Here is a 121,896-nt window from a genome sequence, read left to right as displayed (position 1 = left end):
TCTTTCATTTTAGTGCAATAATTGACCACAATAAAAAGGAAATGAATTCTCGCCAACATTCTAGACAGGGAAGGGGGGGGGCAAAAACCTCTTCAAGAAAATCAGAAGACCCTGTATGTGCAGTACAATTCAGTTAGTAAGGTGCATCACCACCATAGCGTCCTTACTCATAACGTTTAATAGAATATTTCCTGTATGCCTGTAGTGCATAAAGAAACATTATGTTCATCTCATAAATGGTTAATGGAAGCTGCTCTTTTCTTTTCATTGCACTAGTCTGTAAAGCACCATGACATCAACAAAGACTTTGTCCGTGATACAGAAAATGGCAAAAATAAAAATGGAAATTTTCACTTGCGGCTTCCAGAATGTGCGTGAGTCTGAGTGGTGAGGCAACCACCAAAAAATGTTTTGATTTTCATGTATAGAAAGTGTAAGTGGTGGGCTTTCAAAAGGTCTCATTATCTAATCTACTGTATGCTAAATACTCAACCCACATGAACTTATTCCATAGGCTTTTATTCTGCAGCCTCTCTCTGTCCAGGGCTTATTAATGTATGTATGAAGTAAAACGCTCAATGAAACAGTAATTTCAAACAAGAGACAATATTTATTGAATCACCTTAAAAAAAAAAAAAAAAACATCCTGAAAATGCTGAGGGGAAAACTGCGAATGGAACAGACCATATGGTCAGTGCTCTGCTCCTTCTGGCCAACGTACCACAGATTGCAATTGCTTGTCTTTGTCATTGATCACTGATAAGTTCCTTGCCTGTCTTTACATGAGTAGCCTCTTCAAACAGTGAGGTTTCGTGCTGCTGAACACTCCACAAATATGTTCACGCATGGTTTGTACAGACAGTTAGTCAAGTGCTCTAGCACACAGTTTGGTAAATTGTCCCTTCTGTTGACTGAGATAGCAGTTTAACCGCTCAGTCTTTACCAGCTGTACCTGCCACCTCCTTATAGAAGCGTGCAACAAAGCTAGGATCGCATTCCTCCAGCTTCCGCAGGAATTCGTTACGCTCATCCTCTGTCCAGTTGGCAAACCACTGATCCCAGAGGCGTAGCTGGCACTGGAAAATGTTGGGCGCTTGGTCATCCATGCCCAGACGCCCAAGACCCTCCAAAAGCAGGCAGATCTTTCCTGGTACCGCCTTAGCCACCAGGTCTTGCAAAAAGCGTTCCCTCTGAGAGTGGGACCAACAGCTGAACCAGTGTAGGGCACTCTTCATCTCATTGGAGGTGATGTAGGACATATGATAGGGTTCGGTGTCCTCCGGAGCCAGCGCCATAGCCTGTGGTAGAGAAAGACAACAGCTTTAGGGGTTACTAGGTTCAAGAGCTGCACAGAACTGACATGGGGCTGAAGACAGTCTCCCAATAAAGTATGAAAGAGTGGGTTGCATGAACAATGGTCGTGAATGCTCAGATTGTTGTCCCGCTCTTGATATTACCTAAAAGCTATGCAGAAAATGAAACCATGGTTGAATATATACAATAGGTTTATTTTAGCAGGTTAAAAATGGAGGCAGGAAGTGAGCTAACAATGAAAAATACTCAAAGAAGTCATCCATCTTTGAATAGTTTTAAAGCCTGTTCAAAGATGGACACCACTTGCATGACGGCATTTATGAGGGTCCACTAGGAGTATCTGGGGAGCTGCCGGGCCCTCAAATACAGGTACAGGAGGGCCAGATCTGTGCCAGATTTCCAAAACGCCTCAGTATGTATAGGAGTTCCATTTAGAATAATTGGAGCCAGCGGAGACCGGAGGGTCCGGGTGCCGTGGTGAGCCCTTTTGAAAGCGCCTGAGCACTTCGTTGTATATACATATACATATATACACACATATCCAGCAAATGTAGTATGGATCTGGCACTTCTGGACCTACGTTAGACAAGCACAGAGAAAACTGATGGATAGGTCTGCTGTCTGAACTGTAGTGTAGTTCCTATTATCCCAATAGGCTCTGCGCATTGGAATAATACCTCCAATAGTATAGACCTAGACCAGACGTTAACTAGGTCTTCTACTGTCGATATTAGACTTAAAGTTTTGGGTTTGCCAGCTACCTCAGAGTTCACTAGAAACTTTCTCGAATAGGCAAGGAGGAATTGATCCTCCCTGGATAGACAAGAAGGGATTTAGTTTCTGACAACCATAGAACATGACAACTTTGCTCTCAAGAGTGTATCTCTAGAGTCGTGTGAAAACAAAAGACAACTTATTTTACTCAGTCAGTACGTGCATTCTTAGTTTCACCAGATTGTAGAGAAAAGGAAGAGACGGGCGTGTTCAATAAAAGATGTTATTTATTGATCAGTCTCTTTTCTCGTACAAGAGAAATTAATCGATATTATTGCAATACTTATGGTTAAGTAAAGTGCATACAATAAAAGCAGAAGTATAAAATAATACTGTAAAAACATTTATATGGTTTCTAAGCCATATAGTGGTTTAAAATGGATAAAATAGATACATACATATAAACATTTGACTAATCGTACTCAACTGGTGCTTCTAACCACGCCTACCCCAGTGTACCTGACATAAGCCTAATACGTGGGCGGGGATAGAAAGTAGCAGTCTAAGTTAAGTTTATTTTGCCAAGTGACTGATTCAAGAATTCTCTGCAAGGGGTTATTCAGTTCCGTACCTGAGGTCTAGGATGGTTGAGGGATAGTATCTCTCGTCTGAGGTCTCGATATTCCAAGCTGCCTGCGAGGGCTACTCTGAAGCGCCGGAGCTGGATTTCTCCGCAGGAGAAAGCAGCGTCTCGTTCTCAGCGCGTCAGGAAGGCGGGGCAGCGCCGGGGGCTTCGCTCTCTGCTGGGCTTCGGCAAGTCTTGCTGCTCCGATCTCGTCACCACCGCGTGTGTTTGCTTAAGGCAATATCGGTAATATTTATACCTGTAAGGTGCCGAGATTGATGTAAGGATGGACATAGATACGTCAATAAGGATGTCATGCGACCTGGTCGTTAGCACATTCTTTTACTAAAGTTCTCGGTGAAATCAAAACAATGGCCGCAGGGTTTTTCCCAGGTTGTCATAGGTTTGATTTGTTTTGAGAACTCCGTATACCTTATCAGGGGCTGGAGAAATATTGCTTGCCTAATTAGATGGCAAGCGTTATGACCTAATCAGATAACGCGCTCCTGTGCCGTGGTCTGGCGTAATCAGATAACGGTTTCTGCATCATGGGATGGCTGCTAGTTAACTCGTTAACCAGAATAGGGTCAGGAATAGGGGGATGGATACAGAACCTATAGGAATACATCACACCCACTCCACGCTAACTATGGCCATATTTACGAATCTAGGCATAGTAAAACATACTGTAGAGTATCGTGTATACCTTACCACCCCAAAATACACATAATGCATTTTGAAATTATGTAACATACGGGGAAAAAATAGTCACATGTACTATATGCATTTAAGCAGTAGACTAATGCTAAATTAATCACGCATGTATACATTATTAGAAATCGAATATGAGAATTACACATGAAATGGCTCTTAATACAGAAGAAAAGTTCGAGACCACTTCATCACAGTTCAAAAATTATTTATAAACATACCAGCGGGCAACTAATGTCTATGAAGTTTCTAAAAATAGAAATTAGTTCTCTAAGAATAGTTCTTACTTTAAGCAGAAGAAAAGTGTCCCGTAAAAAAAATATTTTGGGGCTGCTAAAAAAATTGCTGTCCGTGGACTGGAGGAAAAGTCGATCTTGCTACTTTATTATTAAAGTTGAAGGCCAAATTCAAGGTGTCGGGAACGCCGTGTGCTAGCTTGTTCAAGAGTCATTATTTCTGCTCTGGTGAGAACATCATATCGTTGAGACTGCTGAAAAAGCTGTCAACAGCTTCCTGTGATAGTTCCACTAACTCGGAAAAGGATGTAACCATGCATTCATGTGCATGATTGTCTCCATTGACGTTTTGATTAGTATTGCTGACAGAAGGTTGTACCTGATCGATGCTGCTTTCATCTTGATCTTCACTACCCCTTAATCGTAGTGGTGAAGTTTCCACGAATGCCGTCATCAGGATTGGCAGCCGTTGAGGGCAGCACAATGCATGAGCCTTTACCGGACCCAACAATGTTTCTGCATCCATTGGCGCATCCGATTGTAGCGTCAGACAGGTGTCCAACACGCATTCTTCTCCGCACAGCATGCACCTTAATACAGGTAAAACACATCTTTGCCATATCGGCCGAAATGAAAGAAACCAAGTCATGTTCAGGTCTCTAAGCCGGGTTAGTCCCAGGATTTTTGATATCCGGTCCCGGTATCCAATGGCTCGGATTGTTTCTTCCCTTGTCGCAGGTGTTTTGTCTGGGACATGGTTTGCCATAACGAAATATAAGGACTAAGAATAGGATTCCTGCAATTAGTCCCAGAATGAGGGGAAGTCCTCCAAAAATGGAATGGACGAAGTCTGGAAAAATACCCAGTATGGCTTTGAATGGTGTTAATGCCATCGAAAATACTGTCTTAAATACATTTGAGACTCCACTGGTATCAGAAATATTTAAGATTTCATTCAGGATTTCTGCGAAATGTATGGGGGAATTAGTTGATAACAATGAGTGAATCTCTGCAGTCGTCCTTGCGACTAGGAGATCATACGTTTCTTTTGATGACGTGAGCCTGGTCGGCGTCTGAAGAAGCACTGTTTTCATTCTGCTTAAAGTATCAACTCGAATAGAAGTAATTTTCAAGTGAGGCCATGCCCTTGCCTCCCTGTCTGGAAAGGAGCTGGGGAACAATAAGCGTCCACAGCACATGACCTTCGCAGTCGTACTAACGAGATAAGGAACCCCGGGCAGTAGACTACAACATCTGCGATCCACAATTAGAATGTAACTCCCGTTATAGAGTCTTTTAAAGAATGGTTCTATCTCTGTTGCAGGTGTGCCTAGCTGGTGACATGAAAGGTTATTTGAGTTCCCTTCACAGGCTCCATGCAAACTAATTCCATTACACAGAAGTGTACCGCTTAGTGACATCGCACAATTATTGCCACTAAGAAACACTTTCTGTCCTTTATTACTGACACATGCATGTGAATAGGGCAAGTTCCATGTTGTCTTAATGTACCCTTTTCCCAATTTTTCGTACATGCCAGCCTGTATATATTTTTGGCAGTATTGAAACCTGAAAGTTGATATCGGAATATTAATTATCCCATGTATTATCCATTCAATGACAGGTCGTTCTGACATTGTCAATGGTAATCTCTCGAGTTTCTCAATGCTCAGGATTGTATAATCAGCACCCTTCTGTGCCATACTGATCTGTTTATCAGTAAGGTTAAAGATAGTGAATAGTGACGTTGTGTTGATTAAACGCCAAGGCACATAGCCTGAACGCAGGTTTTGTAACGTCCAGCCAAGCTGTACAATAGAACGCAATTGAGACTGACCGTGTTGTAACAACAGTAAGTCTTGCGATATTATGTCGATTGCTGAAGACACAATGCTGTCCAATGAAAAGATTCTGGAGGACAGAGTCATTAACCCATTGTCCACTACAGAAAGCGATTTTTCCAAATTAATACGGTCAATTTCCCGTATACTTTCTGCTGTCTCAATTTGAGTTATCTTCCAGGCCTCGTTGTAAGCTGCATATATAGAGGCTGCTATGAAGCGTTTTTGACGCTGTTTGCGTGGTCCCATAATGAAATCACGCAAGTCAGCACCATCAGTAAGTAAAGTTAGGTGTTGCTTAATTTCTGTCAGTGTGGAAGTTTTTAGCCATTGAAGGCAGAGTTTGCCCACACTGTAGGTGGTGATTATCCCTGGGTGTTGTCTTTGGGAATATCTAGGGTCTGGCCTGGTCAATTTGAACCCCTGTGTTTTGTTCAGGAATCTGTCTTGACAGTTATTAGTATCTGTTGGCCAGATCAACCATTGTTTCCAATCAGGATTTGTTCTGTTTTGGTTTAATACATAGTTTACGTCTATTTCTTCATCTGCAGAGTTATTGCTGTTCATTGTTGGTTTTGGAATAGACGGTTTATTTAAGTCTTTGATTTTGGCTAATCCAAGACAGGTAGTTTGTTGAATAGTTTCATTCAAGAATATAATTTGTTCTGGGATCATGCAGGCTCTAAACAATGATTCTATACCTTGTACTTGCCATTCTTTTGTACCCCAAACACTTTTTACTTCAACATTTGTGTCCCAATAATCAAAACCAAATGTATTCATTTGTTCAAAAAATGAGTCCGAATATATCAATTTTGTGTTTGTAAGCATGGTTTTTGTTCCTGTCTTATTTGACAATTTGAAATAAAATGTTTCAGCATTACTTGTGTTGAACCCTGAAAAGTATGAATATTTGTCATAAAAGGTTCTTGAGCTGCCTTTTGGAGGGGTTGCACAATGTTCCCATTGATTGTAATTTAAAACATTTCTAGGTTGTGCTGATTTATGTAAAAAATGGTTACCATAGTGGTTGTAGCAGTACATACTATCCTAATTAGACGAACCCTGCAAATAATCATGTTTGGTAAATTTAGCAGACATCACTAGATCAGACATCATGTTATTAATACTTTCAAAGTCCCAATCATCAGCAAATGAGTTTGGTTTTACAAAGTCACTCAACGAGATCTTGATTTGGTGTGGATATTTGAGGATCTCTACCGGACCATAAATTTCATAGTCAGTATTGTCCCATGCTACCCCACCCGGTATAGGATTGGCTGTGAAATTGACTGAAGAAAGTTCTCTTTTCTTGACGTGTGAAGACGTGTGTGGCTTGAGGATCAAGTTGATTTTCTGGCTTGCTGTGTCCATTTTAGCATATTTTCCCTCAATGAAGCGTCCCAAACATAGTATCATGATGAGCCAAAGTATCAGGATAAATACACCAAATGACACCCAAAATTCAATCCACGGAGAAATCAGATAGGTTTCTTTCAGCTGTTTCAAAGGTTCCTTAGCTTTATCTTTAAAAGTTTTTGTTGATGGCTGTGTCTTTGATTCACTTAGATCTTCAGAAGAATCTTCAAAGTTGATGAAGTAGCCGGATGCCGTTCTGTCTATTGTTCCAATTGCTTCAGGATTACTGTTTCTTGCAGCTTCAGCATATTCATTTGTTACTTCATTGTAGGTTGGTGTGTCTCTACTAAATGTTTTTATTTGGGTTTTCAGAGGTGTGAGTTCCATTGCATTGTTGCATAGTCCTTGTTGTTGTTCTGTAGGCGTTTCGAATGTGATTAGCCTTTTAGTTAGCACCTCTGTACTTGTAGCAAACCTTGGTGTTCTACTACTTATCGGGAGTCCACTTGGCCTACTGTTTGTTATCGGCCACATGATTGTGGTTTTACAAGGTCGATGGATACAACTCGGTTCTCCTTTTTACCAGCAAGCGGCGGTAGTACAACTGATCTTGTCCCGTTGATGGACAAGACAGGAACTGCTTTTCTGTAAGAAGGCCCAAATTCCTTCTTTACCGCAATCTTTTCTCTGACTAGATCCCCGACTTTTGGAATCCAGACAGGTCTTGCTGGGACAGGTGGTGGTTCTTCAGTGGTTGTTGGCTGCTGTTTCAACTTTATGTTGCTCAGGTCTTTTCTTGTTTCGTTTAAGTCCTGTAAAATAGCCAAACGATCTTTAATATCAAAGCTTTTTTCTTTTACCACTGAAGTCTGACTGTCAAGATCTAAGACTAGCATCCTAGTTCCAAACAGTAATTCGTACGGACTGAATCCCCTCAGAGAATTTCTTGGCAAGTTGTTTAGACTACGTTGGACACTTATTAGATGTTTGACCCACCCAGCTCCCGAACCTAATACCTTTGCTGTTATAGATTGCTTTATGCCTTGGTTTTTTCTTTACACCGTCCCGTATCCCTCAGGAAGGAAGTGAGAAGAATCCCGCTTCGCTATGCTCATTTGGCCGTGCTTTCCCACAAGCTTGAGGGCTAAAGTGAAAACATTGGTCAAACGTAGCATGCTCCTAGCGTATATGCCATTTAGACTCGCAAATCTTGTATAACAGTCCCGACGTCAGCCGAGTGCCGGGGTCTACATTTATAAGTGGAAACTAGTCTTTATTTGTTAATGGGACGCATTATTTACACTTGTTTCCCTGATTATTGTTTTAGCCCTTATTGAGTGAAACGCCATGGTATTACCCCGTTCCTCTCGCCGCTGCGATCTCTGTTGCAGCCCGGGCATTTTTTTACAAAGATGTGATGATGCAGGCTCATGCCTGGCCACCAGTACACTGATTGTAGTTCTTCCAGAGAATCTTTTAGTTTGAGGTGTCTGAGACCCTCGCCCATATGTGCGTCTGCTATTAACAAAGTTCTCCTGTCCTTGTTTGGAATTACTCTATCCCCCACTCCAGGGATTCGAGCAAAAGGAACGGAGTTCGCATCGATTATGTATGTATATTTGAGTGGGTAACTGATCGGTAACGCTGAGCAGTCGCCTTTTGATGACGTTTTCACCGCCAGCATTGTTTCACCGTCAATGTATTTTACTGCACGCTTTTTTCTAGCTACGGAAGCCGATTCAGTTGCTACCGCTGTGGCTTTCTCAGCCAATGAATTCCCTGCAACGTGAACGCCATCACGCTGATGACTCAGTGAGTGTATCACGTGAGTCTTTGGTAGTTCTTTCTGTAACAGAACTATTTGTTCCCAGAGCATTTTTTGCTTTATTGTTGCACCTGTGTCATCTTTGTAACCGTTTTGAATCCATTTCTGTAAATCGCTGTTATATGATTTGACGCAGTAATATGAATCGGACACTATGAGTGTCGGGAATTCGCGATCCGCATTATCTAGCGCCATTTTTAATGCTATTATTTCAGTCTGTTGTTCTGAATTAGTTTCTACTGAGTGTGTTTTTGTTAATAGAGGTCTTAGTTTACCTCCGCGCCACACTTCTTTTGTAATCTCACATGTGGGGGTGTATGCTTGTTCTCCCCAAACGGGGGGTTGAGCATGTCCGTCTGTATAGATTACACAAGCGTACTGTCGTAAGGGCAGAATGTCGATTGGCAGAGGGAATGTTCTTTCATATTCTAGATATTTTAGTTCCTTTAGTTCCGGATCAAAGTAGTATTTTACTTTGTCCATTGTAATGGAATTCACCCATTGTATCCATTCCGGATTCAATGCTGTTGTTGGTAAATTACACGGGGTTGTTAATGCCTCAAAGGCTGATTCTGCTGTTCTGACTGTGATGTGTCTACCGTCAGCTTTATCTTTTTCTCTAGCTATTGCGGTTTGAACTGCATGAACAATGTTTTCTTTAATGCTGAATTCCTTTTCAGCTTCTGTGTACAAGTGTGATTTGAATGCAATTGGTACCTTTTCTCCCTCATTAGAGGTCAGGTATGTGAATCCGCATCTTCCTGGGATGACTCGAATCACAAGGTTGCGTGTGTTATCACGTGTTTCTAATTTTGTTTTAACTAACATATCTGTTTGTAAGGATCTCAGAATTTCTGTGCGTTTTTGAGTCCAATTTGATTTTTTTAAATCTGGTTTTATTAGATCATAAAGGGGTTTGACCCTTTCTGCGTAATTTGCAATGTATGTTCTTCCGAAATTTAGGAAGCCTAGAATTGACTGTAGGTTTTTTAGTGTTCTAGGTGCTTGGAGTACGGCACATTTCTCTAGGAAATTGTCAGCCAGGCTTTTGCCTTCACTTGATAATTCATATCCTAAGAACAGGACTGTTAGATGGGCAATTCTAGATTTTTTAAAGTTGAATTTGTAACCCTCTGCTGCGAACCCAAGTATTATGGTGTTCACTCTCTTCAAGTGAGTATCCAAGTCATCGTCTGTTAGGTATATGTCATCGACATAAGATAATGCTTCGTCATCATATGTTTGTAGTAACTCTGTTACCCTCGCTGAGAATACTCCTGGGCTGTTCTTGTACCCCTGGGGTAACCGACAGAATTCTTTTTGAGCGCCATTTATTGAGAACGCTGATAAGTATCTGCTCTCTGGTGCTATATTTTGACAAAAGAATCCATTAGAGATGTCTAATGTTGTTTTATATTTTTTGCACACTATGTTATTCATTAGTGCAGCACTATGCGAGTTTTGTACTGCAAAAGTTTTGCAACACGAGTTAAGGTGTCTGTAATCCAAAACTAGACGATATGAATTGTCTGGTTTGGAGACAGGAAACAAAGGGTTGTTCATTTGTGAGGTGCAAGTTTCAATCACCCCCTGGTATTCTAGTTGATCTAGAATTTCTTTTACCTGTTTTTTAGCTTCTTGCTTGATTGGATACTGCCTTTGTGCAGTAGGTTGTGATTTTAACTGGATTTTGTGAGGAGGAGAGTCCTCATCCCATCCTACATGATTTTTATATAAAGCAGGAGCTTAAGCTACTGCCCACTTTCTTGCAAGTGTATATTTTTTATGAATTGGAATATGATTTGAGAAGGCAGGCATAATTATTTCTTCGCCATGTGGGCACTCCCTGACGAACTCTGGTGGCCAGTCTTTTTCAGCTAGAAGGATGTCATAGCCCTCGGAGAGATTATCCCAAAAAAGGCCCCTTATTTTTCTAGTCTTATCCCCTTCTATACGTAAAGTAATTTCATATATTTTGTGAGGTTTGCTAACTCTGGTGTCTGCAGTTTCCACCTGAATGTATTCATTCGTGTCCACTGTCTCCAGATGATTCATAAGGACTTTGCGTGCTATGCTCACTTCTGCTGCGCTGTCTAGCATTGTCTGAGCCCACTCTCCGTTTTTCAGCTGTGTCCTCAGTATTCTCGGCATTGTTGAATACTTTAATGCTGGCTACCTTCTTTTTTGGAAACTGTAATTTTTTATTTGGATGAGCAGGTTCCTTGTCTTTGGACTTGACGTGCCCTTCCCTGGGTTCCGATCGTCCTCTTCTTTCCGATTTCTGCGAGGAAGTCTGAAAAGATTGAGAGGGACGTGTATCAAAATCTTGATATCTATCCGGTTTCTTTATGTTATCCCTATTTCTAAGGTTGTATTTTTTCACAGAGGGCTCCCTTTGGGGAGACTTGGGTCATTGGTCCGGAGATCTTTCTCTCCGCCGAGGAGACCTTCCTCTGGACTGGAATCTATTTTCTTTTGGATTGGATTGTTTGTTTCCATCCCAGTTCTTCTTTTGACTGTTTAAATTATTTTTAATAAATATTTTTTCAGGACTTTCAATTAGTTGGGGCTTCACTGGTATTCCACCCAAACTATCTCTACCTAGTTCTTCATAGGATTTTTCTATAATTCTGGCAATTTCAGCTGGTTGGTCTGCTATATCTGTCTCTTTTAACCTCTGGCGGATCGCCACATTCGCTGCTTCTCCTTTTATGTTGGCTAGTAATATTGCCGAGACCTGCTTGAAGTCTTTTAGTAATTTCATACCAAGAGTTAAAGCGGGTTCTGGACCGTATTCGTCTTGAATTTGTTTTAGCACATCTGGTATTACTGACATGGATGGAACTCCATGTGTTTTTGTGTAAATGGAAGCAAAGACTGTACCCCAAGTGTCACAGTCCTCCACGTGTGGTGCGATTCCCATTGGAAGACAGATAGTCAGAATCCTGTGTTTATCCACAGGGGTGGTGTCTGGAAACACCGCCTCTATTTGGGTGATTTTTTGTGCTAACCAGAATGGTATTTGTTCCCGTTTAGCTGGTACTTTACCTAGGCAGGACTGTATGTTCTGTGGTGTAATTTTATTTGTGTTCCCCTGATGAGGGGTCAGCTGTGGGATTTTAACTACAGGTTGGATGGTTGAAGTCCGCATTATATATTGGACTAGTTGCCTATATATTTTAATTAATTGTTTTAGTTGTACTAAAACATCTGCTGCAGACATTCTTTCGATGTCTGGATGTGGTGTGTATCCGGCTAGGACCGGCCACGTTGCTCCTGGTCTACCTAGTGGACCGAGCCTGGTGATGTGATTATTATGTTTTAGGGCGCCATTAAACAAGAGCAGATGCTCTTGGAATTTGAGTGGTACTTCCACTTCCTCGAAAGGAGTGTAGGTATCCGGTGGTTCCTCTGTTTTATAACAGTGGAACTCCTTTGTTACAGCATTTGCTGCTGGAAAGTTTATCCATGAATAGAATACCTCTGTCTGCCGATATTCGTGTGCCTAAATTACGAATATGACTGTACCACCTCTTGGTGTCAGTCCATTTTCTATAAGTTTTAACGTTATAGATCTTCTTATGTTGACCGGGATGAGTATTATATCCGGGTCTGCTTCTTGCATAGTATTATCAGCTGCTATTACTTCAGCTGCTACTCTAGCTCTCTTTCATCATCACTGTCTGGCATTTTACTGTCAGGATGGTTATTCTGTTTGTTTGCAGATCAGGTTTCTTATGGAAACAAAGATGAGATGCACAATATTTTGGAACAGTGTATCCTTCAACGTTGATTGAACCAAGAACCAATCACTAGGAGTTCCCTCCTGCGAGGTTTGACGGATTTTACCTCTCACCCACTCCAGACGTCTTTGGAGTATTATGGGAAAAAGGGGTCTGAGTGAAAAAGCACGACTGAGTTACTCTAAAGTCTTGCGTTAGTTTTATCGCCTATCCAAACACGTTGGGCGCCATGTAGTGTAGTTCCTATTATCCCAATAGGCTCTGCGCATTGGAATAATACCTCCAATAGTATAGACCTAGACCAGACGTTAACTAGGTCTTCTACTGTCGATATTAGACTTAAAGTTTTGGGTTTGCCAGCTAGCTCAGAGTTCACTAGAAACTTTCTCGAATAGGCAAGGAGGAATTGAACCTCCCTGGATAGACAAGAAGGGATTTAGTTTCTGACAACCATAGAACATGACAACTTTGCTCTCCCCTAATCAAGAGTGTATCTCTAGAGTTGTGTGAAAACAAAAGACAACTTATTTTACTCAGTCAGTACGTGCATTCTTAGTTTCACCAGATTGTAGAGAAAAGGAAGAGACGGGCGTGTTCAATAAAAGATGTTATTTATTGATCAGTCTCTTTTCTCGTACAAGAGAAATGAATCGATATTATTGCAATACTTATGGTTAAGTAAAGTGCATACAATAAAAGCAGAAGTATAAAATAATACTGTAAAAACATGTATATGGTTTCTAAGCCATATAGTGGTTTAAAATGGATAAAATAGATACATACATATAAACATTTGACTAATCGTACTCAACTGGTGCTTCTAACCACGCCTACCCCAGTGTACCTGACCTAAGCCTAATACGTGGGCGGGGATAGAAAGTAGCAGTCTAAGTTAAGTTTGTTTTGCCAAGTGACTGATTCAAGAATTCTCTGCAAGGGGTTATTCAGTTCCGTACCTGAGGTCTAGGATGGTTGAGGGATAGTATCTCTCGTCTGAGGTCTCGATATTCCAAGCTGCCTGCGAGGGCTGCTCGGAAGCGCCGGAGCTGGATTTCTCAGCAGGAGAAAGCAGCGTCTCGTTCTCAGCGCGTCAGGAAGGCGGGGCAGCGCCGGGGGCTTCGCTCTCTGCTGTGCTTCGGCAAGTCTCGCTGCTCCGATCTCGTCACCACCGCGTGTGTTTGCTTAAGGCAATAATCGGTAATATTTATACCTGTAAGGTGCCGAGATTGACGTAAGGATGGACATAGATACGTCAATAAGGATGTCATACGAGCTGGTCGTTAGCGCATTCTTTTACTGAAGTTCTCGGTGAAATCAAAACAATGGCCGCAGGGTTTTTCCCAGGTTGTCATAGGTTTGATTTGTTTTGAGAACTCCGTATGCCTTATCAGGGGCTGGAGGAATATTGCTTGCCTAATTAGATGGCAAGCGTTATGACCTAATCAGATAACGCGCTCCTGTGCCGTGGTCTGGCGTAATCAGATAACGGTTTCTGCATCATGGGATGGCTGCTAGTTAACTCGTTAACCAGAATAGGGTCAGGAATAGGGGGATCGATACAGAACCTATAGGAATACATCACAGAACTACTATGACATTGTACTATGATATAATCCATGTATGTTTACATGTTGGGTGCGCCGATGGTGCGCCGAAGGCACGCCAAAGGTAAGCCCGTCTACGCCCGTCCGTGCCTGGACCGCGCCCAGTGCCAGGACCCCTGGCCCTCGACGACCCCTGCCCACCCGCCTGACGTACACCGCCGCCTCCCTCAACGCACTCAAAACCGGCCGATTCCCAGGATGCTACCAAGCCACCCCTCGACGCACCCACGGACCCTTCAGCTGCCACGCCTGCAAGTTCTCCTGCATCCGGACCTGCCTCGCACCAGCACCCGCCAAGTCGAACACCAGCAGCAACCACCTCAAGTGCATCCTGCTCAACACCCGCTCCGTCCACAGACACGCCATCGAACTCTGGAACCTCCTCGACACCACAGCCCCAGACGTTGCCTTCCTCACGGAGACCTGGATGAACGCCTCCTCAGCTCCCGACATCGCCATCGCCATCCCAGAGGGCTACAAGATCACCCGGAGGGACCGCACCGCCAACCAGTTGGGAGGAGGCATCGCCATCATCCACAGGGACACCATCCGCATCACGACCAGCACCGACGACACCCTTACCACCGCCGAACACCTGCACTTCCAGATCCACACCGACCCCAAGACCACCCTCAGAGGCACCCTGATCTACCGACCCCCGGGACCACGCACACAATTCAGCGAGGACATCGCCGACTTCGTCAGCCCGCATGCCCTCCCCTCCGCTGACTACATCCTCCTGGGGGACCTCAACTTCCACCTGGAGAACAACAACGACCGCAACACCACCACCCTGCTCGACAACCTCGCCAACCTGGGACTCAAGCAACTGGTGAGCACCCCCACCCACCTCGCCGGACACACACTCGACGCCGTCTTCTCATCCAGCAAAGACATCGCCTTCAGCCACGCCACAGAAATCCACTGGACGGACCACAGCTGCGTCCACTTCACCTTCGATAGAACGACGATCCACCACCACCAGCAACAGGTTGCTCGAAGGAACTGGAACAAGATCACGGCCGACCAGCTCGCCGCCTCCCTGAGCCAGCACCCTCCTGCCAGCTCAGCGAACCCCAGCCAGGCCAGGCCGCCGACAACCTCGCGAAGTGGATCAGCAACTGCGCGGACGAACTCGCCCCTCTGAGGACCCCGCCCAGCAAACCCGGCAGCAAGAAAGCCCCATGGTTCACCGACGAACTCAAGAGCTCCAAGAAGAACTGCCGAGCCCTCGAGAAAGCCTGGAGAAAAGAACCTACACCGGACAACATGACCACCCTCAAGCTCGCCACCCGGAAGCACCACCAACTGATCCGCACCGCCAAGAAAACTGCATTCAAGGACCGGCTGGACAACAACGCACACAACTGCAAGGAACTCTTCAACATCGTGAAGGAGCTCTCCAACCCCAACGCAGGAAGCAACGACATCACCCCTTCGCAAGACCTCTGCAACTCCCTCGCCTCCTACTTCCACAACAAGATCGCGGACATACACAACAGCTTCAACATTCAACCGACGCACGCCACGACCACAGCAACGCCGCCCACCACCACCCTCCGCGCCTGGACTCCGGTCGACACCGTCCGCATGATGAACTCCGTCCACTCCGGATCTCCGACCGACCCCTGCCCTCACCACGTCTTCAACAAGGCCGATGCTGCCATTGCACCCCACCTGCGGGACATTATCAACACCTCCTTCGACACCGCCACCTTCCCTGAGAGCTGGAAGCACGCCGAACTCAGCGCTCTACTCAAGAAACCCACAGCGGACCCCACCGTAATCAAGAATTACCGCCCCATCTCGCTCCTCCCGTTTCCTGCCAAAGTCATCGAGAAGACCGTCAACAAACAGCTGGCCGCCTTCCTCGAGACGAATGGATCCCTCGACCCCTCACAGTCTGGTTTCCGAGCCAACCACAGCACCGAGACCGCCCTCATCGCCGCCACCGACGACATCCGAGCCCTGATGGACAACGGAGATACAGCGGCCCTCATCCTCCTAGACCTCTCCGCGGCATTCGACACTGTCTGCCACCGCACCCTAGTGCAGCGCCTCAGCAACGTCGGAATCCAGGAGAAGGCACTGGAATGGATCATCTCCTTCCTCGACGGAAGAACACAGAGAGTCCGCCTACCACCGTTCAAGTCAGAGGCCACCGAAGTCATCTGCGGCGTCCCTCAAGGATCCTCGCTGAGCCCCACCCTCTTCAACGTCTACATGAGCCCCCTCGCGGCCATCGCACGCCAACACAACCTCAACATAATCTCCTACGCCGACGACACCCAGCTGATCCTCTCCCTGACCAACGACCCCGCCGCCGCCAGAGCTAATCTGCACGAAGGGATGAAGGATGTAGCCGAGTGGATGACAACCAGCCGCCTGAAACTGAACTCAGACAAGACGGAGGTCCTCATCCTGGGCTCCTCGCCCTCCGCCTGGGACGACTCCTGGTGGCCCCCCGCCCTGGGCACCGCACCCAAACCAACGGACCACGCACGGAACCTGGGTTTCATCCTGGACTCCTCCCTCTCCATGACCAGGCAAGTCAACGCTGTCTCCTCGTCATGCTTCAACATCCTTCGCATGCTACGGAAGATCTTCTGGTGGATCCCCACCGAAACCAGGAAGACCGTCACCCAGGCCCTCGTCACCAGCCGACTGGACTACGGCAACGCTCTCTACGCCGGCACCACCGCCAAGCTCCAGAAGAGACTCCAGCGGATCCAGAACGCCTCAGCCAGACTCATCCTCGACATCCCACGAACCAGCCACATCTCCGGACATCTGAGAGACCTGCACTGGCTCCCCGTCAACAAAAGAATCACCTTCCGTCTCCTCACCCACGCACACAAAGCCCTACACGATCAAGGCCCGAGCTACCTCAACAACTGAATCAACTTCTACGCTCCCAAACGCCACCTCCGATCAGCCAACCACGCCCTCGCCGCCGTCCCCCGCATCCGAAGAGCGACAACAGGAGGAAGGTCCTTCTCCTGCCTGGCCGCCAAGACCTGGAACTCCCTCCCGACCGACCTGCGCCTGACCCAAGACCACCTCTCCTTCAGGAAGAAGCTCAAGACCTGGCTGTTCGAGCAGTAACGGCACCCCCACCCCCCCAAGCGCCTTGAGACCCTACGGGTAAGTAGTGCGCTCTATAAATGTCTTTGATTGATTGATTGATTGATTGTTTACTGACATTTGAAACTAATAGTTTTTTTAATAGCTACATTTATAAAGTGGTTGATCATAGTTAGATCCGTTGTTACCCAAATTAGTTCCCCATTGCGATCTCCATGGTATTATTCCATGTTAATATTATAGTGGGAAATTGAAATACCGCAGGATCAAGTATTTCCAGGAGCCATTATTACAGGCCGATTGCAAGCTAGGGAGGCTGAATAAGAAACATGGAGTATCACAGTTTGCACCTCAGATTACCACATGCACATTTCACCATTTTTCCTCAGAAAATGTGCGCAGGAAAAAGGTTCAGGAGTGCATCCAATCTATAGTATCTGTTATCAAATTCAGGCAGAAAGTCCGCTTTCAGTCTGAAACGGGATTACCAGCATCCTTGTAACGAAGTCCTTAAAAGTGCTCCTTTTATATAACTCAGAAGGATGAAGGAACCTACCACTTTATGAACCTGGATCCACACAATTTAAACAGACAGACATCTGCTGTGGATGTATTAGTCAATGAGTAACGAGGCCAGCTGTGCAATTTATATTTGAAATGGTCAAAAGCTGTCATTAACTATCTGCTCTTCTTTTATTTGCAAAAGAGTACTAGAATGTCCACAGTTTTTTTTCTAGCTTTATATAGCGCGAAGTCGACCTGAAAGTATTGGAGCGCTGTACATGAGCGTCAGTTACATTACACAAGGACACATTCATTAGGTCTCAGCCTGCGATGGCTGCGCTTGCGCAGTCTCGCTGGGGAGACTTATGAGATGGAGAGAACATCACTTGCGAGGTTAAGCCCCGCCCCTCTTCTCCATTGGCTGGCCTCCTAAACAGTGGCCAGCCATTGGAGAAGAGGTCCTAGTGACGTTCTTCTTTCTCTTTAAGCCCCGTCTTTTTCAGATTGACTACCCCGACTTACTGCTGGGGTAAAAGGTTTCTTATCTTCTTTATGGGTCCAGATGGCCCCATAAAGAAGATAAGGAACCTTTTATCCCAGCAGGAAGTCGGGGAAGTCAATCTGAAAAAGACGGGGCTTACAGACAAAAGGCTGTGTGCATACATCACGTGCAAAGTACTTAAAGGCTTGTTTATTGTGAATTTGAAATGAAATCGCCAATATTTGATATGCGTACACTGGGTATATAGTTAGTTTTAAAAGTGAGGTTAGTTCGTTTTAAAAGTGAGCTTAGTGTACTAGTAATGCCTCCAAAACTGCGAATTAACACAGCCTATGTTGATTAATATGTAGCACTAGTGTTATGAATCAGAGTTTGTAGTCCAGCTTCAACACTCATACACTCAATCACTGTAGGAACCGCCGGATCTTAAACATCTACTTTTACCAAAACGTGGCAACACACCATAGTTTGAAAACAAAGAGGAAGGATGCAATCTCCTCCCAATAACAGGCCTTGTGTAGCCCAAAACACCACGCAGCAGGATACTTGATTTATCGCCCTGTAAAAACCCTTGATCCTTGTCCAGTTCTGCCCTAGTCTTCATTCGCATCTTGGAGGGGGAAGGAAGACAGAGTAAAAAGCTCAGTAAAATGCACTTCCAGTCAAACGCGCCCCCTCTTCAGTGCGTCTCTGAACAAGTTTTTGCAGGTTGTGTCCTGTGAGAGCTCCTGCAGCAGGCAGGCTGCGGGAAACCTGAGCTCAGGCAGTAACAGCATAGCAACGCTGGCTGCAGGCAGCCACGACTCTCCCCTCCTCTCGGTTGCTTACACAGACCGACTTAACCGGGGAGTTAGATGTTCAGACTCTGCACGTGGCACGGTGGGGGTGATCTGCGAGAGTCCTGGCCCCTGGAGGATCCCCGCCCCTTCCCTGCTTCAGAGCCTTAATTCTGCCAGGCTGGCACGAGTAAGTATACATTTTCGTTAGCACAGTCTCTGCTTGATGGATGTCTTCATTTTATAGGCACCTGCTCTTGTCATCCTTCGTGCTTTCACCCCAAGAGCAGTGTGCGACTAGCTCGGCTCGAATTGCTGAGCACTGACTGCCTGGTCTTGACAGCTCCATTGGTTTTACCCCAAGATCTGCGGCGAGCTCCACCCTGCTCTCACGGCAGTGTAAATTACAAGTCTCGTGTTTTTTTGCAGAGCGAAGTTAATTTTCAACAACCAGCTGTTCCTAATGGCCCCTTGGTTCAAACGTTTGTATTTCTCGTTTGGCCCATCTTGGCGCACTGCTCAACCCGGTGAAAACCAATAGGGAAAACAAACAAACAATATTTTCTGTGGCAAACCCTCACTTGAAATCATGGAACAATAGGCAGCTGTAAATATTGCACGTTTGATGACTGTAGGTGTCTGGGAGGTTCAATATGGGTTGGGTTTAAAACCTGGTGCTTTCAGTGTTTACGGACAGGTGGCTTTGTTACCGCCACCAGCACGTGACTATTTCAATAAGGGCGACAGGCTCTGTTATTGTTAATGGTCTGGGAAGTAAACTTTCAAGCGGACTTCCCACTCGACACGCACATTGTTGTCAATGTATGGTGGGACTTTAAGTAATTAAAAGACCACCACCACATCCAGCCCCACCACGTCCACCGCCACCACATCCAGCACTACCGCCACCACCACATCCACCACCACCACCACCACATCCATCCACCACATCCACCACCACCACCACCACCACATCTATGAGTGTGTGTGTGTGTGTGTGTGGCTGTGTGTGTGTGTTTGTGGCTGTGTGTGTGTGTGGCTGTGTGTGTGTGTGGCTGTGTGTGTGTGTGGCTGTGTGTGTGTGTGTGTGTGGCTGTGTGTGGCTGTGTGTGTGGCTGTGTGTGGCTGTGTGTGTGGCTGTGTGTGGCTGTGTGTGTGGCTGTGTGTGGCTGTGTGTGTGGCTGTGTGTGTGTGTGGCTGTGTGTGTGTGTGGCTGTGTGTGTGTGTTGCCGTGTGTGTGTGGCCGTGTGTGTGTGTGGCCGTGTGTGTGTGTGGCTTTGTGTGTGTGTGGCTTTGTGTGTGGCTGTGTGTGTGTGTTGTGTGTGTGTGTGGCTGTGTGTGTGTGTGGCTGTGTGTGTGTGTGGCTGTGTGTGTGTGTGGCTGTGTGTGTGTGTGTGTGGCTGTGTGTGTGTGTGGCTGTGTGTGTGGCTGTGTGTGTGTGTGTGCAAATGCAATCGGTCTCGCATTTGCGAGAGATTAAGCTATTGGCATTGTAAATGACAATTCCATTTATTTATCTGTTTTCAAAACCAACACATAAATAAAAAATGTGTCATTTACAATGCCAATAGCTCTAACTGTTGCAGAGCCGAGACCGTTGCATTGTAAATGCTTGTATTTTGGTAGGCATGGGGAGATTAAGTGATTTGCCCAGAATCAAATGAATGTGTCAATAGGGCAAGCAGGGCAATTCTGTGAACCAAGTCCGCTCTGAAGAGTGTTCTGACCACTCTCAGACTTTCTGACCTGTGATATAATTGGGTGGGGGGGGGGGAGAAGCCGAGCAAGAAGAAAGGGGGGTGTATCGGGAGGTGGGTGGCGCCTGAAAGATTGCATTTGAACTCCCTGGCCAAAAGCCTCCCCTATTTTGAATAGTCCTTGAAGTTTAGTCAATACAGTAATGTGCTGTACACTTGCCATGCTCGGTGTGAAAAGGGAACGGGCAGGTGAGGGATGCTCCAGTCTCGAGTCTCTAAACAGTCCATGCATCTTGGAAGCCAAGCCAAGCTGGTCTTGTCCTTTTGATGGGCTTCTTACATAGCCGAGGTAAAAAGGAAGAGATGAATTCTGTGATGTGCGATAACGGTGCAATGTTTTATTACCGGCCTGTACCGAGCTCTTACCACAAGTGCCTGTCAAATGGAGCCTGTGTGACCATTATATAGTATTATGACCCATTTACCGGCATATACGAGTTAGAGATCTGGAATGGGAAATAACAGGAGGGCTGCGGTATTACAGAGATATTTGCTACATTTTTCAGTACTTTTGCCCTGTACCTTCCAGGAAGTTCACTTGTTCTGCGTAGGTGAAACCGGTAACGCAGGTGGCATTGCGATATTATCGGGTAGCTTGGCAATACCACATCATACACGTATGTATGTATTGCGACTTATATAGCGCACGTATCACCCGAAGGTATCAAGGCGCTTGCTTAGGGAACCCATCCTGGTATTCCCCTGTGAGATACCCCCGCAGGGTATCCACAAGGTGAAAGCCAGGCATCCCGCCGCGAGGGGCCGTAGTGGAGATTAAGCAAGCTATTGCCCAGAGTCGCAGAGTGTGACCCCGTGAGTCGAGTAGGCACCGGAGCGAGAATTGTCGAGTCCGTGGAATTTTTGAGCCATCATGCAGAGCGGTATTATCGGCATGGAGCGTTCATGTGCCACTCAGTACTACTTGCAGTGGGGCGCTATATCTATAATAACAAACAATGTATGACAAAGTAGCCTGGAATAAATACATCACACTTTAGGATACACTATTAGGGTCACACATGTTTGTCCAGTCTATAGATAATGCATTGGAGGTTCCCTCAACGTGAACAGAGACCCTCACAAAAGAAAGAGAAAGTCTGCCGCCTTCTGTTGTGACTTTTTGGAACTTCGAAAACTTCTGTTGTGGATGGACATGCATGGGGACTGCAGGTAGAGGGAGGGAGTATTTGGACTGGACTAACAGGGTTCTAACACCTGCTGACACAGCCTATATTATGGCTGAGCCCTCCAGCTCCTATCCTCTTACAAATAAAATAAAGTAGGTTAGGTTGGCTTGGGTCGGGGTGCCTACAGAGGTGGGAGGGGGGTATAGGGGAGAGTCCGGCACAGTGAAGGAAAAACGCTAAAAGCTTATAACTGTGAGATGATGCGGGTTACTGTTGTATGGTAATTAGCCCCCCCTGGGGAGCAATGATGACAAGATACAGTATATGCTAAACTGTGTTTATTCTCTGTAAAGGGGAGAGCCTGTTTGAAGTGTTTTCGCGCCACGATCCGATCTCCGTTATTCGCGTCACGTCACTCCCACAATGCCTTGCGGTGAGTTACGTGATCACGGATGACTAGACCGCGACGCTACACATCTTCCCCCTAACAACAATGGCAAAGAGAACTGTATCATAGGGAGAGCAAGAGCGAGAGAGAGAGAGAGAGAGAGAGAGAGAGAGAGAGAGAGAGAGAGAGAGAGAGAGAGAGAGAGAGAGATCTCACAACTGGAATCCGCTGAAGCGTTCTGGATCTTCATTGGGCGTCCTTTGCGGGTGTGCGTGACAGGTGCTCTGCGGTCTTGCTCCCTTTCTCCGTGGAATACGGCCGTCCTTGTACTCTCCATATGTTCACTGGTTTGGGTATCGGACGTCTCTTGCAGGGAGCCTAGTACGACCGTGTGCTGGTGGAGCAAGCTCAGTGTTCCGCGCTCGACTGCCTGTCTTTCCGCTTTTGCTTTGGTGCCGTTATCAGTCCCGCCAGTGGCTTCCATGTCTTCTCCCATAGGTTCTGTCCCTGTTGTGCTGTCGCTATCGGCAAAATCACTGTTGACACTGCCCATGCCCCATTGAAGGATTTTATTGCATTTGGCCATTCTGGACTGTGACCACACCTTGCCATCGCTCAACAGAGCGGAACACGAGTATAGCTCCACCACCAGTGGGGATCACTAAATTTACTGTCTCCTTTTTGACCTGGGTGGCCTTTCTTGACCCTTACCCAGTCGCCCTGCTCTAGCGTGGCTTCTCGTACGTTATGCCTCTTGTCATAGTGGGTCTTGTAGATGCGTTGGGCCTTCTTAATGTTTACTTTGAAGGCGCATATTCATCCAGGCTGTACTATCCCTGGTGAAGGGTTCCCTACCTCTCAGAATTTTTAACCGGCTGTTGCCAGTGAGGGTGGGTGTGATGCGGTACCCACACCGTGCTTATGACTACAGTCTCCCAGTTCTTCCCGGCACTGATGGCTGCCTGGACTGAGCCCATGATCACCCGTTTAAAGCGTTCCACTTGTCTGTTGCCAGCCGGATGGTAGACTGGTGTGTGTCTTGTTTGGATGCCGTTGCGCCTGGTTAAGGCTGTCCATTTGGCTGATGTGAACTGGGGTCCATTATCGCAGGTGATGGTTTTGGGAGTGCCTTCGCTCAGGAATAGGTTGGTAAGGAACGCGATGACTGTGTCGGAGTAAACAAATTCACAGATTTTCACTTCCAGCCACTTCGAATATCGATCCACGAGGACTATAAGGTGTTTGGGTGTTCCCCAAGAGTCCAGGATGGGGCCCACGATGTTGATGGATCCATCCTCCCACAGGTTGCTGGGAGTGTTGAACTCCCCCAAGGGGGGTCTCATGGTGGTGAGGGTCTTGTCAGCCCTGGTGCAATGCTCGCATGTTCTCACAAACTTTTCCACATGGTTGTCCATGGCCGGCCACCAGTATTGTAGTTCAATTCACCGTTTCGCTTTGACGATGCCCAGGTGACCCTCATGGTTTATGTGGAGAACCCGGTCTAGTAGCATATATTCGGGGGCACTACTCTGTCGCCACGTAGTAGAAACATAGAGTTGTCGCTAATAGAGTTTGTCGCGGACCTCCCAGTACTTTCTGAAGTTGTTCTTACTGTGCTTCTTCTCTGGCCAGCGGTGTGTAACATATAGTTTGACCTGAGAGAGTTCAGTGTCCTGCTCATACGGGTTCCTGGGCACTCATGGTGTGTTCATGATCCGTCATGAAGGCCACGCTGTACTCATCCCAGTCCGACTGCATAACCGTCTCTTCCACAGCTGCAGCCCTGCTGAGGAAGTCAGGGACTTTGTTCTTTGGTCCGGGAATGTAGGTCACGTCATACACAAAGTCCAACAAACGCAGTGTCATCTTCGCAATGCGTGGGGTTGCCGCAAGATGCAAGGACCTTGATGAGAGGTTTGTGGTCGGTGCAGAGCGTGAATCTGGATCCCCACAGGTATTGTCAGAATTTCGCCATTGCCCACATGGATTCTAGGATTTCCTTTTCGATGAAACTGTACTTCTCTTCACTAGTTGTAAGGGACTGCGAGGCAAACCCCACTGTGGTCTCTGTGCCATCGGCTGCACTCTAGGAGAGGACTGCCTCTAGGCCTTTGTAGCTGGCGTCCTTGGTCAGGATGCTGGGGGAAGAACTGTCGAACACTTGCAAGGGAATCGCTTCGCAAATGTCTCTTGATGGCGCAAAATTCTGCTTTCCATTCCTCGGACCAGGAGAATACTGTCTTGTCCTTTAGCAGTTGGCGTAAGCTGTGCGTTTTGGACGCGAAGTTCCTGACGAACTTGCTAAAGAACTCCGCCATCCCCAAGAAGGAATGAACATAATCTTTGCTTTTGGGAGGAGGAGCGGACATGATGGCTTCCACGTTGGCCGTCTTCGGGGAGATGCCTGTGTCGCTGATCTCGTGTCCCAGATAGGTCACCTTGCGTAAACCGAATTTGCACTTATCCAGTTCGGCTGTGAGGCAGTAGGCCGCCAGCGTTCGCAGAACGGTGTGCAGGGTGTCATCGTTGCGATCTTGGTCTTCCCAATGATGAGGATGTCATCCTGGAAGTAGAGGACACCACGGACGTCCTTGAAGAGCGTGTACATGAGCTTCTGGAAGACGGCCCCCGCGGACGCAAGACTAAAGGGCAACCGTCTGAACCTGCAGCAGCCAAAGGGCGTGATGAAGGAGGTGAGTTTCCGGCAAGATGGATGGAGCGACACCTGGTGGTAAGCAGCTTTGAGATCGATGGTGGAGAACCATTTGACCCCTTGGTCTGGGCTAGCAGTTCGCTGATCTTGGGCAGCGGGAACTTGTCCACAATTATGTTTTTGTTGAGTTTGCGGAGTTCTATGCAGAGGCGTATCTTCCCGCTCTGTGTGCGCGCCACCACCAAGGGCGCGAGCCATTCAGCACTCTCTATTGGCTCGATGATGTTATTGTCTTCCAACCGTTGAAGCTCCAGCTAGACTGCATCCCTGCAGTTAAAGAGGATGTTCCGGACCTTGTGGGAGACTGGCACCGCTCCTTCTTTAAGCTTGATCTTGTGGGTGAACTTGGACATCTTCCCAATGTGATCGCTACAGACTGACGGAAATGTTGCTCTTAACATGGCTGGTGCGGATGGGTCGTCCAACAAAAGCACTTGTGTGTCTCCACCCGGGTTGAGCTGTATGCCCAACTCTCCTTGGTCTGCCCACCCCAGGACTGATGGACCCTTCTGTGCGACGTACAACTTCGCAGTCGTGTGCTTGCCCTTAAATTCGAATAGGAGTCGCCGGTATCCCACCATGGGGATTCGCTCCCCTGTGTAGGTAACTGGGTGGACGTTGGTGGAATGGAGGTTGTCCCCCACCACGGGAGCAAAGTCGTCGTCCCATATCTGTTTCTGGATGATGGTGTATGGCGAACTGGAGTCTGCCACCATGACGATCTGGATGCCCCCAACCAACAGCGTGCACAATGGCTTCTTCTCGGCGACTCCGCCGATGCCGAGGATTTGCTCCTCGATGCAGAGTATGCTCTCTTGATCGGAATGGTCTGCGACTTCTTATTCATCATAGTCATCTTGCACATACTTCACTGCAGCATCTCTGGGCTTCCACCTGCAGACTTTGCCAAAGTTTCCTGTGACGCCGCAGAACGAGCATTTTACGTGGAATGTGGGCCATTTCTTGTCGTTAGCCACGAGGGATAGGCTGCCGCATCTGTAGCCGGGCCCCTGCATTGTCCATGTGGGCACGGCTGGGCACTTTGGATCTGGACGTAGCCGGTCTGTTGGAGGCAGTGCCAGTGTGGGATGCCGATCTTGCTGGGCTGCTTGTAGGACCTCACAACCCCCTTTGGGGGCGAGTACACTGCTGGCTGGAGGAGGAAAGGGTTAATGGAGTGATGCGCGCACCGATATGCGCATCGGGGCCTCACGCAATGTAAATGGTTGCCCCTTCCCTCGTCAATGAGCTGTGGTTGCAGGTAGTGTGTAGGTCACGCTGGCAGCTGCACGTTTGCCGGCTCTCCCCTACCGTGACGGTGGACCGATGCACTCTGCGGTTCCGTCCCCTCGTCGCCACTGTCGTGTGGTAATTAGCCCCCCTGGGGAGCAATGATGACACGACACAGTATATGCTAAACTGTGTTTATTCTCTGTAAAGGTGAGATACTGGTGGAAACGTTTTCACGCCGCGACCCAAACTCCGTCGTCCGCGTCACGTCACTCCCACAATGCCTTGCGGTGAGTCACGTGATCGCAGACGACTAGACCGCGACGCTACAGTTAATGGCTAATTTGGTACCTGCGGAATGAAGTTCAAAGATTTCTGATCCAGGCTGTCCCCCTTGATCAGATCGTGTGATCCTCGGCGATTTTCTTTCCATTAGTTCCCTCCCATATGTACCCAAGCCTTCCTGCTGCTCGTTGGGCGTTCTCAAGCGGAAAAGAAAACTGCAGGCCCACCACTTGAAATCACCAATGGCAGAATAGGGAGCTGTACTGTATTTTTTTTTTCTTTTTGCAATTTTATATAGCGCAAACTTGGGGGCGGAAACCGCTTTCCGTTTTTTTTGCTCCCCGTCTGTCTGGCGGCCGCTTGTTTCTATCTGCAGCACGTCACGCGCACTTCCACTTTATGAGGCAAGTGCTGTGAGGTACGGCAGCTATTTTTAAAGTGAAAGTGGCATAGCGCGCTGCAAATACAAACAAGCAGCCATCAAAACAACAGGAGTGCAAGACAAGGGAACACCAGCTTCTGCAATAGCGGCGACTTTTTTGAATTGGAGGCACGCCATGCGCGATTTCACTTTAAGAAGGCAGATGCGAGAAGGCATCGTACTGCGGGAGGGCGGGTGGGGGGGCACGGGAAGAACATGCTGCGAGCTGCTGAAATATCTGTGCAGGATCCCCACATTCTCCCTTCCACTGTGCATGAAACCAGGAAGAAGACACAGCTCCTAGTATTGGTAAACTACAAACGCAATATACCTGGGAAATATATTTTTCTCCTACTCTGGCAATTCACTTAGTGAGACAGTAGCACCACAACTCTCAGAAAGCTAAGCTTCAATCCCATGCTACGTTGTGCAAGATCTGTTTTCAGAAGCGGACTATTATGTGTGCTTGCTGAAAATTGCTGAATATTTCTTTCTCAAGTGTGAAGCGTCCACCCTGAATAAAGTTAGTTTTGCTCCTTCCTGTGATTATTAAATGCTGACTAGGAACAAGCATTTGCAATACAATAGGACTCGCATTTATGCGAGACCTATTGCCTTGGAAACGAGACTGCGGGCGGGTGAGCAGGCACAAACAGGAGTTGGGGTGGTAGGGCCGAGAATTCACGGCCTGCGGGAGAGGGCAGGGGACGGAAAGACAGGGAAGAAAATAGTGTTTAGAGTAAAGGGGTCAGTAGCCGTGGAAGGATGCAAATGAGGACATGTCAATCATGAGGAGGGACTAACAAGCCTAAAACCAATCGGAAGGCAGCATTCAGGACCTAAGGCAAAGAAAAAGATGGGCGGAGCACTGAGGAAGACCATTATCTGTGTGGATGACGACATTGTGCTTGGGAAAAATGTTGTTACTTACAGAGAACAGAACCAATGGCTGAAGTGGCATGACCAAATACCCCATATTTTAAAATGTTGTGAGTCGGAAACAAAATGTGAAGGACACTGTAATAGACTAATAGATGAAGAGGACTGCTTGAAACTCCAAGTATGTATGTATATACATGTACTTCTATTTTTTCTCAAAATCCTTCGAAGGCCTTGGCCAACGCGAGACTGAACAAACATTGGCAACGTCAACAAGTCTTGCCTTTTGTCCTATTGGCTTTCCCAATGCCTTTAAGTTATGCTATACAGCATTCGCAAGATGCTGTGGAGTATGGCAAAAAGCTATAGCATGTCATTTTGTAGGCGCGCCAGCTCTATAATGCATATGTTTTTACCAAATGATGTGAGAGCCATTTTTTTTTATTTAACGTTTCAAGATTGAACGGAAATTGTTTTTAAAAATGTGGACCAGAAGACAATTTGCAGCCTGGTCCTCTGCAAAAAACTATATATATATATATTTTTTAAAAGACAGTGGGGGGGGGTGCAGCAAGGGGGTGTGAGGGTGGGAACTTCAGCAATGGAGGGGGAGGAGGGTTGGAAGGGGGAGCAGCAATCGAGGGAAAACACACAAGTGAGAAAGCAATGTGGGGACACGAACACAAGCGAAAGAGAAACAGAGTAAGGCAGAGCAAGGAAGAGAAATGCACAAGGGAGAGACCTGAAAAACACAAGCACTCATGGGGAGCATAACCAAAAATAAGAGAAAAGCAATAGTGCCTAAAAAGTAAGCATTGGAAGAACACACATAATGATGGTATGCTTCACAGGAAGGACAAACAAGCACTGGCAAAGCAAAAAGCTCACCTGTGCAAGCCCTACTGGCTTTGCAAATGTGTTTTAGCCATGCTGTACACCAGCATTGCGGCAGTTCAGTATGGCTAAAAGTTTGTGGCATACAGGAGAGTGCATGACAGGGAGGAGAGTGACATACAGGAGTGGTGTAGAGTAGAGTGTCGTACAGTGGAGAGGTATATTGTTACTTAGCAAGGATTGGAGCTGATGGTGTAGTGGAGTGGCAAAGCACAGAGTGGAATAGAACTGAGCAGAGTGGTATGGAGTGTCGTAGAGTAGGGTCGCCTAGAGTGGAGCAGAGTATAGTGGAGTGACACAGAGTAGCGTAGAGTGGTGTGGGTTGTCATCAAATGGAGTGGAATAGCACAGAGTGGAATACGGTGTTGTTGAAAGGGGAGCTGTAGAGTGGAGTGACGTAGTGTAGAATGGATTAAAGTTCCCATAATGTAGAGTGGCGAAGAATGGAGTGCCCTAGAGTGTTGTAATGTGGAGTAAAGTGAAATGGAGTAGCGGGTCATAGAGTGGAGTATCAAGGAGTGGAGTAAAGTATTGTTGAGTGGAATACAGTGTTGTGGAGTGGTGTGGCATAGCATAGAGGTGAGTAGTGTGTCGTGGAGTAGTGTTGTAGAATGGAATGGTGTAGAGTAGGATGTGCATGGTGTAGTAGCATACTGCCATTATAGACAACACATTTTCGATTAAAATCACCATATCATATGTAAACAGTATTATTGATAAAACTATACATTCATAAACTATGTTGTGTAGGAATGGCATCTCTAATTGTATTGTTCATATTAAATTGTTTCCTCCACACCAAAAATGTGCTTCATTATTTGTTTCCTAATTCTGACATATTCTAAAATATGCGCACAGTTCATTTACAGACATTTCACTTTTGTTGTGTGCTAGAAAAAATACCATCCTACAGCCTTTTCTCTCACATGGGTAGCCAACAGGATTTTAACATAACTCCTTTCACTTTGAAGTCAGAGAAAGAAAACAAAACACCAAGCTCCCTGTAAAACAGTGCCTGACATTTGACCTCAGTCTTTGAATGCCGAGCAAATGTGACCAGATTAGAACAAAATTAGAAGGCCTGTTAACAGAAAGCAAGCACTCCTAAAAAAATAAAAGAAGCTTTATTGAACAGGCTATTCTCCACGAAAGGGATTAACTCAAGCTGGATAGCCTAAATCCAATAAAGCAAGCAAATGTGAGTTACAAATAAAAAAGCCACTGGTAAGTAATGGGTGGAATGCATTCAGGGTTTGTGAACCCAGCCCTGCATCACAGGGTGGTCAACAGATGCAGCTTTAGCCCACTAGGCATGTACTGAGCTCAGTTAGTCAGAAAGAGAGTTAGTACTGGGGGTGACAATGGGGGTTGGAGATAAAATTAATGTACCAGGCACTTTCCGTGATTAGTGAATACAATGCCACTGTGTAACCGAAACGCGTCTGCCACACAATGGTGGGATGCAAACACATCCGGAAAACCATAAGGGATAGCAGTTTGAGATCAAACTGCTCACTGCTTGGCACGGGAGCTTAACACCTCACCTGCACTGAATAAAATGTGGATTTTGTTTCAGATATTGAAATAAATGCTTTCAGAACACATGCAAACCCCTTCCACATTTTATATTTCAGGGACCCGTTTTAACCCTTTAAAATCTATATTGTCAATTAATCAGGGGGTTTATAGAGCGCGCTACTCACCCGTGAGGGTCTCAAGGCGCTAGCAGGTAGACGGGGGGTGCAGCTCCAGTTCAGTCGAAAATCCAGGTCTTCCTGAAGGTGTGGAGGGTGAGGGAGCGTCTGATGTTGATGGAGAGTTCATTCCAGACTTTGGCTGCAACGTAGGAGAACGCTCTGCCACCTGATCTGGTTCGGCGGATGCGGGGTGTCTCTGCGAGGGCAAGGTCGGCAGAGCGGTGGTTCCTCTTGGGTACTTAGAAAGAGACTCTCTCGTTGAGGTATTTGGGTCAGATGTTGTGGAGATATTTGTAGGTGTGGGTGAGAAGCTTGAAGGTTATTCTCTTCTCGACGGGACGCAGGCGTTGTGTCATGTGTTTGTGCCGTGGGGTTCCAAGGATTAATCTAGCTGCGACGATCTGGATTGTTTGGAGCTTGTGAAGGAGAGTTCTGTTGGTTCCGGCGTAGAAAGCGTTGCCGTAGTCCAGTCTGCTGGTTATGAGAGTGTGGGTGACAGTTTTTCTGCATTCTGGGGGTGGGGGTCCATTTGAAGATCTTGTGGAGGATCTGGAGGCAGTTGAAGCTGGTGGATGCGATGGAGTTGATCTGGCAGGTCATGATGAGGAAGGAGTCAAGGATGATGCAGAGGTTCCGCACGTGGTCTGGTCTGTCGTGATGGACGGACTCCCGAGGGCGCAGGGCCACCAGGTGTTGTCACAGGCGGAGATGGAGGGTCCGAGGATGAGGACTCAGTTGAGCTTCAGGCAACTACTTTTCATCCAAGCAGCGACGTCCTACATTCCTTCCTGTAAGCAGGGTCTGGTGTCTTTGGGGTTCTTGGGTATCGTCAGCGTATGATACTATGCTGAGCCTGTGCTGTCTGACAATGGTGGTGAGGGGGGCTGAGTGATGATCCTTGGGGCACTCCGCAGTTGATCTCTGTGGGTTCGGAGAGGAATGGGGTGAGTCTGATCCTCTGGGTTCTGCCGGAGAGAAAGGATCGGACCCAGGAGAGGGCGGTTACTCTTATCCCAGCATTGTGGAGTCTGGCAGTGAGGGTGTGATGCGAGACGGTGTTGAAGGCTGCAGAGAGGTCTAGTAGGATGAGGGTAGCAGTGTGTCGCTGGTTGAGTAGCATGCAGATGTCATCGGTGGCAGCGAGAAGGGCGGTCTCGGCTCTGTGGTTGCTGGGAGGTGTCTAGGATGGAGTTTTTACTGAGTTTAGCGCTTTCTGTTAAGGGAAAATAATGGGTGCTGGGAATATAAATATTTTACCTACTGGCGGTCGCCAGTAGGTAGTTTTAGTTAGGACCTTGTTTCTATTTGTTTTTTCTTTTGCCAATATGCTTGGCACCGTTTGACGAATCTTAGCGAAAATTTCAAAACTAATGGGGCGCTCCGGTCAGCTCCTGTCTTGAAAGTTTCAGGGTGATTCGTCAAGCTGGGGCCGAGAAAAAAAGGGGGGGCCCCAAAACTTGTTTTCTCAATGTTAATTTCCATAGGAACATGTTACAGCCCGAACTTCTGAATGGAAAATCACAAAATTTGGCAAAAAGGTAGCTCTTGGTTCAGAAAGCGACTTTTTTTTTTTAAATGGTGTCCGTTCAGTAGTTGCTGAGAAATAAAAAAAAAAATGAAAATATGTATATATCTGAGCACCGAGGAGTCGCACTCTGATTGGCTGCCAACACTCCAAACCAGGAAGTGTTGGCAGCCATCTTGTGACCTGGTAACCGAATCACAAGAAAAAGGTTTAAAAACAAAAGTAAAAAACAAGAAAAGGGGGCAGGGTAGAAACGCCCTGACCCCCTAGGTCTGTGCAGGGGGTCCCACAAGGACCCCAGGCCCTATAACAGCATTTTTAAAATTAATTTTGTCCGAAGTCGCGATGGGTACGTGAATTCGGCCGAAATTATTTTAAAAAACGAAGGGCGGTATCCCGCGATTCGTTTGTTAAAATGCCCCCGGGTGGGCCAGGTCCCGGGGGCAATTCTAAATTAAGGTGTTGGGCCCGTGGGGGCCCCCACAGCCCCAGAGCTTCATAATTTATGTGCAGGTGCACGTGGCCCATCACAGCCCCGGGGACCACCACCTCCCTGGGACTTTATCTAAATAAGGGCTCCCAGGGTGCTACATATTCAAATTTGCGGGTACGTTACGGACCCCCATCCCCGAGTACCATCACCTCACCGGGGGTTTACAAATGATGGGAGGGGGGCCGTGCGCCCCCCCTCCAAGAGCCCTTGATGGCCCTGAGGACCGCCACCCCCCAGGGCCGGCTCCTGTATTGTCGGGGGTGCCCAGCCCCAAGACATTGCTGTTTGCAATGACAGGGCGAGAGCATGGCTCCTGCCCTGTCATAGCAAACTCTGCTTTGGTCTGCAGGAAACCTGCTCTCGCTTCCAAAAACCAAAGAAGATTGCTTTTGCAAAAGGGGAGCTGCATGTCAGCAGCTCCCCTTGTGCAAAAGCAATGCCGGCTCCCGCAGGAGGGGGGCATTGCACGGTCCCAAACGGCGAGGCCAGGCCCCGGGGGATGGAGTCCCCGGGGCCAGAAGAGGCCCGGTAGGAGGGCCACGCGGCCCCCATCCCCTGCAATAATAATAAAAAAACCACTGAAAGGCCGGCCCTGGGCGATGGGGTCCCCGGGGCCATAATTGGCCCAAGGATTGGGGGCCACGTGGTCCTCCTCCCAAAAAAGAAAAGGCTGCCCCGGGGGTTGAGGTCCCCAGGGCCAAAAGTGGTCCAGGGAAGGGGGGCCACGCGACCCCTCCTTCCCAAAATTTAAAAGAAAAAAAGGCTGTCAGGCCCCGGGGGATTGGGGTCCCCGGGGACAAAAGTGGCCCAGGTAAGTGGGGTCACACGGCCCTCCTCCCATAAAATAGTACATTTTAGAAAAAGGAAAAGGCAAGTCGCTGCATGACTCTGGAAAAAGCGCCCCTCGCGCATTCTAAGTTGGACCCCAGGACACAAGTGGGCTTCATCCCGAGCAGCAGTGTGCCAAGAAGGGCGTTTGCAGAGTGGTATAAAAAGGGGGCGTGGCCCGGACCATCTCTTTGCAATCCAGCTGTGTGGCGCTTACTGGGCTAGTTGGCCCCCAGGGACCCTCAGTATTCAAGGGGAATTAATCCTTGAACTTATAACGTGCCAGAAGACATGTTTGCAGAGTGGTGAAGAAAGGGAGCGTGGCCTGTGTCCACCTCTCAGCAATCCCACTGTGTGGGACTTACTGGAGGTAAGAGGTAGGCTAGTTGGCCCCTAAAGGACCCCCAGCAGTAAAGGGGACTTCAATCCCCATCCAAGAGCGTGCCAGGGAGCACGTTTGAAAAGTGGTGGGCAAAGGGGCGTGGCCTGTTATAATTTAGCAATCCTGCTGTGTGGTACTTGCTGGAGGTAATAGGTGTAGTTGGCCCTGAAGGATGTCCTTGGGGGCCAAGTACCCCTCTTGTTACTTCCAGTAAGTCCCACACAGTAGGATTGCTAAAACGTCTTTGGAGGCCACGCCCCCTTTCTCCACCACTCTGCAAACATGCCTACTGGCAAACTACAGGATGGGAGATGCAGTCCACTTTACTCCTGAGGGACTTTGGGGGCAAAGAAGCTCTTCTGGTACCTCCTGTAAATCCTATGCAGTGGAATTCCTAAGTGCTGGTCTGAGGCCCAGCACCCTTTCTCCACCACTCTGCCAACCCAACTACTAGTTAAAAAAGTGTTTGCAATGTAATAGGTTTCGCATTTGCGAGAGTTTGTGCTAATCGCCTTGTAAATGTTTTTTACTAATGTTTTTTGGAGTGGCGTGGATGTACATTGTGTGTAGTGGAATTATGTGGTATGTTGTCAGTGAAATTATGTGGTATTGAATATAGAGGAAATATGTAGTGTGTGATTATTTGTTATGGAGAGCAATTATGTGATATGGTAGTCTGTGTTGTGGTAACCTCAGGTTTAGTCTTCCTCGTTTCCATAGAAGCTCAACTATGAACTCAGTGAGACAAAAAAAGAAGGAATCACTGAGGAGCACTTGTGGACTTAGTCAGAGGTATGAGCAGGGCCACTGGAATCATGCGACTGGCTGCACTGACTTTCGCACTATTAAACATTTTCTGCATTAGCCACATAATTCATCATCTGCTCCCTAATCTGCAAATCTCCTCTCTTTCTGCACGTCTGTTGCCTCTTTCTGCACCTCATTTGCTTCTTTCTGTACCCCTCGTGTCTTTCTGCACCTTTCTTCCCTCCGTCTGTACCTCTCTTGCCTTTTTCTGTATCCCTCTTACGTCTTTCTGCAACCTTTTTGCCTCTTTCTGCACCGGTTACTTCTGTCTGCACTTCTCTTTCTTTCTGTACCTCTATTGCTTCTTTCTGCACCTCACTTGCCTCTTTCAGCACCTCTGTTGGTTCTTTCTACGCCTCTGTTGCTTCTTTCAGCAATTCTCTTGACTCTTTCTACACATCTTTGTCTTCTTTCAGCACCCCTCCTGCCTCTTTCTGTAACACTCTTGCCTCTTTCTGCACCCCTCCTACCTTTTTCTGCACCCTTCTTGCCTCTTTTTGCACCTCTGTTGGTTCTTTCTGCACTGCTCTTACTTCTTTCTGTACCTCACTTGCCTCTTTCTGCACCCTGTTCCCTGTTTCTGCAAATTTCCTGCCTCTTTCTGCACCTCTCCTGCCTCTATCTGCACCTCTGAGTTAGAGGTACTTTTAACCCCCCTGCCCTATTATGTACTAGCGGTACAAAAGGGGGTGGTGATGGACGGAGCATCTGAATCAATCAAACACTCACACCCAGTCAAAAGATCTGGGTTTAATCCATCACCGTTCTTCAGCCCACTCTGCCACCCCAGTTCAGACACCCCTTTTGTACCTATGCTCAGACGTGAGTCCCTTGCTCACTTTGCCACTGGATTCAAGCAAGTCGGGCTGAAGGCGGCTGGAATGCCAGAAACCGGTCCTCGGAAGCTTGTTTCCGGTCCAGGGAAGGCATGGCTTGGCACTTCGGGCTGGACTGTTCCCATGAGGCACAGGGTCAGACTGATTTGCATATAGCCATGTCTGAACTGGGGTGGCAGAGTGGGATAAAGAACGGTGATGGATTAAACCCAAATCTTTTGACTGGGTGTGAGTGTTTGATTGGTTCAGATGCTCCGTCCATTACCACCCCTTTTGTACCGCTATTATGTACTAGGGCCTTACAGAGGAGGTCATGCCAATCACAGGGATACCCCAACCCATAGTGTACACTAGTGTATGTAGGTATTTTCACTGTATTCTAAAAAAGTTTCAGCATAGCACTGTCTCCGGGTCTGGTTAGTCAGAGTCAGTTACCACCAGTACCAGTCAGTAAGTAGTTGCGGGCACAGGATGACTTTGAAACAAGGCCTCTTTCTGCACCTCTGTTGGTTCTTTCTGCATATCTTTTACTTCTTTCTGCACTTTTCTTCGTCTTTCTGGACATCTGTTGCCTCTTTCTGCATTTCTCTTGCTTCTTTCTGCGCCTTTATTCCTCTTTCTTCACATGTCCTACCTCTGGCTATCTTTTTGTCAAGTCTACTCCCATGGATTTTCTAAATAAAGAACATGATAATTTGAGCTTCTTTGTTTGTTTGTGATGTCCAACTACTGCTGTTATCGGAGAATCTCTACATATTGTGAAACAACTAGGAGACCTATCAGTCTGCTCGTGTACATATGTGTGTTAGGAATGTGCTTGATTTGACCCTTTTGCTTCACATGTCCTACCTCTGTAGGCATAGTTAGAAATTCGCATTTGAAAAACCTTAGAAAAACCTTGAAATTCACTGAACAAAACCATTGGTTTCAGGGACATTATAGTTATAAATTATCATTTAAACAACCATTGAGTCCTATTTCTTCGGCTATTGGTCGAAGACCTAGATCAAGCCTTAGGGGAAGGAGCGGGGTACTGGGCGGGAGTGCGGCTATCTGCCTAATAAAATTGTTCTCTGTTAGTGACAGACTGCGGCATGATTTGTGTCCCCAAAGTTCAGCCCCGTACAATGTCGCTCCCCTGGCCTGGGCCTTATATATCTGGATAAGTGACCCCAGCGGGCGGTATGAAGAGCCAATCATCATCCGGGCAATACCCCCGGTAGTTTGTGTCAATTTAAGGTTCGCCCTACTCTGATGGGATCCCCAGGACATGGTTTCGTTAAGAGTCACACCAAGATATTCAAAGGTGGATACTCTCTCGAGCCGTACTGCTCCTAGAATCGGGTTCGGCCGCAGTTTTTGGCTCGGGTTCAAAACCATGAACTTTGTTTTAGTCGCGTTAATTTCCAACCCCCTGTCGGTGCAGAAGGTCACAAATGATTCGAGGATCCTCTGTATCCCCATAGGGGTTTTAGATAGCAGCAGGGTGTCATCTGCAAACATTATTGCAGGCACCCTGTTGCCATTCAATTTGGGAGCGTCGGTATAGTCAGTGGCATTCAAGTGGGTGATTACCCCGTTGACGAAGAGGCAGAACAGGGTCGGAGCCAACACGCAACCCTGCCTTACCCCCCGGTCAACGGGGAACCTTTCAGTGAGCTCCCCGGACCTTCCACACCTCACTCGGGCATAATTGTTGTAATGCAGCCTCTGCAGGATTAATAGGATGTCCGGAGGAACGCCCATCTCTGCCAGGACGCTCCAAAGTTTCCCCCTGGGGACCAGATCGAATGCGGCCCGTAGGTCCACAAAGATGGTATAGAGACTCCCGCCCTCGAGTATTGCTGTCCTCCAGTAGATAATGTTTAGTCTAAAAACCTGGTCCACTGTAGAAACCCCCTTCCTAAATCCTGCCTGGTAGGGACTGAGGGCACCCACCTCCTCTGCCCAGTCCTGAAGCCGGTTCAGCAGGACCCTGCCAAACAGTTTCTGCGCAACATCAATTAAGCTAATGGGTCTGTAATTGGCTGGGAGGAGAGGCGAGCCCTTTTTAAAGATGGGCACCACCTCCGCCCCCAGCCAAGTACTAGGGATTTCCATGCCACTGAGCACTCCATTAAAAAGAGCAGCAAGATAGGGGGCCCAGACAATAGGTTCCTGTTTAAACAGGTCTCCGGGCAGGCCATCCAGTCCTGGCGCCTTTCCCGAGGAGAGTCCGGCTATAGCAGCCGTAACCTCGCCCAGTGTTATTAAATCCCCTTCATAGTCTGGCCAGCCAGCCCCGGTGTCAGAGATTAGTTCTCCTGGTTCAGAGCTGTATAAGGACTGGAAATGTGCCTGCCAGACCTCTGGAGCAATGTTTGGCTCGATTGCCCTTTGGAGATTTCCCGACCCCCCCACTCACTATCCTCCAGAACAGCCGCTGATCTTTCGTTGCTAGGGCCTTAGTGAGGTCTCCCCACTTATTTTCCTCCCATTCAGCTTTGGCATGGGCAGCAAGTTTCTTATACGCCCGTCTTCTTTCTCTTAAAATATCCCCCCCTAGACCCTCCTTGATGGATCTGACAAGTTCCCCTTTTGCCCTTCTGCATGCTTGATTGTACCATGAGAACTTACAGTGATGCCCCCTAGTTGGTTTCCGTGTATTACTAAAGAGGATAGGGCCCGCTGCTTTTATGAGGTTCTCGTGAGCCTTACCTATTTTAACCTGGGCATCTTTATTATTCACCTCCGCCTCCAAACTCCCCACAATTTCCAATATTGGAATCATTCCCTCATAAAGCATGGGAAGTTTCTTCTCGCTTGCAGCCAAATGCTCCCACCTGATTCTTCTCCTGCTGCTTTCCAGGAGAAGCGCCGGTTTGCTCCCCTCCAGAGCGATCATTGGAGTCTGAGGGTCAGGGTGGGCTAGATCGAGCTCTAGTGCATTATGATCACTGTCTACCCTTTCCATTACCCTAAAGTCTCGAATGGTTGACCACTTCTCTACTTGGGCCATGACATAATCCAAGCGATACTCTCTTCCCACCCTATTGTAGGTGGTTCTGCTGGGTATGTCGGATCTCATTCGCCCGTTACAGGCTCTAAGTCCGAACCTTAGGGTGAGGGCTGTGACTTGTAATGCGAGTGGGGTCCATGCCCTCGGTGGGGGAGCTTCAACCGCGGGCACCGCCCATCTAACCTCTTCTTCCAATGAGAATCCCTCTAGGAGACCTGGTAGTGGCTCAAAGTGCGAGTTAAAATCCCCTCCCACCAGGTAGAATGAGTCCCTCGGTAGCTCGGTTAAATAGTTCGTAAGTTCAGCTATGGTCGGCGATTCCTTGGCAATTCCCACAGGCCTGGAATAGATGTTGATTAAAACAAGTTTAGTTTGATTTGGCCAGGATAGTGAGACCGCAAGAATATCGTCAGAGCTGACTGATAACCGTGTAGCCTTACAGCCTAGATGACAAGCAACCCATGTTGTAAGCCCGCCTGGCGGGCGTCCTTTACCCTCCCACCTAGCTGGAATGAAAAATGACTGGAAACCTTGATGCCCATGATCTTCTCTTGCCCAGGTTTCCTGGAACATACAAACGTCTCCAGTCTCAATGTAGTTCGCCCAGTCGGGATCGGTCAATTTGTTGGCCAATCCGGCGACATTCCACCATATTAATCTCAAAAGTCCTGGGGTTCTGGGTGTCGTGCCAGAAAGATGAACAGGGACGGTTGCAGGTTCTGGGTCAATCAATTGTTCAAGAACATTACCATCGGTGGGGGCGGATGGATGGGGGTGTGTTGGAGAATCGACAGTCGACAGAGTCGCAGGGTTGCTAGTTGGCAGTCAATCAACCCCGTCCAAACCATTCAGGCAGTTGAAGCGATTGAAGTGAAAATAGGGTGTGTCAGGTAATTGGAAATTTAGTCGTCGGGCATAGTCTGTATGCCTATGTCTACGTTCCACCCTTGTCCACTCTTCGTGCTGTTGATCGTGATTAGGCTGTCCTGTTTTCAGTTTCTATTTTTGGTAAATTCTGGTGGGGTTTTATCAGTGTTTTCAATATCTTAAAAACCAGTTGTTATCAGTGGTTACACATTTTCACGCCACTAGAAACAACAGAAAAAGTGTTTTTCCGGTGTTTATGGAACGTTTTGCTTTTATCATTGCTTGCTTTCTGCACTGAAAGAACATGGTATATAGACAGTGTACGTATAGTGTATATGAGATCTAAAGAGATTTTAGCAAATGAATCTTATTGTAGTACACCATACAATAATTCTTCAGTGAGTCTTTGGTCATGTGTGCTCGCGCTTTCCTTCCCATGTAAACTTCTGTGGAAAGGCCCTCTCAGCATTTATAGCCCCTAGGGCTGAGAACCGTCAGCTAAGGGGCACAGTTGGGATGACTCTTTCTTTGATGCCACATAAAGCACGAAATGATATATATGTGCGTTTTAGTTCCTGGGCATAAGAAAACAGTGCACCAGAATGGACTAAAATGTCAATAGCATCCCTCATTACCTCTGAAGATTGTAAAGATGCTTCCAGCATACCATCTAACAAGTGGCAAGGATCTCCTACAAGGAATCACTTTGGCTCGGGTATCAATTATGACAGGTCATCACACAGATTTTTTATATGCGTAGCTGAATCACTACAAATACAAACAATTTCACTCCAATCTTTGTTGAACTTGGAAAGAACCTTTTTTGCAGAGCATAACAAGTGACACTGTTTTCCAAAAGTCTGGTGTCACGTTTTCACCACTATCCCAGATGTTCGGTGATATATATACTTGTCACTATACCTTGCATTTAATGTTTAAAGCCTGAGGTGTTGGCAATTCACCTACTATCAATACTGACCCACTAGAAACTATGGTCTGAAGTATTAAGGGTTTTTACCCATTCTCTGTGGGCAAATGTGATGACACATATTAGGAAAGATTTTTATGAAACTAGCCATTTTACCTATCAGCAAAAGAATCAAACGCAGCCAAAATATCAAATGTGAGTTTGATATGTCCTGATTCTCTACAGTTTATAAAATAATTAAACTAATCCTAAAACGTGAAACTAAACCCTGCAGCTTTAGACCAAAGGCCATAAAACTGAAAAAAGTAAAAGGAAGAAGAAACAATATTTTAGTGGCATCCATAAAGAACAAAACTCAAGCAGAATAATGTTAGCAAGTCTTTCTTACTGCTAGCTTGTATAACAAAGTTACATTTTATTGACCCCTTCAGTAAGAACAAAATTACTCTTTCACTTTTTCCTTTCTTTGAATGGCATTTAGTTTGTGGTTGTGCAGGTGTTTTTTCAGTGTTTATATGTTTTCACCGGTGAGGGCTATTTTTCTTTCAGTGGGGTTTTATCAGTTATTATAGGTTTAAACCTAAAACCCCACAGCCTAATCGTGATGCATGCGAATTGGGGGGAAAAAGAGGATACTGGCAGGGTTTGGATAGTGGAGTCCAGCGAGCGATTTACCCCTTCGCAGATGTGCAGAACAGTGCCCGGGTCTTTAAAGGTTACCAGAATACAGTCCCCTATTATTGACTTCCTCGTCTTCCCTAGCCAAGGGACCCTTCTGACCATGATAATCTCATTATTGAATTGCGGTGGCAGGGGTTGGTTCCAATTCAGCCATTTGATGACTTTTTTCTTCAGGGATTGGAAATCTTCATTTTCTCCTCTTTGTAATTGAGGGGCCCCTGCTAACACCACCGTAAGCCTGTTGGCTTCTGGCGGCAGGTCCGGCCTCCGAGGTCTTGAAGCGGGTTGGGCCGGAGGGGGAGAGGAAGTGTTATCAGCTTGGAAAAAGTCAGAATTAGTCCCTGTCTGAGAGCTATGGGGGACAATGTGTAGTGGTTCAGTAGGCCTATTAGTTATGTTGTTTCGTGGGGCCGGAACTTGAATGGCCATAAGTGGCCGCAAGGGGGGGCAGTGGGTATACCCTGAGGAGGGGCTATGGTAATACCCTGCTCATCTCCAGTTCTCAGAGGATTGGGTATAGGAGGATTAGACCCCGTACATTTAGTTTGCTTACTAACTAAGGTGTTCAAGGTAGTAAGAGTAGCCTCTAAGATGGTAAGCCTTATCTCCACCTTTTTCAGACTTTCACTAATGGGCTGTAAAAGTGAGCGAAGTAAGAATTCAATACTTCCCAGGGATGTAGGAGAAGGTACTGGTTTAGACGTATTAGCCGCTGGATCACTAATGGGAGTGGCCGTGTTAGAACTGGTATCATTAAGAGGGATCTCAATAGGCGCCATATCGTTATCCCTGCCAAGGGAGGGTACAGTTTTAAGTTTTTTCCCAAAATCTAAGTGGGATAGTTTAGGTTTCCCCTGTCCCCCCCTTGTCTTTCTTCTACGTTTGCTGGGTGGAGGGCCATGCAACTCCACCATGGCACTGTGCTTTGGCTTGTTTTTCCTGTTTTTATTCCCCGGGGGGGTTTGGGTAACCAAATCCACTGCCATTTGGGCTGATGTGGATGGGACGATCTCTATAGTCTTTTCAGGCGAGATACCAGGGGTGTTCGAAGTCTCCCTTAATAATAGAGGAAAGTCCTCTGGTGATAGTAGATTTTGCCTATCAGTGGCAGTGCCATCCTCTTGGGAAGTAGGGTACGGGGTTATGTCAGTGAGGGGCGTGCTCTTCATGGATTCAATAGAGCGGCGACGCTCCGCCCTACGCCTCTCCAGAGAGTTTTCTTTGCCCCCGTCCCCTTTGGAGGATTTGAAATAATTGTCCAGTGTGCCTGAGTTAGTTCCCCCCACCCTTAAAGGGGTTTCACAAAGTGCTGGTGAGGGCATCTCCGTATTCGAGTCCTCCGTCGACAGAGTTTACTTAGTTTCAGGTGAGGAAAGAGGGGTGGCCCAGCCCGGCCTCCAGCGGCCCCGGACGGCCACAGACGGTCCCGCCCTTGTCCCGGGCTTCTCCCGGCGCGCTCCCGCTTTAGCGGGAACAATGGTTCAATGTATACTCAATGGGCACTTGCCTATTGGTTGGCGTACAGGGGGGTGTGGCCAGCGGGGAGAGCAGCCCAGGTGTGTTAGATGGGCGCGCAGGGGCTCCTGGTCATCGGAGTCCCTGCCTGCGTGCTCGCAGCCCCGCCGGCTTGCTCACCTGCCCGCACCTCCTGTCCTCAGCTGATCCAAAGTCCAAGGTCTGCAGCCTCCTGTGTTCGAGGCGCTGCGGGACCCGCGAAGCGGGTACCGCGAGGTCAGGGGTGGCGACGAAAGGCTCTAAAATCCTCTGGTATCCACTAGAAGTGCAGGCTTTCCCTTCCTGCGAACAGTCTCCAAAGAACGGGCAGCAATAAAATAAGGGTTCCGATTTGTTGTGCAAACCACCGCTTTTTCAGGACTGAGGGCGGGGGGCGTGGCCAGCGGGGAGAGCAGCCCAGGTGTGTTAGATGGGCGCGCAGGGGCTCCTGGACATCGGAGTCCCTGCCTGCGTGCTCGCAGCCCCGCCGGCTTGCTCACCTGCCCGCACCTCCTGTCCTCAGCTGATCCAAAGTCCAAGGTCTGCAGCCTCCTGTGTTCGAGGCGCTGCGGGACCCGCGAAGCGGGTACCGCGAGGTCAGGGGTGGCGACGAAAGGCTCTAAAATCCTCTGGTATCCACTAGAAGTGCAGGCTTTCCCTTCCTGCGAACAGTCTCCAAAGAACGGGCAGCAATAAAATAAGGGTTCCCTCACATATACTGCCTTTCACATATGTAGTTACTCACACATGTACCACTGAGACAACCATACACACACACACACACACACACACACACACACACACACACACACACACACACACCCCCCCCCCACCCACCCACCCACCCACCCACCCACCCTTCACAGATGTACTCTTGAACCCATACACCCAGTGAATCACATACTCACAATCAATCAATCATTTGTAAAGCGCACTACATACCCGCGAGGGTCTCAAGTCGCTGGGGAGGGGCTACTGATCGAATTGCCAGGTCTTGAGTATCCTCCTGAAGGTCAGCCGGTCTTGGGTCTGTTGTAGGCTTAGTTGGAGGGTATTATATGTCTTGGCAGCGAGGTGGGAGAAGAAGGATTTCCCACCAGTGGTTGTGCTTCGGATGCGCGGGACGGTGGCGAGTGAGAGGTCGGTGGAGCATAGTTGGTGGTTGGGGATGTAGAAGGAGAGCCGTCTGTTGAGGTAGGCTGGGCCGGTCTTGTGGAGTGCATTGTGCGTGGGTGAGGAGCTTGAAGGATATCCTCTTCTTGATGGGGAGCCAGTGCAAGTTTCTCAAGTAGGGGGTGATGTGGCTGTGGCGTGGTACGTTTTGGATGCGTTGTAGTCGTTTGATGAGCTTGGTCGGGGCTCCCGCGTAGAGGGCGGGTCCGTAGTGGAGTCTGCTGCTGACGAGGGCCTTTGTGACTGTCTTTCTTGTATCTGTCGGGATCCATCTGTAGATCTTGCGGAGGGTGTTGAAGCAGGAGGAGGAGACGGCGTTGACTTGCTTGGTCATTGAGTGTGTTGAGTCGAGGATGATTCCCAGGCTGGCAGGGGGTCGTGGTCAATGGTGTGCAGAGGGTCTGTGGTGTTGCTGTCTGTTGGGGCTGTCTGAGTGTTGGGGCTGTCGTGGATGTCTGCTATCTTGTGGTGGAAGAAGGTGGCGAGGGAGTCGCACAGGGCTTGCGACGGCGGGATGTCGTTGGTGTTGGAGCTGGGGTTGGAGAGTTCCTTCACGACGTTGAAGAGCTCCTTGCTATGTGTGCATTGTTGTCGAGGCGGTCTTTGAAGGAGGTCCTCTTGGCCGCCCTGATGAGGAGGTGGTGGTTGCAGATGGCGTCCTTGTGTGCTGCGTGGCTGTCCGGAGTTTGTTCACTGTGCCATTTCTTCTCTAGTTTCCGGCAGGCTTGCTTGGAGGCTAGGAGTTCTGGGGTGAACCAGCTGGCCCTCTTGCTGGTGTCTCTGTGGGAGGGTTTCTTCAGCGGGGCGAGGGTGTTGGCGCAGTCCTCGATCCAGCGTCTGAGGCTGTGGGCAGCGTCATCGGTGTTGGAGGGTCTGGTGGGTGGGCTTAGAGCGAGGTTAGCGTGTAGTTGATCTTCGGTGAATTTGCTCCAGCAGCAGCGGGGGATCTGTTGGGTCTTTGCACCTATTCACAGTCACACACCCCCGCCCATTTTTGTTTAAATATCTTTATTGGTATTTTTCTTTTTAACATAACTATCATCATGAATCCGTACAAAAATATATAAATGTGGGTATCAGTAATGCAGTTCCCATGTGCAGAATAGCTTCATCCGTCTCAGTAATATATAATTAACACTGATATGCTATTCATTGTTACAGACATTTATATCATGCTTGTACATATGCACAAATACCTCTGCATGCCATTGTCCACATTTGAGCTACATCATAGTTTTCAGGTTAATGTCATTGTGATCTACCACTTACTCTGAACACACCCTATTTGAGCGGTCCCGACAGGAACTAGCGTATGTATGTACACCATTTACACACAGATCTTCGCCAGTCGGGACTCACCGTCTATTCACTTCTCAATAGGAAAAAGGTCTTGAATGATGATAGACCGCATATCGTGAGCACCATTGAATACAAATAGAACTCATTTTCCAAATGATTCAAATAAACAAACCTCTAAAATGAAAAAAAGAACATCTGCCATCCATGAAATACCTTCAATATTAGTTGTGCATGATTGAATACAGACATATTAGTGATGCATTTACCCATATAGACACTCATGTAGCTACTCACCAACCCGTGCTGCCGCTTACACACCAACTGACAGTCTGATACAGACACACACAGTTTAGTCACTAACCCATGCATTCAGTAAGGCACGTTTAATCACTCACATACTAAATCATCCATTCAGACACTTATATACCCACTCATTCTTCAATACACCATGACATATATAAAATATATTTAAACTTTACAGAAACGCACAGTCGCTGGATGAGGTCATCAGAGAGATCGGCAGCTTGGATTTTTAAATACATTTTAAGTGTACAGACTTTACAGGACTATTGTTTGGCTGCAGATTTTATTTGCCTTCAGTATTTCCACTGTGACATAATCCTGTGCATAAGTGTTATTCAAATTGTCTGCTCTAATATGATAATCCAGCAGTCAAGTGTACATATTTCGTGAGTTTTATCATTACGTTATGTTTGACCTGGTATGTTGCAGACTTCTAGCTGTATTGTACAGTTACACACACATGCTTTTGTTGGGCTATGGGGCGATTGGTTACACCAGAATGTGTTTTCTATGTCCATTGCGAGGTCCAGTGGGAAGGGCTATTTAACATGCTCAATGAATGGCGCCAAACTAGATTGAGAAAGGCCTCACGATGTTATATATATATATATATATATATATATATATATATATATATATATATATACATATATACATATACCTTTTACTTCCAGTCCTAATGTGGGAAAGCATTATCGGATTACCAGAGATCATTTGGCCGTTTACGAAGCATAACCTTTTTATTTACCGATTCGGTAAAATTACCAAATAGTCAAGGGTGTCAGGGTGTCACTTTGACACCCTGTTGCACCCCTGATTAGTGCTTGTGTGCCACATGGCACAGGTGTACATGCACAGATTTGCATATACACAGGTATTCGTTATTTACCACCAACTAATAGTTGGTGGTAAATAACGAATCCTTAAGGCCCTGCGGCACTGTTGACAGTGCCACCTACATCTCAAATTACAGATTCGGTAAATTTACCGACTCGGTAATTTACCGAATCGGCAAATTTACCAAATGAGTAATTTTTAAAGCCCCTACATCTCAAACTCCAAATACCGGTCGGTAACGGCCAAAATCGGCCGTTACCGACCGGTATTTGCCTACCTACATCTGGCCCTTAATCTCCCCGTGCCTAACAAAAATGAATGTGTCCTTCTGTTAGGAAACTCGTGCTCATGTAAAGCGCTCTGATACCCGATGTCTCTGGTCTAGTTCGCAATATATAAAACAACAAAAAATAACAAAAAACAACTGTACTGTGCGCAGCACAATACCACCTAACACAAAGCACTAGATGGATCCTCTGGGGGTTCATAAAACACATCTTGTGTTTGTAAAAAGTGCTGTTAGTGTGTATTACAACACTGTGTGTCTATCTGTACATGCCCTCTGTGCTGCACAATCAGCCACAGCGTGTGGCATAGATGCTTTATGCTCTCAGTGAGATGTTTTATGGTTAATTAGAGAGCTGTGGAGTGCCAAGTGCAGACTGGGCCCTCAGTGCCAGGTACACCAGAGCCTTACAGTTGATAACTATCATACGCTCTGCACACCAGTATTCTTAAAGAAAGCACTACGATGTACAACACATCAGTTCTGTTAGAACTACTGGAGCAAAGCAGAGTCAGGACGATTACCAGTGACATGTCTGAGTGTGCCCATATACTCGTCGCTGCACAGGTCTGCTATCCGTGCTGCACTTTGGATTACACTCCAGATTTAATACAATAGCAGCGTTTCTACCTGCGTCCCTTATCATACACACATATGAATCAGGAGATTGTGGGAGCAAACCTGTGCCAATTGTTTCTGTGCTGTACGAGTTCTAAATCTGCACACCTAGTATACAATCGAGAGACAGCTTGAAAACACATGCACTCTCCTAGAGTGCTTAAAAAAAGTAGTTCCTGAATAAGTGAGCAGTGTAATATGTCCTTTCTCCAGAGGAGAGACAAACAAGAGGAAGGAAAGCTCACACACACACTAACGAATAAAGAGCAAGCAAATGAGAAGGACAATTAAGCCAACCAGTGGTAAGCAATAGGCGGGCTCTAAGCCCAATATAAGCTGTCAATAAGACTCGCAAAAGACAGCACTTGAGCTGCCCAATATGCTAGACCTAAATATGACACACATTAGGTTAAATTGAGCATTTTGGGTAGCCTTAAAACACATTAAAATACCTCAAACATAACAGTGATAATAACAAACAAGCATTGGTAGAGCCAACCATTCTCACCTATGCAACAGCATTTTTGCTTTGCCAATATGGTTTTAGTGGAGGGGAGTACAGTGGAGTGGCACAGAGTGAAGTAAAATGGCGTAGAGGAAGTTTTGTAGAGTGGCACAGAATGGATGATAGCATTGTAGAGTGCCAGAGGGTCATGGAGTAGTTTAGAGTAGAGTAAAGTGCCGTAGAGTAGTCGTGGCGTGGAGTGGAGTGACGTGTAGGAACGTAGAGAGGAGCGTTTTAGAATTGCATAGCGTAGAGTGCAGTAGAGTGTTGTAGAGTAGAGTGGGGTAAAAAGTCAAAGTAGAGTGTCGTATAATGGAGTACAGTGGTGTAGAGTATCGTTTGTAGGAGTGGCATAGAGTAAAATGGTGTAGAGTGACGAGTTATAGAGTGGAGTGTCATGGAGTGGGATAGAGTGGAGTGCAAAATAGTGGGGTGATGTTTTGAAGAGTGGCGTGGAGTGGTGTAAAGTGGAGTATGCATGATGTGGTAGTGCACTGCCATTACAGACACTACATTACCAATTGAAATGACCATTACATTTGCACACACAATTTTACTGATAAACCTATACATTGTACCAATGGCATTACCTAGTGTATTAATTTGGTTTTTACCTTACTAAAATATTCGTTTCCACCACACTCCAGCAATACAAAAGAAATGGTGCTTCATTTGTACTTTAATTCTGACATTCTGAAATATTTGTACAGGTCATGTACAGTCATTTAAATTTTGTTGTGTGCTAGGAAAAAAACTTAATTTTCCACCCCCATTATCCAGCAAGATATTCACATGAATCCTCTTAATTTGCAGTCTGGGAAAGAAAAGTAAACACCAATCTACCTCAGAAGACAAAGCCTGACATTTGACCTCTGTTTTAAATGCATAGTTAATGTGACAAGATAAGTACCAAATGTGAAGACCAGTTTACAGAAAGTGAGCACTCACCGAAGAATACAAGCACCCATGGTAAACAGGCTGTGTTTTACGGGAGGGGCATGCTGGACAGCCTAAAAACGAAGAAAGCCAGCAAAGAGAAAGCAAGCAAATAGGAGTTGCAAACCCAATGGTAAGCAATGGGAAGAATGCATTCCCAGAAAAGCTTTCGTAATGTGCCCAGGAAGTCTTTAAAAAACTGAATGTGCACTACAACTAAATCAAGAAAAAAATACATGCAGGAAGAAAACCATTATACTTCATAACAAACAAAGTAGCTCAATTCATTATGATTAATTGTGTTCTTTATATTGTGTTTTTATCCATGCCAAGATTTGAACCAGTGACCTGCTAGCCACACTATAATCCTAGAAGCGGGTAATTAACTCACTAGCATTTTGTAAAACATAAGTGCAGGTCTTCAATGGTAAACAGATCTAACATAAGGGGTCATAACCATGGCCACTAGAATTATGTGATTTTGTGGTGCTTTCCACATAATTATGAATGTGGCGCATTTGCCACATAATCCATCATCTTCTTTATAATTTGCAGATTTGAACAAAAAAAATTGTTTCTAGATCAAACAACAATAATGCACTGCTCGCCACGTGTAAAACATCTGCCCAGACAGTGTCAACTGTGTAAAAACAAGCATTGGCAAAGCCAGTAGGTCTCCCTACAAGAAAGCTACTGGCCTTGTCAATGTTTTTTTTAATCATGTTGTACAGCAGTGCAACTGGAGGTGGGAGGCAACACAGATCGAGGGCAGGTGTGCGGGAGGCAACACGGACAAAAGAGGATATGGGGAAAAAAAAGCGGTATGGCACAGCCGGCGCAGGCCGCATCATGCGCATCTTAGGTCTCATTTGAGACAGCGCATGTGCAGTCACTTGCAAGACATTTTGTTTCATTACTGGGGACTTGGAGGCCACCCATTGCTTACCACTGGTGGGTTTCATTGTTACTCTCATAAGCTGGCGGTGTGACATTCAGTTCTGCTTTTTGCGTTTGTCCATACCCTAAGCACTCATGTCCTTCCACTGCTCCCTTAATCGGAAGCTACTTTTTATTTTTTCTTCTAAGCACTCAACTAGACTGTGTGTCTTTTCCAGTAGTCTTCCTCGTGTACAATTCCTCCATTTTGCTTCGGCCCCCACCCTCCATATTTAATCCTCAGTGTTACTTGCCACCCCCCACTGTCGGTGTCATGGCTTGCTTCTTCCCACTGTCCATTTTATTGCTTAACCCTCCCGCTGTCCATGTTGTTGCTCTCCCATCCCCCCCAACCTGCTTGCCATGTTGTTGCTTATCTCTACCCGTTGTCTATTTGTTGCTCTCCCTCCAGCAGTCTTTGTTGTTGCCCGCCCTCCCGCTGTCCATGTTGTGGCTCCCCCTCTCCGCCCTCCCTACATGTTTCCTCTGGAACCCCCGTTTATTATTATTACATGTTCGGGTTGGAAGAAGAAATTTGTACACATTATTCGTTCTCATTTAAAGCCCACTGATGTGAACCCAGACAGTTTTACAGGCGATAACATCGATGTGTTAGGATATAGACTTCTTGCATTCAAATTCAAGAACAGGCAAGCTACATGTAAACTGTATGTGGCAACTGATGATCCATCTGTTTTGGGTTGTAAGGGACCAAAGGGCAAGTTTTAGTTACTTGCGATGGGGACAACACAAAAAGGAATTTCAAAATATGTTTAGCAGCAAGGTTAGAAAACTCAGAGGTTCACAAATCAAATAAGAGTCAAAGCTTTAGCCATTTCGAAAATACATAAAGCATGTAATAATCGGATTATTGTGAGAAACTAAGTCGATGGAAGTTAAAAAAAACTACAGGATGCAGGCATTATTGATCCAACTGAAGCATCGCAATGGACTTCACCAGTAGTTGTGCTAGACTGGCCAATGGTAAAATGTGTTTACTTGTTTATCTAAGATGCTTAAATGACAATATTATGGTTAACCAATTTCTATTACCAAGGATTGATGAGATGCTTTCTTTTACTAGATATGCCACATGGTTCTGCACCATAGAGCATGTGCCTTTCGATCTCAACAGCATCCCGTGTCTTCCCAGGAAATAGCGCCACATAAGGCTTCCATTTATTAAGAGCTGCATCCGGAGAGCTTCTGTACGCGAACTCTGCAATTCATTCTAAAAAGAACATTTGGTTATCTCTGCGCCAGCTTTTGATTATGTATTCGAATATATGTTTAGACTTCATTCTCCGTGAACTAGACGAAAAAAGTGCGAGAGAAAGTAACGGTGGGAGGGTGAGAGAAAAAGTAAGGATAAAAAAAATGACAAGAAACAAATAGAGACGGCGAGGGGTGATAAAAGGGGAGTTGAGGGGACATAAACGAGTACAAGAGAGGTAAGCGAGGATGTGAGAACCCGGAAGAGCAGGAGATACCGAAATAAAAAAAGACGACGATGTGTATGTGACAGAGAAGAAGGGAAAGGCTGCGAGTGTGTTTCGAGGGGGACTGTTTGTGCTCATATGCAAACAAGGCATAGAGAAGCCCGCGAGTGGTGCGCACGTGCCTGTGTTTGTGCCCGCCGCTGCACGCGAAGAGAGCAGTCTGCTCATTTTCAAGCACTACACTCGTGCTTGTGGCGCGCCTCTGCTTGCTCCTGCAAGGTGGATGCCGCCACAAGCACGTGTGTGCTTAAAAAGGACCAGAGCGACGGCTAAAGGTCCTCCTATGCAGTGCATGCGTGCTGCGTAGGCAAGACTTTAAAACAAAACATATGATTCTAAACATGGAGTACGACAAGAAAGACTGCGGGGGAATGAGTGGGTATGTGTGAAAAATATGAAGAAAATTGCAAAGGAGAACAAAATTAGTGATCCTTAAAGAGTTGTTAAAGTAATGAGGAACACTGCAGTGCTAGAAGATGTTGTGTATGACACAAGTTGTCTTGCCTTAGCAAGGAATGGGAAATGTGATGAGAACTGCGCATTGGATAGCGATGTCGCAAGAAGTTATTGATGGCTTGACTCTGGTAATATGTATTCAGGTGAGGAAAATGGTTCGGTGCCATCACATGTTATTAGTGCCACGTATGATCATGAGTCACCTGGAAGTAATTAAACTACTCCTTATCAGGGAGTATGAGAACACTTCTTCTGAGGTTCAAGTTAGAACATCTTGTAGGATAAGAGTGAAAAGTTTGTTAAAAAAAAATTTGAAATATTTGGATTGTGGGGTTTTTGTGTTTCTATTGCTATATAGTGGTTTTTTTTCACTTTGTTTTTATGCTGTAAAAAGGGGATAGTTTTGTATTGGGTTTGTATATAGTGCTTTGGGTTTTTTCCTCTTTGTTTTTATGTATATATTCTTATGTACTCTTTCAGAATGCATTGTGCTTAACATTCTAAGTGCTGTATTCACTGTATTTATTCTGAGTTTGCAATGTTGTGAAGCACTGGCTGTGGAATAGATGTTTCCGCTGCTAAGGGATGCACATTTAGGATGATCGAATAAAGGAACAATTTCACTTAAACCAGCTGCATTTGTAACAAGCACAACACTGGTGACAAGGCTGACTAGACAGAGGTGCCACCCTACACCTTGCGCAGGCAGTCCAGCCTAAAACTGCATGCTACGGCAAAGTGCCATGGATCCCAAATGCATGAGGAGGTGAAGTGCCTGCACTGGATGGCCTTCTGTCTTTATGGTTAACTACTGCACCATTGCTGCAAATTACATGCAATGCGTCTCTACTTGGTCTCCTAATTAACGCATACCTGGCCATCCCATAATCTACTTCTTGCACAAGTGGCAGGTCACTCACTAATGCAGTCCTACAGCAATCACCATTGCACTGCCAACAAGCCTGGCCATATCCTACCCACACTAAACCACAACTGCGCATCATGTACACTCTATATGATAGCAAGTGCAACCACACGGACATTGGTAATAGGTCACTCTTAACTGCAGAACTTGAAGTCAACTGACTCAAGAACACACACTGCACAGCTACACGCGTTTGGAGCGGGTATCAAAGCTGAAGGAACGAAATACTTGCCCCAGGGGCAATGCTCACACTACCCACAATGTCTCTCAGTTTAACGTCTCACACCACAGGGATGCCAAATAGCACCACAAGGCTGTTTCCTTCTTGATGCAATCTGGTCCCCGGCACCACGCCGGCCTAACTGCACCTCTTCACTGTTAAACTCCATGAGATCTCAGCCATTACCTCCTTGTAAGTCTTCCTCACCACCAGAGTTACAAAGTGAGCTTCAGCTCCACACCAGAACCCTTCAAAGCAAAGTCACACGGCCGGCTTCCCGCTTAGTTAGGTTGCCTAGCAACGTGTGCTGCTGGCTGGTTTTTGCTTCCCTAATGTTCTTCACTACATGGTGGAGTATTTAAATGGCCAGTGGAGGCGAATCTTCTTTCAGGCTGCCTCTTAGCGCTTTCGTGTTATTTTTCCCTGCTGTTTTTGTTGTTGTGTGCCTAAACAATGAAGCCTGGTGATGATCCTCCGGTGGAGGCTGGGCCCAGCTCTCAGCCAACAGCCGTATCCCTGTCTCTTCAGGCTATCCAGCCCATGATTCAGGCTGCGGTGGCAGCAGCTTTTAAGGAGCACAATGGCTCCTCTTACATCAAACAGCGCCTGCATCCTCCCCCCTGCATTGAGGGTAAGGAGGAGGATCTAGGGAAGATATGTGCAGGGCCAAGAATTAAAGGAGGCCCTACAGCACATCAAGGACAGCATGGCCTTTTCTGTACCTCCTGTAGAGGAGCTAGCGTAGGACTTCTTCATGCAGTATCAGAGGAGGGAGCCCAAGTCCTTACCCTTACATCCTTCAGTCAAAAGGGTTATCAACAATGAGTGACAGGAAGTTGACAAGCAGGCTTTCCTGCATTACCTCTCCAAGTGCTACATCATTCAGGATTTCGCCAAGGATTTTCCATCTTCCATGAAGGTTGATGCCCTGATGGCAGGACTGGCATCTCATAGGTCCATCATTTCGGAGGATGTCTCTCCCTCAGATCCTGTGGATAAGAGTCGAGGCGGCAGTTAAGCATTCCTATGCGGCCGCCTACTTCTCCATTAGGGCTTCCTCTTATTTGTCTTATACTGTCCAGTCTCTGTTGAAAGACTTTCAATCTCTGGCCGAGCTGTTGGAGCAGAGAGCTGATGTCCTGCCTACTTTAGCGGTCATGGTGCAACAGACAAGGCAGTTATAAGATAACTTCTTCGATACCTTGGGAGCCGCGGCTGGGGATGCAGCTATTCAGGCTCGTCGTCAGGTGTGGCTGCATCATTGAGAGGCGGATGTAGCCCAGAATGCCCTTCTGATGAAGATCCCTGTATCAGGGACCAAACTGGAGGATATGGTGAAAACATCCGCTGAGGACAGGAAGCTGCTGGCAACGTCCGTTCTTCTTGAGGCCATTTCTTTGGCCCCAAGAGGGCTTTTGCTCCTACTTCCATTTCTAGGGGGGGCTGTACTTTCGAGGACGGGGTCGCAGCCGGGGCATCCTGTTCAACAAATCCCAGTCTTGGCAGGCTAAATCTACCCTTGTGTCCAAATACTGACTATCCTCAGGTCCCGACTGTCAGGGCTTTGGTAGGGGGCGGTGGTGAATTTTGACTTTCAGCAAGCCCTGGGAAGGCACCGTGTCAGATCAGTGGGCTCTGCGGAATGTGCAAGAAGGCTACTTGATTGTTTTCGACTCCCTCCCTTCGGGCGCTTTTATTTCCACTCCGCTGCCTTCAGCCACGCAAAAGAGGGAGGCACTGTTGGCAGGCATTCAAGATCTTCTCGACAAAGGGGCCATTCGTCCAGTTCCAGCTTGTCAGAGGGGTCTTGGTGTTTACTCCATCCTGTTTCTGTGGAGTTCCGTCCAGTATTGGATTTGAAGAGGGTGAATTCCTCTATCCTTTGTGTTAAATTTAAGATGCTCTCTTTGCAGGAAATCCTTCCATTATGGTTCAAATGGTGGCTTCCTTGGATCTCCTAGATGCCTACCTCCATGTGCCCGTCCACCCATCATTTCAGCGTTTCCTCCGTTTTTGCGTGGGGGACAAGCACTTCAAATTAAAGGTACTCCCCTTTGGTTTGTCTTCTGCCCAAAAGGGTTTTCACAAAAGGTGCTGGCCCCCTTCGTCGGGGTCCTCCACAAGGAAGGGATTCGGGTATTCCAGGACCTTGATGACTGGCTGATCTCTGCCTCTTCTTTTTCTAAGGGGACTCTTCCAGAAGGTCTGCGAGGTCCTGGTGTGTGTTATGGGTTCCAGATCAACCACAAGAAATCCCATCTGGCGACAACCCAGGACTTGGTGTTCATCATGGGTCACCTGGACATGGTCAAGGGGATGGCCTTCTTGCCTGCGGAACAGAGGCCAACCTTGTGGAGGGTCCTGGGTTGTCTGCTGGCCTTGGATTTCGCCCCTGTCCATCAGTGGTTGAGGGTGCAGGGGTTGATGTCGGCGACTATCAAGGTGCTCAAGTCTCCATCTGTACTCATTGGTGAACCATCTCTTGTCCCGGTGGGCTCCTTGTTCCGGGAATTATGATCTGCCATTGGTTGTGTCTCTGCAGATTCGGTCTGATCTAGGTTGGTGGAGTCCAATCTCTCCAAGGGTCTTCCGTTTCTGGTGTCCCCTTCCTGGGTGGTTAAGACTGATGCCAGCCTCCTGGGCTGGGGGCGACATTGGATTCCCAGTCTGTGTAGGGTCGATGGGATCGCCTGCAGGCGGATTGCTCGTTCAACTTCCGGGAGCTGAAAGCCATCCATCTGGATTGTCTGGAGTTTGCCCCAGCCCTTCGGGGGCATCATGTTCTAGTCTGAACGGACAACCATGTGGTAATGGGCTACATCAATCATCAGTGGGGTTGCAGGGTTCACTTCCATTGGCTCCTGGCACAGGAGATCCTGTCCACTTCCTCTGGAGGTTTTGCGTTGACTTCCATCTTCAGGCCGGGCTCTTGAAAGGATGAGCTTGCTGTCTCGGGGCTGCTCCCTGGAGGTGGTGGAGTTGCTTCAGGGCTCCCGCCGCCCAGCTACTCTTCTTTCTTATTCTCGCCATTGGGGGTCCTTTTCTATGTGGTGTGTTTAGAAGGGATTGGACTCTGTGTCTGTGGATCAAATAAGGGTGCTTGATTTTCTTTCCGACAGCTTTGCCTTGGGCCTGGCTCCTTCTACTCTGCGGGCTCAGTGGGCGGCCTTGCGGGCTTTCCGCAGTCCTCTATTGGACGGGTTGGATCCTTTGGTGGCCCGGCTACTTCGGAGTTTCTTTTTGCAATGTCCTAGGATTATATGCCTTGCGCCATCTTGGGATCTTCCATTGTTGTTAGAGGCCCTTCAGGAGGGTACTTTTGAGCCCCTCGGGTTGTTGTATATCAAACTCCTCACCATAAAGGTGGGTTTTTTTCAGTGCCCATCGGCTTTGCAGGCTGGATCAGGAAGCTGGGTTCCTTTCTGCACTCTCTCCCGTTCTTGCGGGCCCTGCAGGACCGTATTGTGTTGCGCCCCGGATCCTACGTTTCTGCCCAAGATTCCCTCAGTTGTCAACAGTTCCTGTGAGGTGGTGTTGCCTACTTTCCATCCGGTCATTGGGTCTGGGGTGGATTCGGCTCTCTCGCTGTTGGATATCCGGCATGCTGTTTTGTATACGCAGCGGACTGAGTCTTTCTGCTGCTGTGACAACTTGCTTGTCACTTTTGGTGCAGTCTGGTCATAAACCTTCCCTCTCCACCCTCAGTAGGTGAATCAAGCAGGCTATCTTATTGGCCTACGATGCTCTGGGTTCTGAAGTGTTGGCCTGGGTGCAGGTTTGGTCTACCAGGGGTCTGTCTGTCTCCTGGGCCTCCTTCTAGGGGGTGTCTACTGAAGATATCTGAAGGGCCGCGACCTGGTCCTCCCCACACGTTAATAGATCACTAACGGGTGGTGTTGGGTGGTCCTTCAGATGGGAATTTTGCTGAGGCGGTTCTCAGAGCTGGTTCTTCCGGCTCTAGATGTCCCTGCCTTCTTTGCTTCTTCTTGGTTGTTTTCCAATTGTTTTAAATTTTGGATTAAACCTGTTTTGCATCATCCAGTTATCTGTGGTTTCGTGCAAGTTTCCATGAAGCCGCTGCCACTGGGCTTGGGTAGGTGCTTACTTTGCAACTCTAGTTTCGAGGAAGACTTATGAAGAGGTAATACCCCTGTTACCTACCTGTAATCTTCATTACTCCGAGTACTGTCTTCCTCGCCAAATAAGTTCCCATCCCTCCCACCCTGTTTTTCTATCAGCTTCATTGGTTCTTGGGCTTGGTAGTTCTACAGGAAGTGAAGTGTGCCGACTCTCCCCTTATACTGGGTCATGGGTGACAGTGGTCGGCCATGTTGGGAGGGATGGGAGCATGGAATGCTGACTTTGCTTTGGAGGGTTCTGGTGTGAAGCTGAAGCTCACTTTGTAACTTATGTGGCAAGTGATGGAGCGAGATAGAAAACAAAATTTTGTTTAAACTCGCAAAGTCACATTTCCATAACATGAATAAAATTATTAATGATTTGTGATATGTCGTGCTAATACAACCTAGATTAAACTCTACACGTGGGGGGACTAACATGTGTGCTCATAAACGTGCATAAATGTTGCATCTTTCTGTTTGTGCAAATTAATAAAATAATTTATTGTTTTCGTTTTTGTCATTACTAACTGCTGCAAACTTAAATAAGCATGTGCTTGTTTTGCTTTTCCTTGTCTGTGTGATGTCATTTCTACTATTCTAGGTGCATATGGGTCTCATTGAAAACCGGAGACTGGTAAATATAAACGCTGCTTTATTTGTTTGCAATGGCTAGGTAACATTTAGATTAATAGGGTGGGTTAATTAATTAGTAAACCATGGGGTGGATACAGAAAATACTTTATTTCTTACATTAATACTTTTCTTGTGTTTGTTTTATACTAGAAATCATAAGTTGCCTGCTTTTGAGGCCTAGCTATTTGAGCCGCAAAATAAAAGCTGATCTATAATTCTGCAGAAAGTCACGAGACGCCCATTCTGAATTAAAACGTTTATTGAAGCTGCATTCACAAAGCAAAAACTGATGAGCTGACATCATTCTGTCGGACATGGCCAAGGTCGAAAGTGAACTTTTTGTCAGTCCTTAACTTGGCATCCGCGGAAGTTGCACTGAAAGACTATGGAAGCTGCGAGGATGACTTAATACAAAGTTGCAATCGCAGGAAGCCTCTGGCTTCACGTGGAAGAGACAATGGTCTTTGTAAGACATGATTTTGTGGAACTTTTTAAGAATCGGGTGACATGTCACTTGTCACTCTCAACCAATGGGACGTCGTAGATTTCTGAAAACTTTCCTTTGCTAGTTTAGTTAGCGTAGAAAGGTATAAAAAGTCATGCCCTTAGGGTTGGGCTGGCTGCTGCTTTCTGACTTTCCGATGAGGGTGATGTGCTGCTGGACTTTGCGTGGAGCACGTAAGAATCCTCAAAGAACTTTACTTTAATTTCTGTCTATTTAGCTCAGTTAGGGAAATAGGTTTTAGAAATGCTAAACTTTATATAATTTCTTTAAATTTGATTCAATTGCTTAAATTGTGTTTTTCCATATTTCTTACCATCATGCTTGCTTTATTGCAAATAAATTTCATTTATAAAACTTACAACATATATATCATAGTTTAGAAAATAAAATCTTACTTTTGACAAACAAGCTGGTCTTGGTTATTTAGAAGTATAGGTTACCATTAGCTAGATCACGTCACCTATGGTGGTCGTTTAAATGGTTGGGTTTTATTCTAATGACAATATTCTTTCTGCAAATGTATAAATATGTATATAGTTTGTAGATAATGTGTATATAGATTTATTTTGACCACCTGATTCAGTAGGCCCAAAATATATCAGGTTCATAAATGGGTCCATGTTTAGTATAGAATTTTGTTTATAGGTTATGAAGTTGGGTAGCGTAGTTTATGATATATTTTCTATAGCCCGCTGGATCAATTATCTGGTAGCAGAAATTGATGGTTGCTAAGAGGTAACCAAGGTAATATGTTGGTTGCTAAGGGTTGCGTCATGGTATGGAAATAGGATCGATATTTTAACACTTGTTAAGTTCGTTTTTCGTGCCTATCTGTAAGCTATACCGGTATAGATTGTGTGGCGAGAAATTAGTCACGCAAGCCATCTGTTCCGTTTGTAGTGATATCGCCGAGTATCACAAAAGGTATCGCCGTGTACCATAGTGTTGTCGCCGAGCAGCACAGTTTTAGGGCTAGGTCTGAATCTTGTATAGTGAGGATTTTCTAAGAAATCAAAGCAGCATGAGAATAGGGACAAAGCGCCTTCCATAAAACTCACTGTGATGAGAGTATTAGTTATATCCGAGCTTGAGTGAAGGGTAAAATTAACGTCGGTGCATGATTATCTATAAACAGGTTAGAGTCCTGTACGGGTACATGTTTCATATCTATAAACAGGTGAGAGCCCTGTACGGATAACGTCGTTATTTTGCTAACGGTGCATGAATTCTATAAACAGGTGAGAGTCCTGTACGGATTTCATGTGTGTTTGAATTTAGGGAAATTTCCGTGTAAAAGTGCGAGTTTGAATTGTATTTTATGTTCAAGTGGAACTCTTAGAACTTTCACTTCGCGGTGGGTTCAGAGCAAAGCGAGTTCATAATTATACGTGTTAGAAGGGTGGGGTAAGGTTACTCTACTGACAATTGAATATTATCCTTAGTGAGAATAGCGCCGTCTATTCCGAAGTGTGGATACTTGAATGTATGCAAACTATCCTAATTAGTGAAACGAACAGATGTTGTCTTTATAGTCATTGTTAAGAATTAATTTACACTGAAAAGTGTTCTTAAAATGGCGCTGTGAAAAGATTTTGTGAAGGAGGGGTAAGCGCCAGGAGTGAGAAGCGAGAAACCGCAGCTGCTGTGTACGTCACAGAGCCGCGCTGGGATTGGGTGACCTACGTCACAAGCTGTATTCTAATTGGCTCTTGAGTCTCTGACGGCCAGTGAGCTGATTGGTAGTTCGGAAAAACTCTAAATTTATTGGTTGAGCAGAAAAGTGACGCAGCTCAACTGCCATTGGCTTGTTGGTGTGTTTCGCGCACGGATTGGTTGTTTTGCGGAACATCCCGGAAATATTTTACGAACGATTTTGTGAATTAAATTTAACTCTTAAAAATGAGTTATCATTTTAAATATGCTGAGAAAAAGACAACATTATTTCAGAAATTTAAGAATTTATTTTCACCTGATAAGAAAATCGAAACGCGAGGTGGTAAACTACTTCATAAGTATAAAACACCTGCAGCGTACATGGAAGGTGAATACGGATATCATACTGTCTTATGGTTCGACAGTTGGAAACGTTATACTAAAAACGATGGTGTTTTGGCTTGGCCTGATGATGGTTCATTTAATGTAAGAGTTTTAAGAAACTTACGAGAAAAAATGAATGCTCTTGTTCCAAAACCGAGACCAACTCAATTTGAAGCTTTAGTTGAGTGGGAAGATGAGATGTATCAGTTACAAAGAGAAGCTAGTGGAATTAAAAGACCTTCTAAAAATCCATCATGGAAAAGAGAAACTCATGAAGATAGATTGCGAATGTGGAGACAGGGAAACATGAGTGAAGGATTGTATTTAATTCATGAAATGGTAATGGGTTCTCCTACAGGGAAATCTATGGAAAGTGAATCTGAGGATGCAGTTATGGAAGAAATATATACAACTGCTAGAAAGAAACAGCCTAATCAGCCTTTGAGACCTCCTAGATCATGGTCTACTCCGGTGGTTTCTACTGAAACTTCACCGAGTGCACCTCCAATTAACGAAGCTCCTAAACTTTACCCAAATAATAGTGAAATCACTGAAACTCCTAGAAGATCAGAATTTGAGAATGCTCGAAATGAAGGTAGGCATTTTTCAATGACTCCAAGAGCAAGGGAACCTCCAAAAGATTATGCAAGAGAGACAAGAAATGTTGATGATGTCGATTATAATGAATATTTAAGGTCTAAAGAAGAATTAATTAAAAGAATGACAAAAGGCATGGAAGCTGTCACAGTTCCAGTAACAATAGGTCCTGTTCAGCCTGTATTTGATCAAAGAGATACAAACAAAAATGGATTAACTATTCCTTTAAATACAGAAATTCAAAAACCTGCTGAAAAATTTTATTCAGACTTGACTGAATTAAACACTTCTAGATCGAGAATGCCTGATTTAACCTTTAATGAGGATTTATCTCCAAAAACACCAATGGGTGCTATGTCAGATGTAGGAAGTCCTGAAATCAGGATAACCACACCAAAACTTGATGTGGCCAAATTAAAAGCTAATATTGAAGAATTAATAATTGGAACAATTGGCCCAGATAGTTTAAATTACTATCGGGATGATGAACTACTATTCATTTGCAAAAGTATTCAGTGGAAAACGAAAAATAAATATGATCAATTAGAGGATCTAGCTACAGAACTTGAAATCGATGTAAGTAAACAAAAGAATTTTGCAAAGCATTACAGATTAGATTTTTCAGAAAGTGACATTGAGAGTTTGAACTCAATGGGAAGAATAGTTCACATTAAAGATTTGATCGTCTATATCAAAAAGCTAGGGGAACTGAACAAATGGAGAGTGAAATGGACGAAAAGAAAGGAAGATGAAAGATTGGAAAAATTGTCAAAACAATTTCCAATGAGAGAAGTTGCAGGTGGAGGATATGTTCATGTCCCATGGTCAAGACAGGACATTCTGTTATTCACAAATGACTTTCCAAAATTAAGAGAGAAACCTGTTGAGTGGTACAGGCAAGTCGATAGATTTATCAAAGTGTCAAAAGTTCTGTGGATTGATTTAGATGGATTTTTTGACATTGTAGTCCCATCTGATCTTTGGACAGAATGTAAAATATCTATTAGTTGGCCAAAAGCAGAACCTGAAAGAATTAAAGAAACAGGTGCCCCAAATCCACTTGTAATGGATTTTTACGAGAAAGTAATTGTTTGGATGAAAAACAAAATTCCACCCAAAGAAGTTGATTGGGTTAAAATAGAAAGAACAGAACAGGAAACAAAAGAATCAGTTCATTCTTTTTATGAAAGACTATTGTTAATATTTAAACAATACAGTGGTTATGAAAAATTAGATGAAAAAGACATGAGTCATTTTATCTATAGATTTGTTTATGGACTAAAACCTGAAATTGGAGAAATGATCAGAACTAGTATTGTCGGATGGCAAGCACTATCTGTAGATGATATTCTAAGAAAAGCAAAATATTGTAGCGATGAATTAGAAGTAAAACAGAAGAAGCTGAAGGAGAAAGCCATGTGGGCTCAGGTAAAGGTGGCTGAGCAACAGATTGCCAGCATGGGAAACAAAAACACTAATTTTGTTCAAACTGGAAATACAAACCAGATACAAGGAAAGTTTAAAGGTAATAATAATTTCCCAAAGAAATTTAGCCCAAAGATAGAAGAGCTGAAACAAAGATTACCTTGTTTTAATTGTGGCGAAATTGGACATTGGAGGGACGAGTGTCCTCATCCTCCTAGAAACTCAAAGAATCCCTTATTGAATCCACAGATGCAGAATGGTGTTAACCTGCAGCAACAGCTACAGATGCAACAGGGGTTAAATGAATTTAATATTCAGCGACAGTTACAACAACAGCAACAACAACAGGTGAATAATCGTCAAGACCAGTTACCACAACCACCTTTTCCGAATTGTGGGGGAGTTCAAAAATATAATCCAAACGTGGGATTTCAGGGATGTGAACAGGTAATAAAACCACAAAAACAGCAAAAACAGCAAAAGGTTCAAATGCAAAATGCTTCACAACAATTTTTATTAACAGAAAGTCAAGACAGCGATTCTGATGATTATTGCTGACGGTGCCCGAGAGAGGAGGAAGAGTGTGTTGTTGGAGCCACTCTTGAGGTTGACCAGTCTGGTCCTTATGTAAACGGGAAAGTTAATGATGTAGACATCACTTTTCTAGTGGACACTGGTGCTACCCGTTCTACTGTTAGATCAGTGGAAATTGAAAACCTACCTCTCTCTGGGGATACCATCCAAGTCGTGGGAGTAAGTAATCAGCAAATTAAAACAGACTTAACTGATCCAGTACCAGTCGAAATTGGAAATTACAGAGACAAACACAGATTTGTGGTTTGTAACAGTAGTCCAGTAAATCTATTAGGCAGAGACATCCTATGTAAAATGAATTGCAGAATATATTGTTCTCCTGAAGGAGTTGAATTACAAACAATGGAGGAAGATGGTTTGTACAGAATGACAATGATGATGATAGAAGCAGAAGAAACAAAATTGTTTCCTGCATTTGAAGAAAAGGATTTACCTGAAGAGCTAAAAGAAACAGTGAAATCTGAAATATGGGATTTTACTGGAAATGAGATGGGTCTAATGAAAAATGTAGATCCTGTAAAAATTGCATTGAAACAGGGAATAGAATTTCCAAATACTCCACAGTATAAAATGAAAACAGAAACAATTGAAGGTATTACACCTATAATTGAAAAGTTAATCAAGCAAGGTGTATTAAAAGAAATGAAGAGTAGCTCTTGTAATTCACCAATTATGGGAGTTAAAAAGGCTAACGGAACATTTAGGATCGTACAAGATTTGAGAAAGGTTAATCAAATTGTCATTCCATGTTGTCCTGTGGTTCCAAATCCAGCAGTAATTCTATTTCAGATTCCACATGATGCTGAATGGTACTCAGTCATTGACCTTTGCAATGCATTCTTTACTGTTCCCTTACACCCAGACAGTTATGAAATCTTTGCTTTCAGATTCCAAGGTAAGACCCTTGGATGGACAAGAATCCCTCAGGGCTATACAGAAAGTCCTTCAATCTTTAACGAACTGTTAAAAAGATCACTAGAAGATTTAGACTTACCAGGTAGGTCTACGATGGTGCAGTATATTGATGATTTGTTAATAGCTGCAAAGACAAAAGAAAATTGTGTAACAGACACAATAATTCTGTTAAATCGCCTTGCAGAAGAAGGACATAAAGTGTCCCCAGCAAAACTACAGTTTTGCAAACAAGAAGTAAAATACCTTGGTCACAGAATAGCAAAGGGAAAAAGACAAGTAACAATAGAGAGAATAAAAATGATTCAAGCAATGTTACCGCCAAGAACACAAAGACAGGTTAGAATGTTCTTGGGAATGGTAGGTTACTGTCGACAATGGATAAGTGGATTTTCAGTAATTGCAAAACCACTACAAAGACTGACCAAATCAGATGTAAAAGATCCAATCATTCTCAATGATGCTGAGATGGAATCTTTTGAGAACCTGAAAAAGAGCTTATGCCAAGCTCCTGCTTTGGGTATGCCAAATTATGAGAAAGATTTTGAACTGTATTGCAGTGAGAGAGAAGGATGTGCATTATCTGTATTAATACAGAGACATGGAAATCTAAAGAAACCTATTGCATACTTCTCTGCAGTTCTTGATCCAATTGCAAAAGCATTACCAGGTTGTTTGAAAGCAGTCGCAGCTACAAGTATCAGCCTTGAACAAAGTGAAGGAATCATTATGGGATTTCCTGTAAAAGTTTTTGTGCCTCATTCAGTTGAAATATTACTGACAAGAGGTAAGACTCAACATTTAACAAGTAGCAGATTGACAAAGTATGAGAAAATCATACTGGGAGCAGATAATGTTTCGATTTCAAGATGTCTGAATCTGAATCCGTCTACATTACTACCTGATTCTGAAATTGTTGATGACATTGAGACAGAACATGAATGTTTAGATGTCATGGAATTCTGCACAAAACCAAGAAAAGACATCAAAGACAGACCTTTGCCTGAATCGGATTTTGTCTACTTTGTAGATGGCTCATGCTTAAGATCCGAAGGAGGTGTCTTGAAAGCTTCATACTCAGTTTGTACAGTTGAAGATGTTGAAGAAGCATCATGTCTTGAAGGAGTTCGTTCAGCACAAGTGGCTGAATTGATTGCTTTAATTCGTGCATGTGAAATATCAAAAGATATAAGAGTTACCATCATTACTGATAGTCAGTATGGGTACGGAGTTGTGCATGATTATGGACAACTCTGGTCACAGAGAGGATACATGACATCAACAGGATCACCAATTAAAAATGCAGTTTTCATTAGAAGATTAATTGAAGCAATACAATTGCCAAAAGAAATTGCCATAGTCAAGTGTGCAGCGCACACAAGAGGAACTGATTATATTTCCAAAGGAAATGCCTTCGCAGACGAGACAGCAAAGTACTGCGCAAGGAAAAATTATTCTTACAATCGGAATAGAAGTACAGAAACTGATTCAAATTCATTAATGCTAACAACTGTTGTAGAAACATGGAATGAGATTAGAGATTTACAAAACGAAGCAGATGATGAAGAAAAAGACCTATGGTTAAGATCAGATTGTAGACCACGTGATGAAGATGGAGTGTGGGTTTACAAAGATGGCAGAGTAGTTTTACCAAATTGCATGATTTCTGACATGGCCAGATTATATCATGGTCCTGCACATTTGGGAAGAGATTCTATGGTTAGACTTTTTAGAGAAACATGGTTCAATACCAAATTTAGAACCATTGCAGAATCTTTTTGTCAAAGGTGTTTGTCATGCCAACAAATGAATCCAAACAGAAAATCAGTGGTGGGGACAGGAATAATTGGTCGAGAGGGTGGTCCCTTTACCAGGTTACAAATAGATTTCATTGAAATGCCCTTACACAACTGTTTGAAATATGTACTTGTAATTGTATGCTTATTCTCAAGGTGGGTAGAGGCTTTCCCTACACGACATTGTGATTCAATTACAGTAGCAAAACTAATGCTCAGAGAAATCATCCCAAGGTACGGTTTTCCAGTCACTATTGAGAGTGATGGAGGAAGCCATTTTGATAACAAACTGTTGAAGTTAATTTGTGAAGCTATGAGCATTGAGCAGAAAATACACTGTGCATACAGACCAGAGGCATCAGGTGTAGTTGAACAAATAAATGGAACTATCAAAAACAGAATTGGAAAAATGTGTCTAGAGACAGGAGTTAAGTGGACTGATGCTCTTCCACTTGTTTTGATGTCATTAAGAAGTACTCCAGATAAAAAGACAGGTCTGAGTCCTCATGAAATTTTAATGGGAAGAGTTATGAGGCAAGCTTTTGTACCTGTAGGTAAACTGTTGAGCATAAATGACAGTGCAATTTTGGATTACTGTAAAAGGTTATCTGATATGGTAACTTCTGTGTCTAATCAGGTGGGAACTGAAGCTCAATCAAATGACAAAGTTTTGACACATGATCTGAGACCTGGAGACTGGGTCAGAACGAAAGTACATCGGAGGAGGAATTGTCTATCTCCTAGATAGCAGAAACCTAGGCAGGTAATCTTGATCACTACTAATGCTGTAAAGTGCAGAGGATTGAAGCGCTGGATTCATCCAAGTGTCAGTGAATGGAAATCTGACAAGAAAAGACTTAGAAATAATTGAAATAGATTCTGAAGGTGAAGAGAATCTGCTAAAAGGAAAGATAACTGAGGATTCGGTTGTCTATATTGAAGACAAAGAAGCTGAACCAAAAGAAGTTTCAGACCAGGAGAGTATCGAAAGGCAGAGAACAAGCTCTGAAGTAAGGAACAAAAATCCGAAATCTGGGAAGCTAGAGGTAATTGAAGAAGAGGAGGAGAACGAATTACCGAGTACCAGTGATGGAAGACAAAGTGAAGTTCCTGAAGGAGTGAAATTGCCGAATAGAGAAGTTCCTGAGTCAATTGAAATTTCAGACTACGAAACTGAAGAAAGTGACGTGGAAGGTGGAAGTGAAAACGGAAAGAAAAGGACTTGGAAGTCAGAATCAAATAATTCTGAACCAAAGAAAAAGTACGTGAGAAAAGCAGACTTCTGGCCTGGTGGAAGATTGAGAGTGAGATTAATCAAAAAGCCAATAGAACAAGTTGAAGAAATAAGTAGTCAAAAGAGTCCTGGAAAGGAAGTTGGAGTTGGAAGAAAAATAGAAGTGATATCGAGAAAAGGGAAGAGAATAATTAAACCAAACCAGAAATACAAGTCTCCTGAGTGGACTTACTTGGTAATTCCACCTGTTATTGACATATATGATAGTAGTGAAGAAGAAAACGAAATCCAAGAAATTAGTGACAATGATTGAAGTACAAAATTATTAAATTGGCAAAAGGCTGAAGAAATCCTGTTAGTTGACACAAGGTCGAAGAAAAACTGTTTAGTAGAAGAAAACTTATGTATGACATAAGGTCGAAGAAATCTTGTTTAGGGTTATAAAAGAAAAATATATTTTAAAAGGGGGGTATATATAAATTTTAAAATTTATTTTTATTTTTGAGGCTAAAACTAACCTAAAAATGCCTTACGTTAAGGAGAGCACTTCAAAATGTTCTGTTTTTAAAAGATGCTGTAAGATGACTCTGGTGTGTCTGCTCATTTTAGTTCTGCTCTGGTTGGTACTAGCTGTGATTATACCTTTAGAAATGAATAGAGAATTACACAAAGTTAACATAACAAGCAAAGCTCTGGTTAGCCAAACTAAACATAGTACATCTGCAAAAGTAATTGATCATCAGCCTAACATTCATCAAGATAAATCAATAGGTGATTTTTCAAGCAATACATTCACAAAGCTTTTGAGTGAATATGTAAAGGTAATGGATGCAAAGGACTGTTATGTATGCGTTAAATTACCCGCTTCTGTTTCTGAGGGAGTAACATATAATATGCTTCCTCTCACTTATGCTGTTACATGTAGTGTATTAACTAGTTTATTTTATCAAACTGGTCGTTTAGAATATTACTATTCAAATTATGATGAGATTTTTGCTAATGTTAAAATTGATAATGCTTTAAATAAGCATAAGAAAGCAAAACAATTGAGAGAATATTTCCTTGTTACTAACGAACTCACTTATGAGTATGCTTATAAGAATAATCTAACATGTAAATTAAGTGCTGAAGGAAAGAAATTTTTGAATATGGTTGAGGAGAGAAGAGCAATTTATAAGAGAAATGAATTAGTCAAGCAGACTAAGTCATCCTTCTGGCAAAAAGAGGATGAGAAATTAAATGGTAAAATGCTTGAAAATATTGCAATTCACATAGACAAACCTGTTAGTGGAAAGCTTTGCATTAGAAGAGATAATACACTTTTTGATAATTATTTTGTAGGTGCAAGCAACTGTGAAGATACTTATCAGATTATGGGAGGTTGGGGATTTAAAGGTGGAAAAGATCCTATCTTCCCTGGAATTTATTTTGTTTGTGGTGACAAAGCTTACTATAACCTTCCAGACCATTGGTATGGAACTTGTTATGTGGGAATTGTTTTTCCTAAAGTGTTTCATGTTGACAGAGATTCAGAAGGATTGTTTAAAATTCATAATTATGTAAATAGAGCTAAAAGAGAAACTTTTACTGAAGTTCTGGGAGATATTTTCCAAGCTGTAATACCTTTTGTTGGTATAACCCTAAATGCAGGGAGAATCAGAAAATTGTCCACTATAGTTGATAGATTATCAACTGACACTGCTGATGGGTTTCAATTAGTGAATGTTGAAGTTATTGCTATTAGATCCATGGTAATTCAAGATCGTCTTGCTTTAGACATACTCCTAGCAAAAGAGGGAGGAGTCTGTGGCATTTTACATGTCCAACATTGCTGTACATATATACCGGATGAAAGTAAGAATATTGAAATGTATATTAAGAATATTACACAAATGCATTCAGAAATAATTCCTTTAGAAGAAGAAGATTTTACTGGGAAACTTTCAAAAAGGTTTCAAGCAATTAAAAACTGGTTTCATAATATCGGAAGTTCAATTCTTGGCAAGATTCTGGCACCTTTGATTATAATAGTATTCATTTTTATTTTGACTAAAGTAGGTTGTTTGTTACATAAAAGAAAGAAACATTTAAAGGAAAAGAAGAGAATCTATAAACTCAGAAAAGAAGAGGAAAGGGAGATCGAGTTACAGGAGTTACATAGAGAGCGTCATGTTAATTGCAAAGATTATGCTGAAACAGACTTTTAGGTTTACTAATACAAATGAATTTGAATCGATTTCTTATAAATTTAATTTACCAAAATTTTGAGTGCTGGTGTGGTGATTTGTTAATCACCAGATGAGGGAGTTGATGGAGCGAGATAGAAAACAAAATTTTGTTTAAACTCGCAAAGTCACATTTCCATAACATGAATAAAATTATTAATGATTTGTGATATGTCGTGCTAATACAACCTAGATTAAACTCTACACGTGGGGGGACTAACATGTGTGCTCATAAACGTGCATAAATGTTGCATCTTTCTGTTTGTGCAAATTAATAAAATAATTTATTGTTTTCGTTTTTGTCATTACTAACTGCTGCAAACTTAAATAAGCATGTGCTTGTTTTGCTTTTCCTTGTCTGTGTGATGTCATTTCTACTATTCTAGGTGCATATGGGTCTCATTGAAAACCGGAGACTGGTAAATATAAACGCTGCTTTATTTGTTTGCAATGGCTAGGTAACATTTAGATTAATAGGGTGGGTTAATTAATTAGTAAACCATGGGGTGGATACAGAAAATACTTTATTTCTTACATTAATACTTTTCTTGTGTTTGTTTTATACTAGAAATCATAAGTTGCCTGCTTTTGAGGCCTAGCTATTTGAGCCGCAAAATAAAAGCTGATCTATAATTCTGCAGAAAGTCACGAGACGCCCATTCTGAATTAAAACGTTTATTGAAGCTGCATTCACAAAGCAAAAACTGATGAGCTGACATCATTCTGTCGGACATGGCCAAGGTCGAAAGTGAACTTTTTGTCAGTCCTTAACTTGGCATCCGCGGAAGTTGCACTGAAAGACTATGGAAGCTGCGAGGATGACTTAATACAAAGTTGCAATCGCAGGAAGCCTCTGGCTTCACGTGGAAGAGACAATGGTCTTTGTAAGACATGATTTTGTGGAACTTTTTAAGAATCGGGTGACATGTCACTTGTCACTCTCAACCAATGGGACGTCGTAGATTTCTGAAAACTTTCCTTTGCTAGTTTAGTTAGCGTAGAAAGGTATAAAAAGTCATGCCCTTAGGGTTGGGCTGGCTGCTGCTTTCTGACTTTCCGATGAGGGTGATGTGCTGCTGGACTTTGCGTGGAGCACGTAAGAATCCTCAAAGAACTTTACTTTAATTTCTGTCTATTTAGCTCAGTTAGGGAAATAGGTTTTAGAAATGCTAAACTTTATATAATTTCTTTAAATTTGATTCAATTGCTTAAATTGTGTTTTTCCATATTTCTTACCATCATGCTTGCTTTATTGCAAATAAATTTCATTTATAAAACTTACAACATATATATCATAATTTAGAAAATAAAATCTTACTTTTGACAAACAAGCTGGTCTTGGTTATTTAGAAGTATAGGTTACCATTAGCTAGATCACGTCACCTATGGTGGTCGTTTAAATGGTTGGGTTTTATTCTAATGACAATATTCTTTCTGCAAATGTATAAATATGTATATAGTTTGTAGATAATGTGTATATAGATTTATTCTGACCACCTGATTCAGTAGGCCCAAAATATATCAGGTTCATAAATGGGTCCATGTTTAGTATAGAATTTTGTTTATAGGTTATGAAGTTGGGTAGCGTAGTTTATGATATATTTTCTATAGCCCGCTGGATCACAAGCAAGACAATACTCAGAGTAATGAAGATTACCGGTAAGTAACTGGGGCATTATTCCAGTTTTCATTTTAAATGTGGGAGGATGATGCATTCACATATACAAGCCCCCTTCCGCCCGACACTAATCAGCCAGAGGAACCCCTTCTACCAAACCATAGTTTGTGTGTCTTAAATAAAATGTGACATTTCCCATCAAACAAGATAACGTGATCTACCTGTTTGCCAGAACAGGATTAGTTGCATAGCATGTGTCGCGAAACTTGCTGTGCTGACACAGACCATAAGCAGAGATAAAAGTGGGCGGGTCTGAGGGGCAGGAGGTGCCCATTCTTTTTTCATTTGACAAAAACAGTTTCACAACTTTAATTTAACCCTTTGGATTCGTCTGACGGCTCCTGGCCGTCCGATGCTACGGGTGGCGTGTGCATTGGACGGCCGGGAGCCGTCCGAATTTCGCACGCATCCAAAGGGTTAAAATGCAACAGTCCCGGAGGCGGTTAATTCCGACATTTGAGATGCCTCTGCTGCAGTGGAGGGAAGAGAGCCACCTGAACAAGAAACAGGCCTGAGTGTCTGCTGCCTGAAAGAAATGCAAATGTGCGCCTTTGGTTAATTTGCACATATAAAAGGTTGCTTAGAAGCCGGTATTGACTTTAATTGATAGAGATATTTGAAGTGTATTCTTTTTGGAAAGTACTGTAAGGTGACCCGATGAGCTGTGGAGTGCGTGCTTTTAATGGAGAGTTGTAAAAATATTTTGCACAATTACAGTCTGCACATTGCTCAGATCTATATTTTGGAAGCACTTTTAAAATCTTAAACCTAAATCTTTTGTGCACTTTGTAGCAGCCTATCTTATACAAAGTGTAATTAATGCAAGTTTAAAATAATGACATACACATTCAAGGTGTTTTATATCACAGGATGGGTCCTCGTAACACTAAAAGCACATCTCACTATTCCCCACTGCACCAACCAGAATGCGATTCTCTCTGGTTATCCTCATATGTATATCTGCAGTGATTTTATTAATCAATAAAGGTTTTACAATGTAAAATTGTGCTCTGTTCACGGATTTTTAACTTGCAATTATTTTTCATTTAAGGTCATTTCATTTATTGTTCATTGAGTTGGTAGTTACTTGAAGATGAACAAATAAAATAGCTACAGAATATTTTGTTGTTTTAGCCGCTTCCTATGGCGTGATAGAGTCAAATATGCCGCTTCCTGAGGTGTCATCAGGGTCAAAAGTCAAGTAAAGTCACAATAAGTAGTATCATGTGTGTTAAATGACATGACGCCTGCCTTCACACAAGCTGCTGTGAAATAATAAGTCATAAACTGTGTAATTTTGCTATTTGTTTTAAACGGAGTGGAAAAGCGCTGCAATGTTTGTAAATCTCGATCTGTGTGTAGCAAAAAGATTGGCAGAATAACTTCTCTATACCATTTCTCCTTGTTAGTATTTATTTGTGCGGGAACAAAATCTAAGCACATAATGAAGGTACACTAACTTGACCATATGGGATGACTGTCACTACTACCACAGCCGTTCCCAATTATCCTGAAACCCACTTAAAACATGAGATTACAATTTACACGTGGCTCCTCCACAGCCAAATCCATCAACGGGCAACGTCCTCCCTCACAATTTCGGCGGTAACCACAACGGGCATTTGTATCTACAAACTACATAGAGTTAACCATAACATACACTCCACGCCAATTACTTCCCTCGACCAATCAACAGAAGCCACTACACGGAAGCATCACCTACCCCCTGTTACTTGTTCCCAGCGTCGCTTATCATTCCCGCGGACCTGCTGCAGTCACCAATTAGAATGGTTAATTAATAGCGTCTGTACTTCATTCACAACGCTGTCCCCGCTCACCAGTATCTAACTCCGGCCAGGGCAGGACGCTCATAAACTGGAATGAAGCGCCAGCTGACGACATGGAAAAGGGACTGATAAACACTGGTGTCGATATGGAAAGGGACCAACTAAGAGTAGTAGACAAAGAAAGAAGACTAATACAGCTAGCCTCGCACTGAGCTCGTAAAAGAGCAGAAATCTTCGCGCACGATAGGAAGGCAAATGTACTGTAACTCCAGTCCTAGAATATTTTTTTCCCAAAATATGCTGCCAAACGTATCTCTAACTGTGCTCCTGAAATGTTTTGGGGAACGTTTTTTAAATTTCTTTATTAGCTGCCAAGATTTCAGATTGCTATGTGTGACATTTTCATAGTTTCAGCGTAATTTTGAGTGACATTTCAACAACTTTGAGTGACACTTTCTCAAGAGCAAAATCAAGCAATTAAGAGGAGGGAAACATAGAAATATCAGAAATTACACCCATTTGAGCAACTAGAAACTCAAGAAGATCTTAAAACTGCAGCAAAGCACCAGAAATCATGTCCCACCTTTGGCCCCTTGCCTGCCAGCAATCAATCAGGAGAGCATCAAGACTCCAGGGCCTCTCTGTCTGTCCACATGATGTGGAAACCCAGGCCCAAAAGGAAGGATGAGGGAGGCTTCAACACGAACAAGACAAGTTACAAAAGGATCCAGGTATCTTAGCTCCCTGTCACACAGTGCCAGTTAGCTGACTCGCACGGGAACAGGCTGAGCACTTTTTTGGATTATCGTCACAGGTTTAGGCCAGTGCAATAATCTCACATACAACATAGCAACGCAAGTCAGAAACCTGTTAAACTTACCCCAGCCCCGGCGGTTTTAAGAAATAAACTGCAAATTTAAGGTGGCCAGAATTTAAACACACGCTTGTCACAGCCTAGGACACAGCGGGCAGCCATGCCAGAGGAAATTGAGTCGAACACATCACGACCGGACCGGCACCCTACTGACTGTAGGCAGTTGCCCATCACGAGCATGCCATATGGCAAGTAAATAAACATATATTGTGCCTGGGCTGTGAAAAAATGGCAGACAGGTGACACTTCAGCAGGCAAGAAAGCCTGTTTGTTATCATTGTAAGACAGTAACATGCAAAATTAGTAAAATCCAATGAGCGAAGTCCCCTCCGTACACCCAGTGGCTAATTTAATGCAAAATCGTTTTGTTTCGAACTGCAGGCACTGTGAGAAATGTGTAAAATAAACCGCCTCCTTTTTTTAAATTATTGAAACAAGCACATTTGATCTGCATACAAACATATGGCAATTGTTTTTCAGGATTATGTATTTTCCGAAGAGCTATTTGCCTTGCGTGATACTTCGGCTTTGTGGATCGCCTCGTTGCCTTTTCTTCTCTGCGCCAGCTTCGAGGAGACTTCGTTGGAAAGGAATTTCGAGAACTTTGTTTGCCTCACCTTTTCTATGTGAAAGCGGCATTTCTGGTTCTGAGAGTACACTGTGGTAATCTGCCGGCTGGTGAGCCTATTCATGTTTGGCTGTTCTAGTGGAATTGTTTGGCTCTTCCCTGCTTTTGTCCTGGAATTTGAGGCGCCTTGGCTGTGACTTTGACTCGTGCTGAAACCAGTGCAGGGCCACCCATTTGAAGACACCCATCTCGTGCGGAATGCCCGCGCACTGCCTCCAAGTTTCAGTCGCGTGAATCTTCCACCGCGTCACTCAGGATTAGACGTGCATCACGCTGCAGCTACGCTGTTAAATTAGCACGCCTCCACCATTTTGTATTGGGATTGGTTTGTATTTAACACTGCAAGCCTCGGAGACATTTACACCTTATTACCTGTATTGCTGCTATTTTTTTAATTTTAAGATACACATTGTTTAATTCATTTTGAATTGGGATTGTTTCATATTACCTCTGCGTGCCTCGGTGACACGCACACCTGATTAACTTTATTGCTCCTGTTTGTGTATCTTTCAAATATACACAGTATTTAATTCATTTCTTTCACAATGTCTAACTTATGCTAAGGCTAAAATATTTTTCTCTCTTTAAACTTCATATTTTATCCATTATTATTCTAATGTTGACACAATTGTAGTTCATCTTCTGTTTTTATTTAATTTTTATTTTTAACTTTCTTGAGTAATTTCTTTGTTAATTAAGGCATTTTTTAAATGAGCAATGTCTGTGGAAATCCTCCCTTTTATTCTGGTCCCAATCAACCTAGCATGAAATGGGAAAAATGTTTCTGGCACTTTAATATTTATTTATTAGCCATAAATGGTGATGGATTTAATGCTAACTAAACGGAAGCCCTATTACTCAATATGATGGGAACTCATGCAGAAGATGTTTTTGAACATCTACCTCCATCTCCTACTCCAGTGGGTATGGTTAGTGGTGATTATGATTGTTTCACAGAAGCAATAGATGGAGTGAAAAATAGATTTGCAGAACAACCTCACATTGTCATGGAAAGATGTAATTTTTACACTCAACACCAATTGGTAAATGAATCAGTTGATCCTTATGTTTCTTCTTTAAGAGTGTTAACCGCAGAGTGTAACTTTGGGCCTTGCATACACAAGTATATTCGTGATAAATTAATATGTTGCTCCAACAAGAAAATTCAAGAGCAACTATTGAGACAACGTAATCCATCCTTATAAGAGGCCATTGAAATTGCCAAAAGTGTTGAACGCTCCTTTGCCTCATTTAATACCATTAATGTAGATTGCTTGCCTTTCTGGAGCCGCGTCCCTTAGTGTAAAAGATTCCAATATTAAAACTGGCATTTCCAAAGGCAAATCTAATAAACCTGCTACATCATACAGTCCAGTTAATACATTTTCTCACAATTCTTCAAGTAAAGTATTGTACACTCGTTGTGGATCCAGATCACGTTCGTTCCAGTTCAAACATTGTCCTGCCAGAAGTAAAGAGTGTTGTAAATGCAAAAAAGTAGGCCATTTTAGGGCCTTATATCAAACCAATAGGAGAGTTGCTAGTCTTGCTGATGAGGAAGTTGTAGAAGAGATGAACAATGAACCTTCTTTTGATAATACCATTGTTTGTATAACAGAAAGTGATCCTAATTGTCATAAGCTAGGATAAGTTATTTCAATATTAACAATGACATTGATTCTGAACCATATGTCCCTCCTATGTGCACCATTAAGGTTGATGGCAAGAATGTTGACATTATGGCGGACTCTGGTTCCCCCTACACTATTATTTCTGATTCCTTTTTGAACAAGTCTTGGAAGGACAAAATATTAGAACACAATGATATCTGTGTGTATTGTTTTGGAAGTAAAGAAATTGAAATGTTGGGGTATTTTGTTTCCGACATTTCTTTTCAACAAAAAGCATTCTAGGAAAAGTTTATTTTGCGGTTGATGGATTACAAGTCATTAGGTGGAAACTCCAGGGAAAATGTAGTATTACTTTGTGTCCTAATGCCCAGGTACAAGTGTGTATGGTAGAGGATTTACAAGTAGTACATAATGAGCAACAAGAAAATGATGAAGCAGGACACGAGATACTAGACAAACATAAAAATGTGTTTAAAAAGGAGTTAGGAAAAGTCAAAGGTTTTTCTCATAAAATATATATTTTTTTAAATGATAAGCCCTCTAAACACAAGTTGAGGAATGAACCCCTGTCTGTGAGAAATGGGTTGGCAGACATGATCAAAAAATTGTGTGCTGATGGTGTGATTGAACCTGTTCATGATTCTGAATGGGTTTCTCCGATTGTTTTAGTTAAGAAACAGAATGGAAAACTTAGAATGTGCATTGATTTGAGGTCGGTAAACAAACAAATTGTTATGGAATGTGTTGGAAACTGGGTTATTGGTAGGGGCAAATGTAGGTCTGCCACTGGCAATAAGGCCACTAACACATGATAGGACTCAGCATAGGTCTTAGAAAATTATTCCTATGCTCACCCTTTGGTAACGTGGCTGCGAGCAGACAGGCTTAACTTCAAAGCCAGGTACATAAAGCTTTTAAAAACACCATTTCAGTAAATAATTAAGACACAAAATAAAAATGCAACACCAATTTATAAAAATAGGTAATATTGTTGTCGTTTAAATAACACCAAAATGAAAAAAATCCACTGTAGGGAACCAGAGATATGATTTTTTAAAGATTAGTCACTTTCTAGTGCTTAGAAACCAACAGTGCCCCTTTCAGTCATTTAGTTTTCCCTGACAGGGACACACCTTTAAAAATGGTTCTGGAGAATTTCTCATCACTCTTGTGCAGCCTTCTCCAGCAGGCTGGGTCCAGTTAGAACTCCTTCCTGAAGTTCTGCTTGCAGGTCCCAAAGTATCCAACACACAGCCCAAGGTTCTGGAATCTCCAAGAGGGTCCTTGAAAGTGTGAAACTTCAATTCTGCAATCCACTTAAACAAAACTCTGACAAATCCACTGGTACTCCAGGCTGGGAATTCCTTGTGGGGCTGTCCAGGTGAGCTCTGTTATCCTATAGCTTGCAGGGAGTCCACCGAGTCCTTTTGCAGGTAATCCACAGGGCTGCAGTTTCACTTGGTGCAATCTTCAAAGGTCAGGCCTTAGAAATCTTTGCACAGCAAAACTTCTCAGCAGGGCACTTCTTGCTTCAGTAAGTTTCAAGCAGATGATCTGGAGGGCTCTGCCCCTCTCAGATACTTATTCACAATTCTCTGGGTCAAGCACTAGGTCACTTCTGACCAATGAGAGCAGGGCAACTCCTCATTGTTATGACCGCATCCTGTAGAGTGCCATTATTTTGTCCCAGAGTGCACCAATCTTCCAAATCCATAATGGCTGATTCTCCAGCAAGGAGGTACGAACTGGCTAAACACACCCCCTGGGATGGCTTATTTTCATGGCCCCCACCCCCTGTGAAACTAGGGGAGACTTCAGGGGTTCTGAATCTGGAGAAATATTGCAGATCCTCCTTATCCAGTGCCCCTAGCATCAAAGTCGAATTTGATCAGCACTTTAAAACAATGTGGGGAGTGAAATGTAAAATTTAACTTTACCCAGGCATATAAAAACTCATTTTATAAGGGTGTACCTCATATATAACTGACCCCCACCCCTGGGACCCCCCCAGGGGGGACCATGGGGGTCCGTAATATGCCAAAACATTGCAGGTTTTCCATTTTTAAGTGCCCCTACCACCAAAGTCGAGTTTGCGCACAATTTATTGTTTAAAAGCAGTCCTGGCAACCAGTGCTGCTTTTAAACTGACCTCAGGCTTCAGCACTGCACACATGCTAGTGCAGTAAATCAGCTGGCCTCTAAACTGCCATGCCCTAGGATACTGGGGACTTCTAGGTAGTTCCTATCCCCTGCCCTATTATATACTAGGGGCTTATGGGGTAGGTCATGCCAATTACGGGGGTACCCACCATACCATATTTATTTATTTATTTTATTTATGCGATTTGTATAGCGTACAAATACCCTGGAGTGTCCCGGCGCTGTAAGGTAACTGAAGAGTCGCTTAGATGGGAGACTACTGGTTGAAGAGCCAGGTTTCTACTTGTTTCCTGAATGTCAAGAGGGAGGGGCTGATTTTAAGGGGGAGGGTGTTCCATAGTCTGGCTGTGGCAACTGTGAAACGTCTGTCTCCCCAGGAAGCTTTCTTGGTGCTGGGAATGGTGAACAGGTGAGCCGAGGAGGAGCGCAATAATCTTTTGGGAGTGTATGTGTGCAATACTTTTTTTAGGAACTCAGGTCCTATATTGTTGATAGCTTTATATGCAATGCACAATGCCTTGAATTTAGTACGGCTTCTGATAGGCAGCCAGTGCAGTTGACGAATGATAGGGGAGATTGATGTGAACTTAGGAGTGCAGGACAGAAATATTGCTGCTGCATTCTGCACTAACTGCAATTTGTTAAGGACTTTCTCCTGAGCATTCAGTAGGAGTCCGTTGCAATAGTCCACCTTGGACAAAACTAAGGTGTGCATGAGGGTCTTGCTGGCGCTAGGTGTAAGGAAAGGCAGAAGTTTCCTAACCATTCTGAGGGTGTAAAAGGAAGAGGAAACAACTGCATTCGCATGGTTGATGAACGAAAGTTTGTCATCAAACATTACACCTAGGTTCCTAACCTTCGTGACAGGTACTGGAGGGGGACCCAAGTTGGTAGGCCACCAGGTTGGGGACCATGAAGGGGTAAGACTACCAAAGATCATGACCACCGTCTTATCTGAATTAAGTTTTAGGCAGTTGCTTGCCATCCAGGAGCTGATGGCTAGAATTCCCTCCTGGAAGCTGGCGGCAACTGCTCCTCCATCGTTATGTACTGCCAACACCAATTGGGTGTCATCGGCATACAAGGTTAGTCTTATCCCATGAGCTTTGATGACCCTGGCCAAGTCCGACACATTGATGTTAAATAAGGTCGGACTTAGTGAGGATCCTTGGGGTACTCCATAGGGAAGGGTGAAAACGGGGGAGTAAAAGTCGCTGAGTTTAACTGACTGGGTACGGCCAGAGAGGAGGGAGGTTAGAAGGGATTTAGCCTTGCGATGCATGCCGATGGAAGATACACGGTCGATCAAGATGGTATGATCGACCGTGTCAAAGGCCGCGGACAGGTTCAGTAACATCATGACTGCTGCACCGCTTCGGTCAAGGATCATCCTGATCTCATCTTATGCCTTAATAAGGGCTGTTTCGGTCCCATGGCCCTTCCTAAACCCAAATTCGGTGTCATCCAAGAGGTTATTGTGGTCAATGAATTGGGATAGTTGAATATTCATGATTTTCTCAAAGATTTTTGATGGGAAGGGTAGGCATGCAATGGGTCTGTAGTTTTTTGATTCTGAGGGATCGAGAAAGGATTTTTTTAGTAGCGGTTTGATAATGGCCTTTTTCCAGACTGATGGGTAGGAACCTAAGTGGAACATTGAGTTGCAGATATTAGTAAGAGCAGGTCCTATTAAGTCTGAAATGGGTTTAAGGATGGAAGGGGGGCAAGGATCAAGGGGGATCCTAATTTAATGGATGAGATTAGTTCTTCTATCTGCATAGGCAAAACTTGACCCATCATGCACATTAGTGGAGAGGAGGTCGGGCACAGGCTCAGTTTCCTCCCCCACACCCTCATCAGTGACCAGTAACATAGTCATGTCTGCCCTGTCATGGTGGGGTTTCAATCTATTCACATGCAGGACCCTGTGAGGGTTCTTGGGGGTGTCAAGGTCAACCAAATAGGTAACCGCACCCTTCTTTCCAAAGATTGGATAGGGCCCACTCCACTTGTCATGGAGTGTCCCGGGAGCCATAGGCTCCAACACCCACACCAATTGTCCTGGAGTATACTCAGGCATAGTAGCCTTTTGATCATACCAGTGCTTCATGAGCTCCTGGCTGGCCTCCAGTTTCCTGTTTGCATTGGACATGTACTCTGCCATTGTAGATCTCAGGCCTAGCACATAATCGAGCACATTGTCAGAGGCTTCTCTAAAGACTCTCTTAGCAGTCTCAATGGACACCTCACAGGGTGTCCAAACATCAGCTCAAAGGACTGAACTCAACCACTTTCTGTGGCACCTCCCTGTAGGCAAACAGTAAGCATGGGAGGAGAACATCCCATCTCCTCCTGAGTTTCTCTGACAACCCATTTATCATGCCCTTCAGGGTTTGTTGAATCTCTCAACAATACCATTTGCCTGTGGGTGATAGGGGGGTGGTGAACTTGTAGTTAACACCCCACTCATCCCACATAGTAGTCTGATAGCTGGACAGGAAGTTCGTGCCCCTATCTGACATCACCTCTTTTGGAAATCCCACTCTGGTGAACACACCAAGCAGTGCTCTAGCTACCGCAGGAGCATCAATGGTTCTAAGAGGTATGGCCTCAGGGTATCTAGTAGCATGGTCTACGACCATTAAGATATACCTATTCCCTGATGCAGTAGGTGGGTCCAGGGGATCAACAATGTCCATCCCCACCCTTTCAAAAGGAACCCCAACCACTGGCAGTGATATTAGGGGAGCCTTTGTCTTGCCCCCTGCCTTGCCACTGGCCTGACAGGTGACACAGGAGCTGCAAAACTCCTTTACCTTTTCAAACATATTCGGCCAGTGGAAATGGTTCACCAACCGGTTCCATGTCTTTGTCTGCCCCAAATGTCATGCCAAGCGGATATCATGACCCAAAGTCAGGATGAATTCTCTGTACTTTCTGGGGCACCTCCAACCTCCTGGTGGCCCCCTCCTTGAGGTTTCTGGCCTCAGTATAAAGCAGTCCATCTTCCCAGTCGAGTTTGTGAAACCCACTGTCACCCCCCTCCTCTTGCTTAGAAGCAATCCGCCTCAAACTCTCAAGGGTGGGACAGTCACGGTGTCCAAGACTGAACTCCTCTCTGGAGGGTCCACCTGCTCCTGTCATTTCTGCCAAATCTGACAGCTCTGGCAGGGATGGAGTCCCTCCCTCAAAGGCCAGATCCTCCCCATCAGGGTTAGATTCTTCCTGTACCTCTGGAGTTCCCTGGGCTGGCTCACCAGGCCCAATTGCCCTTGTCCTTGGATGCTTGGCCCCTTGTTCCAGGGTCCAAGTGTCCACCCCCTCCCTTCTGGCTAGTCTGTAACCTAGTCACAGCACATACCCACTCATGGAGCACCAATATTTTCATATGGAACCCTCTCTCCACCTCTGACACACAGAGGCTTCCAGATCATTGCCCAGTAAACACTGGACTGGGAGCACCTTTGACACCGCTACCTTCATAGGGCCTGTCACACCTCCCCATTCCAGATCCACCACAGCCATAGGATGGAATTTGGTGGTGCTGTCTGCATTTGTCACCTGGTGAAACTCACCAGGTAACAACCTCTCTGGAGGCACCAGTTCATCCAGGACCATAGTTACACTAGCCCCATAGTCTCTTATAGCCTCAACCTCAGTCCCTTTCACTTTAGGCCTCTGCCTGTACTTGTCCATGTTTGGAGATAAGGCAGTAAGGGTGGCAATATTCACCCCACCCAGGGACACTAAGGTTGCTTACACCACCTGACTACCCCTCCCCGAGGCACTACTCTCCAACCCTACACTGACACTGGCAATCCCTGTGGATGGCCCCTTAGGGGGGAGCTTCTTGGTGCAGACAGCATCTCCCTGCTTATGCCCTGCCTGGTTACAGTCAAAGCACTTACCCACCTTTGAGGGATCAAAGAACCTACCAGGCTTTCCCTGAAATCCCCTCCCTTTGAATTTGGGTTGGCTCGGGCCCCCCTCCTTGTGCAGGATTTTGTGGGTCTTTGGAGGACTCCTTAGGTTTTTGACCTTCATTTCCCTGGGCTTTTCCCTAAGGAGGGACCTGTCCTCCTTTCTTCTGGTCACCCCTGTGGCGCTGATTGGAAACTTGAGTTCTCACCCACTCATCAGCTGATTCCCCCGGCTCTCTGGGATCTGTCAGCTTAGAGTCCACTAGATACTGGCGTACCTTCTCTTCTGCACAATGAGTCAAAATGTGTTCTTAAAAAAAATATATACAATCCCTCATATGTGTCAACTTTGTTAGCAACAATCCAGCCTTCCAGTGCCTTTACTGAAACGTCCACAAAGTCTAACCAAGACTTTGAACTCAATTTCTGGGTGCCTCTCAACTTCACCCTGTATTGTTCTGGAGTCAGACCAAATCTCTTGACTAAGCATGCCTTCATCTGCTGGTATGATTCTGCATCCTTTCCCTTCAGGGTCAGGAGCCTATCCCTCCCAGCTACTGGAATCAACTCCCACAGGAGTTCACCCCAATACCTGGAGTGGACTCTACTCATTTTAAGGGCCCTCTCAAAAGCTGCTAGCCACCTGTCAATGTCATCCCCCTCAGTGTACTTGGGTACTGTGCCCTAGGGAAGTTTAGGTTCAAATCTACCACCCCTGGACATCTCAGCATCTTCTTCACTTTCTCTGCCACCATTTCTTTTCTCCTCCTCCCTCTCCAGTTTTCTCTTAGCCAATTCAAATTTCTCCTTCTCCAAGGCAATCAACTCTAATTGAGCCTGAAGCTGTCTCTCTGCAAGGGACAGTAGTGGTACATGAGTAAGGGACGCTTCCCGACTCCCACCACCACCTTGATTTAACTGGCTAACACTTGTCACAATGGGAAAGGTCTCATCCTCATACCTTGCTCATTTGAGGTTAGAGGGAACTTCTTCCCACCCCCTTGGGTTCTCTTCCGCTGCCCTGGCCCAGGCCTTTAGGGGCTCAAGCAACCCCGCCTTCCTCATCTTCTTGGCAGCACACAGCCCCCTAAGCCTACACTGTTCCCTAAGATCAGCCATCTTAAACTGGGACAGTTTAGCCAGGTCCAGCTCCATGGTTCCCTAGTAGTTTTGGGTCACAATAAACTAGGCAAAATAGAGTTTTTGAAAAAATCAAAACAATGGATTAAAAATAGTTTTATTCCGAATTTCAAAAATCAAACTCAAAAGTGTTGTTCTAAGGCAATTTAGAGGATTTTTATAATCTTAAATTATTCACTGAAAGGTGTACTTTTAAAACACACTTTTTAAACACAAGTTCTCATCCACACCGCGGAGCACCAAATGTTGGAAAGTGGGTTATTGATAGGAGCAAATGTAGATCTGCCACTGGCAAAAAGACCACTAACACATGATAGGACTCAGCATAAGTCTTAGAAAATTATTCCTATACCCATCCCTTTGTAACGTGGCTGTGAGCACACAGGCTTAACTTCAAAGACAGGTATGTAAAGCATTTAAAAACACCATTTCAGTAAATAATTAAGACACAACACAAAATAAAAATCCAACACCAATTAAAAAAAATAGGTAATATTTTTATCTTTTAAATGACACCAAACCGAAAATAATCCACTGTAGGGAACCAGATATATGAATTTTTAAAGATTAGTCACTTTCTAGTGCTTAGAAACCAACAGTGCCCCTTTCAGTCATTTCGTTTTCTCTGACAGAGACACACCTTTAAAAATGGTTCTGGAGTATTTCTCAACACTCTTGTGCAGCCTTCTCCAGCAGGCTGGGTCCAGTTAGAACTCCAGTTAGAACTCTTACCTGAAGTTCTGCTTGCGGGTCCCAAAGTATCCAATACACAGTCCAAGGTCTGGAATATCCAAGAGGGTTCTTGAAAGTGTGAAACTTTATTTCCACAATCCACTTGAAGAAAACCCTGACAAATCCACTGGTACTCCAGTCTGGGAATTCCTTGTGCGGCTGTCCAGGTGAGCTCTGTTAACCTGTAGCTTGCATGGAGTCCACCAATTCCTTTTGCGGCAAGGTAATCCACAGGGCTGCAGTTTCACTTGGTGCAATCTTCAAAGGTTGGCCTTAGAAATCTTTGCACAGCAAAACTTCTCAGCAGGGCACTTCTTGCTTCAGTAAGTTTCAAGCAGATGATCTGGAGGGCTCTGCCCCTCTCAGATACGTATTCAAAATTCTCTGGGTCAAGCACTAGGTCACTTCTGACCAATGAGAGCAGGGCAACTCCTCATTGTTATGACCGCATCCTGTAGAGTGTCATTATTTTGTCCCAGAGTGCACCAATCTTCCAAATCCATAATGGCTGATTCTCCAGCAAGGAGGTACGAACTGGCTAAACACACCCCCTGGGATGGCTTATTTTCATGGCCCCCACCCCCTGTGAAACTAGGGGAGACTTCAGGGGTTCTGAATCTGGAGAAATATTGCAGATCCTCCTTATCCAGTGCCCTAAGCATCAAAGTCGAATTTGATCAGCACTTTAAAACAATGTGGGGAGTGAAATGTAAAATTTCACTTTACCCAGGCATATAAAAACTCATTTTATAAGGGTGTACCTCATATATAACTGACCCCCACCCCTGGGACCCCCCCAGGGGAGACCATGGGGGTCCGTAATATGCCAAAACATTGCAGGTTTTCCATTCTTAAGTGCCCCTACCACCAAAGTCGAGTTTGCGCACAATTTATTGTTTAAAAGCAGTCCTGGCAACCAGTGCTGCTTTTAAACTGACCTCAGGCTTCAGCACTGCACACATGCTAGTTCAGTAAATCAGCTGGCCTCTAAACTGCCATGCCCTAGGATACTGGGGACTTCTAGGTAGTTTCTATCCCCTGCCCTATTATATACTAGGGGCTTATGGGGTAGGTCATGCCAATTACGGGGGTACCCACCATACCATATGTATTTATTTATTTTATTTATGTGATTTGTATAGCGTACAAATACCCTGGAGTGTCCCGGCGCTGTAAGGTAACTGAAGAGTCGCTTAGATGGGAGACTACTGGTTGAAGAGCCAGGTTTTTACTTGTTTCCTGAATGTCAAGAGGGAGGGGCTGATTTTAAGGGGGAGGGTGTTCCATAGTCTGGCTGTGGCAACTGTGAAACGTCTGTCTCCCCAGGAAGCTTTCTTGGTGCTGGGAATGGTGAACAGGTGAGCCGAGGAGGAGCGCAAGAATCTTTTGGGAGTGTATGTGTGCAATACTTTTTTTAGGAACTCAGGTCCTATATTGTTGATAGCTTTATATGCAATGCACAATGCCTTGAATTTAGTACGGCTTCTGATAGGCAGCCAGTGCAGTTGACGAATGATAGGGGAGATTGATGTGAACTTAGGAGTGCAGGACAGAATTATTGTTGCTGCATTCTGCACTAACTGCAATTTGTTAAGGACTTTCTCCTGAGCATTCAGTAGGAGTCCGTTGCAATAGTCCACCTTGGACAAAACTAAGGTGCACATGAGGGTCTTGCTGGCGCTAGGTGTAAGGAAAGGCAGAAGTTTCCTAACCATTCTGAGGGTGTGAAAGGAAGAGGAAACAACTGCATTCGCATGGTTGATGAACGAAAGTTTGTCATCAAACATTACACCTAGGTTCCTAACCTTCATGACAGGTACTGGAGGGGGACCCAAGTTGGTAGGCCACCAGGTTGGGGACCATGAAGGGGTAAGACTACCAAAGATCATGACCTCCGTCTTATCTGAATTAAGTTTTAGGCAGTTGTTTGCCATCCAGGGGCTGATGGCTAGAATTCCCTCCTGGAAGCTGGCGGCAACTGCTCCTTCATCGTTATGTACTGCCAACACCAACTGGGTGTCATCGGCATACAAGGTTAGTCTTATCCCATGAGCTTTGATGACCCTGGCCAAGTCCGACACATAGATGGTAAATAAGGTCGGACTTAGTGAGGATCCTTGGGGTACTCCATAGGAAAGGGTGAAAATGGGGGAGTAAAAGTCGCTGAGTTTAACTGACTGGGTACGGCCAGAGAGGAGGGAGGTTAGAAGGGATTTAGCCTTGCGATGCATGCCGATGGAAGATACACGGTCGATCAAGATGGTGTGATCGACCGTGTCAAAGGCCGCGGACAGGTTCAGTAACATCAGGACTGCTGCACCGCCTTGGTCAAGGATCATCCTGATCTCATCTTATTTTATTTATTTATTTATTTTCGCATTTGTAGAGCGCTCTGTTACCCGGAGGTGTCCTGGCGCTGGCTGCTGGTGCTAAGATGAGTGGGTGCGCTTAGTGGGTGAAAAGCCAGGTTTTGAGCTCTCTCCTTATGCCTTAATAAGGGCTGTTTCGGTCCCATGGCCCTTCCTAAACCCAAATTCGGTGTCATCCAAGAGGTTATTGTGGTCAATGAATTGGGATAGTTGAATATTCATGATTTTCTCAAAGATTTTTGATGGGAAGGGTAGGCATGCAATGGGTCTGTAGTTTTTTGATTCTGAGGGATCGAGAAAAGATTTTTTTAGTAGCGGTTTGATAATGGCCTTTTTCCAGACTGATGGGTAGGAACCTAAGTGGAACATTGAGTTGCAGATATTAGTAAGAGCAGGTCCTATTAAGTCTGAAATGGGTTTAAGGATGGAAGGGGGGCAAGGATCAAGGGGGATCCTAATTTAATGGATGAGATTAGTTCTTCTATCTGCATAGGCAAAACTTGACCCATCTTGCACATTAGTGGAGAGGAGGTCGGGCACAGGCTCAGTTTCCTCCCCCACACCCTCATCAGTGACCAGTAACATAGTCATGTCTGCCCTGTCATGGTGGGGTTTCAATCTATTCACATGCAGGACCCTGTGAGGGTTCTTGGGGGTGCCAAGGTCAACCAAATAGGTAACCTCACCCTTCTTTCCAAAGATTGGATAGGGCCCACTCCACTTGTCATGGAGGGCCCTGGGAGCCACAGGCTCCAACACCCACACCAACTGTCCTGGAGTATACTCAGGCATAGTAGCCTTTTGATCATACCAGTGCTTCATGAGCTCCTGGCTGGCCTCCAGTTTCCTGTTTGCATTGGACATGTACTCCGCCATTGTAGATCTCAGGCCTAGCACATAATCGAGCACATTGTCAGAGGCTTCTCTAAAGACTCTCTTAGCAGTCTCAATGGACACCTCACAGGGTGTCCAAACATCAGCTCAAAGGACTGAACTCAACCACTTTCTGTGGCACCTCCCTGTAGGCGAACAGTAAGCATGGGAGGAGAACATCCCATCTCCTCCTGAGTTTCTCTGACAACCCATTTATCATGCCCTTCAGGGTTTGTTGAATCTCTCAACAAGACCATTTGCCTGTGGGTGATAGGGGGGTGGTGAACTTGTAGTTAACACCCCACTCATCCCACATAGTAGTCTGATAGATGGACAGGAAGTTTGTGCCCCTATCTGACATCACCTCTTTTGGAAATCCCACTCTGGTGAACACACCAAGCAGTGCTCTAGCTACCGCAGGAGCATCAATGGTTCTAAGAGGTATTGCCTCAGGGTATCTAGTAGCATGGTCTACTACCACTAAAATATACCTATTCCCTGATGCAGTAGGTGGGTCCAGGGGATCAACAATGTCCATCCCCACCCTTTCAAAAGGAACCCCAACCACTGGCAGTGATATTAGGGGAGCCTTTGTCTTGCCCCCTGCCTCGCCACTGACCTGACAGGTGACACAGGAGCTGCAAAACTCCTTTACCTTTTCAAACATATTCGGCCAGTGGAAATGGTTCACCAACCGGTTCCATGTCTTTGTCTGTCCCAAATGTCATGCCAAGCGGATATCATGACCCAAAGTCAGGATGAATTCTCTGTACTTTCTGGGGCACCTCCAACCTCCTGGTGGCCCCCTCCTTGAGGTTTCTGGCCTCAGTATAAAGCAGTCCATCTTCCCAGTCGAGTTTGTGAAACCCACTGTCACCCCCTCCTCTTGCTTAGAAGCAATCCGCCTCAAACTTTCAAGGGTGGGACAGTCACGGTGTCCAAGACTGAACTCCTCTCTGGAGGGTCCACCTGCTCCTCTCATTTCTGCCAAATCTGACAGCTCTGGCAGGGATGGAGTCCCTCCCTCGAAGGCCAGATCCTCCCCATCAGGGTTAGATTCTTCCTGTACCTCTGGAGTTCCCTGGGCTGGCTCACCAGGCCCAATTGCCCTTGTCCTTGGATGCTTGGCCCCTTGTTCCAGGGTCCAAGTGTCCACCCCCTCCCTTCTGGCTAGTCTGTGACCTAGTCACAGCACATACCCACTCAGGGAGCTCCAATATTTTCATATGGAGCCCTCTCTCCACCTCTGACACACAGAGGCTTCCAGATCATTGCCCAGTAAACACTGGACTGGGAGCACCTTTGACACCGCTACCTTCATAGGGCCTGTCACACCTCCCCATTCCAGATCCACCACAGCCATAGGATGGAATTTGGTGGTGCTGTCTGCATTTGTCACCTGGTGAAACTCACCAGGTAACAACCTCTCTGGAGGCACCAGTTCATCCAGGACCATAGTTACACTAGCCCCATAGTCTCTGATAGCCTCAACCTCAGTCCCTTTCACTTTAGGCCTCTGCCTGTACTTGTCCATGTTTCGAGGTAAGGCAGCAAGGGTGGCAATATTCACCCCACCCAGGGACACTAAGGTTGCTTACACCACCTGACTACCCCTCCCCGAGGCACCACTCTCCAACCCTACACTGACACTGGCAATCCCTGTGGATGGCCCCTTAGGGGGGAGCTTCTTGGTGCAGACAGCATCTCCCTGCTTATGCCCTGCCTGGTTACAGTCAAAGCACTTACCCACCTTTGAGGGATCAAAGAACCTACCAGGCTTTCCCTGAAATCCCCTCCCTTTGAATTTGGGTTGTCTCAGGCCCCCCTCCTTGTGCAGGATTTTGTGGGTCTTTGGAGGACTCCTTAGGTTTTTGACCTTCATTTCCCTGGGCTTTTCCCTGAGGAGGGACCTGTCCTCCTTTCTTCTGGTCACCCCTGTGGCGCTGAATGGAAACTTGGGTTCTCACCCACTCATCAGCTGATTCCCCCAGCTCTCTGGGGTCTGTCAGCTTAGAGTCCACTAGATACTGGCGTACCTTCTCTTCTGCACAATGAGTCAAAATGTGTTCTTAAAAAAAAATTATACAATCCCTCATATGTGTCAACTTTGTTAGCAACAATCCAGCCTTCCAGTGCCTTTACTGAAACGTCCACAAAGTCTAACCAAGACTTTGAGCTCAATTTCTGGGTGCCTCTCAACTTTACCCTGTATTGTTCTGGAGTCAGACCAAATCTCTTGACTAAGCATGCCTTCATCTGCTGGTATGATTCTGCATCCTTTCCCTTCAGGGTCAGGAGCCTATCCCTCCCAGCTACTGGAATCAACTCCCACAGGAGTTCACCCCAATACCTGGAGTGGACTCTACTCATTTTAAGGGCCCTCTCAAAAGCTGCTAGCCACCTGTCAATGTCATCCCCCTCAGTGTACTTGGGTACTGTGCCCTAGGGAAGTTTAGGTTCAAATCTACCACCCCTGGACATTTCAGCATCTTCTTCACTTTCTCTGCCACCATTTCCATTCTCCTCCTCCCTCTCCCATTTTCTCTTAGCCAATTCAAATTTCTCCTTCTCCAAGGCAATCAACTCTAATTGAGCCTGAAGCTGTCTCTCTGCAAGGGACCGTAGTGGTACGTGAGTAAGGGACCCTTCCCGACTCCCACCACCACCTTGATTCCCCTGGCTAACACTTGTCACAATGGGAAAGGTCTCATCCTCACACCTTGCTCATTTGAGGTTAGAGGGAACTTCTTCCCACCCCCTTGGGTTCTCTTCCGCTGCCCTGGCCCAGGCCTTTAGGGGCTCAAGCAACCCCGCCTTCCTCATCTTCTTGGCAGCACACAGCCCCCTAAGCCTACACTGTTCCCTAAGATCAGCCATCTTAAACTGGGACAGTTTAGCCAGGTCCAGCTCCATGGTTCCCTAGTTTTGGGTCACAATAAACTAGGCAAAATAGAGTTTTTGGAAAAATCAAAACAATGGATTAAAAATAGTTGTATTCCGAATTTCAAAAATCAAACTCAAAAGTGTTGTTCTAAGGCAATTTAGAGGATTTTTATAATCTTAAATTATTCACTGAAAGGTGTACTTTTTAAACACACTTTTTAAACACAAGTTCTCATCCACACCGCGGAGCACCAAATGTTGGAAAGTGGGTTATTGGTAGGAGCAAATGTAGATCTGCCACTGGCAATAAGGCCACTAACACATGATAGGACTCAGCATAAGTCTTAGAAAATTATTCCTATACCCATCCCTTTGTAACGTGGCTGTGAGCACACAGGCTTAACTTCAAAGACAGGTATGTAAAGCATTTAAAAACACCATTTCAGTAAATAATTAAGACACAACACAAAATAAAAATCCAACACCAATTAAAAAAAATAGGTAATATTTTTATCTTTTAAATGACACCAAAACGAAAATAATCCAGTGTAGGGAACCAGATATATGAATTTTTAAAGATTAGTCACTTTCTAGTGCTTAGAAACCAACAGTGCCCCTTTCAGTCATTTCGTTTTCTCTGACAGAGACACACCTTTAAAAATGGTTCTGGAGTATTTCTCAACACTCTTGTGCAGCCTTCTCCAGCAGGCTGGGTCCAGTTAGAACTCCAGTTAGAACTTTTACCTGAAGTTCTGCTTGCGGGTCCCAAAGTATCCAAGACACAGTCCAAGGTCTGGAATATCCAAGAGGGTTCTTGAAAGTGTGAAACTTTATTTCCACAATCCACTTGAACAAAACCCTGACAAATCCACTGGTACTCCAGTCTGGGAATTCCTTGTGCGGCTGTCCAGGTGAGCTCTGTTAACCTGTAGCTTGCATGGAGTCCACCAATTGCTTTTGCAGCAAGGTAATCCACAGGGCTGCAGTTTCACTTGGTGCAGTCTTCAGAGATCAGGCCTTAGAAATCTTTGCACAGCAAAACTTCTCAGCAGGGCACTTCTTGCTTCAGTAAGTTTCAAGCAACAGATCTGGAGGGCTCTGCCCCTCTCAGTTACTTATTCAAAATTCTCTGGGTCAAGCACTAGATCGCTTCTGACCAATGAAAGCAGGGCAACTTCTCATTGTTATGGCCACATCCTGTAGAGTGTGGCATAATTTTGTCCCAGAGTGCACCATTCTTCCAAATCCATAATGGCTGATTCTCCAGGAAGGAGGTAAGAGCTGGCTAAACACACCCCCTTGGATTGCTCATTTCCATGGCCTCTCCCCCTTCCATCTGCACATACCTTCCTTAAACCTAGCCCTGACTCTGGGTCAAGAATGAAAGAGTGAAACTGAAACCCAGGCCTCCCCTCGGCCTTTGAAGAGCATGGTTTACGACTCCACCCCTTGGTCTGGCATTCCTATAGACCAGCACACTGCCCTTCCAGCAGAGGTGTTAACCCTAGGGATTCCTTATCACCTCTTCGAAGCAGCCTGGCTAATCCACTTTACTCTGATCAATCAGGGCAGACCACTGGAAGGCCGAATTTGGACTTACAAACAAGAAAGTCTTATAACTTCTTGTAAGTACACTATAGGAGAAATTTAACAATATAATATTGTTGGATGTACTACTACCATTCTGGGAAGTCATTGAATGGTCCGGCTAGTCCTCTCCTATCAATATTTATTAATCAATAACTTCCTACCATGTTAACATATGGGCCATGGGGTTTGCAATGGGAAAATGACTTGGGCCAGTTTTCTAGCACCAGGGCTTATAAAAACATATTTTATAAGTATTTCCCTAATTTCTACAGGACCCCCACCCCCTGTGCAACTAGAGGAAACTTCAGGGGTTCTGAATCTGCAGAAAAATTGCAGATCCTCCTTACCCAGGGCCCCTAGCATCAAAGTCGAATTTGATCAACACTTTAAAACAATGTGGGAGTGAAATGTGAAATTTCACTTTACCCAGGCATGTAAAAACTCATTTTATAAGGTTGTACCTTATAGATAACTGACCCCCAACCTATCGGATACCCAGGGGAGACCCTGGGGGTCCTTAATAGGCCAAAACATTGTAGGTTTTCCATTTTTAAGTGCACCTACCACTAAAGTCGAGTTTGGGCACAATTTACTGTTTAAAAGCAGTCCTGGCAACCAGTGCTGCTTTTAAACTTACCTCAGGCTTCTGCACTGCACACATGCTAGTGCAGTAAATCTGCTGGCCTCTAAACTGCCATGGCCCAGGATACTGGGGACTTCTAGGTAGTTTCAATCCCCTGCCCTATTATATACTATGGGTGTATGGGATAGGTCATGCCAATTACAGGGGTACCCCACCATACCATAGTGTACCCTAGTGTATGTTGGGTGTCTTAACTGTATTCTAATGTGTTCCTTTCAGCTTAGCACTGGCCCTGGGCCTGGTTAAACAGAGCCCAGGGTCAGTCAGAGTCAGTTACCACTAGTTACAGTCAGCAAAACGTTGGGGGGTGCCCAAGGCACATGTGAGAAGTTGGCCTGGTATATGATGTCCACAGTTCTGTGGGCACCCTGTATCAGTCCAAACAATCCCTTATGGTGGTGGTTGTAAGTCAACCTTATAGACAAGCTATCCTAGGGGTAGCATGGACTAAGCAGCCTTAAAGGCTTAACTCCAAAGGACATGTGAAGCCAGCTGTTTTGCCATATACAATCCTGTAATATCAAATGAAAGGACACCACACAAGTTATATATTATCAAAATATATGTATTTATTCTTAGAATAATCCCCACTACTCTTTATGAGCAATGAAGCACAAGCGTTTAAATAAAAGCACAGTATAACATAGACAAGTTGCACGTTTTGGATGAGGCCGGTGGCCACTCAAACCATATATCAAAAAAGTGGTATAACAATCACTAATCGATCGGGGGTAAGGCCTAGGGCCTTGTGAATCGCTGGGACTACACTGGACTAACAGCAATTAGGACGGGAGTAGCCCGCGGGATTCGGGTGCAGTGCGGGAAGCACGGCTTGCACCAATGGAAAGTCAATGGTGCGTAAAAGTTACAAAGTTATTGCAAAAGGAGTCTTCCGACTGGACTAGGACTACCAAACTTTAGACTTAGGCACTAGGGGTGTGTACCAGTGTGGGAACACCGGCGCTAGTAAGTTACCTCACCCACAGGAAGCGGGTGCACAGGTGCCAATCTGTGTCGGGTTTCGTCACGCAGTTCGATGGTGCCTGAGGATGAAGATGCTGCAGGCGTCCAGAAAAGAAGTGTCCGGTGCGATCCAAGGGTGGATCGAAGTTGAAGGGTACCTGAAAGCAGAGGGGACAGAGTCTGGGTCACTAGCCAGTGACCAGGAAGGAACCAGGCGATGTCGGGCGCAATCAGGTTGATGTCGGGTGCCTTGTCTCCGCTGCCACGTGGACTCTGGGGCACCGAGGATGTCCTGGAGTGGATCACGAGCTGTCCCACAAAGGCTCTCGCTGTCGGCGGTGTCGGCTTCCGGATCAGAGTCAACAAGCCTTGGCAAAGGCAACCCACGCAGGATTCGAAGAAGGCTTAACACTCGGACCAGCAAGGTCAGAGCGGGTGCTCCTTTTCAGGGGAGCGAGGGCCAGTCTGGAGCAACCAGACCAGCTGTGTAAATTCAAGGTTTCGTCGGTACTGGGGCCCCTAGCCAACGGGCAAGCGACCGGACCAATGCGTCGAGCAGGAAAATGCAAAAGGGCCCCACGCAGCACTCGTCGAGTGTGGAGGGGTGAGCTTCGGTGCACAAGCTGCTCGGGGCTGGAGCTTCTCAAACTCCAATGCACAGCTTCGAGGGAGCCTCGGGTGCTGCACGGTCAGCGCTTCGTTGTTCCTCCAAGATGGCCGCTCCCACGCTTCAGGTCGCCTCCACGGGTCTCAGCTCTGCATAGACTGTGGATCGGGCTGTTGGAAGGCAGGAAAGCTGGCTCTTGTCGATCTCTGTTGCTCGAATTCCGGCGGGAACTGCAACAAAGCAAACGTCGAGGTGCTGGATGGTGCCTGTTTGCACAGGGTGGTCACTCCTTGACCACAAGGGAGATTCTTCAGTCTTCCACGTCGAGTGGGATGTCGAAGGGTCCAGAGTTTCGTTTCATAGGTTTCAGTCAGGATAATCTGATGTGCATTGGCACTGCTCCCACCTATATTCCAAATCTGGGGGCTGGATTACCTGCTAGGTCCCTCCTATGGGTGGAACCCAGGAAGGGGGTGGTTACACCCCTTTCCATTGTCCAGTTTGCTGCCAAGACTGGGGCTGGAGTGCCCCAGAACCGGTTTGACTGGAATCTGCCCAGTGACACCTTGTGTGCCCCAGGCAGTGTCTAGTTTCTTTCAACCCTCCCTGCTACAATCCACTATCTCCTGTCTGGGGTGGTGTGACACCTCCCTGTGACAGGAAACCCTTTGTCCAGGCGTTCTCTGCCAAGTTTCGGTCAGCAGCAGGAGGTCAGACATGTGTCTGTGGCAGCAGCATCCATTTTGTGATGCTGGGGCTCTGGTTAGGATTAACCGCGTTTTCAGTAAAGTAACATGTCTTCTCCCTTTAGAAGGGTGGAATGCTACCCCCGTCGCCAGAACTGGTGAGGGGGTAGTATTCCGAAGTGTATGACACCAAACACGACATGTTTTGATAAAGCCAAACCAAAATTAGCACTAACCGCAAGGATTATAATGCACTTAAGAGTATATGGTATGGCAGTATCACTGGAACAGTAGTAAGGAAATGGTTCCGAACACTGCAGACAGGCTCAGCTCATGCTAGAGCACCATCTCACATAAAACCAAGCACTCTGCCTCCAGGATTGTTAAGGCCTGCCATAGGAGTGACTTATAGGTATATATGTGTCCAGATATAGGTTTAGACATAGGTATACTATATCTAAGCAAGGGGTGATTACACCACCTTGCCCCAGCTGTGTGAACAGCCAGTTGTGTCGATTTAGTACCAGCCAGGGGTGGCAAAAGATATGCTGCAGCCCCTGGTAGGCCTTGGATGCACCTATGCCCTGGGCACCTATAGTGCATGGTACAGGGGCTGACAAGGTGTCCAGTACCAAATTGGTGATGTACCTAGGGTACATGGAGTCCATTTAAAGAGAGAGCAGATAGCCTGGGACCCTGATTAGCAGGATCCCAGGCCAACTAAGTCGAAAACCAGCTAAACACAAGGCAAAAAATCTGGGGTAAGCATAGTCAGGTATCCACCTTCCTACATAGCCCCCCCCCCCAAACGAAAGGAGATAAGGCTATCCTTGACCAGGTAAGCCTATATTGCCTAAGTGGCCATATAAGGAAGTACCTGCACTAGCATGGTTACCCCCTGTCTCATGGTCCACTAAGCAATCCCTCACCCTTGGGGTATCAGAGGGTCTCCACCATAGGGAATCACTACCTTTGGTGTGTTTTGGCAAAGTGAAAGGCTGGTGTTGAGATGGAGTACTGAAGTGAGGCTCCACTAAATTAGGGCTCAGCTTCCTCCAATCCTCTTCCACCATGTGTGCCTTTCTTTCCTTGACTGAGTTGCACTGTGCTCTCAGGGTCAACCTCTGGCTGCCTACAGCTGGAGGCTGGATCCCTTCTGTTGGCTTACTGGAGGGACAGGTCAGGTTTGGGGCCCTTAGGTCCCAGGTTTGGCTGTGCCTAACAGTTTCCATCTGTGGGAGGTCCCTAACTAGTGGTAAGGGGGATCCCTCAGGAGTTTTTAACTTTTTCGCCTTGCTAGGGCTGCTAGCTTTGGTGCCCCTAATCTGCTGATGGGGGTGCTTTATTTGACAGGGGGCCCTTTGGGGCTCCCTGACCTCCTTGACCTCTGCAGCCCTGGGCTGAGGCAGGGTAGAGAGGGGCAGGTTACCTGCTCCAGACTGGGTCCCACCTTGGAAGGGTCCACTGACATCAGGGGTTCTGCCAGGCTAGGCCTGACTACCTCTGGGACAGTTCCTTCACAAGGGGTAAGATCAGTTCCCTGAGGAGGCTGATCCTTTCCTAATACCTGGTGGGAGGGAGATTTCTCTTCCTCCTCAATGCTCTCTGTTTGTGTGGAGTTTTGGGGCCCTGTGGGAGACTTGTCTTTAGATTTATCCCCACCCTTCTCTGGAGCCTTGGAAGTATCCTTCTTTTGGTCATTACCCTGATTCTTAGGCCTAATCCTGGTTCTGACCCATTTGTCTGCCCTCTTACCCAATTCTTGTGGAGAGGTCAGATCTGAGTCCACCAGGTGTTGGTGTAAAAGCTGGTTCTGACAATTACTTAGGATCTGCTCCCTCATAATCAAATTATACAATCCTGTATAGTCATGTACTTTGCTGCCATGTAGCCAACCTTCCAGAGCCTTAGTAGCACAATCTACAAAATCAGTCCAGTCCTGAGTCTGAGCTTTTTTGGGTATCTCTGAACAACAACCTGTATTGTTCAGTGGTTAATCCAAACCCATCAATAAGAGCACTCTTCAGGACAGTGTAATTTTTAGCATCCTCAGCTCTAACAGTGAGGAGCTTATCTCTCCCTTTCTCAGAAAAGGAGAGCCACAAGATTGCTGCCCACTGATCTTCAGGGACCTGCTGTACCATGCAAGCCCTCTCAAGAGCAGTTATATATTTGTGGAGCCGATTTTTGCTGACCAAAGTGTTGCTGACGGCTGGGCTTTGCTCCGCTGGGTGTTCCTGGCCGGGCTTGGCTCCGCCGACCTTCTGTCCCTTGCTGTGGTGTCTGAGGGCCGGGCTATGCTCCGCTCGTGGCCTGGCCGGGCTTGGCTCCGCCGGGCCGCATCAAACTACAACCCCCAGCAGCCTCATCGCGGCAAGGACGCCGCTCACGCAAACAGGAAGCGCCTGGAGGCGCCTAAACGATCCTTTGCTACTGAGTCCAGGGGGAGCCGATTTTTGCTGACCAAAGTGTTGCTGACGGTCGGGCTTTGCTCCGCTAGGTGTTCCTGGCCGGGCTTGGCTCCGCCGACCTTCTGTCCCTTGCTGTGGTGTCTGAGGGCCGGGCTAAGCTCCGCTCGTGGCCTGGCCGGGCTTGGCTCCACCGGGCCGCATCAAACTACAACCCCAGCAGCCTCATCGCGGCAAGGACGCCGCTCACGCAAACAGGAAGCGCCTGGAGGCGCATAAAGGATCCTTTGCTTCCTCGTCCCGTGGGACGCGTGCGGGCGCGCCCGGGAGAAACCCGGGACAAGGGCGGGACAGTCTGCGACAGTCCGCGACCGGACGTGGCAGGGCTGGGCCACGGACTTTGACCTTTCGCTTCTATCCAACCTACTGAATCTACTAAACTGTGAGTGACTATTGTATTGCATGACAATGACTAGATTACGCTCCTCCAAAACGCCTACACCTGCCGGATCGATTGAAAACTACATGGTTAAGGTTGTTGAAAAAATAAACTCTGAACGGCGTAAGTCTATAGGTCAAGTTAGTCCACCCTCCTCACCTACAAGTAATTGCACTCCACCTGAGATAGTTGATTTAGCGCCAGGGAATGTCCAATTTGTTCAACCGGGAGGGGACATTGATAGAACTGCACTAACACAACCCATACTGGAGGTGCTGGATAATTCTATCCCCTCTACATCTATATTGCAAGACCCACCACAAATACAAATACCAACAATAATACCCCCAGTACCCCCTCAAACGTCCTCACTTATGCGTAGAACCGTGAGGGCTTGTAGAAGGACACAGAACAAACGGGTAGTGTATCATAGAGTCAAGAAGATGGCTTCTACTGTTGATATACCTAGGTCCATTCCTGATACTCATACAGAGGATGACATAACTAACCTGAAGTCGAACCAACTTGATTCTTTGGTAAACATGTTCGCGCTTAAACTCGAGGACATGATTAGACCATTGGCTGAGAAAGTAGAGCAGATCATTAAAGAAGTATCTAGATTGGGCACACTATTGACATCTCATGCGGCTGCACCACAAAACTCTAGTGTGCTTAGTAAGGGTCCTGTTGTCGCAAGTAAAGGGGAGGTGGCTAAACTAGATCAGGTTGCCAAGGAGGTGTCTAAATTAGGAGTTCTTTTATCTACTCATCTGACTTCAGCTAAATCAGTTAGGAACATTAGTACAGGCGATGTTGTAAATGAGGTGTCAGCAAGCGTAAGCAGTGGGGGGGGCAATACTCAATTACCAGCTGCTCAGCCTCCCATTCAGCCATTTATTCCACCACTCACACTGCGGGTTAATACACAATCGAACACCGCAGGTGTCCTTTCAGAGCGGAGGGTAGGAAAGCAAAAACCAATTGTTAATCTACCCCCAGATTGTGCCCCATACATAGTAGTGTTAACTAATGTCCCTGGTGTAGATTCACATATGAATGATGCTAAAGGGGAAACCCGTGACTCTTTGAATCATAAAGTTTTAGCCTGGTTGAGCAAATATTGTGGCTTCCCTGTCGCTTTTTTAAACAACATCATATCAACACGAAGAGTGGAGTGGTTGGGCAATTCAAGAAAGTCTACCAAGGGGGATTGTGTGATCATAAACTTTAAGCATCCACAGCATGTAGCGACTGTTTTGCTAAGGGCTGCTTCTTTGCCATTGACAGATAATTCTGTATGTGCACGCCCCCTTGGTTTCTTCTATAATCATTTAAATGATACCATTAAACCGCAATTTGCCCAACATTCTCGGCCAATTTCTCCTTTTACGCAGGGTATTGTGCCACATGTTTTTTCTGGTCATCATAACCCAATGCCCCAAGATTCATATTGTTATAGCCTGTGTAGACCAAACTTTCCAGCTGACCCAATCCTGCCTTTATTCAATCGATTTGCACCCTTAACTTCTTTGGAGGAAAATGATTGACTGGTAAATCAACCACGGACTATCACACAAGTCTGTAGAATTATGACTTGGAATATTGCTGGAATAAGGGGCAAAGTGGGTAATGAAACCTGGATTGAGCTTTTGAAAACTTTTGACATTGTGGCTCTACAGGAAACCTGGGACCGATCGAACAGCTTTTCCCTTGATGGATATAGACATTTCTTCATTCCTGCTACAGGTAGTTTGGCTGGAAGATCGAAAGGAGGATTATTAACCTTGTTTAAGTTAGAGCTAAAAGGAGAACTGTCACAGCTTGATTCAGGTTGTGAAAATTGTTTAATTATTGAAATGAATTCCCCCGATTCATCCAATATTTTATTTATAAATTTTTATAATGCCAAAGCTACAGAGAGCACCAGACATAATCTGGACAAGATAGATACATTTTTGTCAGTCTATAGAACAAAAGTAAATTGCTTTGAGATAATTCTACTTGGTGATTTTAATATTCATCCGTGTGATTACCCCTGTGTCAATTTAGTAGATGATGGCCCCCCGGTTCCACAGTTTCACATTTTGAACATTCAAAAAGGGGGGAGGCTCTTGAGGAATTTTTGGCTGTGTGGAACCTATATGAATCAGGATGCGGGGAGGGTGATTTAATTGTCCCAACTTTCAAAGGCATAGGTGATGGCACATTTATTGATTTTATTTTCATGTCTTGTAAAATCTTAGGTAAAGTATTAAGGTATAGAACTGAGGTTTCAGTCTTTAGTGACCATAACCCAGTTCTAATGGAGGTATTGTCTGGGGATCTGTTACCGTTTAAAACAGCGTCTTACAAGGGAGGCCAGCGAGTGATCCCGACAGATCATGGACGTAGATTAAAATGGGAGAATATAGAACCAGAGGTCATTTTACAGGATGTTTTGAATAGGGTGGAGGATGACGTAGCTATGTGTCTAGACCCACAGGCTGCTAGCGAGCAAGTAGTTAGTGCATTTGATAGTATTTGCAAACAGATCAACCAAACTCTAACGGTGGTAAAGGGACCCCTTAAAAATTCAGGGAAAAGATGGTTTGATCACTCTTGTTCAAAGGCACACGCGGATTTGTTAAAAGCCTTAAAGTCTAATAGAAAAGACCGCGTACTAATAGACAAACTGAGAGCAAACTACAAAAAGGTTATACAGACCAGGAAGAATGCTGTGAAAGATAATGCTTGGACACAGCTACTTGATCCAGAGGTTTTAAAAAATAGTAGCCAATTCTGGAAAGTGGTAAGTCACCCCTTATTCTCACCAGTAGAGAACTGCCCTCTTGAGTCCAACATTGCTGATGAGGCTTGGATTACGCATTTTAGTAACATATACTCTAGTACCGCTCCTCAAAAGTCATTAAACATGACAACCGAGAGAGATGAGGGTATTTGTATTTCTTTCGAAGTCTCAGATGTGGAAAAGGCAATAGACCAGACCCTGAGAAATAAGGCACCTGGCCCTGACGGGGTCCCCGCTGATATCTTTAAGTGTGCTCCAAAATTATGGTCGGAGATTTTGTGTAAGGTCTTTAATAAACTAAACCATAATAACATCCCAGCATCCTGGAAAGAGTCCATTATAGTCCCAGTTTTTAAGAAGGGTAATCAGTCAGATCCAGCCTGTTATCGACCGATCTCCCTAATAGATTCATCAGTTAAAATTCTGGGACGGGTCCTCCTTTTTAAATTACAGGATTGGCTTGAAGAGAAAGGGATTCTGTCAAATGTCCAATACAGTTTCAGATCCAAAAGAAGTACTGTGGATCAGTGTCTTAACTTACAATTGTTAGTGGACAAATATACCATTGCCAAGGATGGGTTACTATATCTGGGGTTTATGGACCTTTCGTCGGCTTTCGACCTTGTGAACCGATCGAAATTGTGGAAGATTTTAATCGGTTTGGGTCTTGATCCATTCTTGGTAAATTTCTTGGCAGACTTACATACTGGCTTGCGAGCCTCTGTCAGAGTAAACTCAGCGGGACGTTGTACTAGCCATTTCCACCCAGAAAGGGGGGTCAGACAGGGGTGCATTATGGCCCCTCTTTTGTTCACAGTCTATATAAACGCTCTTGAACCTGTACTCAGGGAGGCCTTGGCAGATATACCGCATATAGGAGATCTGGGTATACCGGTTCTCCTGCATGCGGATGACGCTGTGCTTCTATCACAAACTGGGGTGGGCTTCAACGATTGCTGGACGCATTCGGTCATTTTATGAATTCCCTAGATCTTAAAATAAATGTAAAAAAAATCACAAATAATGATAGCTGGGAGAGGATCTCGAAAGAAAAATATAAAAACCTTTTTCTGTTGCAATGAGGAACTGAGCAGAGTCCCCACCTTTCCATATTTGGGTATTATTTTTGAGGAGAGGGGTAAATGGGGCCCACAGATTAAAGCAAAAAATATTGCCTTTGCTAGAACCTCTATGGCAATCATGGCCTTTAGCAAAAAACTTGGGGCTCGACCCATATCAGCTCTGTTAAACATCTACAAAGCTAAGTGTCTGGCAGTAGCCACGTATGGCTGCTCACTTTGGGGATACAGTACCATGGACTGCTTGCAAATCACCGAAAATAAATTCATGAGATCAATCTTATTGGTGCCGCAGTCAACCCCTTCTTTTGCAGTGCATTCAGAGTTGGGTGTTGGTTTTATCACAGATATGTTGAAGGTAGCCCCACTAATAACTTGGCTGAAGACTTGGTTGAACGATGAACTCTCCCTGAATCATGCCATTCTTAAGGATTGTCTTAGTTTAGACAACCTAAATAAAATTAAGTGGTTATCCTATGTCAGACAGGGTTTTCAGAAAATTGGAAGACCTGAGCTTTTTCACTCCCCAGAAAGTGCAACTCGTAGGGACATAGCATTTACGAAGGGGACTATGTTACAGATGCTGTCTCTCGATAGGGAGGAAAGGGAGCTCAGAAAAACCACTGTTAGATCCTTTATTATGGTTGCTAATCCCCCTGGTCCTGAACTTTACTTGGTTTTAGTGAATCGACCTTATCATAGGTTTCTTTTAACGCGTTTTCGTTTAAATTTGATTTATTTAACATTGGGTCAACTCACGGAATGGAACACTTCTGATCAGGCACCGCCGTGTTCCTGCGATAATTTTTCAAAGCAGGACACAATGCATTTTGTAATGTTCTGCGGCCATTATATGGCCGCAAGGAGGAAGTTTCTTGTGCCTATCCTTAAAGAGGCAGGCTTCATTCAAGTGAGGCCCGCACTCCTATACCTGCAACTACTAGATAGTCCGAGGGTTATTTCCCATGTCGCTAGTTTTTTGGTGGGGGCAGCTCGGGAGAGAAATAAGATAATGAAACTTCGTGTTTAAATGTACTCCTATAAAAATGCACTTTCTGTATATATTGTCTTTTTAAACAAATGACCTATCATGACAGCTACCACTCTGTGAATTGATCGTTTTTAATGTTTTTGAATTTTTAACGTTTAAAAAAAAAAAATGAATTTTGGCTGTATTTTTAATATATTTAAAATGTGTGATTGTAATTGATTGTATTTTATTCACCATTGTCTTTTTATGATGTTGAATTATCGAATAAAGTATTTTGACTGACTAACATTTGTGGATATCATCCCCATCTCTGTAGGGGGGCACAATCTTACTCAGGTTTCTATGATCATAGGACCTGTCTTTATCCTTTGGGATAATGCTGCCACCAGTGGGAGTCTCCCCACTCAATCTCTGCTCTCTTGCAAGAGCAAGTCTAGCTTGGGCCAGGGCTAATTCCTCTCTTTCTATTTGGAGATTAACTGCTCTCATCCTGGCCTTATGCTCTCTTCTTTGAGGGGTAGTCATTCCTCTCTGTGATTCTCTTGAGGCACTAGAGATGTGAGAATCACTGGAAGGGCTTCTCTCTCTCCTATTGCCTGGGAGAATCCTGCTATGTACTCTGGGGAGGTGCTGGCCCTCTCCATTTCCATGTAGATCCAAGTTGGCCTGGCTAAGCCTTGCCACTGGGACCTGGGTATCCCCTTGACCATGATCTGACTCTTCACCTTCTGATTCAGGGTCTACCTCCTCATTTTCTACTTCTGGGGATGTGTTCTCAGTGTCTGGGGGATTCACTCCTGTTCCTGATCCAGAGGGAGCTACTCTAGCTTTCTCAAGGTCATCCTTTTCTAGGATGGCTATCATGATAGGAATGGTAGGGTTGTGACCCTTTTTCAGCTTCCTTGCAGTGCACAGGGCACTCAAGTCTTTGTAGCTGAAGTTGTCATAGCTGGAGGTTACCTGTGGAGGGCCAACCTTCACAGGTAGAGAGCCTGTAGGTTCACCTGTGCCAGACATGACTCTAGTGTGGTGTAAGTGATGCACCTACCTACACTAAGTGTTTTCCTACTGTCCCTTACTAGTGAGTTGTAGTCCGGGTGTGCTAAGCCCTTCTACCTACAACCACTAAGTTCAGTAGAACTCAAATATGCTAAGCTTTTATTTATATGTACCTATGGTACTTAATGTGATCTTTCAATTTGATAAAAAGATTGCAAAGGTAAAACAACAGCAAGCTCAAATCCGTACCGCTGCTCACCAATATGAGAAGTTGGCCTGGTATATGATGTCAACAGTTCTGTGGGCACCCTGTATCAGTCCAAACAATCCCTTATGGTGGTGGTTGTAAGTCAACCTTATAGACAAGCTATCCTAGGGGTAGCATGGACTAAGCAGCCTTAAAGGCTTAACTCCAAAAGACATGTGAAGCCAGCTGTTTTACCATACACAATCCTGTAATATCAAATGAAAGGACACCACACAAGTTATATATTATCAAAATATATGTATTTATTCTTAGAATAATCCCCACTACTCTTTATGAGCAATGAAGCACAAGCGTTTAAATAAAAGCACAGTATAACATAGACAAGTTGCACGTTTTGGATGAGGCCGGTGGCCACTCAAACCATATATCAAAAAAGTGGTATAACAAGCACTAATCGATCGGGGGTAAGGCCTAGGGCCTTGTGAATCACTGGGACTACACTGGACTAACAGCAGTTAGGACGGGAGTAGCCCGCGGGATTCGGGTGCAGTGCGGGAAGCACGGCTTGCACCAATGCAAAGTCAATGGTGCGTAAAAGTTACAAAGTTATTGCAAAAGGAGTCTTCCGACTGAACTAGGACTACCAAACTTTAGACTTAGGCACTAGAGGTGTGTACCAGTGTGGGAACACCAGCGCTAGTAAGTTACCTCACCCACAGGAAGCGGGTGCACAGGTGCCAATCTGTGTCGGGTTTCGTCACGCAGTTCGATGGTGCCTGAGGATGAAGATGCTGCAGGCGTCCAGAAGAGAAGTGTACGTTGTGATCCAAGGGTGGATCGAAGTTGAAGGGTACCTGAAAGCAGAGGGGACAGAGTCTGGGTCACTAGCCAGTGACCAGGCAGGAACCAGGCGATGTCGGGCGCAATCAGGTTGATGTCGGGTGCCTTGTCTCCGCTGCCACGTGGACTCGGGGGCACCGAGGATGTCCTGGAGTGGATCACGAGCTGTCCCACAAAGGCTCTCGCTGTCGGCGGTCTCGGCTTCCGGATCAGAGTCAACAAGCCTTGGCAAAGGCAACCCACGCAGGATTCGAAGAAGGCTTAACACTCGGACCAGCAAGGTCAGAGCGGGTGCTCCTTTTCAGGGGAGCGAGGGCCAGTCTGGAGCAACCAGACCAGCTGTGTAAATTCAAGGTTTTGTCGGTACTGGGGCCACTAGCCAATGGGCAAGTGACCGGACCAACGCGTCAAGCAGAAAAATGCAAAAGGGCCCCACGCAGCACTCGTCGAGTGTGGAGGGGTGAGCTTCGGTGCACAAGCTGCTCGGGGCTGGAGCTTCTCAAACTTCAATGCACAGCTTCGAGGGAGCCTCGGGTGCTGCACGGTCAGCGCTTTGTTGTTCCTCCAAGATGGCCGCTCCCACGCTTCAGGTCGCCTCCACGGGTCTCAGCTCTGCATAGACTGTGGATCGGGCTGTTGGAAGGCAGGAAAGCTGGCTCTTGTCAATCTCTGTCGCTCGAGATCCGGCAGGAACTGCAACAAAGCAAATGTCGAGGTGCTGGATGGTGCCTGTTTGCACAGGGTGGTCACTCCTTGACCACAAGGGAGATTCTTCAGTCTTCCACATCGAGTGGGATGTCGAAGGGTCCAGAGTTTCGTTTCATAAGTTTCAGTCAGGATAATCTGATGTGCATTGGCACTGCTCCTACCTATATTCCAAATCTGGGGGCTGGATTACCTGCTAGGTCCCTCCTATGGGTGGTTTCCAGGAAGGGGGTGGTTACACCCCTTTCCTTTGTCCAGTTTGCCGCCAAGACTGGGGCTGGAGTGCCCCAGAACCGGTTTGACTGGAATCTGCCCAGTGACACCTTGTGTGCCCCAGGCAGTGTCTAGTTTCTTTCAACCCTCCCTGCTACAATCCACTATCTCCTGTCTGAAGTGGTGTGACACCTCCCTGTGACAGGAAACCCTTTGTCCAGGCGTCCTCTGCCAAGTTTCGGTCAGCAGCAGGAGGTCAGACATGTGTCTGTGGCAGCAGCATCCATTTTGTGATGCTGGGGCTCTGGTTAGGTTTAACCGCGTTTTCAGTAAAGTAACATGTCTTCTCCCTCTAGAAGGGTGGAATGCTACCCCCGTCACCAGAACTGGCGAGGGGGTAGTATTCCAAAGTGTATGACACCAAACACGACATGTTTTGATAAAGCCAAACCAAAGTTAGCATTAACTGCGAGGATTATAATGCACTTAAGAGTATATGGTATGGCAGTATCACTGGAACAGCAGTAAGGAAATGGTTCCGAACACTGCAGACAGGCTCAGCTCATGCTAGAGCACCATCTCACATAAAACCAAGCACTCTGCCTCCAGGATTGTTAAGGCCTGCCATAGGAGTGACTTATAGGTATATATGTGTCCAGATATAGGTTTAGACATAGGTATACTATATCTAAGCAAGGGGTGATTACACCAGCTTGCCCCAGCTGTGTGAACAGCCAGTTGTGCCGATTTAAGTACCAGCCAGGGGTGGCAAAAGATATGCTTCAGCCCCTGGTAGGCCTTGGATGCACCTATGCCCTGGGCACCTATAGTGCATGGTACAGGGGCTGACAAGGTGTCCAGTACCAAATTGGTGATGTACCTAGGGTACATGGAGTCCATTTAAAGAGAGAGCAGATAGCCTGGGACCCTGATTAGCAGGATCCCAGGCCACCTAAGTCAAAAACCAGCTAAACACAAGGCAAAAAATCTGGGGTAACCATAGACAGGTATCCACCTTCCTACAGCACAGGATGACTTTGCAACAGAATGTCACCCTTTATCTAAGGTACAAGACCTAACTGGATGGTGTTGAATTTTTTGCCACCATCGATCTTAAATCAGCGTGTTGAAACTTGGCGGAGATTACTGTTAGCATGAGCTGAAGCCATTTTGTTTTTGGCATCCATTTTAGTTAAGCCATGTGTTTGCCATGCGCTTCCCCGTCTTCGCTGTTGCCTGCTTCTCTATTACGCCTCAGTCACTATCTATAGAGAGGCCTTAGCTGCTAGGATGCACCTGTCATGTATTTAACTGTCAGGCTATTTTAACTGATGTCAGCAGTATTATATCTCCTCCCATTTTGTTGACCAAACGATTCTCATGTATCCTTGTATGTGAACATCTATTTGTGTGTATACTTGTACTGCCTCTTTTTTAACCTCCATGCTTACTACAGTATATAAAGCCCATGGTTTCTGTACTCCATGTGCTGCCTGATACATTGCCTTAGGGTTCTGTATCAATGTAGTTCCACTCATGAGTCCTAATAAAATACTCTTTTGATATTACAGCTTCCGTGCCAATCTCTACTTTGTCAGTCTAAAGGACCAGTGCGCAAGAGGGCAAACCCCTGCACCAGGTGGGCTCTTGAAAAGGCTCACCCCCATAAGCGTATCATCAAATATAGTTAACAGAGGATTCAAGAGATATTACCACTTTTATTACACCTGAGGAAACCTTCCGATATATTAGAATTTTAAAGTTGCAATACCCAGATTTGGTGCAAGTTCAAGTTCCAGAGAATCCATGGGAAAAAAATTGGAATTGATGTTTTAGGTCCTTACGAAGGAATTGTAGCAGAAAAAGTGTGTATGCTAGTTGCTATTGAATATTTCTCAAAGTGGATGGAAATCAAATGGGTACCCAAATGGAATCAGTGTCTATTATTCATTTTCTTCAGGAAATTTTCAAAAAAAGAAGGGTTACCATCAACGATTGTATCTGATAATGGCCCTCAATTAACCTCGCATGTGTTTAATACTTTCCTCAAAAATGCCAATAATTCCCACGTTAGAACTGCTCTTTACTCTCCAAATATGAATGGCCTTGTAGAAAGGTTCTAAAAACTTTAGTGGAGGGTATTGAATTAGCTCCTAAAGATCATATTAATGTTAAAGCACATGTAGCAGAATTGGTTTGGTCCTATCTATGCACTCCACACTGTACCATAAAGTTTTCACCTTTTGTTTTATTAAAAGGTAGGAAACCAAAACTAGAATTGTCGCTTTCATGGACCAAATCTTCTGGAACTAGCATGGATATGGGTAAACTACATAAGTTAGCCAAACAAAATTGTAACAACTCCAAAAACATAGTTTTTCCTAAACAACCTGTATTACAAGTAGATGACAAGGTCAAAAAAAGATTACCGGTACATGTTAAAAAAGGCCAGTCAAAGTTTTCTGATATTTTTATTATTCAGAAGGTTGGTAAGATATCTCTTCTTTTGAACAATGGCTCTTGGTGGAATATCTCTAAAATTGCCAGAGTTAATGTATACAATGCTAAAACATCTTTGTGCTCTTCCAATCCAGATTTCTCTAGTGATTCGGTGTTTTTAATAAAAGGAATAGAGTCACAATGTTCACAGTCTTTATTAAACGTTGATGATGTTATTTCTTTTTCTAATTCTTCCTCTTCCAGGTCAATTGGTACCAAGAGACAGAAACTGTTCCCCAAGAAAATGTAATGATTTCGTATTATAATAATTGTACCTTATTATCGTGTCACTTTTCTGTTTTCTTTTCTTTTGTAAGGAGGGAAGATATTTGGTAGGTAAATGTTTCTTTCTTATGTATTCTATTGCTATGACTGCATTCTCTCTGTATCTGCAATGTTTGGTCTGTATCCTTTAGCATATGTTATTTGTCCCACATTCTAGAGAGCAGTTGTATTCAGTTACTCTACTGCTCTTCAGAAGGTGGATGCTCCATGAGCAGATGAATGGGCAGGGCGAGGGTACCTGTGGCAATTGGTTGGATGGGTCATAGAGAAAAATCATGGCATGCAAATAGGAAGCAGTGCATTGAATAGCAGCGTCTGTAGAGAGTTTGGCGTGCTCTTCCATTTTTTTGTCCTCCTTATGGGGCGACAATCCACAGAGTGAAGGCCAGGCCTTACTGTTAGGCAGAACATGTATTTATGATTTAAAGAAGTGTAGTCTACGTGTGCTGTGAGGGGCTGGACTCATACCCAATCAATGTGCATCAAAACCGTCACTTGAGACTGAACAGTGACAGAAGCAGCTGGGTTACTGATGGAATGTGAATGGAGGACAATAAGGAAGGGTGTTTGTGGTCAATCAAAGGATTGGAACGTGGTTGTTGCACTACCAAACCTGGGGTACCAGGAGGGAACATTTGAGGGGTAATGAGATGGTGGTATCCACAGGTCAAAAAAGGTGTCAGAGGCACGGAGGTATGGGGATCCTGGTCCCACAGTGAAGGGTGGTCAAACGTCCCTGCTAAAGATTTCTGTCCAACCCTGACAAAATGTTGTACAGCCTTGCTCCCGCTGTAACTTTTCCCCAGTATCTTTAAAACCTGCAGATGACTCGAGCAACCTTCCCAAAGTTTTTTTGGCCTCATACCCGGAAAGGAGTGCCCGACCTCTCTGCCTAAGGATACTCCCAAAGGGTGCGCTACTGACATTCTGGGAAAATCCTCACTAACCATGCATATTTATGCACCATACATGGCAAATCTTTACACCTGCAAAGCATCTTATTGCACTTGCCAGCTTTGAGATGGTGCAAGTGTTTTTATTAAATTTAGGCCAGCCTTTCCTCATTACTGATTCATTCAGTCATCACAGTCCTCCACTCCGTAGGCACTGCAAGACAAACATGTGCAAGAGCTATGTCAGTAAGCAGAAGAAAAGCATCAGTGTGCTTTTATAATCATACTACTGCCCTCTAGTAACGCTACACAGCAACTGCAGCACAATAATGTGACTGAGAAGGGCTGTCCTATGCAAATAATGTGCTCCCATGCATACTATCTTCTGAGATTGTCGCCAGCTTGCGCTGTGATACTGCCTCCAACATCAATACAAGAATATTGAGAGCGTATGGTGGCAGGAGTAATTTACCATCTTTTCAGGCGCATCAACTTAATCCGACAGCTCAAGCGACGCTGAGCCATCTACAAGCAACAGGAGGAACCAGCAAGAACAATTCTACCAAGGTCCGGAACCTTTTTTAGACAGAGGCAACGGACACCCACGAGGGTGAAACAGAGTAAAACAACGGTACAACCCCAACCCCAATTTATATCAGGGAGAAATAACAAGGAGAAATGTCTACAGATGGTAAGGAAGGATTCCAGCCCAATCTACAACTTAAGGAATTACACTTTATCAACGGATGAAATCCACGTATTGAATAAAGATTTATCCTTGATACCATTAAGTAAACTAGATATGAACCAACCCAAACTGGAAATAATTCAACTGTTTCGAAAAATGCGCTTGAAATCATTCTTTGCTGATAAACCAAACATATCTGAAAGGAATTTCCCAGGCCTCAAAGAACAGTCTACATTTTTTCCTCCAACTTCAAGCACACTGATGGAACTCCTCATTTAAAAAAAAAAACGTTATGCGAGATCTAGATGTCCTGGATGGTAAGCAACACTACATCAAGTGGAACATGACTAAAAATGAAAAGAAAGCCCTTGCTGATTAATAATCTGATGAATAATCAGGAAATCATTATAAAGCCGGCAGACAAAGGTTGGGCAATTGTCATCATGAAGAGAGAAAAATATGAAGCAGAAATATCCCCGCCAACTTTCTAACAAGGAATATTACAGAAAAACAGAAGAGGATTGGACCACAGTGATACAAAATAAATTGACTAAATTAATCAAGATAGGAGAAGAACAAGATTGGATATCTAAAAAAAGAAGCTAAATATCTGTTTAATGAAAATCCAAGAACGCCATTAATCTATGTCCTTCCAAAGATTCATAAGGACACAGCCAACCCACCTGAGAGACCTATAATCTCAGGAGTCAATTCCATTCTAGATAGACCAGCCAAATATATAGACACCTTTCTCAAACCACAGGTCGAGGCAACAGCGAGTTTTTTAAAGGATACAATGCAAGCGATCACGATCCTGGAAGGTCACCCTTTCTATCCAGAAGCAGAAATATTGGTGACACTAGATATAGTCAGCTTATACACTTACATCCCACAAAAAGCTGGACTGGAAGCCCTCCATTACTTCTTGGAAAAACGGACCACACCACACAATGTACCTTGTAGAGATGGCGGAAGTATGTCTAGAAGACTTTTTTTTTAAATTTGACAAAGAGCAATTCCTACAAACAAAAGGGACCGCAATGGGATGTCCCTTTGCCCACGAAATGGCGGTGATGTTCATAACCTTGTACGAGGAAAGATGGGTATATAACAACAACCTGTACGATGGACACATAAGGATCTGGCTTCAATACATAGACAACGTGTTCATGCTTTGGAGAGGTATACCAGAAGAGCTATAAGAATTCCAAGATTGGTTGAATCAGTGGAATCCGGACATTGAGTTCTCATTTAATTCAAGCAAAGTCAAGATCAACTTTCTAGAACTCTTGGTGAAACGTGAAGAGGGAAGTATATACACAACTCTTTATATGAAGGAAGCAAATCGACAGGAAGACGTTCCTGCACTACTCCAGCTTCCTCCAACGTAATTTACGAGAACATTTACCCTATAGCCAATTTTTAAGAATCAGGCAAAATTGCACTAAAAAGGAAGACTACTTCGACAATGGCAAGATCCTTCTAGAGAAACTGGTCGAAAGAAATTATCCAAGAAAACTTGTGAAGAGGGCAATGAAGCGAGTGTTGTATGCCCCCTGGGAAACTCTGCTGATATCTAAAGAAAAGACAAAAGAAATGCCTCTGGTCTGCATCACCACCTATTCGGGGATTACCAATAAAGTAAACAAAATCATCAAAAGAAACTGGCATACTGTGAAGGGCCTCGAGGAAGTTAAAAAACACCAGTTTTTGCTCTTAAAAGGAATAACAACATTAAAGACAAGTTGGTCAGTGCAAATACCCAAGTGAAAAGAACTCCAGTATCAATACAAACAATGCTGGCTCTACCTCCCATCAAGGGTCATCGACGTTGTGGAAACTGTACCTCATGCGCCAGTACCATCGAAGGAATAAAATTCGAATATGGGAACAAAAGTGTCCTGCACAAAGAGTTTATAAACTGCAAAACACCAAGGTGTCGATTCCAATTTGGGAAAAAAAAACACCGGCGATTCGTATTTGTAGCCGTTTCCGTACGATTCGTAAAAAAACGTCCGAATTGCGTAGTACGATCCTTTTTCACATATTCCGTACGAATGTATACGAACCGTACGAAAAACAAGCGAAGAAGCGTACGACACGGACTCGGCTAGTGAACCGTACGATTCGTAAACTTGCTGTACGACCCGCCAAGTATGATCGGGACCCGGGACCTCGAAGGCCATTCGTACGGGAAAACTCCGTCGCGTATGAAATACAATTCGTACGCTAAACATCGCGGATGCGCGAGCCGCACAATGAAATAAAAAGTGATTCGCCCTCAACCAACCGCACACGTACCCCCGATATACGTTGCGTATGTGATAGCCACACAATAAGGTACAAAAACGAACCCCCGCTACGAATCACACGCGTACCCCCGACATACAACACGTATGAGATAGCCACACAATAAAGTACGAACCCGAACCCCCAATGAAGCTCACGCGTACCCCCGACGTACATCGTGTATGAGATAGCCATACAATAAAGTACGAACCCGAACCTCCCCGCAACGAACCCCATGCGTACCCCTGACAAACGTCGCGTATGAGATAGCCACACAATAAAGTACTAAAACGAACACCCCTCAACGAAACCCATGCGTACCCCCGAAATACGTCACGTATGAGTGAGCCACACACTACAATACGTCACGAATCCCCCTACTAAAAAACTAACGCGTACCCCTAAAACATCTCAAGGAGTGTGCAAACGAGTCGCACAACACCACAAAACATATCCCCTGGCTACAAACCATAGCTAAACAATGTCCTGGCCACAACCAAACTGACAAACAGAGGGCCAAACTCAGACACACCCCTCATAACACATCCACAAAAAACTTGAAACTAAGCCACACCCACCAATGGACCAATAAATAGGGCCCACACACACAAACCAGCATCCTTTGCAACATACACATCTACCTAGAGACTGACAACACACCAACAACTGCACGCATCCACCTTCACACATACCAACAATCACATACAGACCCACACCCCCTCTTCACATTCAGACCCACACCCCCCCATCCATACACACCCTCACCCCCACAAACACATTCACCCCACAACATGTCAGGACCAAAGAATCCAAAGCTCACAAACCAGGAGATGGAGATCCTTGTAGATGAGGTAATCAGAGTCGAGCCACAGCTGGAGCATTGGTCAGACAGACCAGCATAGCTGAGAAAACATGCATGTGGGAGAGGATCGTCAAAAAGGTCAATGCTGTTCCACCCTTCAGGCGCACCAGGACGGTTTGCCAGGCCAGGTGGTACGATCTGCGGAGGATGGTGAAGCGGAAGAAGGACGAGGACTACGCCCAGAACCAGTCCACTGGAGGTGGTGGTCCCCGCAGACCAGTACAGTACCAGGCCTGGAAGGAGAAGGTCATAGCCCTGTTACCACCGGTGGGAGTACATGGAATTGAAGGAGTCGTGGAGCCTGGTGAGTATACAAACAACTCATTTTACATGGGTGGTCTCCCAGCCTAGGCCACACATATGAGGGGTGGGTGGATATGACTCCCAGCAGTGCCCAGACATGACAGGGGTGGGTGGATATGACTCCCAGCAGTGCCCACACATAGGAAAGGGTGTGGATATGACTCCCAGCAGTGCCTAGACATGACAGGGGTGGGTGGATATGACTCTCAGCAGTGCCCAGACATAGGAGGGGGTGTGGATATGACTCCCAGCAGTGCCCAGACATAGGAGGGGGTGTGGATATGACTCCCAGCAGTGCCCAGACATGACAGGGGTGGGTGGATATGACTCCCAGCAGTGCCCAGTCTTGACAGGGGTGGGTGGATATGACTCCCAGCAGTGCCCAGACATAGGAGGGGGGTGTGGATATGACTCCCAGCAGTGCCCAGTCTTGACAGGGGTGGGTGGATATGACTCCCAGCAGTGCCCAGACATAGGAGGGGGGTGTGGATATGACTCCCAGCAGTGCCCAGACATGACAGGGGTGGGTGTATATGACTCCCAGCAGTGCCCAGACATGACAAGGGTGGGTGTATATGACTCCCAGCAGTGCCCAGACATGACAGGGGTGGGTGGATATGACTCCCAGCAGTGCCCAGACATAGGAGGGGGGTGTGGATAAGACTCCCAGCAGTGCCCAGACATAGGAGGGGGTGTGGATATGACTCCCAGCAGTGCCCAGACATAGGTAGGGGTGTGGTTATGACTCCCAGCAATGCCCAGACATAGGAGGGGTGTGTGGATATGACTCCCAGCAGTGCCCATACATAGGAGGGGGTGTGGATATACTCCCAGCAGTGCCCAGACATTACAGGGGGTGTGGATATGACTCCCAGCAGTGGCCAGACATGACAGGGGTGGGTGGATATGACTCCCAGCAGTGCCCAGACATAGGAGGGTGGTGTGGATATGACTCCCCGCAGTGCCCAGACATAGGAGGGGGCGTAGATATGACTCCCAGCAGTGCCAGACATGACAGGGGTGGGTGAGTGGATATGACTCCCAGCAGTGCCCAGACATAGGAGGGGGGTGTGGATATGACTCCCAGCAGTGCCCAGACATGACAGGGGTGGGTGGATATGACTCCCAGCAGTGCCCAGACATAGGAGGGGGGTGTGGATATGACCCCCAGCAGTGCCCAGACATAGGAGGGGGTGTGGATGTGACTTCCAGCAGTGCCCAGACATGACCGGGGTGGGTGGATATGACTCCCAGCAGTGCCCAGACATAGGAGGGGGTGTGGATGTGACTCCCAGCAGTGCCAAGACATGACAGGGGTGGGAGGATATGACTCCCAGCAGTGCCCAGACATGACAGGGGTGGGAGAATATGACTCCCAGCAGTGCCCAGTCATAGGAGGGGGGTGTGGACATGACTCCCAGCAGTGCCCAGACATGACAGGGGTGGGTGGATATGACTCCCAGCAGTGCCCAGACATGACAGGGGTGGGTGGATATGACCCCAGCAGTGCCCAGACATAGGAGGGGGGTGTGGATATGACTCCCAGCAGTGCCCAGACATGACAGGGTTGGGTGGATATGACTCCCAGCAGTGCCCAGACATAGGAGGGGGTGTGGATATGACTCCCAGCAGTGCCCAGACATGACAGGGTTGTGTGGATATGACTCCCAGCAGTGCCCAGACATGACAGGGGTGGGTGGATATGACTCCCAGCAGTGCCCAGACATGACAGGGGTTGGTGGATATGACTCCCAGCAGTGCCCAGACATAGGAGGGGGTGTGGATATGACTCACAGCAGTGCCCAGACATGACAGGGGTGGGTGGATATGACTCCCAGCAGTGCCCAGACATAGGAGTGGGGTGTGGATAGGACTCCCAGCAGTGCCCAGACATAGGAGGGGGTGTGGATATGACTCCCAGCAGTGCCCAGACATGACAGAGGAGGGTGGATATGACTCCCAGCAGTGCCCAGACATAGGAGGGGGGTGTGGATATGACTCCCAGCAGTGCCCAGACATAGGAGGGGGTGTGGATATGACTCCCAGCAGTGCCCAGACATGACAGGGGTGGGTGGATATGACTCCCAGCAGTGCCCAGACATGACAGGGGTGGGTGGGTGGATATGACTCCCAGCAGTGCCCAGACATAGGAGGAGGTGTGGATATGACTCCCGGCAGTGCCCAGACATAGGAGGGGGGCGTGGATATGACTCTCAGCAGTACCCAGACATGACAGGGGTGGGTGGATATGACTTCCAGCAGTGCCCAGACATAGGAGGGGAGTGTGGAAATGACTCCCAGCAGTGCCAAGACATGACAGGGGTGGGTGGATATGACTCCCAGCAGTGCCCAGACATGACAGGGGTGGGTGGATATGACTCCCAGCAGTGCCCATATGTTAGAAGGGGCAGTCTCCGAGGGCCAGGTTATGCTCACCCGGTCCCCCCAAGACCCACCTCTCCTACAGATCTTGCCGAGTCTTATTGTGAGGTCCTCACCGGGGAGGACTTCGAGCCTAGGATCGTACACATGGAGCACACACCACACCTACGAACAGACACCACGCCGTTGGATTCTAGTAATAAGTTCTTTATATAAGGGATAAAAGAAGGAAGCACTCTTATTTACACAGTGATCGAAGGACCACAAGGTCTTGGAGGGTTTGGAAAGGGGGAAGCGGGAGAGTCTTTTAGTCTCAGGGCCGGTACGAGGCGTATCCAGCGCACAGCTCTCAATCCTCGGGCTGGGGGATACGGAAGATGGTGGTCGTACTGGCTGCTTCCCTTACGTCGAGTCGGCTCGGTCGTGATGGTGGTCTCGATGGTCCAGCCGGACCCGAGTACTCCTCGAGCCGCGACGAGGTCAGCAGGGCTTCATCTGGAGAAGTTCGGGAGGAGCCGCGACAGCGTCAGCAGGGCTCCGATGGTTATGGTTCAGCTTGAGCCGCGACAGCGTCAGCAGGGCTCCGATGGTTATAGTTCAGCTTGAGCCGCGACAGCGTCAGCAGGGCTCCGATGGTTACAAGATCAGCTTGAGCCGCGACAGCGTCAGCAGGGCTCCGATGGTTACAGTTCAGCTTGAGCCGCGACAGCGTCAGCAGGGCTCCGATGGTTACAGTTTAGCTTGAGCCGCGACAGCGTCAGCAGGGCTCCGATGGTTACAGTTCAGCTTGAGCCGCGACAGCGTCAGCAGGGCTCCGATGTTCCAGATGAGTTCTTCTTAGGGTCAGCCGTGATCAGATCAGCAGGCTTCAGGTCCAAGATACAACTGCCCGCTAGTTGTCGGGCGGGCCCAGATATAATCCAGGGGCTCTTTGAAGTCCGGACCCTCGCAGGCGGAGGTCTCAAGCCCTGGGGGCTGGTCGTCGGCGAGGTCCGGCGGTTGGCTCTTTGATCCTTTGAGAAATGGTTCCGGGAATTCCCAGACGCCCAGCAGGTCTGGAGCCAGCACTCAGGGAGGCCAAAGGTGCAATCGAAAATGGCCCACAGGGGAGGGCCAAAGGTGTGACAGATACCAGTCTCTCAGAGGAGGCCGGAGGTGCCATCGAAACTGCCTGGCTTATCACACTCGGGGAGCCCTTTACCCCCAGCCGGGACTGGCGCGCCTTTGGAGTCTGGGTTTCGCTGGGGCCGGGGTCACGCTAGGCCCAGGGAGACAGGGATCTCGGGAAGGGAAAATGGCTGCCGGGCCTTGTGGGGCATGCAAGGTTAGGTGCTCGGAGCCGGGAGCGGGACGGGGACAGGCGGACCTGGTCGTGGGTTACAGGGGGCTCGGGTTTATCGGGGGAGAGACGACCAGGCTTCAGGGTGCAGGCTACTCTTACGGGGATGCTGCGCAGGGGGCCCAGGGTGCAGGCCTAAGCTCGCAGGGTGTGGTGGGACAGGCGCGAACCACGCCACGAGGCCGGGTCCAACACGCGTCCCCCCCAGCTGAAGGCGGGGAGAACTACCCATCCTCTTGGGGGTTCTCTTCGCTGAGGCGGAAGAATCGGGACAGGCCGTCTGCGTTGGCGTGGTCAACACCAGGCCGGTGCTCAACAGTAAAGTCCATCCCCTGGAGGGAGATGGACCAGCGCAGCAATTTGGGATTCTCCCCTCTCATCTGCATTAGCCACCGGAGAGGTCGGTGGTCGGTTTGAACCCGGAAGTGAGTACCGAACAGGTAGGGCCTCAGCTTCTTCAGGGCCCAAACCACTGCGAAGGCTTCCCGCTCGATGGTGCTCCACCTTTGTTCTCGAGGGAGCAGCCTCCGGCTAATGAACGCCACTGGCTGATCCAGGCCATTCTCGTTCACCTGGGACCGAACTGCTCCGATGCCATGCTCGGACGCGTCCGTCTGGACTACAAACTCTCGGGAGTAGTCAGGGGCTTGTAAGACTGGGGCCGTACACATGGCATCTTTCAAGGTTTCGAACGCCTCTTGGCAGGTGGGGGTCCAGCTGACCTTTTTCGGCTGATTTTTGGAGGTTAACTCCGTGAGGGGGGTCACAATGCTGCCATACCCCTTGATAAATCTCCGGTAGTACCCCGTGAGTCCTAGAAACGCCCGCACTTCCGTCTGGGTCGTGGGGGCCTCCCAGGCCACGATTGCATCGATCTTGGGCTGGAGGGGGGCTACGAGGCCGCTTCCGACCTGGTGCCCGAGGTAGATTACGGACCCTTGTCCGATCTGGCACTTGCTTGCCTTAATGGTGAGACCAGCCCTTCTCAGGGCGGTCAGCACCGCCCAGAGGTGCTGGAGGTGCTCGGGCCAGTGGGAACTGTAGACTGCGATATCGTCCAGATATGCAGCGCTGAACTCTTCCAACCCAGCCAGTACCTGGTTCACCAGCCTCTGGAAGGTGGCAGGGGCGTTTTTCATTCCGAAAGGCATCACTCAGAAATGGTAGTGACCATCCGGGGTGGAAAAGGCGGACCTCTCTCGGGCCCCTTCGGTGAGGGCGATCTGCCAGTATCCGCTGGTCAGGTCGAAGGTACTGAGGAAGCGAGCCACCCCGAGGCGATCAATAAGTTCGTCTGCTCGGGGGATGGGATGAGCATCGGTTCTGGTGACTGCGTTGAGCCCGCGGTAGTCGACGCAGAACCTCAGCTCGGGAACAGCACCGGGGGCGGCTGCCTTCGGAACCAGGACCACGGGGCTAGCCCATGGGCTGTCAGAGGCTTCGACCACCCCGAGGGCTAGCATCTTTGATACCTCGGCCTTGATGCAGGCCCGGACCCGGTCGGGGACGCGGTAGGCTCGGTGCCGTACCGGGGGACTGTGCCCGGTGTCCACGTCGTGGGCGCACCAGCTGGTGACGCTGGGGGTGAGGGAGAAGAGGTCCGAGAACTGTCCCAGTAACTGGCGACAATCCTCGTGCTGCTCGGGAGAGAGGGAGGAGGAGAGACTCACTCCCTCTATGGAGCCGTCTTTCTCTCTGGTACACTGGAGATCGGGGAGAGGCTCCGTTTCATCCTCTTCCCCGTCGTCCGTGGCGAGGAGCAAGCTCAACTCGGACTGGGCGAAGTGGGGCTTGAGGCGGTTCACGTGAAGGACCCGCAAGGGGTTCCTGGGGGACTCTACATCGATGAGGTAGGTCACCTGACTCTTGCGCTCTACCACCTTGAAGGGCCCTGTCCACGTGTCTTGCAGGGCACAGGGCTCCACGGGGGCCATCACCCAGACCTGCTGTCCGGGTTGAAACTCGACCAGAGTGGCATTCTGGTCGTACCACCGTTTCATCTCTTCCTGACTGGCCTCGAGGTTGGCCTCGGCCAGTTCTCGGAACTTACTAGTCTGGTTCTGGAGGGCCAGGATGTATCGAAACACATCCGGAGGGGGCTCTGGGGCCGCCATCTCCCAACCTTCCTTGACCAGGCTAAGGGGTCCCCTGACGGGGTGCCCGTAGAGGAGCTCGAAGGGGCTGAACCCCAGGGACTTCTGGGGGACTTCGCGGTATGCGAAGAGGAGACAGGGAAGGAGGACATCCCACTTACGCCTCAGGGGCTCTTCGAGACCCATGATCATTCCCTTGAGGGTCCGGTTGAATCGTTCCACCAGACCGTTACTCTGGGGGTGATATGGGGTGGTGAATTTGTACGTCACCCCACATTGTTGCCAGAGGAACTTCATGTATTTCGAGATGAAGTTGGTCGACTTCTCGGGGGAATCCCACCCGAGAGAAGATCCCCATGAAGGCCCGCCCCACTACGGGGGCCGTCACCGTTCGGAGGGGAATGGCTTCGGGGTAGCGGGTGGCATGGTCCACCAGGACAAGGATAAAGCGGTGGCCCAAGGAGGTCCGGGGGTCGAGGGGGCCCACGATGTCGATTCCCACCCTTTCAAAGGGGGTACTGACCACGGGGAAGGGTTGGAGGGGGGCCTTGCGCCTCCCGCCGCTCTTTCCACTAGACTGACACGTGGGGCAGGACTTGCAGTGGGCCTCCACATCAGAGCGCATGCCCGGCCAGTAGAAGTGTGTGACTAGGCGGTGATACGTTTTGTCTTGACCCAAGTGTCCCGCCAGGGGCACATCATGGGCCAGGTTCAGGAGGAAGCCGCGGAAGCGTAGGGGTACTACCAGCACTCGGGCCGACCCTAGCTCGGCCGATTTTTGTTCGCTGTACAAGAGGCCGTTTTCCCAATAGACACAGTGGGAGCCGGACTGGTCACCGGCGGCCTGGGTGGCGGCCTGCTGCCGCGGCCCGACCAAGGACGGACAGGAGGTCTGTTCTAGGCAGAAGTCTTCTCGGGACGGTCCTCCTTCCTGGCGCCACTGGGCCAGCTCAGGAAGGTCGTCCAAGCTCGGGGTCGGTTCGACGCCGGGACCGAGGGGACCTGCGTCGGGGGGGAAGCTCTCCCCAGAGAACAGCTCAGGGGTCTCAGAGGATTCAGGGACCTCGGGGTCCTCGGGGGTAGCCGGTGCTGCCTCGGGCGTTGCCCCTCGGGCGGTCATCGACCGGGTGTTCACACAGGCCCATTCGGGCAGGCCCACCATCTCCAGGTGGGTCCTCTTCTCAACCCGCTGCCATGGGGAGCTCTCTAGGTCGTTGCCGAGCAGGCAGTCTACGGGCATGTCTGAGCGGACCGCCACTCGTAACTCTCCGGAGACGGCCCCCCATTCGAACGGGACTTGAGCTATCCGGCAGGTGCGGACGGAGTTATCAGCTGCGATCACCCTGCAGGAGATGTGGGGAACAATCTGGGCTTCGGTGACCAGGTGGCGTTTGACTGCGGTGATACTGGCCCCGGTGTCCCGGAGCGCCCCTATGTGGTGGCCATTGACAGTCACCTGCTGTTGATATTTCTCGGTGTTGTCGGGTAGGGGGGCTCCTGGGACCATCTCCCTTTCACCCAGGGAGACTAACATCATAGCTGCGGGGTCAGCTCCCTCGAACTCCTCTTCTCCCTCTTCTTCTAGGGCTACTGAGGTGATGTGGCGCACTGGGGGCCCTGCAGCGGCAGGCTTCTTAAATAAAGGGCAGCGGGGGTCATTGGCATAGTGCCCTGGTTGCTGGCAATGGAAGCAGGCTTGGCTGACTCGGGGCCCTGGCTTGGCTGGGGGGAACCCTGCGCGTGCTGTGGGAGGTGAGGTGCCGGGCTGGTTTCTGGGGGGACTGCGTGGGGACCCTATCTGGGATCCCCTCTGTCTATTCTGACCCCACCTCCCCTCGGGCGGGATGGTCCTTGTTCGTTTCGGCCAGAGTCTCCCCCGGGCCCCCGGGGTACTCTGGTGCTCACCCAGCGATCGGCCTCGACGGCCAGTTTCCGGGGGTCAGCCAACTTGCTGTCCAGGAGGTGCTGTCGGAGTTCCACAAAGCAGTTCAGAGACAAATGTTCGTAGGCAATAAGGTCAATGAGCCCCTCGAAGGTGGACACCTTGCTGCCCTTGATCCACCCTTCCAGGGCCCGACTGTAGAAGTTGACATATTCTACCCATGTGGTGCCGGGGATCTTCTTGCATTCTCAGAAGCGTTGGCGGTACATTTCAGAGGTGAGACCGTACCTTGTGAGGAGGGCTTCTTTCAGGTGGCTGTAGGAGGTCTGTTCGGCAGATGGTAGGTCGAGTAGGGTGTCTCTCCCTTCACTCAAGAATCGACCCCACAGCCCGGCTCCCCCATCTTTCTGCGGAACTCGGTGAGAGGTCATGGCGACCTCGTAGGCCTTGAACCATTGCTGGATATCATCGTTCTTATAATATTCTTTGACCACATCCTTGGGAATATGGACCTTGGGTTCCACCGGGGGAACGGACTCTCGGGTTGCCGATGTTCTGTTGTCTTCGGTCCGGGCCTTTAGTTCGATCTCCTTCATGCTGCGCTCGTGCTCCAGCTGGAGTCTTTTCCCTTCGTGTTCTCTCTGGAGTTTCTTCTCCTCCAGTTCTCCTTGCAGCCGCAGCTGCTCGATGGCTAGTTTTTTCTCGGCCAGTTTGAGTTCTCCTTCCATTTTCAGACGGGCTAGTTCCAGCTCGTGGTTTCGGTTGCGTTCTCGGTCGGTCATCTCCTCTCGAGACAGACCTCTCTCCATGCTGTGAGTCTGCGTCGGGGACTCTGCTCTTTCTTGCTCTGGGGCGTGGGTTTCGGTCAGGGGTGCTCCCTCTCCACCGTCTTCTGTCGGCGGGGGAGGTTGTGCTCCAGCCTCCACCCAGGCGGTCAGGGCTTGATGAAAGTCTTCTTTGGTGTTTAATCCCGTTGTCGGGATGTGGAGATCTTTGCAGAATTGCTTCATTTGCCGGTGCGTATAGTCCTTCAGGAGCTCCACCCGGAATTTAGTCTCGTCTTCCGTGATGCTCATGGTTGTTTTTCTTTGTTCGGGTAGTGTGTCAGTACTGTACGATCCCTAGACGTAGGTTCTTATCGCGACGCTGCCACCAATGTTAGAAGGGGCAGTCTCCGAGGGCCAGGTTATGCTCACCCGGTCACCCCAAGACCCACCTCTCCTACAGATCTTGCCGAGTCTTATTGTGAGGTCCTCACCGGGGAGGACTTCGAGCCTAGGATCGTACACACGGAGCACACACCACACCTACGAACAGACACCACGCCGTTGGATTCTAGTAATAAGTTCTTTATATAAGGGATAAAAGAAGGAAGCACTCTTATTTACACAGTGATCGAAGGACCACAAGGTCTTGGAGGGTTTGGAAAGGGGGAAGCGGGACAGTCTTTTAGTCTCAGGGCCGGTACGAGGCGTATCCAGCGCACAGCTCTCAATCCTCGGGCTGGGGGATACGGAAGATGGTGGTCGTACTGGCTGCTTCCCTTACGTCGAGTCGGCTCGGTCGTGATGGTGGTCTCGATGGTCCAGCCGGACCCGAGTACTCCTCAAGTCGCGACGAGGTCAGCAGGGCTTTATCTGGAGAAGTTCGGGAGGAGCCGCGACAGCGTCAGCAGGGCTCCGATGGTTATGGTTCAGCTTGAGCCGCGACAGCGCCAGCAGGGCTCCGATGGTTATAGTTCAGCTTGAGCCGCGACAGCGTCAGCAGGGCTCCGATGGTTACAAGATCAGCTTGAGCCGCGACAGCGTCAGCAGGGCTCCGATGGTTACAGTTCAGCTTGAGCCGCGACAGCGTCAGCAGGGCTCCGATGGTTACAGTTTAGCTTGAGCCGCGACAGCGTCAGCAGGGCTCCGATGGTGACAGTTCAGCTTGAGCCGCGACAGCGTCAGCAGGGCTCCGATGTTCCAGATGAGTTCTTCTTAGGGTCAGCCGCGATCAGATCAGCAGGCTTCAGGTCCAAGATACAACTGCCCGCTAGTTGTCGGGCGGGCCCAGATATAATCCAGGGGCTCTTTGAAGTCCGGACCCTCGCAGGCGGAGGTCTCAAGCCCTGGGGGCTGGTCGTCGGCGAGGTCCGGCGGTTGGCTCTTTGATCCTTTGAGAAATGGTTCCGGGAATTCCCAGACGCCCAGCAGGTCTGGAGCCAGCACTCAGGGAGGCCAAAGGTGCAATCGAAAATGGCCCACAATGGAGGGCCAAAGGTGTGACAGATACCAGTCTCTCAGGGGAGGTCGGAGGTGCCATCGAAACTGCCTGGCTTATCACACTCGGGGAGCCCTTTACCCCCAGCCGGGACTGGCGCGCCTTTGGAGTCTGGGTTTCGCTGGGGCCGGGGTCACGTTAGGCC

At 46.3% G+C, this 121,896-nt stretch overlaps 1 protein-coding gene across 2 annotated transcripts; it reads right to left on the bottom strand.

Moving 5' to 3' along the window:
- Positions 1-590: 590 nt before the first annotated feature.
- Positions 591-71,766, bottom strand: C5_1H14orf119 (chromosome 5_1 C14orf119 homolog). 2 transcript variants are annotated; one of them, XM_078644897.1, is made up of 2 exons: positions 71,657-71,766; positions 591-1,298 (listed from the first exon to the last, which is right to left on the bottom strand). In XM_078644897.1, exon 2 carries the CDS (start codon positions 1,293-1,295, stop codon positions 933-935), a length of 363 nt encoding a protein of 120 aa, XP_078501023.1. In that variant the 5' UTR covers positions 1,296-1,298; positions 71,657-71,766; the 3' UTR covers positions 591-932. The 2 variants fall into 2 exon arrangements, with proteins under 2 accessions (XP_078501023.1, XP_078501022.1); XM_078644896.1 differs by having other exon boundaries at positions 71,542-71,755.
- Positions 71,767-121,896: the final 50,130 nt, after the last annotated feature.

This window comes from Lissotriton helveticus, chromosome 5_1, assembly GCF_964261635.1.
Source record: "Lissotriton helveticus chromosome 5_1, aLisHel1.1, whole genome shotgun sequence".
Taxonomy (NCBI): Eukaryota; Metazoa; Chordata; class Amphibia; order Caudata; family Salamandridae; genus Lissotriton; species Lissotriton helveticus.
Note: the sequence above shows the minus strand (reverse complement) of the source record. Positions and strands in the feature narration are given on the sequence as shown.

What these genes read in the sequence shown, in the direction of transcription:
- C5_1H14orf119 (XM_078644897.1), bottom strand. Translation starts at nt 1,295, where the DNA reads ATGGCGCTGGCTCCGGAGGACACCGAACCCTATCATATGTCCTACATC.